The following is a 144,179-nucleotide window of genomic DNA, read 5'->3' on the forward strand; positions in this document are numbered from 1 at the left end:
TAAATGCATTTCATGCTCCAGCTCGCGCGACTCCGGGCTTCCTCGTTCGAAAAAAAGAATGAGGAAGCCCGCCCCCACCGGCTGAAGAGGAGAGCCGAGAGCCGAGGGGGAACGCGTTCTTCGGGCCCTATCTTTCACGTGATTATCACACAAATCGTGAAAGAAGCTTCCTAACGGCTCCACGCTCCGGAAGGTCATACAAGGGATTCAAGGTTCTGTGTGGTTTCATAATTAAGCGCTAAACACCGGTATGCGCCGTTGATCCGACTCTAAACGCTCCTCTCTTTCTCTCTTTTCTTTTGCATCATCCATCGTGGAAGAAGGGTCGGGCGAGCGAAAGTTGGCAAGAAACGTTTTATCCACCCCGTCGCGAAATTTCGAAACGACGCACCACGGCGGCGGCCGCTCGTAACGTTTCGGTCGAATCGAAACTAAAAATCTGATTTTAAACGGTCGATTTCCGAGGGTTGAGCCGAGAGTCGATCGAGTGGAAGGGAGAAGGAACGGGCCTCCGTCCCGTTTCGAGGCCCTGCACACTTTGAAATTTTGTGGTTGCGCGATACAGCGACGTTAGCTCGTCGTATAATAAGGTGTCGTCTTATCTAATAGGGTCGGCAACGCGGGCTTGGAAGAGTGTATCGCCGTGTATAATGGTAATTACGCGTTATTAACAAGCCTCGGGGGGGTGTCGAGGGGTGGCGATGGTTGCCTCTTGTCTAATTAACCGAGTTTACCGCGACACCTGCCCCCATATCACGACATCTTCCACCGCTCAACCAGTGACTCGAGATTTACGCTAGTTGGGGAAACGCTCGACGTCCTTCGCTACAAAAGTGGCGAACCAATCGATAGAGCCCTCACGTTTAATTACGAAACGCAAGGACAAAACTCGAGAGCCTCGATCGTGTCTTTTAAAACAGGATAGGATACTGTATCCATGATTATCCATTCTTTCCAACGAAAGAATTTAACAATTTCGAATAAACGAAACGAATCACGAAACGAAAGGAAAAAGAAAGAAGGGACGAATGCCTTTGAATCGAGCATGGGAAAGCGGCTTTATTTTTACCGCGAAGCGACGGTTCGAAGAATGCCGATAAATCAGCCAATGTTACGATGCCTCGACGAATAAAGAAGGAACAGAGACAGAGAGATACGAAAGTAAGGTTAGGAACGTCCCCCGGGTGCCAAGCCCCTCCATCGGCGGGGTGCAATGGAGGAGGTTGATCCGCAACCAGGGTTGCGGGCCAACTCTCCCCGACTCATTAAGTACGATGCCCTTATCCTTCGAAAAAAAGAGAGAGAGAGAGAGAGGGAGACAGAGGAAAGGGTGTGGGGGAAAAAGAAGGGGCCGATAGCTACGTATATGCAGATATGTATTTTAAAGCATCGATATCACCTACACTCCGACGCTTCGTTATAGGGGTAGGGTGTATATTGCGTTACTTTCGATTCACAATGGCTTCTCTACCACCCTATTTGATACCCGGGGGAAGGAGGAGCAATGAATCACCGAAACATTGCGTGGAATCGATACCAACGCCGACATTTTCGTATTCGTTTTCGAAGCAACGCATCGTAACAGGCTTCGAGACGGATGAATCGCGATCGATTTTCGAAGGACGGACGAATTTCAGAAACGAAAAATCACGCGAAATCTTGACGCTGCGATATCTTGATTGTAATTTGCGGTCTCAAACTTTCTCTCTCTCTCTCTTTCTCTCTTTCTCTCTCTCTTTCTATCAAGAGACCAAAGTTGCGTCGCGTTCCGAGATCCTCGAAACTTGGCATCAAACGTATTCAAATACGCGATAACGCATTATGATTTATTTACCGATACTTTATACGAGCCAGCTTTATACCGAGTGTGTGACGCCGTGCTTCATGGCTTGTATGAATATTAACGAGCACGAGGCACACATCTACCCCTTCTCCTCCTCTCTCTTTCACTCTCTCTCTCTCTATATATATATATGTATATATATCTCCGCGTTTCTCCCTTCCGCGCTGAAGCAACCCTCCTTTCGGACAAAGTGCGTGCGTGCGTGCGTGCCGCGTGCATGCAAATATACATCGAGTTAAGCGTGTGTCGTGGAAATCCACCATACTGCACCGCGTATATCTTCTCGATTCTCGATTCGAAGCTGGATATATATTGGATATATATATCCGCTGTTCTTCTTCCATTCGCCTCGTCCTTGGTCCTGCTCCCGAATCATCGTTACGAATAATACTAGCTGCGGCTAGACGACAGTCGGATAAGAAAGGGTCGATCGCGCAGGTTTGGAATTCTCTCCTCGACGCAACGGCGGTACGAGGACGTCGGTTTTCCGTGCAATTGCCCCCTAATTATCGCCGTCAACTAATAACTCGCATTAATTTCGGGCGATTTAGTGGCGGGTGCGCGTGCGCATTACGAATCTCCGATCCCCCAGCCAAACACCCCCCGCGAGCATCGAAGTTTAAATTGAATTGGGTTGGCATGGCACGGCGATAGTTCGCAAAACTATATATATATATATATATAATATACATACACAACACCTCTTCTCCTCGCGCATACACAACGGGCACGTGTAACAGTAACATTGGAAAGAGGAGGAGGAGGCTGAGGCGGCATCGTATCCGAAGACCATCGACTGGAGAATACCATCGCTGCTCCTCCCTGTTTATGGGACAAGTAACGCCGTGGAGATACAGTTGAACTGGCAACGAGCTCGGGAACGTGCACCGGCGCCTGCCTAATGCCCGCACCCTTTCCTCGCGCGACCCTCTTCTTCGACACCCGCCTCCTCTTCTCCGACCTGCTTCCACGCTCCCTCTCTCCCTCTCTCTCCGCCTTTGTGCGTGGAGAGAGTGTATACGTGTACAGAGTGCGGTCCGCGGACGATATCCACGACGAGCATCCAAGTGGACCCCTCCTCCTTCTCCTCCGACAGGGTCGACAGGGTGGATGGAAGAGGAAACGAACGGGGAGTATCGAGCCGGCGAGAAGGTATCGGGGAACCGCTTCTTGCGAGCAGGGGTTGTGTCGCTTATCGGCGATGTGTATAGCGTGTTGGTCAGGTCGTTAGCAAGTTGTCGAGATTAAATGCCTTCCAGCGTATTAGAAGCTGCACTAGGTTGATTAGCGCCCCGGTCGCGACGGTGATTCTCACTAGGGGGAGGGAGGGGTGGCATCGATCTCCTCCCCCAAGGATTCAAGCGAACCCTCTCCTTCCTTCCATCTATAAGACAACCTCGATACCTCGTTCACGGAACCGTATTATCCGCTTGTCGGTTAAGCGATAATCGATGATGGTCGAGAATTTTGTCGAACGCGTTTCAAAAAAGAAATAGGAAAGAATCGAACAGTTGTGTATCTTTTTTTTTCGGTTCGAATTATTCTCGACTCGACTCTCTGTCTCTCTACGCTTTTTCACCACCGTGGCGGTTTCTCCTCTTCTTTGCGAAGAGAGAGAGAAAGAGAGAGAGAAGTAGGAACTGTAATCTGCCTCCCTCCTCGATTCCTTTCGCGCCAGATTTCTTCCATATCTTTCTCGCGTAGGCTTGTTACCTCGCCTAAATGAGTAAACCAGCTAAAACCACGTCGATGCGGGCAAGAAGGCACCCTCCGGACGGTTGCTTGGCAACGTATACGAGCCTTCGCACATGATATCAGTAGGACGAGAAAACCTTCTCGTACGAATGGTTTGATCTCGCCAAACGATCCGATTCCAACTCGTATGGATCCAATAACATGCAGATTTCTTCCCTCCCTTCCCGATTTTCGCGATAAACATCTCTCTGGGATAGAAACGTTTCCTTCGATCGCGTATAATAATACAACGTTTTCGTTACGTAACGATCTTCTCGAGAATGTTAAATTTTAAAGATCTCGTGAATAAATCGGTCAAATCTATTTTCTCACGTCTATTTTCTTTCCACCTGGGTACTGATGTACCCATCCAGAACGACGATCCATCGTACGCGTAGAATCCCAAGAGAATTCTAATATCGTATCGACGTAAGAGTAAGAGTTTTCTTTTATTTCTAACACCAATAACGTAATTACGATTCGTAGTTAATTTATAAACCACAGTGATTCGTATTTCAGTTTCCAATTCTTGGACAATTGCCCTAACGTTCATCATTACATAATTTTGAATATTCAAATTATATCACTCTTCTATCACTACACAACGCGAGATATCAGAAGAAAGTATTCCCTCCTGCGAGACTTCTTTCCGCCGATACTTGAAATTCGCGAATATAATCGAGACACTTTGCGAAATCTGGAACAACGTTCGAGCATTGGCTTTACATTCGAAATCCCTCGAAACCCGCATACTTATCGCATCCCTCGAACTCGGTGTTTATGAAATTGAACGTGAACGCTCGCTTCGCGGAAACTTCTCCCCTCCGATGTTTTGCATCGTTTTCGATGTTCCGTATTGAAAATTCGGGCGAAAGAATAAAGGCGTTTCACCGCTCGCTCCGTCTCGAGGGGGGGAACGGTGGGGACACGTGCGCGGTGTTCCGTCTCGGCTAAGGGGTGTGTAGTAAACAAGCGATACAACCGAGTATACGCTATCCAATATTGAGATTGCTGTCTTTTGGAATATGCTAATACGATAATACATACAAATGTGGCCATAAACTATAGAATTTTCATAAAGGACATGCAAATGTCCCGAGTGTATCGAGTGCGTTGCGCGGCTCGAGCGGGGGTTACCGGCCCTTGAAAAAGATTGATACGTCGTAGGACCAGCGATCAAACGTCCCGCAGCCCGATTCGCAGCCTATATACGTATATATATATGGGGGGAAAAGGGAAAATTGGGGCTGTATCGGAAAATTGCGTAGCAATAACGGGATGGCGCAATTAGTGTAAGAGCAACGTGGACAGCTATAAAGACGAAAGAATATTATGCGAACGTAGATCGCGCAAATGTTTTAGATAAAAAAGAAGAAAAATGTTGTGATAAAAATACGAGAGCTAAAATCGTCAACGAATATTTTCACGAAAGATGGATCGCACGATTTCCCAAGATCCCAAGATTTTCGTTCGATTCGCGGCAAGAATTAACAGAAAGGATTAAGAAAAACAAGGTGAAGGTGAAATTCGAAGAGTGAAGTCAGTTTCCCTAAGATAATGTCAACGTTTTCTTACTTTTTATTATCATTGTTCGAATCATTTGTTCGTATATGGAAGGGCTTGGATAATATCGCAAATCTCACGAGATATTTTTGAATTTTAGGAAAATGTTGGACCGATGGATATCGACCCTTTCGAAGAAAAAAATCCATCATCGCGAGTTACACGAGTTTCTCGTTTCAAATTTTTCAAGAGCGGAGAACTTCTGTTCCAAAACTATTCCTATATGATATATAACGTACGAATAATCCGATTGTTACAAACGGGGCGAGCAACGATAATCGTTAGAATTACGGAAAATCGGGAGGAAAAATTGAATCGGTTGGAACTCGGATGGAATATATCGATGGCCCCCGAGAGGCGTTTGAACCTCATTAGAGGAACGAATGGTCCAGAAACGAGGATTCTGAAAGGGGGGAAAAAAAGCAGCGATTTCGATAAAGTATAAAGCGAAAAAAAAAAATCCTTGGGTAATAGAATTACCTGGACCCGGGCCGGTCGTAAACGTATTCCCAAGGCCGATAGCTATTTTTCTCGGTCAAGGGACGAATTGGCTAAACCGCACGCGTTTACCCCCGAAGACCGATAGTGGAAAAACAAACAGCGTCACTCGCCGCTGATTTCCTTTGCTTGATATCAATCGTTGGTTCGCTACAAATAATCTTCCGACGATACATTTTTTCGCATCCCGCCTCCTTTCTATCGGACGAAAAGCGTTTTCGCAAAAAGTCAACGATACAATTTCTACCCGAATATTTCTCATGGATCAAAGGAAAGGAAGAATAATAGCGAGTGGGTAAGACGAATTTCGAGGATCCGATGGTATTCGTTGATAAGAGGAAAGGTATCCTGCATCGGTGGGCAGGTAAGAGCGATATATTTTCGAAGATTGTTTTCTCTCGTCAGGTAGCCACATACGTCACGTGGAATCCCAGAGGAAGGGTGGACGGGTGGGTAGCAGGAATATAGCGGGTATATAGATCACAACTCGCGAAGCGGCGGCCAAGTCCCAGGCGGAACGTGGCGAATCAACTTCCGTCATTGCCCGCCATTCCAATCCTAATGCCTGGCATTTCTCTTCGGTCTCCGAACAACCCGCCTCTGCACACAATCCGGCTGTGAGCAAAGTGCGAATAGATACGTTTATATATATATATATATATATACACACACACGTACGTATGTATGTATGTACATATGTATGTAATTATAGATTCGTTTACGGAAGAACGTCCAAGCGTTCCTTCTTTTTGAGGACGATTTTGATCAAGAGCAGGCGCGAGGAAATTTTCGCGATAGTGGCGCAGGTTTACGTAATTGAATAGCGATGGTTTTTTATTTAACGCGGCATAAATCGAATCACGGGAAATTGAGCTTAATCGCGTCGCTTTAAAATCCACGCTTCGCACTTCATCATGTTCATTCGCTTCGAATGGCGCGCATCATCTCTTTCAGCTAGGTGTTACGCTTCGAACGTGGCAACGAATTGAAGTGGCGCTTTCCGGGGCAAATGGTACGTAGGATAATTTATCGGAGTATCGGGAAACGACAGAGAGCGGATCCATATTCCAATTAAAGCTCATCCTGCCGGAACGTTGCGCTGGATATTACTTCTCTGACTGCTGCTACCTCTCCTCTCTCTCTCTCTCTCTCTCCCTTCCTCCCTCTCCCCCTCTCTCTCTCGCTCACTCCGCCCACGCTTTCCATCCCACCCGCCTTCACCCTTCCGATCCATCCATCCATCCGCCCGTCTCTCGCCTCCGAACGCGCTCTTTTTCTCTTCCTCCTTTTAACACCGCGTATCCGTCGTCCCCTTTCACGAGCCGAGCCGGATCCTCTCCTTTTCCACCGTTGGAACGCGAAACTCTGCCCCGCTCGTCCTTTCGCCACTGCTTCCATGCGCGCTGCCTCGTCCTCGTTACTCTTCTCCTTTTTTTTCCGCGTTTTGCTTTCCAGTCCATTTCGCGTTGTAAACTCGAACTTTATGGCCGCGAAAGCTGGATACGCCGCGAGTTCGTACACCGTACGCGCGTATATACACGCGTACGTGGCATCCGATCCTACTCCGAGAAATCGTGCGTTACCACCGATCGAACACAGCAATAGAGTCGAATTAATCTCATCGTAATTCCCGATATTCTCCGTTCCTTCTCTACTTTTTCCCTCTTTCTCGAACGTTTCGAGATCGAAAAAAAAAAATGCTTGTAATCTCGCATCTCTCGATCTTGTATATTACGTTAATTACGTTGTTTGAAACGAACGGAAGGGGGAGAGAGAGGGGAGATGCGACGAAACGACGAAGGGAGGGGTAGGTATGTTTCTTCGCTCGCGCGGAAAGCTTCGGCTTTGGTAAAAGGTAAAGAGGTAGCCGCATCGCAACGCGTAGTTGATTTAGGATTCGCGTATAACCGCGATCGAGCGAGGCCGAGCACCGTGCCGAATGGAATACTAATCAAAGATACACAAATTCCGCCGGCTAATACTTCAAATCCCCTTTAGCCGGGATCCTGAAATTAAATTATTGGATTAGATGCCGGCGACGCGAACCCTCCTGCCTTCTGTTCGCGATAGAATATATCCACTCCCTGAACCGGAGTCTTGGAAACCCGTTCTCGCCTCTACTTTGCCGAACAACACCCTTTGATCTCCGACTTCTCCCCGCGCCTTTAATCGTTCTGATTTCGGGAACGGGGTCATTTTCCTTTCCCCCCCTCCCCTCTTTCGATACTTATCGATCCTCAAACAATCTTTCCACCAACTCTGTTTTCCTTACGGAGATTTCCTCCCCCTCCCCTTCCTCTGCGTTCGACTCTGTCGGTTGGAAGACAGTCGGGGAGGAGGAGACGAAGGGATGGAGGGTGAAAAGGCTATATTTTCATATCAATGATTTTATGACCGCGTCCTTCCACTCTACCCTCGCAGAGGTAGGCGGGTTGTTCTTCCAACCCCGTAGGAAATCTATATTTTATCGCGCGTAAAATTCTTGCTATTTATTCGCGTATAAGAATTTAAATGTTTCGAAAATGCGAGTTGGCCGGGCGTGGGTAGTCTTCCTCCGATTCCACCGTAGCTACGCGTGCTACGATCCCGTAATCCTTGCATGATTTAGATTCGTTGGGAAGGGGGGAGAAGAGACGGAGAAAAAAAACGGGTTTCGCGTAGATTAAGTTCGATTCGCCGTGGCATATTCTTGGCGGTGGGCCGCGGGGAAATACGATCGTGGTATTTTAAAATAACGACGCCATTAGCGGCGGCAGCCCGGGAAGACTCCTCTTCCTCCTCGTTGTCCCTCTAGCTAACTCTCCCTTCCATCGTCCATTTCTTTCCCTCTGCCCGCTTATCATCTCCTCCGTCTAATTAGAGCACGCGCTCGATACGATCGATCGTAAGGAGAAAGAGAAAGAGAGAATTCGATTCGAAAGGACGACGAGTCTCGAACTTTCGTTCGTGTTCGATCGATATACGTCGCGCGTACGGGGACGGGGATCGAAGGGAGGGGAGGAGGATTGGGCGATTGAATCGGAGACGCCTCCGGGATGGGTCGAATTATATCGGGCGAGTCGGGTTCTCCTTGTATAAATCATACATATTCAGGCGCCGACAACATTTCCTCGAGTAGCTACCAGTGATCCGTCTAATTTATAGTTTAACTTATCCAAATGCGCGCGGCGGCTGGTTGGTTAGGTCGGGGAGAGGTTAGGCCAGACCTCTGGCAGCGGCTAAGGACCTCGCCTTGCACGGACGACATACCCACCGTTCAACCCTTTCTCCTGTTTAGCATTCCATCTTCGATTCGTGGGGCGCGGTGCGGTTCCCACGGGGGACGCCGAACGCTGAATTTTTACGCGGGAAAACCGGATAGGGGGGGATTAACGGAGGCGATTCCGGAGTCGATAAATCATCGCGCGACCTCGCGGACACGCGACCGCGCGCATGGAAGAGACGCAAGAATTCCGATAATCGGATGAACGTGACTGGAGCACTTGTTGAATCGGGCCGGGATATAAATTAAACGTTCGCATTGGCAAACAATTATAGAGCCGTATATTTGCGATATTTGCTCTTCCGTTCGGGAAACTGAAACGTGGACCCCCTCTTCCTTCCTTTTCTCTCTCTCTCTCTCCCCCTTTCTTTCTTTCTCCCCGTACCCCTGTACGCGGTCCTGCACCGGGCAATAAACGTTTTTTAAACGCCCCTCGTATTTCCCATTACCTACGCTCACCTTCCGCGTCCCGTTTGTATCGTGTATATTATTACGTAAACGAGATTTTTCGATTTCTTCTGATCCTTTCCTTCCCTTTTTTCCTTTCTTTTCGTTAATTCGAAGAAATTCGAAACTGCAATACTGCAACGCACACTACGTTACGTGACGTTAACGCGACGCGATTTTGTTTGGCCGGCGGTTGATGGATGATAGAGAGGCATCGAGGATAACGCGTAAAACCAGTGGCCTGTTTTACAAGGAACGGGGATGACGAATCGTTTGGTAGGGGATCGGGGAGGGTTTCATCCCTTGATATATCGACGCAAAGCGGTGAGCGATTCCCACGAAGGATACCGCGAGCCAATCTTTCGGAAACCGGTCCAAAGAAGCGTGATATTTATAGGGAGGATTTAAAGTATAAAGTTGCACGCGGGGATAAAGAGAGAGAGGCGCTGTTCCTATTTTCCGCGAGATTCCGAATTCCAATCGTGCGTTATCTGCCTCGTGGTTCGTGTCCCGAAATTCAACGTCCGCGTTCGAAGGGAAACGTCGATTTTCTCGATTCGTTCGCGAAATTGAGAAAAAAAAGAAACTCCTCCTCCTCTTCTTCCCGAGTTTCCTGCTCTCTCTCTCTCCAAACGGTATACCATATAACGTTGGTTTCGTTCGTCTTCGAGAAAGAAAGAGAGAGATTCGACTTCTCCTTATCGCGGCCGCTCCATCGAGGAAAATATTCGTAAACAACGAGTCTCGGAGGCTTCGAATTTACTTTAGACACCGCCCTTTATCGGCGGCGAAACAAATGTGACAACTTTTCATTCGCTCCTATCCCCCTCCCCCCTCCCCCCCCGCTATCTCGCTCCCCTCAGCAATAAACACTCGTTTTATCGCGCACACACGCGCCCGTCCCGCTTCCTTTCCTCGATTCACGAACCGTCACCTTCCGAATATCCCCCCCGCTCCTTTTTACACCAGCCACGTGATTCACCCGTGGGAAGGGGGAGGGGGGAAGGGATGGAGTTCGAGGCGCAGGTAACGCGGTATCGGCGAATCGCGGAAATGGAGAAGCTATGAGTAAAAGCAAAGTTCAAACAAATCGTACGTGACGAGGTTGCGAGATTCGAGAGGGAGTCGGTTAGGTATAGGTGGAGGTAGGGGTGGAGGGAGGGGAGGGTTGTAGAACGAGCGCGGATGCGACAGGATACCGCGTCGAGCTCGAAACCAAGTGTAGCGAGAGCCAATGCAATTTACCTTTACTCCCCGATTCTCCCGAACCTTTTACGGCCAAACTTCTTCAATTGCTTTTGTCGTTATTTCCTCCCGAGTAGCGAAGAGCGAAGATATAAGATAGGCCTAGGTATTATCGACGCCCCTTTTTATCCTCCCCGCGGATAAAATAAAATTCTCACGGCAATCTTGCGCGGGAAAATCGACAATTCGATATTAGGAAATTAAAAATTGTTTCTCGCGCGAACGAGAAAGAGAGAAACACGCGAGATAATAAATAGTGGCGGTTTCTTGGAGATGATCGCGGTGGTGGGAAAAAGAGGAAGCGATAATCGGTGGAGAAAGTTCGGAGACGGAGCGAGGAGCTCGTCGATACGAGAGCGAAGCGCGAAAGAGCGGGAAAGAGTGGGACAGGACGAGTGGAAAGGGGGGAGGGGTCTCGAAACGGGGTGAAAATCCCATTACAAACTATCCTCGGTTCGGTCGACGTTGCGTCGCCTCCTTCCGCTGGATCCACGAACGCGAGATCTTTGCATGAATATGTAAATCCTTATTTTCGGATCGAGTGCACTCGAAACCGAAAACCGACCTGGAGAGAGAGAAACGTTCCGCGTCGCCGTCCGCTTTTGCCGTGGAATTGATTTATTAGCTCGCTCGACTTATCCCTCCCCGAGAGGGTTGCCGCCTTCCATCGCAAAAAGATCGCGCGACCCAAGGTGTAGGTGTTCTCTCCAACGACTTTTCCCTCTCGCCTTCGAGATTTAACCTTCCCGGGGAGGTGGAAAAGTTTTCCTCGTTAATCCGCGATTTCTCCTTATTTCCATCCATCGACGAATCGGTTAATTTTCTGAATTCACACGCTCGTTTAAAAAAAAAAAAGAAAAAAATAAAAGTTCATCCATCGTGTTTATCCGTATTTGTATTATCCAAGCAAGGAAAGGATCGAGAAGGAAGAAGGGTAATATTCTTTCGCGTTTCCATTAGCGGATTCCATGGGTGTTTCGGGGCAAAAAAGCAAAGAGAGGAAGAAAAGACACGCGTAAGACCGGACATCGATGGCGAAGAAATTCGAGCAGGGTTGAGAAGAGAGAGAGAGAGAGAAAGAAAAAAAGAGAGAGAAAGAGACGAGCGTGTGGGCGTCTCATCCTCGAAAGTTTTAATACCGGAGCGAGGAGCGTGGGGCTCCGGCAGACAACGACCGCGAGAACGAAGATGGGAAAAGATAGGGGGGAATAGAGAAAGGGAATATTTCGGATGATTGGTATTGTCGGAGCTCCGCGAGATGCAAAGAACCGTAGGGTGGATTCGGCTGTATTCAAATGGGGTAGCCATTAGAGTTATGTTAGAATATATTGATTATTGGGGGGATCAAAGGGTAGGGAACGACGGGATGACGCCAGTGGCGAGCAGCGGAGAGAAAGACCAAGGGTCGAAACCACGATTCTCTTTCTCCTCCTCGACACCCTTTCCATCCCTATCCATCCGTACCGTATGCGAATTCTTGCACCACCGACTTTTCACCTGTCCTCGCGGATAGCACGAAAACTCTCTCCGTGTGCTCGAAATCTTTTCTTCATTTCCGACGTTTGGAAATAAAGGAGCGATTGTTTCGAACGAACGAACCGTCGTTTTTTCACGTTCGATCGACCTCGAAGGATAACGTTAAAACGGGAACGCGAAATAAAATTGAGAAAATGGTGATCGGATAGGGGGAGAGCGGGAGCGCGATCCGAGAGACGATCGTGCGCTGTCATAAACGTCAGATCGCAGGGACGCGCGGCGTTCACCGGCGCCTCGTGTAACAAGGCAGGAAATTACAAAGACAGAAATATAGTAAACGAGCAAATAATTTCACCGGTCTAATTAGTTCAACGTAATAAATGGACACTGGAATCGCGTTGTTATTTATGCAGGGGCATCGTTGTCGTCGCCGACATCGTAAACAGACGGAGAGAGAAAAAGAGAAAGAGAGGGAGAGAGAGAGAGAGAGAGAGAGCCGGTGGAAAATATTATTCGCGGATACACCGCGGTTTCCCTTACCCCGAGGAACAAAGGCATGAAAGGAAAACGCGCGGAAGGCGAAATGGGGTGGCGTGCATTTCAAAGATACGCGAAAAGAGCGTTCGAGTAGGAGGCGATTCGGCACGACACTGGAAAGTCGAGAAAATATTCGCGCGAACAAACGCGGCGGGAATTATCGAGCATTAGTCGATGGCTGCTTTTGCCGCGCTCGAGCACCGTGGAACGGGTTAGGGGATAGGGTGGTATACGGCCAAGGGATAAAAGGGAGCAGAGAAGTACAATCGATGAAAGGGTTGGACGTCAAACCCCTTCGTGTCGCGATCTTCTCCACCCTCGGTCGGTCTGCCACCGCCACCGTACCGCGACTCACCCCTAAACCTCGTCCCTTCCACCTCTCCTCTAACCACCTTCCTCCTTCCTCTTCCTCCTTCCTCATCCGCCGCCGCCGCCACTACCACCACCACCACTACCACCACCACTACCGCCACCATCACCACCACCACCGTCCGACCACCCGGCCACCCAACCACCCACACCCACCTACCCCCTTACCCTCATAGCTGTAACTCACCGCCACACGGTAGCGCCCTTGCCGCGTACACATTTACATAAATTATTGATCCCTAAAACACACCGCCGCCAATGCCATTGCCACTGCGGAGACCAAACCTTAAGGAGAAAACCATCTCTCCCGTGTCTCTCCTCGATCAACCGACGCCGCCGATCCTTTTCCTTCCTCCACCTCACCCGATCCAGATCCCCTTTTCCCTCCCGACGAGGAGCAGGACCACGTTTCTCCGAACGACGAAAAATCCGAAAAATCCAAGAAGAGAAACCGATTTCCAATCGATCGATCGATCGATCGCCAATTTTTCGACGAGAATTGTCAAAATTGTCCCCACCCCGAGGCTAATATTTTTAATTGTAATATTTTCTCCGGCGAGACGGAGAGCGCGTTGACAAAAGTGAAGGAAGGGAGGAGGGGGGAGGGGGGAGGAGGGAGGGACGAAGCGTGACGCGCGGCGAAAACGGTGCTGCTACGTCATTAAGCTACGCATTGTTCGCGGAGGGCTGATTGTCTTGGCCGCTCGTTTTAGCCGTAGCGCTAGAGAGACAATTGTTCAATATTCCCATTGATCTGTGAGATTCCCCAGAGGCTGCTTCATCCACCGTTAAATATAGATATATATAATATATATAACACGCACACGTATATATCATAAAATCAAACGTACCATATACCTGTATCCATATATATATATAAAACCCACTCTTTTGTCAATATCTCAATTTTAATGATACGAAGCGGCAACTAAGTCCCTTCTATCTGAATGGATCGAGAGAGAAAGAGAGAGCGAAGAACGGATAGCGCGGCTTTATTCCTCGGTGAGGAAGAGTGGAACACGCGTGCGAAGTCGCGTTTCCGTCGAATCGGGACGAGACTCGGGACGATTAGTGCGAAAGAGCGTTGTTACGTTTTTCCCTTTTCTTTCTTTCTTTTTTTCTTTCTTTCTTTCTTTCTTTCTTTCTTCCTTTTCCTCCTTTTTTCGGGAAAACTAAGAGAGAGAAAGAGAGAGAGAGTGAGAGAGGGGGAAAGAGGGGAAGAGAGGCGACAAAAGAGTTGGAAACGGGATCACGAGCGAGCGAGCGTTAGCGACGCGGTGGATCGGGACGACGACAATGCGTCACTGCGAGGACCGCGATTCTTCACAGCCGATGCGAGACTATTATGCGTTTCGCCGGGACACGCGCAACGTTTCCTACGCCCGCTTTTGTCCCGGCCGTTACTGTCTAACGTGGTGACACGTTCACCGGTGAAAAACGGTGGAGACAAGCGCAGCGACACCTATCTCGATACCTCTTTGTATCGTCGCATTCCGTATTAACGATGCCAACGTTTGTCCCGGCTCTCCGTGCAATTCGCCCAAATTCTTGCTTTCTGATTTTTTCCCCTTCCTTTCTTTCTTTTTCTTTCTCTTTTTTTTTTTTTTTTTACGAACGTCAACGACTTTCCTTAATCTTCTGATTTCGAAATTTTCCTTCTTCTTCTTATGTTCCTTCGTTCGTCCGTCCCCGATAAATTACCCGATAATGAATACAATTATAACGAAACACGCCAACTGTGAAAACGTAGGAATCGGGAATCTTGACGTCTTCGGGTGGCGTTACGAGTGTAGTACGGCAATCCGTAGTCTCGAAATCGCGATTACGCGCACGGTCAAATACCGACGCGAAACCGCACGGTCATAATTAACAGTCATAAATTATCAATCTGAACATCGGTTAGCGGTGCGGCCTGGCGCCTGTGTAACGCGCCATGAGACAAAGATGGAAACGTAGGCTGAGCGGAAAGAGCAACGGAGAGAGAGAGAGAGAGAGAGATGGAGAGCGAAGAGGAGGAGGAGGAGGAAGAGGAGGAGGATTAGAACGGTGACGGGGATGGCGGTACCGCGCAGAAACGGGCAGGGTGAACGAAGGGTGATAGTCGAAGGGTGGATAGCCACCGGTCAAGTGATTGATATAGAGGTGCGGTTGGTGGAGAGGCAACTTGCTAGTGCTGACTCCGTGACGTGTGCACGAATCTGCGAGCACTGCGAGCCGTCACGAGCCGTTGTTTCCGCCCGCGAAGCGTCCAAAGAAACGACCCGAAACGACTCCTCCTCCAAATCTTCGAAAAATCTCCGTTCAAATCCAGGGGAGGAAAAAAAGAAAACGCGCTCTCGATACGCCGAAATCGCGACTGCTTATCCTTTTATCGTTTTAAAAACCGTTTTAATCCCCTCCGCGTTCCCATCCGTGAACGGAGGGGATGTAATTTTCCCCGTCGAATAATTTTTGCAAGGATCCGGATGTGAGCGCGAGAAGAAGAGGGAAAGTGGCTGAGCCGATAGCCGGTATCCGTGGAGCAGCTCAGATTCTCTGACAGGAATACAGACGGATAAACGGAGATCCAGGGAGGTAGACCGACGGACCAGCCAACCAACCAACCAACCAACCAACCAACCGACCGACCGACCAACGGACGAACGGACGGACGGACGGACGGACGGACGGACGGACACAGCTCCGAGATCCGAGCCATGGTTATACGCTTTAATTCCTTCGACGGCTTTAATTCTCATATTCGTATTCCAACCTCCCCCATATTCCCTCCCCCCTCCCCTCACCCCTGACCGCTGCCTCCAGTCTATCTCACCCTCCCTCTACCTTTCTCCCCTTTCGAGGCCGAGCTCTCCTCCAGCTTCAACCCTTTCGCCGCCTTTTGCCCACTGCTCCAACGACACACGCATTTCCAGACTCGCAACTTTTTCCCCCCTTCTTCCCTTTCCGCGCGAAATAATTCGTCGATCGTTTCCTTCGTCGTCTCTCTCTCTCTCTCCGTTCAAATTCCGAATTTACCCGTCGAATTTCTCCGTTCGTCGGGTGAACGAGTCGATCGGATGCGCGAGTCGCGTTAAATAACTCGTGATAAATATACGTTATCCGTATATTAGACAATGGAATATGAGGACGGGAGAAAAAGAGGAAAAGAGCGGATCGATAAGGAATATTATCGCGAAAAATATTATCGCGACGGAGCGAGGAGGTGAAATTAGGTCGATAGGTCGATGAGAATTAACGAAACTCGTAAATCGAATATTCGCGTCGAGCGGACGAAATAAATTAATCGGTCCTGAAAATATAAAGGGACAGGAGAGATCTCGCGGATCCAATGGAATTTATTCCGGAAATACGTCCTCAGCGTGCAGAGGGATAAAGATATTCTGGTTTTTGCATGGATTAGTAATGGAAGCTCTCTCCCGGGATGGAAGCTCTTTCAGAAGGGAGTCGTTGGGCGTCGTGGTAAGGGATGGGCCAGTGTTCTCCGTTTGCAAAAGCCTTCTCCTCTTTTTTCGCTTCTATCTCGGGAATTATTGCGGTGCCTTCGATCAATCGGCCAAACTCGTAATTCTACCGTTTCAACCATTCGTTTCGTCCCTTTTTTCTCTCTCTCTCTCTCCCCTCCTTCCTCTTCCTTTTTTCCTTTCTCTTTTTTTTTTTATATTCGTTTCGAACACCGCAAGAAATAAAAGTGTGACAAATGAATTCTCGATCGTGCGACGTGACTATCGTTTCTTTTCTTCGCTTGGTTCGCCCGTTCCGTTCGTTTATCGAGCGTATTACGGAATAACGGAGGCAATCATCGGAGGCATCTATATATTCGATAATTATTTAGGAGATGATTCGTCGCGCTCGAAGAGGTGAAAAGACGAGAAGTTTATCTCGGGAGATCGGTAAATATCGAAAGCGATGCGACGGATTAATCAATTTCGCAACATCGAGGTCTAGCCGGCGAAACGAGGAGGGAAAGTACGGAAAGGAGATAAATTTGAAACGGAATGAAACACCGAAAACAGCAGCAAAGGAAGAGTTTTTTATTTGCAGCCAAGTAAATCCCAGCTCCGAGGTACTCTGCCTCTGAAACTGGGTGTGGCCATGTGGAGAAGGGTTGATGTAAGCTTATACGCATGCAGAAAGAGATGCCCACAGGCAGAGGAACGGGAGACGTGAGGATGGCGTGGAAGAAGGGTCGAAAGGATAACGAATATGACGTCAATTTTAAGGCAGGCTGGGGGAGAAGCAATCACCGTCGGCTGGGATCGACCATCCCCGTTTTCCACCCTCCCCGCGATTCTCACACCACACCCCCGCGGACTTTGAACTTTGACTTTATCAAACTACAGGAGCACCTTCCACCCAGGTGGAAACGCGTGTATTATGTTACGCGAGGCAACATCCTTTGACGAGGCTCGATCTTGCCTCGCGTGGAATTCGACGGGCGGGGAAAAAACTTTGAAAAAAAAGAAGAAAAAAAAAAGAAAAAAGAAAGAGAGAAAATGAAAAGAAAGAAAGGGGAGGGGGGAGAAAAAAGAAGAGAAAAAGGAAGAGAGAGGGAGAGAGAGAGAGAACAAGAAAGAAAGAAAAGGGAAAGAGAGGAAAGAAAAGGGGGAGAGGAAAGAGGGGCGAAGAGGCTTCATCATCGCGAATTCAACGCGATATTAACCAGACAACGCTAATTAGCGGATACTAATTATCGGGGATAAAAGTTTCTTCCGTATACGGTGTGTACGGAACCAAGGTATTGGCAATTCCGGGTTTGATCGTTCAAAGAGTGCGCACAATCGGATGCCACCCCAACCGACAAATCGTGCAATTGGTTTTCAATGACGGGATTCGATGTTCAGAGCGTTAAAAAGGGCCTCGTGTTACCCAAACAGTGAATATCGACGCGAGCGCGCCTCCTCCGCAGCCGCCGCCGTCGCCGATTTAAAAAACCGTGGCGAGGAAGAGGGGAAAACAGATGGCTCGGCAAGTTAGAGTGCCCTATTATGCCTCGATGCGATAACGAGGCAACGGGAGAACGCGTAACGACGTAATGACGGGGACGATGGAAAAGTTGACTTCCTTGTAACAATTACGTCATTGATAATGATCGTAATGCCAACGACTCATCTCGCGAGCAGTACCCACCACCACCACCACCACCACCACCACCATCACCACCACCACCACCATCATCACCACCACCACCACCACCATCGCCATCGCCATCGCCAACTGCCAGAAGCCAGCCGCGATAAAAGCTCGGAAGTACGTATAGGCGCCCGAACCTACGGATATAGAAACGCTTAAGTGGTGCATTGGAATCCCCCAACCACGCCATCATCCCCATCCCTTTTCAGCCATCAGTCCCATCGGGCGGCCGACGACAGCCTATTGTTTCAACGTATTAGTCATTCCACGTATCGCGAAGCGCGGTGGCGAGGTACTCGCGCCGCAGCCATCACCACCGATACACATTTTCAGGGATCACGGACGCTTACTTTTTAACCACACCGCTTCCAGCTTCCTACGGTAACGCTGTTTCCCAATCTCGCCGCGCCGCGTCGCCATCGGACGGCCCACGTTCATTCATTCCCACCCGACCACCTTGCCAATTTATCAATCATTTTCCTCAAATATCCTCCGTTCGAGCTCGTCCTTTTCGTATTCCGATTCAAGATCCCTCGTCTCGTCGATATTATTCAACATACGTTGCATCCCGATACGGGCGTGTACACAATGCAAGGAGATTGGATCGCGATTCGAAATTGTTCGAATTCGCAACTTTTGGAAAAGAAATTTGGATTGGTTGGAGGGAACTTGCATAGGAATTGATGACGGTAGAAATAAGAAGGAAAAGAAAGAAAGGAGGAAGAAAAGAAGTTCATCGACTAAAATTACGAACGGATCGGTTCGAACAGGGGAATTCGCGGGAAAAGAATAGATTTACCGGTGAACTAAATTTTATACCAACCTGTTTTACAATGTATCTTATCTGATCGCGATACCAGGATTTATTAAAGGAAACCAGCTCTACCGTATAGGAAGTAATCTTTTGTTGTACGTCACTCCGTAACCTGTTATTTTTAATGGAGGTTTTTCCATATCGGTCGGCGATTCTTGTACACTCGTTACACGTTCACTAAAAATATGAATGCAATTTACGGTTCAGATTATCCCGAACCCGGAACCACGCGCATAACGCAAAGTGCAAAGTTCATGTCGATAACTGTTGTATCGTGTCACGCCATTACGATACTTTAACAGTCGAACCTTTTTTTCGAGTCTGTATAATCGTCGTACGGATATCGATCATCCCTGTACGTATCTATCTTCTCTATACGAAAATTTATTTTTTCTTCGCGTTTTACGAGATAAAGCCAACGAGCAATGACTTATTCGTACGTGCATATATATATATATATATATAGATGAGATTTTCATCGTGTCAAAAAAGTAAGAGAAAAATGTAAAAATAAAGGCGATATCTCGAGGAGGATAATAACGAATAACCGGAACATTATCCGTCCAACGTTTCGCTTCGAGGCTTCGATTCAGGAAGCGATAACTCGCGATAAGTGTTAGAACGGCACTTTTTCCTCGAGGTTTCGCGTGTCGTCTGTTCGCGGCGGATGATCGAAACGATCGAACGTGTAAATATTCGGTGAAAAATGCGAGGAATGCAGGGATCTGGCCGAAGAGAGAATTTTTGCACGTAACGTCCCCGATTCGATTTCCCCGAGGCGGTGGTTCGTCGCCGCGTTCCGACCTTCATCGATCGAGTTGATCGTGGTATATCGTGACCCGCCGATCGTACTTTAATCCAACGATGCAATCGAGCACCGCATTGCGCCCCTTGTCGTGCAACTGCGACACTAGAAACAGTTGCACACGATTGCTCGCGGATTTTATACCGATATTGATTGGACGAGGCTTGCTGCATGCACACCGACGTAATCGTATGATCTTCCTAACGACATAACCACGTTCGTAAAACGTGGACGACGTGGACAACTCTAACCCCCGTTATACTCCAAACCGATTACGCCAACTTTTTCCAATCCCCCAATTTTCGATTCGAACTCGAAACTTTCCGATACCACTCGATTTCCACGAAAACTCCTTCTCTTTCTTTCGATCGATATTTTAAAATTTTCCCCCGATCCTCTCGTCCGACCCCGAGTTTAATAACCGAAAAGAAAAACACACAACGACGGGAAATATATGCAAATATAATAATTGTAAATTCATTTTTGTTGCGGCGCGTGCAAGCTCGCCGTTAATATTACGACAAATTTGTATGGCTGTGAGCAAACAAAACGAAAGACGATCCGATGTTTATCGTCGCGCAGGAATAACAAGCGTGCAACGAGTAACATTAACGCGAAGAAAGAAAAGGCGATCGCGTACGCATATGCCTGCCGGGGGACTTTGGCCTACGAAAAACGTAATAAAATACGGAAAGGAGGAATCAGTTGTAAAGTAATTATTAATGTCGGGGCATGCGATGGCGAGCTGTGCCGCCACAAACTTTCGGCAACACGCGAATAAGCCATATTCCTTTCCACCGTACGTAGTCCAACTTTGACTCTGGGGAAAGGGTGTTCCATCCCCGGGCGATCGTCCATTTTAATTTCTCATTGGCACCGTTCTCGCTCTGCCAAAAATCCGGATATCGATCGGACCCACCCCATCTCCCTCCGCGATATTTAATTAAATACACTCACTCGTATCCAAGAGAAAATTTACCCGCCCCTTTGGGGTGAAAAATACTTTCGCCCCAAATTCGAAAGTTCCGTGGATCTCGATCGAAAAAAAATTCAAGTTAATTCAGAGAAGCCGTATTCCATCTCCGTATTGGCCGGATAATAAATAAGCGATCGGATCGTGACGAGGCCGGAGCGTAGCGCGAAAATCAAAAGATCCGGGCGCCCTGTTAAAAGTGGGCGGTAGATTTATCCACGGCAGTGATTTCCTCGGATTTTCCGCTCGTATTATTTGTTCGACATCGGGTCGACGGAAGAAAGAGACGAGGGAGGGAGGGAGGTTCGTCCGTTTCTTTACACTGCGAAGAATATCAATTGTTAGAAATACAAAAGGGTAAGAGAGCCTAGGGAGAAACTGACAGATAGAGGGACAGAGAGGGAAAAAGGGAAAAAGAGAAGGAGAGAGAGAGAGAGGGGAGGACCGTCGCGCGTAGTTTGGGGTAAGGAGGAACCACCAACGTTCTATATAGAGAGTGACGTAGGGTAACGAAAGGAGGGTGCCGCCTGTGGCACACCGCCCCTGTACAAACTAAATTCTTAAGAGAATTTAACCGTTTGAATAGCTCGCAAATCCATTGCAAATGTTTACACGGGATTTGCACGGCCACCCCTCCTCCATCTTTCGCTCTTTCCGCTCGCACCCGTCGGTTACCCGACTCTTCGACCTTGCCTCCTTTCAATCCCACTTCCGATCGATCACCACCACTCGCCGCCGTGCACCACTATCTATATAGATTAAATTCCTCGTCGAAAATCGGCCTCTCCCTCGGCCCACCGGTGTTAAATCTACCCGTAAGATTCTCCGTAAAATTTTCCAAAAATCTTTTTCCACTCGTCGAGATCGACGACGGAGGGATCGAGAAGCGATCGAGAATAGAGAAAGATCCTCGCTAGGTGGACGGGGATCGATGGAGGAAACGCGAGGAGACGTTGTACAGCGGAGACGGGAGAAGGAGGGGGAAAGGGAAAGGGAAAGGGAAAGAGAGAGAGAGAGAGAGAGAGTTCCCCCAAGGCGGTCGCGATCCAGGAACTTTGCGAGGAAACTTCTATCAAGAACAGAGGCAAGACCGCAACGATCAGTAGTCCTTCCCGGTAGCAGTTCGTCTCCGGTTTACGGACGTATGTAAAGCACCGACCGAAACAGCCCCCAAACCTCCGCGACCGCTCCCTTACCTGTTCCTCAAGACAAACAGTGGCGGTGTCTTAACAAGTGGACCAAGCTGCGCCCAAGACAAAGGGTAATTGAGGGCAGGGATTAATACCCCTATACACCAGAAATCCAGCCTGCCCGCTGCTCCTCGGAGTTCCTCAGACTGTATCTCTTCTTGGAAGGAGGACACGTTCTCTCTTTGTCTCTGTCCTTCCCCTTCCCACCCCCGATCCGTTTCTTCCACTAGCATCCCTCTATGGTATCTACCACGTTTCTTACCACCACTTCTCTGTCCGAGCTCTCCTCTCTCTCTCTCTCTCCTTCCTCCACGAGAGGAGACCCTTGGCTGTCTCCAAGGAGAGCAACGCGCCACGAGCAACGACCGAGGGTCATCTTGCTAATTAAACAATCAAATACGGGCATCGTAAACCCATACCGGTCTCCCATTTCCCATTTCCCCGGCTCAAACTTCCAACTCCAAGTCTCGATCGAACTCGATCAACTTCTTTCGAAAGCGCTCGATCGTTCGATCGAGGGAGAAAACGTACGGTGTGGAGAATATCGCTCGAGGAACGGATATTCGAATACCTTTCGAAATCTTGCGCGATAATGTTACGCGTCGTCTCGTAGAAACAACCCTTTTGGGATGGAACTGCGACAAACGAAAGAGAAAGAGAAGAGGGCAGGGGAGAGGGAAGAAACAAACGACGGAACGAAAGGGAGAAAAGCTGGAGAGAAAGTGAAGACGAGAGAGAGAGAGAGAGAGAGAGATCTTACCCTCGCAGAATTATAATACAAAATGTCATAACTATCTTCCTAATCACACTTTATTCTAACTGGTCCCTCCGTAACGAGGTGGCGTAGTCCTTTGTGCCGACTGCAAAGTACGCGGACAAGCGGATCGTAAAGTAGAACCACCCCACGGGACCCGAGGATGTTCAACGTTCTTAGACCGTGAAACTCGAAAGGACGCATTTGGAAGGCGTACGAATATTACGATTACCCTCCTAAGCGCAGTTCATTATCATCGTTTCCACGATACAGATACAGCCGAGAAGTTCGTATCGCGCGATACCACTGTTCCGTTCGCTACAATAACGATAACCACGTTTCCACGAGTATCGTAAGTATTTAGTAATTATCTTTCGGTTGTGTAGACGACACAGCTGCTGCTGCGAGTCGCTGATACATCGAAAAACTGATAAAGGCTTCGCTCACCGCTTATTTATATCGTCAAAAGTTTTTCTTCGAAATGAAACGAAAAAAGATAAGCTTTCGTCCGTCGAGGAAACCGTCCTCTTTAACCGAACGATATTTTCCATCCGTCTTCTTACCGTCTTATCGCGAATTCCCTCTTGTCGCCAATGTTGTTCGACGTTGCGTTCTGAACACGACCCAGAAAATCCACGATGCGTAATCTCTCGAAACGATCTTCCCAAAGACCCGGGATCGAAGAAAGCACGAGTGTGTATTTTAGCGGGTGGACGACGACACACTGTCGCCGATCTATTAATTATTGAATCGTTTGGCCAATGACCGGAGACGGTTAGCCGGTATAGGAACAGGAGCGGTGCGAGGGGATGAAAAACAAGTTGGATCCGGCAAACGCGTCACCTAGATACACGACACGAGATAATTGTCGCTATAAATTTTATATTTTATTGCCGATCGACCGGAGGCGATAGGGATTATTGCGTGCGTTCGATTGTAATGCATTATCTTTTCCCGCCTAATGGTTTTTCAACGGTGATAGTTGGCGATCTGTGAATCGCGTATTTCACATTTTCGTTCTATCGCACGATCGCTTCGTGCAACAAGCGCCAACTACGGGGGCATGGTCGCGTACGAGCATGAACGAACATACCGCCACGATTATGTCGTAAGGAGCGCTCTTCATCCGCGATGATTTTTTTTTCTTTTTCTCTTTTCTTTTTTTTTTTTTTTTTTGCATTGATAAATCAAATGCTTGTGTTAAAGTGGCGTGCAATTATTTATATTTTAAACGGAAACGTAATCGATAGAAATTACAAATTCATACAATTAATAACTTTCCTCTCTAATCGTCCCTTGTTACGCGTGTAGATTGTTGGAAAGTGATAAAAGGATTATTATATAGGTGATACCTATTTTTCATATTATTTTTCTTTTTTTGTTTTGTTTTGTTTTGTTTTTTTTTCTTTTCTTTTAACTAAATATAAATAATAATAAATGTATATCACGATTAATTCGCACGAATAGTTTTTGTAAAGTTTTTTTAAAGCTTTCAACTTTTACTATTAAGAAGAAATCTCACGAACATTTCACGAACGAGAAAGATTGAAAGAAATTTTAGAGAGATTTTAGATAAGATCAATTTTCACGTTTTTCTTTCAAATCGATGTATTGAAATATTGTTTTTTTAAATTTCCGTTTTATTTGCGTTTGTAAGGTTATCGGTCAATTCAATCGCGGACGCGCGTACACATGTGCGTGTACGTGTGTGACCGCCAATGCAAGCCCCGCAAAGCTAGAAATTTTTTAATCGATTCGATAGAACACGTTTTCTAAACTTCTACTATATTTTATTTTGGATAAAAATCAATTTTGAACAATGGACAAATATATATACAAATCTTTAATTCTCGAACGAAAACATCAACACGATTTTTTGATTTTACTTGATGGGATGAAAATTGATTTTTGTAAAATAAAAAATAAAAAACCATCGTATCTTTTCAAATGTTTAAAAAACATAACGATCAGTTGAAAAATGAAAAAATATTAATCCTCTATTTCCTTACTTTTCCATGGACGAGTATTACGAGCTTAACGAGCGTCATCTACATCTACTTACTAAACATCGTTTATAGAATAAGACAAAAGATGTACACGCATTAGCCAACTTATTCGTTCGAACGGCTCACGAACGAGTAACTGTTAACCTTACGATAATTTACGAAGTAGTTAGCCTCACAACCTTTGACCTACGAGCGTCTTGCATGCAGCCATTGGGTGGTTAACTGAAGACTAAAAGGTAAGGCTACCCACCGATGCAACTTACACGGGGGGAATGAAGCAAGCAGGGGTGTAAGGTCTTTTCGAGACCGCGTACTTATATACGTGTACCTGGCTGCGTACCTGGCAATGCCACTATCGATTATTAGTTGTTATCTTGGTGAAGTATTGCAACCCCACCGACCAAGTAGTAACCAGTAACGCGGCAACGACGGCGACGGCGACGACAACGACGACGACGACGAGGACGACGAGGACGAATATAGGTACCACCGGCTCGGTCGGGTGTGCAATACCGCCTCCCTTACATACAGGCCTCGACCACTTGCATACATCACTCGACACCGAGATAAGACTCGGATGGATCGTTATACTGCCCGGTCTATGATTAATAATTACTCGCGAGCCTTTATCAGATGCCAGACGACGGTAGAGTTACCTCGATAACGAGTAATCAAACCCTAACGGGTTGGACGGGCTTTACGTTCACTCGGAGAATTCTCTGGGCTACGTATCAACGCTTCGAAGGAAATGGTCAAACGTAGTATCGATTTCGTTGCAATTTTGCACGTTTTTGCGTTGATTCGAATATACGTATCTATCTCGAGTATATTTCTCAATGTATCTATATGTACTAGATATAGTTGTTAATTTTTATATTAAGATGATAACGATACGGCGAAAAGATACAAGAGATATGTGAAAAAATTTGCCAAATAACGGTGTCTTTAGAATTATTAGTTTCGAATCGCGTAATTTATCGAGCGTAATTACGGAAATCCTACTTAACTATATCTACCGAGACGGTCTTTCGTCCCGCGTATCGTGTCGTGACACTTTCTCGCCCTTGTAAATGCAAATTTTATTAATAACGAGGAGGTTATATTTCAAATTGATCCGAGTTTCGCCCAGTAATCGCACACCTTGAGTCACGCACCTATCGTCGTTGTTATGTTTACCAAACGAAAAAAAAAAAAAAGATCGTCTTACAAATACGAAGGTGTAAAGTAACTAGATAAAAAGTAATATCGCCGAAACTATGTTAAACTTGCAATTGCAATTTTCACTCGACATTTGTTATCTCGAATATATTTCGTGTATATTTATTCTATATTAGGTGTACAAATTAATTCAAACGTGCGTCTTTTGAAATAATTTCTATTATTTTTGATAATTTTTAAGGAGAAAAAAGTCAATAACGAAGGTCTCGTGAAAACTTCTCGACATATCAAATTATAAAATATCACGTTTAAGATGGTCGTAATTCGTGATAGAGAATTACAAAGGGAATAGAAACGTGTAAAATCCGAATATAATAATACATAACTGATTCAAAGATGTAAAGACATTGAATTAATTTGTACGTTTATTCATTTATAAATATTCAAGGATAAATGTAAAAATAACTTACATAACCTAATTGATTTATAACCTTCATGGCGAAAAACTGGAACACAATGTTCTTATTCGAGAGTCACTGTTCATTTATTCCGACTCGATATACGTACACGACTCGATAAAACTATCGATACACACAATTTTTAAAATATATACGATTGATAAAAGATCGATTGCACAATTAACGAAAATTGTCGTGTTTCGTTCGAACGCGACTGTTAATCGCGATCTACCCTAGCTCCTTTGAGTTCGTGTTCGAGTCTGAAAAATTCGACCAATCAGAATAATCGTTCGATCGGCAACGTCCAATAGCGACGATGGTCGTTACTCATGTGGTTTGCTCGATTTCCCACAACTATAACGAGCACGACGTACACGTTCCGTGCGCTATCATCAACCACGATCGGATATCAATAGAATTTGCATAAAAATCTATATACGCGTCTCTGGTAAGTCAAATTGCACGCTCGAAACGATGGAACACCGTGCATTTTATGAAACAAACACACCGTCGATGTTATTCTAAACGTTAAGATACGGTGGTAAAAAAAGATTGTCGTTCGAATATTTTCATCGTAAGCAATCTCGTATTATTTGCGAAAATAAATAAGAAACGAGAAGGGAAAGACGAAAACGTAGGAATACTCTTAGGGAATAATTGGGGATATAATTGGGCAATTTAGATTCAAAAAATATGTTTCGAGACTATTTATAATTGTAAATAATGCGAATTTGAGAAACGTTGAATACTACTTTGTAAGAGAATGTATAATACAAGGATATAACGATCGCAATGTTCCATGCTATTCCCCTTCTCGCACGATGCATCTGTTTTATTCGAAAGCCCCATCTAAGCGTCTTCCATTCCGTATCGACGTCGACACGCGTGTCGACACACCCGAAATCGAGGCTCGCATTCAATTTTAAACAGCGCGTTCGATGCGGAAGTATTCGTAACACGTGTAAACGACAATTTGAACGACAATGTGTTTGTAACATGATATAGTACACAAAGAAAAAAAAACAAGTAATTAGTTATTCAGCAATAGGGGTGTAGAGATATATATCCCTTGGTATTATTATTCCTAATTAAATAGATTTTCTCTTCGAGTCTCGGCTAAATCGAGGCTCTAACGGTTATCCTGTATGCGATAAACGAACATTCAGGAGAAACGCGGACTGGCGTGTACCGTGCGCGTAATTAAACCTGGCCCTGAAATTAAAAACCGAACGTGGTGGGTGTGCAGAGAGAAAGCGAGAAAAGGGAGACAGAGAGGAAGGAAACGGAAGCTCAATCAAACGGGCGTAATAAAAAAAACGCGGACGCGGGCGCGCGCTTTCGATTCGTTACGCGGGAGCGGAACGAGCGCAAACACGAGACGGCACGCGGCCCATGAAAACGTAAAATCGTTCGGAACGAGTAGTCTGCAGCGATGCAGAAAAGAAAAAGATCGGAGAGAGAGGTTTGCCTCGGCCTTTTTCTCTTCCGGCCAGAAGCTTGGAGGGTTCGGTTTAAAGGCCGTTTTCGGCGAAAAACACTGGCCGCCTCGGTGCACGCGGCTGATTTCGATTGAATAATTTATGTTTCATTACGGTAGCCCGTGGCTTATAGACGCCTTGCAAACGCCGCCCGTTCCGTACAGGCACAGAAAGCCCTGACTGAGCCAACACTGGACCGTCTGAATCAGACGGCCTTTCACATATTTCCTATAGGCATTCAGGCCAACGGTGAAAAGAATTTTGTATCGAGGTTATTGAAGGGACGCCGGCCGATACCACCGCGATGCCTCCGGTCCTTCCTCTTCCACTTCCAATATAAGAAACCATTTTTTTCCCTCCCTCAACTTGCCATCCCAACCATCATCGTTCGATCATCCTCCTTCTACGTTCGTTTCGAATTCGCAAGTAATTGTTTCCCTTTGATTTACGATTTTACTTTCACTTTGGTGTCCATACATGTGCATATATATGTATAACTAAAAAAAAAAATTACAATTTATTACGTAATTTTGAAGTTTTTTTCTATCGATTACAGTTTAATTTGATAATAGGTATACTTTTACAAGAATCGAAACTTTGTTCAAATTCAAATAGTATTAATAGTACTAAAATTCTCGAATTGTTATCTACATATATATATAAAATATCGAAAGATGATAAATGAAGCGAAGACATAAGAATCGAACCAACAAAGAGAACGATAGAGTGGTAGAGAGATAAAAAAAATGGATAGCGAAATGAAAAACATTCAAGGAAAACTTGAAAATCGTCTGCTGTATTATTAAAGCTGTCCCCATCTACCTTGGCACAGAGTTTTGCATCGCCTAAAACATCCACCGTGAACCAAGTACGCATGTCAATATTTTATAATACGACAAGACACATAAGGGATCTCATCCCCAAGGCACTCGATATCTTCCCGTTTTCCAGATATTGTTCGAGGGTGGAAATTGATAGGGTGGCGCTGATATAATCTAAGATACACGTGAACGCAACAACGAACCCCATTTTTTTAATTTTGCCATAATCAATAATTCAATCTATATCTCCGTTCGATTTCTTTCCTTGATTCTTTTAGAAGTCTGTTGGAAAGAAAATGCAAATCCTTCGTTCTATGTAGGGTAGATAAGAGTACAAAAAAAATACAAAATTTATTTTCCTCTTGGATGGGATCAGCAATGTTGTTCCACGAATTAATTTCGAAGAAATGGAGGGAAGAATAATTTGCAATTTCTTAGGCATTTCTTTATCTCAAGATCAATAATCGATAAAAAATGGAGAAAAAATCTCAGGAAAAACAGGGTTTAAAAATATTTGTCTGTCTCGAAATTGGAACAAATAAAGCAGTGATGATTTATCGAGGGAAATTCGAGTATCGCGAAGCACGCGAAACGCGTATCGTGAATCCAATATATGTTGTTCACGGGATCTCCCTCTATTGGATGGTCATAATTCACCGAAGATTCCATAACAAAAGAAGCACGCGTTCTTCTGTGAAACAGAAAGATTTTGGAAAGATTTATCCAAAGATTTAGTTAAGTCGACGACGATGATCAAAGTTCAATTACAATATTGGCGTATAAATATCAGAAACATGTACGACAAAACAAAATTAAAATGACACTCGATCGTCATGCAAGTGATTTTTACGAACAGAGATGGAGTCAAGAAGAACAACGGTCACGCTAAACTGTAATTTCGCAGGAAAACCAACAAAATATCAGGGATTCTTTTGGCATTATCGAACGTAGAATACGTTACGTTAATGCTCTTTCGAACAATGGTCATAAATCTTTTTTCTTTCCATCGAATGATTTATATTCAATGTAAAAAAAATCAGAGAGAAAGAAATTTTCGACCGAACTGAATTTTTACTTTATATGCGTTTATTGTCGAGCTTTTATATCGGGGAATATTTTTTTCATGTGATAAATCAAGAAAAGAGAAAAAATTAAAAATAATTTCATTTCTTTTAATTTGATCAAGAACGATGTAGATTGTTGCGAGCCAAATAACGGAAGAATAAATTTCTCTCTTCCATGGACTATTCGATAATTATTTTCTTACAGAGATCTCCTATTATATTCTTCTTACGAGGTTTTTTTAATTACTTTTAATCTCGTAGATACAGACAACTAAATTATGTGGAAACGTGTTAGTCTGCTGTCCGCTGATCCGAAATGGTCAATCGAGAGATGCCACGAGGAATGCACGAATGGAAATAACAAAACATCAGTTTGCAGCTACCCCTTTCTATCGGGGAGTCAGAGAGCCGTTTTGCATGGTGCTTCCAGTCGATAAGAAGACGGTCGGCTAGCGACCCCTTAACCTTCCATCCACGATATCTACCGTACCGACTCAAGCACGAGTCAACCTTTCGTTCGTGGACAATGACGAGGACACTCGCGCAACTGCGATGATACACCGTGTCTCGACGTCATCATTGCTGATATTTGTACAAGGGAAACGAGGAATGGTACTGTATCCTCGTGTCTTCGATGCATTCACGGTTATCGCTTAAATTGCATTACAGCTACCAGCCACGATATTAATAGTAATAGAAATCATTATGCAAATATTCAACGGCATAATTTATCACCTTCAACGTTAACAACCTTCCTTTTTTTCTCTTTGAAATATTTAAGACTCATCTATAAACGACGCGAGAGAGAGAGAGAAAGAGAGAGAGAGAGTTTCGTATCTCTCGTGCGCTTCAACGCGTTCCAATTTTTGGACAAAGCTATCAGGACACAAGCGGTCCGGATCATTCGTCAAATCGGAAAATCAATTACGAGAAATACTTCCGGAGAAAGTGGCATCAGAAGCGTTTCTTTGCGGGCTGCTCCTTCGAATAACGATTCGAGTGCGTGTCTTCCAGACATCCTCGGTGACAGAACTGTTCGTGGAAAATAAATCGACCGACAGTCACCAGCCATTCGTTTCCTTTGGCGAAAATGCATTTCTCCATTAATGTTTCATATTCCCAGTAAGATACGACCCCAGAGACACGATTCATTTATACGTCGTATTCATTTATATAGCTCGGTGTGTACGGATCGTGCCAATACTCGATCGACCCTCCCTGATCGTTTGTCATGCGAACTTTGTGTGCGTTCTATGTATGTATTCGTTCAACGCTCACGCCATTCTTCCATTCGTCATCAAATCGTACAATCGTTATATGCGTACGTTCCCGGTTAAGAGATTAATTACCGGGATGAATATAATTACATTTATTATGCAACATTATGAAACGTGAAGATCATTTGTGAAAAAATTCAGTCTCTAAAAAAAAAGAGTAAAATTCATCGTACCTTCTCTATCATCGCTTAAATAAAATATAAAATATCGACGCGAAATAGTACGATACGAAGTGAACTCAAGTTTACGCGAGTCATTCTATAACGATAAAGTTTCACCGTGACAATCATATTAATACAGACAAGTTTTTGCGAAATGTTCACGATCGTTCTTGTAACTGTAAAAGATGGACAAAGATGAACCCAGGGACCGAAAGATTAACGTGATAATATATGTACAATATTTTTAATTGTTGACGTTAAAATGTGCTCTCCTGTTTTTTTCTTTGTCTCTCTCTCTCTCTCTCTCTCTCTCTCTCTCTCTCTCTCTCTCTCTCTCTCTCTCTCTCTCTCTCTCTCTCTCTCTCTCTCTTTTTCTCGTTAACGTGACGTGGCTACGAGTGAGGGTCAGAAACGTTCCTGTCATATTTTCGGTCGAGCCCTCCGAGTTATTTATTTCACGCTTAAAGAATCACCTACCGTCCATACCGGCGTTATCCGGCATTGTACGCGCTCGACTTTGGACAAACTGTCTTCTGCAAGCACGGTAAAAATCCGACACACGATGGCGTTCAGAACTGTCAGGACGATATTATAAATCCCACAAACACAAACTTTCAAGAATTCTCAGGAATATTTCACTCTGGATACTTAAAGGATCCGTGTACCCTTGGAAATTTTCATTCCAATTTGGAGAATTTAATTATTTTTATCCGCGCATTAAAATTCTTTTCGCTCGTTCACCGGGTTACTTTTTTAAATCTTATTTCACATTAAGACGCTAAATCTTGCTTATCTTGAATCAATTAAGAGCTTCGCTTGATATATATATATATATATATATTCATTGTTGAAGTATCCAGCCATTGAGAAGATTAATCCACTCGCGTTTAAAATAAATACAAACGTGTACAAATTCTTTTCGATATCATTTCCATTCTTCTTGAAATTGGTAAAATTCAACGATTAAACTTTTTCGCCATTCACTTCAAATCTTCTCTGCATAAGATATAAAGTTTGCAAAGTATCCTTGTAATGTATATGAATGTAAGGACATATACATACACGTGGGATATGTAGATCTCGCAGCGAATGTTTCTTACCGATTATGCGGGTCCTGATCGAAAGAAGCGAAATTCAGGAAACGACGTGTCAGAATGAATTCATATTTGATCCCTGCACACTTTATATACGATTCGTACACACAATGCAGTCCATCGGAAGTTGTCGTCTACCATTTCCGCTATCTGACTGTGGCACGTCTGTCTGACGGCCTCCCCTTCGTTTCATCTCGCCGAAATTCCGACGTATCCTCATAATGTATGTAACGTGTTCAAATCTATGATATATGTATATATATATGTATATATATATATATATATTTATACGTATACGCACAAGCTTTTTCCGCGAAGAAATGACTTACGAACGGGATGGATCCCATTCGTGTTGAAAGGGGAACTAATAATCCGTTTAAATCGAGTTAAAATATCAATTTAGAACAGATCTGATCGATTTAAATTATTCCATTAAAAGCTGAACTCCTTTCGTTTAACCTCCGTTTAGAGAAAGAATGTCATTTTTTTCTTTTTTTTTTTAATACGTGATTTCTAAATCTATGATAAATTTTAATATTGTAATATTGAAGTAAAAAATTATAAGTTGGTAGAGTTACATTATATCTGAAAATATCATACTAATAATCAAACTTTTACTAACGTACAATTCGATAATGGCACTGATAAAAAAGTTCTCTTTACGTTCAGTACAAAGACACGCGCGTTTCAAAAACGTTTTATCCTAATTACGAAACGATTCTATTTAATTATCCAGAGTGTCTCGTTCCCAATCTTTTTACACCGCCTCTGAATTATTCGCCTCTGAAATTATTCGTCATCGAAACGAGTTATAAGGATAGAGGAAGATAATAAATTTTGTAATAGATTTCTTTTGAGATGCAGCTGCGACTATACATGGATATGGCTTAAGATGTTAAAAATGTTCGCAAGTTATATCTTATTGGTTTTTATTTCTTAATATGCGATATGAAAAATTAAATAATTAAAGAATTATATTTTTGAAATTCTGTAAATTTTTTCCTAAAGAGAACGTTAAAACGCCAATCGATATTTAAAATCTAGAAAATTATTACGCAAAACGATATTTTGCATTATGATATTTTTGTTTGAAATTGAAAATAATTTGGAGGAAATATTCCATTTTTAAAAATGGGACGGAACAGTTTAATCAGTCGTGAAAAATAGAAACGAAGTAAAAAAAAAAGTTACGTTCGTGTATTCATTAAATAGGAATAAACCAGAGCAATAACCAACCCAAACATTTCTCTTGGGCTTATCTCCCTACATTTCATTAAGCATGAGTGCTTTCGCTGAATCGCCAATAGGAATCAACCAAATCAATTACACAGCTAACACCTAACGAACTTCGAGCTAATTACTTTATTGCAGGTATATCATAGTTGAAAGGGTTATGGGCTAGTGAAACATTCATAAGCTCTTCCCACCACAGACATAATACGTTATACATTCGCAACTGATTTACCCGATAAAATTCTCTTCAAAATTCTGACTTTCTCATTTTCTCGTTTCTTCAACGAAAGAAGGAAATATTTTTTTTCCAACAGTTTGAATAAAATAAGAAATGCTTAATCCATAATTTACAATCAATTTCTACTAAAAATAAAGTGAATTATTTAAAAATAATTTAAGCGTGCACCGTCTCGATGCATAATATATTAAATAAATTAAGTCACGTAATAAAAAGTGAAAAACAATTTGAAAATACGTATAATGGCACATCGATAAAAAAAAATTGAATTCGAATCGCTTTACATCAATTTAAAAAAAATGTATACTATTAAAATATTTACTAAATCGTGGGTGAAACTGAAGAAGGGAGAAAAATTGAAACATTGAGCAACGTGTTAACCCAGTTTGAAAATTGGAACATTTCTGTAAGCTGAGGGAAAGATAAGTTGGCATGGGTTTGACGTATGGAAGACGTCGAGTGTGGGTTCGGTACGGTGATGTCGTCGATTCGTCTTCCCTTTTCGTTCTACACTTCTCCTCCACCTCGTCTGACAGCCATTCACTAGCCAGGACTACGTTACATCGTTCCTGCACACTGATTGTTTCGTCCCGAGTAGCGAATTCGATTTATCAATCGACTATCTTCGGTTTTCACCACTTTCCATCGTCCCTAAAGAAATTCAATTTTCTGAATTTATTATCGCGCATATATATATGTATATTGTTGTTCCGTTCTCATTCAGCGATTCGTAAATCAGATTTTCTAAAGAATCGTTTCAAAGTCGTAAAGTTTTTAAAGACTCGTAAAGTTTTTCATCTCTTTAACTTTGTCGCGCTCCCTCCTTTCCCGACTATCGGATGACACAAAATAAAAAGGAAGGCAAATATCAAATTCTTCAGCCGTAGTTTCTCTCGATACGCAACAACAAGCTGAGACATTCATCCCATCGGTACGTAGAGTCGTCGCGTCGTCGCGACGCGTCGTGTCAATTCTTTGGTCTCTTTCACATTTACATGCGAGCATGTCTGAACAGGCCGATTTTTCAATTGCAAATGTTGAACCAGTTGCTCAGACGGTGTTATTAATACAGATTACATCTTTCCGTGGGCGACGAGCGAAATCATTTCAAGCAGTCCTGATTGCCACCACATGCGGGTGCGTTTAAAGTCGTACTAATTAACACGGCAGCGATTCAAGATGTCGGCGCTGCACAGCGGAATGGGTTGAGACGGTGGAAGTCTTAAGGCGGCGTGTTCTCTCCAGGGAGCCAAGTGTTAGGAGAATTAACAGCAACCCCTGATCTTGGCCCTCTATGCTATCTCCCTAATAATAAACTGGTAATTCCCAATGCCCCTATAAGTTACTCCCTTTCAACGCCACAATAACCTACGAGTGTTAAGACGTATTGTCTAACGGGTGTTCGCTGTTCGTTCTGCCATACGCACCGCTCTGACGATTATCGGTTGATGGATGAATCGAGAAAACAGCTATTGTTGTAATATATATTGAGTTCGGGGGAAAAAAAGATCAAATTGATTGGTGCAGCAGCGAATCGAGCACCGAATGACTCGCTATATGTATGTACGTATAAATTTTTTCTATTTCCTTTTTTTCTTTTTTCTACATCTTATATGTATATCAAAATTTATAAATTAAAAAAGAAACTCGTTACGTAATCACGTACGTTACGTGAATTATTTAAAATCTTCAAATATTCAAATCTTATTCCAAATTCGACTCGTCGAAAGGAAACGTTCGATTAAATTAAATTCCTACACGTTGAACGCTTCCTCTCGCGACATGAAGAAGTGAAAATTCTTTTTTAAAAATATATAATGATATCTGTAACATCGTGTACAGTATTGTAAAATAAACGTCTAAGACAAAGAACGTAAACATTTCAAAATATATAGTATAGTTGAGCAACGAAGAAGAAGGGATAGATCGCGGTTAACGAACCAGAATTGTTGATTAATCGACGGTTTCTAATTTATCCGGTGAAGTAAGCAAACACTAGGGGCAAGACAGAATTTCCAGATTCCTCGGCAACGTTTACCACGATGGAATATTGATGATCACGCGTTTTGCATATGTACCCTCTTCCGGACATTTAGCGAAACTCCGTCGACCGGAAGGTAATTCGCAGTTCGAATGAATTCGTCATGATTTCGTGAGCAATGTTCACCCGTTACATCGTTACAGGGTACGCTCACCTTTATCATAGGCATCCACCGCGGCTTGCAAAGTGCCTTGCTTTCGAGACGGGTTTTCGAGGTGTAAAACGACGGAAAGAGTGAAAGAGAGAAAGAGAGAGAGAGAGAGAGAGAACAGCGGGGCTGTAAACTCGCGAGGAGGATTCAACCTCTCAACGGAACCGCCTGGATTTATGGGCATAAATTTCTATCCAATAAGAAGCAGCATTCTTGCACTTTATGAACGTGATATTATATCATGCCAACATTCAATGAAATATTTCGAAATTGGGGACAACTATGCTCGATTCGATAATTTAACGTCACAAGTATCAACTTGTGTAACACGGTATACCTAAATATATTAAACATAGATCGTAAGAAGTGAAAATAATATTGCGAAAATATCTTCGATTATTTTAATATGATAATGAATCTTAATCGTTAATCTTGATTCGCGATTAATCAATCGTATCACTCATGGACATAAGTTTCTCATGAATCTAATCACATGCTTGAGAACCAGGCACTAAAAAGCAACGAGAAACGTCTTATTGCGCGCAAAGGACTTGTTCTCCTCTGTTTAGCCGTGGATATCTACTTCGTAGATTAGGAACGAAGGGAATGGTAACAGTGACCGATAAATTTCATGGTGACTGTCTCTTACTTGTAATTAAACGCACAATTTAAACAGGCCGTTAATGTCACCATGCCCAAACCAAAGTGTCTTCTCTTGGTAAGCGTCCTTAGAAAGCTGCTTTACCGCTAGGATCAATTGGATCACGTTCCCGTAATAAATAGAAAACCAGCGAAACTAACGATTGAAAAAAATCTAACTTGACGTTAAGTCAAGATTTATCCTCTCTTCTCAAACTTCATCTATAGCTATATTTTGATATATACTTAATATTTAAATAATGATTTTCGAATGACATATGTACTCAAAGATATCCAACGATGTGTATACGTGTATAAAAAAGAATAGTAATATCATTTCGAATTTGAAATTAATCGGAAATTGAAAAAGTTATCGATAATGAAAACGTTTTGTCTTCTAACATATTGTCAAACCAATATCTGGAAATTTTAGGAATTTATCCTGTTCTTCTTCCACGAAGATGTCCAAGCATATCGTATCGTGATAATTCTAGAACCAATAAAAAAAATATTTTAGAGTTCAGAAGCCTATTTATAAATTCTTCGTTCAAATAATCCATGCATGTTATCATCGGCAATTATCATCGATCTATCAAAAAAAAAAAAAAAAAAGAAAGATACATGATTTCATTATGCATGCGTATAAACGAAACGCATTCCTAATTACAGCATTGTGACAACCCATGCCACGTACCAGTCGAACATCTGCGATCCATCGTGACGGATAAATCACCTTGGGACCACCCTCCAATCGCATCTCGGCCATCGCCTTGCATATAGACAGTTACTAATGAGCCAACCCCATTTAATTAACCGTATATAGCTTCGACGCAACTGCCATACTATTTCCCGCTTAGTACACCATGCGTTATAGTCCTTTTTTTTTGTTATTGATGAGCCCTTTCTTTATCGTCAATTCAGAGACTAAAATTTCGCTAACGTTAGATTCGAAATGTAGCACATCTGTTCGATACTCACTTGAGATATAATTTTAAATAATTTATCGATGATTTTCATGCCCGAACAGCAGAAATTTAATAGAAATTAAAATATGTATAGATACGTACGTATATTACGTTGTATTAGCCATAACATATGAAATTTACGAAATCGTTCATTCTGTCACGTAAATGTCATAAATTATAGGAACTTGAAACATATATAATAATACTTATATACAAAATATAAATTATTTCTTTAATAAATATAAAATCGTGTAAGTTTAATATGTCACGTTAAATTTAAAAATTCTTTTAAATGATTTTACGATGATTTAATATTTGGGATTAATAAATATCATCCATTTGAGTGCATAATGTTATCTAAGATATCAATAGGTTAGATTTTTTAAAACTGTTGTACATAAGTATATGTATAAATATATAAATGTTAATTATTATTATAGGTATATATCTACGTAAAAAACGTGACAAATGATAGTAACTTTTATTGAATGCAAACGAAATATTTTTTTCAAAATTGAACTTGAAAATCGAACTTGAAAATCTTTGTTCATGTCATATTTTTAGACAATTACAAATGAGAAAGTTAAAATATGATATTAAAATTAAATATTTCAAAATAAAATTCGACATTTCTTTTATAATTATATGTATTAACAATCAATTATTTTAATTTAATAATAAAATATTGTAAAATAAAAATAAAATGACTGTCTTTCTTTTTAGAATACGATGTAACCAACAGCCTCCGTGGCGCAATCGGCTAGCGCGTTCGGCTGTTAACCGAAAGGTTGGTGGTTCGAGCCCACCCGGGGGCGTTTTTTTTTTGTTTTTTGAATTGTTTTATACACGTCATAATCGTAATAAATATAGAAAAAAATATCTTTCATTCACTTTCTCGCAATTTTAAAGCAAACAATTTCAAGCAAAATAATGTTAATAACAATATTTTATTATATCCTCCGATTTAATTTTATTAATCAATGTAATAATTTATGTGTTTTATCGTTGAATGTATGAAAATGATGATCAAAGATTGATAATACAGTATTAAAAATAACTTTTTATTCATTTTCAAGTGTTATATTACATTATTTTTTTTTAACGAATTACTTCATAAATCACATTGCTAATAAAAATTATTTTGAAATATACGTAAGGAAATATCAAATATCTAGTATTAAATATTGAAAGTATGAACGAATTCTATATTTATATAACTATATTTATATAATCTCATTATATAAAATAAAATTGTAATTAATATAATTATAATTAATATAAAAATATTATTTATATATTAAAAAAGAAAATATATTTTAAACGTCAATATTTAAATTTCAAACAATAAATCATCGAATATAAAAATTTTATTTATCCGATATTTTTTTCTTTTTTTATTTTTCTAAGATGAAAATTATAAAATACGAATTATCTAATAAATAAAATATTATTAACGTAATTAAACGTTAATAATAATGAATATCTATATAAGAAAATAGAAAATTAAAAGTAAATTATTAATAATGTCAAAAAAAAAATATATTTGTAACTGTTTTAAATAATAAAAACGATTACAAGATTAATAAATACTAAAATAAATATAATGTAATAAAATTTTTTAATTTGTATCATTATTTAAATTATAAATAGAAAAAATAAAAATAACTTATATGCATCAAATTATAATATATCGAACTAGAACTATAAAATTTAATATAAGAAAATTGTTGTCAACGGCGCCGTGGCTTAGTTGGTTAAAGCGCCTGTCTAGTAAACAGGAGATCGAGGGTTCGAATCCCTCCGGGGCCTACGAATCAAATTGGTAATTTACTTTTTATAATTATTTCTATTTTTTTTCATTATATTTATTTCCAAATATATTATAAAATCAATTCTTATTATGAAAATAATTAAATGTAATATGCTGTAAATATTATTATTTTATATAAATATTATCATTTTTATATAACAATATTTTATTTATATGCCATCATTACTTCAATATATGAAATCCAAAAAATATACATACACACACACACACACACACACACACATATGATGATTTCTTAATTATTATATAATATTAGCAATATATATTAACAATGTATATAAACATATAAACATGTAAACATATAATTACTGCATTCAAATTATTATATCTTTGTATTTTGATTAATTACAAGAAAAAGAATATAACTTTATATTAATAGAAATTTTCATGATATAAAATAAAAATAAAAAAATAAATTCATTTATATTACCTTATTGTTAAATAATATAAAAGTATATGAATAACGATATTTTTTCAATAATTTATTATCGTTTCGATGAAGTATAAAATTTCATATAAAGCCAAATGCATAACGAAGTTTAGATAACAGTGTCGCCACATACGTATGATGTTACAAAGTTGGCTGCCTTGCTGCCAATCAATGAAAAAACTTCGTTGTTGTCGTTTATATAGTGCGTGGTGTTATAACCTTGTTTTGTGCCAAAATGAGTTTATATACGGATCCTCTTTGTTTAAATAAACATCATTTATTTCAAGAATTAAAAAATGGCTTGTCGGGAAATATCAAAGATACGAGGAATATTTTAGAAATTCGTGACAATGTGTTGTACGTATGGAATGCGAATGATTCTTGTGTGATGACATTAAACGTTGCAGCATCACGGGGAAAAGACGAAGATGTACTTTATCAAGTAAGTCAACAACGTTCAATTCATAATTAGATTATACGATTTATAGATAATTTAATGGGAAAAAAAATAACGAGATATGTCTTTACATCAATTGCTTATTGTATACAAATCTAACCTATATAACGTGTATCGAAATGCGCGCAAGCGCTTTATTTTCTAACTTCATTCATATTTGCTGCAATAATAATGAAATATAAATACAATAATGAGAAAACGAATCTTTATTAGAAAATCAATGTATACTGTGTAACATTATAATCTATTTAAATGTTAATCTATTAGAAAAATTTTATAAGAAAAATATTTGTGATGTCTCTATATCAAATTCACAATAAATTAAATACACGTTATATCGATGGTTATTTATATAATTTTTATATAAATGTATAATATCATATAATTTTTTTTAGTTACAATATGTAATCGATAGATAAATTCGAGACTCAAATATTAAAAACTGTTGAATTATATCTTTTTTAATCTCTTATCATATGGAACGTTAAAAATATTTAAAATCGAATGAGTAATTAATGAAAAAATGATAATAAATTATTATTGTTACTTGTACGTAAACATATTTATAAATTAAAAAAACATATAAAAAATTAATATAATATCTTAATATAATATCTATTTGCTGATTTCGATTCTATGTTCTAATATCTGAAAAATCATTCGTCATCACTAAGTTCATTCGAAAGTAGATAAATATATAAACATTTAGAAGAAAATGACGAGAATCGTAGGAAAAAGCGGCCGATCACTTTTGGCTAATGATTCGGTCGTTGGTTAAGCAGAAGTTGCTCGATAATCGAGACCATTATCGTAGCACGATGCGTTCGCTTTACGACGATTACCGCGAAAGCGTTTTCTCCGGCGAACTTTTGATTCGAAGCGATTAAGCTCCGGTTAAATTATGGTCCGCGATACCAATATACATAGACAGCGGCAGAAGCGCGTGTCCGCGGGCGCATAGGTGGACGCGTCTCGCGGTTAATCGGTGTACGTGCATACGCGCGCTAGTGGAAAATGATTACGTGGTAAATGAAAGGGAAGGGGAGGACATGGCGAACGCAACGCACAGTGAGAATGGGCAGAACGTTTCGTTCTCGGCTGTGCTTTTATTTCATTTCAATGGTACCGTAGGATCACCGGGTACATTAATGTCTCTGTGTCCGTGTACGTGGGCTCGCGCGCGCCACCGACCGAGCGGACGCGCGAGAGACCAAAAGACCGGTGAGGGGATAATTTATAGGAAATGGGTTGTTCGACGCTCCGGAGTAATTTAATTAAAATAAATGTCCGTACCGCGGAGGAACGTTACCCACGAACCCGCGGTCCACAACTGCGAATAAAATGCAAATTCAGACCCTTCACCGGGTTACGTATGGGTATTCGTAGCTAGGTAGATAAAGAGTACCCGCCGAGGGGGAATAGAGGAGTCTCACCAAGGGTCCCCATCTCTTTCACTTTCTCTCTTTCTCTCTCGTTCTCTTTGGGGACCGATCATCGCTCGTTCACCCGTTGATTTGATAAGGGAAAATCCTGAGGAACCTCTCTCTATTCGCTTCCGTCCCTCCTTCCGTGTCTTCTTCCACGTTTTACTTTCGTCTCGATTCTAGAATTTTAAAAAGGGGTTAGAAAAAAGTTGATCTTTCGTCCGTTTCGATTTTCGATGTATCTACACACATATATGCGTGTATATGAAACACGCGAATATATGAAAAGAGATACGTAGAGATACATACGCGCGCACGATGCAAATGTCTATCGGTAACCTAGAATCTCTCCCCTCGTTTAATCAATCCGAAAGCGACGATTCTCCGGTAATTTTTCTAAGAGTCGATCGAATCGTGGGCCACTCTCCCAAGGGCCATTTTATGACCGGTACGTGCATGCGCGGTGGCCGACTGAAATATCGGTCGTAAATAATAAAAGTTAGCGAGGTTCCTCCCTGGCGCGCACGGCGGGACTTTAAACCGGAAGATAGGTGTCGCAGGATACGGACGAGGCAGCGTAGAAGGGGGCGAGATGAGGCGGGCGAAAGAGGGTGTGGGGCGGAGACAAAGACGCGCTATTGTCAACCGCTCCGCCATCGGAACCACCATCCGCCGCGGGAAACTTTGAATCATTTTTATTGCATAGAGTTATCTTTGTTACCAGCGGAACGAACGTCTAAACGCGTCCTCTCTGTCCCTTTCTCCGCTCTTTCTCCCTTCGTCTTCCTTCCAACCGACACCCCACCAAACTCTCACCCCTTCCTAGTTCGTACAGGTTATTCCCTCCCGTCGTTGGTCCTCGCCTTTCTGTTTCCCTCTACCTGCACACCCTTTTTGTTCTTCTCGCTCGACACGAGATAATACGAACGAGGAAGCGTTCACACCCCTTTGGCTGCCCAAATGGAATAAGTTCTTTAATTCGCGAATTTACCGCCGCTCTAACGAATTGCCCGTCCTTCTCGTCGAGATAACAAGCCTTCCTCTAGCTCTTTTCACCCGGCTTCAACTTTTAATTCTTCCCTCCGCTCCACCAATTCTCCCCGCCCCGATCTACGTACGTATTATTTCAATATTTTCCCTCGATCCATCGATTTCTAAAACCTCGATGTAGTAAAATTACGAGCAATTCAAAATAATTCAACGTAACTCGAAATATAACAATTCCGCGTGAATATATTTTCAATTCTTCGTAACGAATCGAAACGATTTTACTAATTATACGCGTCATTTAAAATATGTAATCCTGGCCATATCGAATATTCGAAATATATATCATTCATCGATAATATTCGTTTATTCGATCCTTCTTCGATCAATGAGATATATTTTTTTTTTTTTTACATTTTTCTATGGCCCTAAAAATTAACTTAAAGCGATATCTTCGCTTTAAGTTAAGGAATAAAGAAAACGAGGCGAAAAACGTTTAAATTTATGGTCGCAATTCGCAATAGTTCATACGATCTTTTCTATATCCGGTATAAAGGGACCATCTTATCTAAATTAAAAACGGCTATTCTCGGAATCGCGTAGCAAGGTCGAAGGAAACAACGAAAAATTCAGATCTCAGGCTGTGAAAGAATGGAATATCTCGTAATAAGCAAAATCCTCGTGACGATAATTAAAAAGCAATTTTACGGTGACATTTGTATCTACAATGGCCGTCTTTTTTTCCAGATGTAAATATTCGGACACGCGAGTACGCAGCCACACCGCGTGACAATAAGAAACGCATACATACTACATATATATATATATAACGTGCAAGTTGTGGAAAAACTAGATGTCTCGGTCCTGCTTTAATCAGATTATTCTCCGTTTCTCAACCGTTGAAAATATTTTTCAAACCGAGTGTCGTAACGTTTATCTTACGCTTGATATCCCTTTATTTATGAAAAAAGAACTTGTTGAATTTTCTCAATAAATATCGACACGGATAACTCGTTTACTTAGTATTTTCAATCGTTAGATTACGAATCCTAAATTAATTATTACGTCGATGTTTAGCTCAATAATTTTTGCCCCGCCAAAAAAAAAACGAAAAAAAATTTTTTTTTAAACAAATATTAAATTTATCGATTGTTTGTCACTAGAAACAAAGTATTATTAATTAGAGATAAAGAAAACGCGATCCTATATTCAAAAGATGAGATGAAAGTTAGAACGCTCGGCGAGAAGACATCTCGATGAAACGCAAAGCCTCGGCCTCGGCATATATTTGTTTTACAAGGTGTACGGTGATGAAGCCCGTGCACGAGCGTACTACGAGTAAACGAAGGGGGAATGTAGGATGGTCCCGTCAGTTGGTGGGCACAGGTTAGGTGGTCTTGCACGTGCAAGCGTACGAGGAGGTACGCGGAGCAATAAAATTCACGGGAAGTGTTTTACATCGGTAGCGTGGGGCCCTTGTGTGCTCTGTGGACAGGGGCGCTAGGGTGAGAGAGAGAGAGAGAAAACCTCGACGAATTCAGTAAGTGGCGGACAATAGCTTTTGTGGTGGACATGGACCAACTCATACCTCTGTCTCCCCTTTTCCTCTTCTCCTCCATGCGTATTTCGTTCGTTGCGTCGCGCCACGGATATATTTCTCCTTTCGCGTAACTTCGTTTTCTTTCTTTCTTTCTTTCTTTCTTTTTTTTTCTCTAACGCGCTAATAATACTTCCTCGAAAACACTCTTAAAAGTGTTTGATCTCTTAGCATTTCATTCTTGTCAAAATCGATTTTATCGCGATAAAATACGTTTTCGTTCACGTACGGTGAATTTTATCTTTTTTTCGATTAATATTTACGTTGATCGTTGAAAAAGAAATACGTAATACGTTCGATCGGTCTTAGATATCGAGAAGAATGGAATTTTCTAGCGAGGAAGGGGATCGGAACGAGCTCGAATGGCTTACGCGTTCCGCAGGGGGTGGTTTTGTCAGCTCTAGAATACCTTGGCAGGCTAATGCATTTCCTTTACAGTTTTAATGGGCATTCATAACTAAGTTTAATAATACCGGTAGGAGGGCAGCCGTCGTGGTTGCATATCTAATAATTCCACGGCTCTACCTCGCGCAGGAAGTGGCACACGGCACGAATTTCAGCAATGGCTGCTCGAGTTCATCTCTCCGCTACTCTTCTTTACCGAAATTGTTCGACCTCTTTCTCCTTATCCCTCTCGCGCCTTCCTCTCCACTCTCTCTCTCTCTTTTTCTCTTTCTCTCTCAATCCTCATTCTTCTTCGACTTCCTTCGAGTGGACACTTGGAAAGTTCTCATTCACCGATTCGAACCGATTCATCTATTATTCGTTTCATAACGTTTCTTCGGAACGTTTGTCGGAAAATTTCCCACTTATTTCACACTTCGCGCTCTACGCTTGTTACTATTGTTATGCATGTTGTAAATATACGTTGAAGACATCGCTAATTTTCTCGAAGGCGAGACGTCGAACGTCTTCTTCATCCACGATTAGAGGGAGGCAGTTATTAATGCATCCGTTTCGAACGGGCAAAGATCGTGTTAACGTCATTGTTCTACCAGCTTTAAGACTAATCACGGCTAATTGTCATCCATTTAAATGGAAAACTTTTGGGGGGCCATCCATGCAGACTTAATCACCCCCGGATCGCGTACAAGGAGAATCTCGTGGAACGAGAGATCTTTGGGCGGCTGTGTTGGCGGCGGGAAGGGGTTCCGGCATAGCCATGGCATAATGGCGTTTTGGTTGTGGACCAAGATATAAATCCCGCCACCGTTATACCGAAACACCATCTTAGCTCGGTCTTCGCCACGTCGACGAGAAGAGCAGAGCGGCGTCGTCTCTAATAAATAACCCCGAGACAATGGACACTGTCCAAAACACGGTGGATCTTACGCCTTTAACTTGGGCACCAAGTCTTAACCCTTGCCCGTTTCCAGCAAAGCGTCGCCTCCCCCCCACTTTTCTTCAACCGCTCTCGCCACCTCGCAGGACGCGCTCCCCCTCCTTCTCTCTTCTCCGGAATTATAATGTTTGTTTCTAACAAATTACCATGATAATGGCCCGCGTCGCATGGCGAAACCGTGTCTTCGGTGGCACACTTAAATTACGCGACTACGAACAACCGTGCCACCGTGCGAGAACGCGACCGGAACATCAGCAATGCTGCTTCCACGACCGCAGATTCCTACCGGGTAGTTGTAATGTTAATTAGCCACTTACCTACATCGTACACCCTCCTCCCCGCACAATCGGATCCCTCTTCTCCCAAGTATTTCCAACTTTCGTATCTTCCGAAATTTTCATGGAGGGGCAGAGATTTCTCTATTAATTCGGCCTATATTTTTACGGTTAGACGCACGTATGCGTGTAACCAAGTATACGGGAGTATATAACGTTCGATCTTAATCATATTTCAAGATTAATTTATTCGTTCGTTTCAAGCCAGGTAAAGTATCCTATATCCCTTCCTTTTCTCATTCGTCTTATTTCTGTTTCCGTTTTAAACGGATTACTTTCTATTTTTAATTATTTTCGATCGAAAAGAATTTAATTACTTTTATTGCGTTTCCTTGTTACCAAAAATTGCGTGGCGAAAGGATATTGGAATTTCTTCTATTACAAGTTATAAGGGAATAATTTAATAGTTGAAATAGTAGGATTTTCTTGTTTCCCCGTGCAACCTGTTCGCGCGATGTATCGTTACAAAAGAACATTTAGATTTTTTTTCCCCCCCATCATCGTATTCGCCGACACGTTGAGCTGGCGCGGCATCATAAAAATTATGTCGAAATCTACGAGCAACGACGTAATACTTTTCACATTTTCGGGCGGACAAGCCATTACGTGGAGTGGTGGTGCGAGGCCACGAAGGCGATAAACTTTATTTTCCAAAATCGTTGGGACGCACGTCCGATGCGTACTCGCGGCCGCGCCCTCTCATCGTTACGATCGCGATAACACGCGTTCGTAGAAACGTAGCGCGAGGGATGGCGGAGGATTCCGGCGGGGAAAAAAAATAAAAATCCCGCAGCGCGTATTTTTTGCTCGGTTCGCCACCACGCTTTCACCCGCTCTTCGTATAAAAACCGAAATGCCCGCGCTCCCATACGGGTTACCGCGTAATCATCGCCACGCGTAATTCGCGCTCGATGCTTTACAAATATCTATTCTCGCCGATTAAATGATATATTTTTGTCAAATCGAATAACGAATCGAAGAACGTTCCGCCGAACGTTATACCTCGTTATCGCGTTCGTGGTTAAACGTAGTCGATATTTCCATGTGATGATGATCCGTGCATCCGTAAAATATCATTGATATCCAGAGCTTTTATCCAGTACGAATTTCTATGAAGAACGTGAAGTAACATTGTTTTCATTTTCGAGTAAAAGTTAATCTTATCTCTTAACGCTCGATGAAAATTGTATGATCGATAATCTTTTGATCAAAAATATCGACGATTATATATATATATTACGTCTGCGTTATATCACAGAAATAACGCTTGATTTAAAAAAGAATTATTATTGTCGAATTGTTATACATTATCTTCCTTGCCGTTTTTATATCACGACCATTTTTGGACACCGTTTAATCCAAAATGCAACAGGGTAATTCGGAATATGGCAGAGCGAGTAAGTGGTAAAAACCGGATGGAAGATGATTTCACGCGTAAAAATAAATCGGAAATACGAAATAAAATGTTTTTGCAAAAAACATTGTATTTTTTGTCCTCTCGTTTGATCGTCAAGTTTGCTTCTGTTACAATAAATATTTGCGATGCCAAGTCGAACGATGTATCATTGATATTTCTTGATAGAGTTGTGAACTACGATTCTTCAATATCGTAATGTGTCTTTTTAAATTTTATTTCTTTCAATCGCAAAGATTATACACGTAGAATTTTTCTCATAGAATATCGCCTTGATATAATTTCAAAAATTAATAATCAACATGATTAATATGAATTGATAAATTAAAATATTATAAAATTCAAAGGAAGAAATTTTTAAGTGCACATCTTTGAGGTGAATATTTAAATTCGATCCTTCTCGAAAATTATGATTCGTCGATAAATTTTTATCGCACATTCTCAATTAAATTTTACTCCTCGCAATTAAAATTAATTAGATTTTTGCGCCCGATGATATAATATATTTTATTTTTTGCAAGATGTTAATGCAAATTTCTTCTTTTTTCCAGTTTTGATCGAAACTTGTTATTTAAATTATACACGTGGTTATAATTACTATATACAAGCGAATTTCATCGTTATATTTCATAATTAAATTTCATAATTCGTACAATATTTTTGTAACGCGTACATTACATTTTGTAAACGCTTAATAAAAATTTGAGCAACTGTGTAATTACCGTAACTGTAAAATTGGGCAACCAACATCGTTACGATTTTATCGAAAAGGTAATATTACCGCTCCACTTTTATTAGAAACATGCGACGTATACCAATTTTCATCGTCCTTACGTAATATATCTACAGATTTTAACTAATCGAGAAACTCGTCTCGAACTCTTCTTCTTCCACACTTTTCCTAACGATATTTCGAAGCGATCGTTCGAGCGGATCAACATCTTCGTAACATCTTCATTTTTAAAATATATCCTTTTTCTTTGCATCTATTTTTCTTTGGTTCGAAGTCAATCGGTCTCGAGATGGTTCGGAATGACGGAAACGGCGGTTAAACTTATCGAGAGCGAATATACTCTCGGGAGACTCGGATAATCGATTAAAGAATAAGGGGATAAAATTACGAAGGTAGGAGCGAAAGAAGGAGCGAGGTTGAGCAACGTCTGGCTTGGCCCTCGAGCGGTAAATCCAGAAACGGTGTTACGGGGCGGGCCGGAGATAATGCGCAATCATTTTGGAATGGAAATTAAAATCAGATGATGAATCCTAACGATGCCGTTTATTATTTTAATTTTCCGCGAAGACCGCGGCAACGCGGGCTACCAACCGCTCCTACAGACGTCTCTGCACCACCGGTAACTCCAGTTCGAGACACTAAATTACCTTCCTATTAGCCGTATAATTACAAGATGGCCCCGGTAATTTCCGTTTATTCCGACTTCGTCTCGCCGAACTGGGCTTTATATTACAAGCTATAAGCTCGCCTTCCGAGTCCGAGTTTTCCCTTATCGCGCTCGCGTCACCTCGTTAATCAAGCGATTTTCATTCGAACGTCCATGAACTCCGTCCATCTCCGACCGAGATCGAGATTCCGAGAGTAAAAATTTCGTTATTTCCATTTTCCTTCGATATCCAACAAAATTGCCATGTGTTTTTAAGGGATCATCCTTTTCAAACACAACGGAATTAAAATGCTGGATCTTATCGTTATTCTTCCCACGGATTCGAAAAGTAAAAAATTCTCTCCTTCGACACTCTTGAACGCATCGATGATCACGAGTTTTCCCTTTCTTCCCACGCGTTCGAAGGGGAGGATTTACGCTCGCAACTTACGCAATGATATAATAAAGGCAAACTCGGTCGATTTCACCGTTTAACCATCTTCTTCGTTTCTTTTCCACGTTTTTCCTGCTTTATTATATGTATAACGCGACTGTAACTTTTTACGAGAACGATCGTAACGTCGATACAATAACGTCGGTATCGCGTCTGCAAAATTCCATCGATTTCGCTTTCCCTTCGGATGGAAATAAGCCTTCGTACGATTATCTTAATAGCGTAAGGTTAACGTTTCCAACGTTAAAGGGAGAGAAAATAATATTATTACGGCGCAGTTCGACTCGTTTTTTTTTTTTCCCCCCCGGTTTCGACGATTTAATTCGTCGCTCGACAAACTTTAATATACTCGCTCGTTCGATCCGACCGAAGCGAATTTCCGTGTAACAATACCTCCTCCAAGATTTATATTTAGGAGGAAGAAGACATATTCGACGTTTATCCGACTTTTCGTTTTCACGTTCGAAAAGTATCTTTGAAAAATCTGTTTGAGAGATCACGGGGACGGAAGGAAGAAGCAGAAGAAGAGAAATGTAAAAACGAATGTACTCATCGTCGGTACAAATAAATCTCGGAGCTATTTGATATTTAAGAAAAACTCGAGCGACTGATATAACGGTATAAAAATTGCACGAACGGGCATTTGTCTAAAAACTGAGACAACCGCTTTGGAACACAGCGTAATACAGCGGAATTGTTATTCTTATTATTTCTACAGACGTTATTTCATGCTAACAAAGAAAAGTGCTTGGCTAAGGCCAATATACCTACTTTGTTTCTAACGTCCGTTACGTAAATTCTGTGCTCGCTTTCACATACTTCCAAGATTACTTTTCTGTCCGGCGTAGAGCTAGGGGGTAGGTAATTAAAACCTCGAGTAGGTAAATAACCGACTGCCAGACCGCCAGCGGAGCTACCGAGAAACGTAATAAGTAGGCGAGTTCGTAGCCTTAAAAAGGGAGATCCTTAAAAAACGTCGGCCCCCTCCCCCTCCCTCCCTCCTCCCCCTCCTCCCCTCCACCTCCAGATCTCCCATTTTTTGTGTTAATTTGAATTTCGTAATTAACCGGCTACGTATGAATTCTCCAGAGAATACATAAAGGTCCTTCCTTTAATTTCCGCGAGGATTCGTTATAATGCCCCGCGCCCCCTTGCGCGTTGGAACGTGGATTTTCTGACCTCGAAGGGGACGCGACCGGAGGATGCGTGGAAAAGAAAATGGCCACCAACGGGTTGTACCCGCAATATCCCACGATCAACCACGAAATTCCTTGGAAACGAGTTCTCTCTTTTTCCCCCTACCCTATGTATATATATATATTCATCTCCCTTTCCCTCCTCCATTACGATTATTATTTATTTTTCCGCTTTCCTCCAAATTTCTTTCCTCCGATCGAGTTTTTATTCGTTTTACCGCCCGGTTCGAGTCGTTTCCATTAGATTGGACGAGATTTAAGAAGCTGGCGTCGTGAAAAATAAGAGAGTCCCCGAAATCTCCGTTCTCGAAAGATAATCGAGACGACGGTGATTGCCGGGGTGGTCGTCAGACGATCGAGAGGGGCTTGTCGTAATTACCGAATATTTTTCTCGCCCTGTCCTCCCCTAAAACCTGATTGATATTTTGTATTCAAGAGGAGCGTCGTGTACCTTCTCTTCCACGGTTAACGATGCTTTTCCGACCGCTAAAGAGGAAATCACGAATTCAAATCGTCCGATTGATAATTGAATATACCGCCCCCCCCTCTCTCTCTCTCTCTTTCTCGTTTTAATAATTCCATTATCTATTATCTTCATTTCTTTCTCTTTTCTCTTTCCTTTTTCTTTTCATGCTTCGATCGCGCAATCGTCTTCAAAATTTCGAAACTTGTTGTTACTCGACTCGATTCGTGTGCGTGCGCAAGAGTGTTCATCCCCGAATAGGCTCGATCGCGAGTGGGGGCGACGCGATGCGACGAGATGGCACTCGGGACTTGATATAAAACGCAAAAAGGAAGGGTCCTTACAAACTCACGCCCCATTTCGCTCAAGGTTCATCTTTAATTTCTTCGCGTTTTTTCTCCACTCCCCCTCCCCTCGACACTCGACACTCCTTTAAATTCCGCGTGAACCCACCCCCTTGGCCCTCGTCGAGCTCGATCCCCTCCTCCCCCTCCCCATCCCCCCGCGTTACCGTTCGCTCATTTCTCCGCTTGTCTTACGGCGATTAACCGGGCTCTCGACCGGGCTCCTCCCTCACCCTCCACCCGACTTTCTTCCTCGCCTTCTTCCACGCCGTAGTCACATTCTTAATATCGTCTTTTTAACATTTTTTTAAGCGCCATTAGGGAAACTATATTGCCACTCTCGAGGGGGGGAGGAGGCGAATCGGCGCTTCTTCCGTCTGTTCGGGCTCCAGCTCCGAACACACGCTCTTGTCCCGTTACCCGTTTAAATTACGCGAATAAATTTCCTTTATTTTTACCGACGCTGCACCCTCACCCCTACCTAGGACCTACGTGATCCGCCGGACCGAGCGCCCCGATAAAGAATATCGTCGTACTCCGTTTAACGACCACGATTCCACTATTCTTCCGCGTTGCCCGATCATTATCCCGATTCCCCAATTACGTTCCAATGGAATTAGGGCCCGTTTTTTGTTTCCCCCACTTTTAAGCGACAACAAGATTATCCCATCCGATCCTTTCGCCGTTTATCCTTAAACGGATAAGTGGGCGTTACGATGATTCTTCCTTAATATTTCTCATTCTCAGTCTCGTTAAAAGTAATTTTTTTAATGAATAAATAGTTAACAGGAGTTATTTATTATCAGTTTTAAGTCGAATCACGCAAGCAAAAAAGATTTTTTACTTACTTACTACACGCGATTGGCAAAATTCCGTTTTTTCTTTTTTCCTTCTTTTTTTTTTTTTTTTATGCCAATCTTGAAAACGATTCGAGCGATCACGGGAGGGAAAAAAGTTGTCAGACACCCGAAGCGTCTCGATTTAATTATCGCCCTCGTAGGGAAGTTTACAGCCTTATTTATCGCGCGAAATGAGAGGGGCCAGAGGGAGAGAGGATTCGGTGTACTTAAAATGTACAAATCTGACTGTCAGCTTGCTGTCAGGAATATTCCACCCTCGCACGCTTTTCCCGCTCGTCACGGTCGCTCAAGTCCCGACATCTACAGTTTCGCTCCAAGTTACCGAGTGTAAATGTCGTCGACATCGTCCTTAAATTCCATCGTGTCCGCTTCGAAAAAAAAAAAAAAAAAAAAGAAAAACTAGATTTATATCGTTGAATCGATTTAGAATCAATCTTTTTTGGATCGATACATCGTGCAAATCGTTCATTTTTTTCTTTTTTTTTTTTTATCTTCAATTCGAACGTATCTGGCACATCTTTCTTATTCGTCGCACGAAAGAAAGGGAAATTAAAATCGGAGGAAATCCGGAGGAGCGATCTTAGGTTACAACGATTTAGATAGCATCGAGTTTTTTCTCGAATCTCGGTCCCTGGGGTGAGCAAGAGGAGAAAGCCGTGCAGAAAGCGCAGAAGGGGTGAGCATATTTCATCGTAACACCACCCTGGCGTGCAATTTGTAGGTGGTACGCGAGAGCTCGTTGAGAATTCAATATCCAAGCGAATCGGATATATCGAGGAGAAACAAAAGTTACGATGAGAAAATTGCAACGGTTCTTGTCTTTCGTCTTGGAAATCGAATTAAGGAAGGAACGATACCGGCGGGGGATCCGATTTAAGTATCGGGGATGAGATTCAATTTGAATTTAAAAGCGAGGACGAAAATTGTGCTCGTTCGCGATTCGTCGCTTCAATCTTGATTTAGACATCGATTTCCAGGTAATCGTTTCAACAGTTACTCATCAAACGTTGATTTTTCCATCTTGGCCATTGCCAATCGTTGTATCGTTTCTCTATGATTTTTCGATTAAAGCTCAATATCAAATTTTCGAATAATCGAAATGACGGAAAATATCGTCCTTATGCGAATGATGGATGCGATTCGTCGACTCGATTAACGTAAAACGAAATAACGCGGTGAGATCGATACGACTTTTCCAATTTTTCGCAACGAGAATCTTTCGCAATTAGACTTTTTAATTTTTATTAGCAACACTCGCCGTCCGCCTAAGCGTATGCATAATGCCATGAATATTTTCGTCGTAATTCTGCCAACTTGTCTCCTAAGGAATTAACCCTTAAATTAGCTGTTAGCTTCAGTCTCAGACGCAAAGTCCCCGCGTTCTGATAAATTAGAACCTCTCTTAGCTTGCTTCTTCCTTTATCCGTCTTTTCTTTTTCGTTCTTTCTCTTTCTCTCCGCAAAGTCGAAATTCTTGTCCACCGTCAGAAAATCACTTCTCGCCTACCCTCCCGAAACTGAGCCGCTTTCGCCTAATGAATAATAATTTCTCGATTATCGATCTCTTTCGAATACTTTGACTAATCCCGTTGAATCATTTATTTCCACGATTGAATTACGATAATAACGTCGAGACAAATCGTTTTACGTTCTTTGCAAAAAAAAAAAAAAAAAGAAAAAAAAGAAAAAGAAGAAATATCGAAAAGACCTCGATACGATAGTTGAATTTATTCGTTTCGGTGATAATTCGAATGACGTAACGATCTCCATTCGCAAAAATCGCGATTTACTTTTTATCAGTTTTCTTTTTGAGAAGAATATTTATAAACTGTATAATATAAAATTACGCGATCGTTTCTAAACGTAAAGAAAAAATCTTAACTTTCAATTGGATTTTTCGGTGGAGGGTAGCAAATAACCGAGTCAGATAGGAGATTTCAATGCCGCTATGCCACGAATCGAATGCCGATGCGAACAGTTCGCACTTACTTACCACCCTTGCTCTCCGAATCGCAAGTTCGTCATCCACGATTACGGTCCAACAAAATCTTGATTATACGTAATCTCGATTACATATTTCATATATTACGTTATATATACGATTATATTATAATTCGTTTTTTTTTCGTATTCATTAATAATAAATATGAATGTTTTCGATCCAATTCCTGCAATTCCTGCGTCAAAGTTAAAAATTAAAAATCTACGTACGCGTTTCCAATAATAATTCGATGTTGAAAAAATGATCCATCTCCTACTTTATATTATATCTCATCGATTTACGTGATTACAATACGTGGTGGTGCGTGTACGTGCCGTGTACTTGTTGCAAACTTTGCCGAACAAAGTTTAAACACTTGTCAAACTCGACACGAGTCGTTTAAGTCGTAAAGAATCAATAAAGATAAGGTTGGATCGCGAACGAAAAAAGGAAGAAAGCGAAGCGAGTCGAAAACGTAGCCTAATACTCTGACAGATATACGAGGTGCAGTCCGGCAGCAGCTCGACCAGTGCAACTTATTAGACTTCGTGCTCTCGACCGGAGCTTCCATACTCGAGAGGTTCCAGGGCTTATTTAAGCCGGCTTCCTAAGTGCGCATACTAAATATGATAATATTGCAACGGCAAAAAACGTCAGCGGTATTTAGCCCCCTAATTAGGGGATCGTGACTCGTTTGCGAACGTTTCATTTCGTTGGTTTTCGCCTTTTTCCGCGCCACATTTCTGACTTCCGTCCCCGACCACTCGCCTTCTTATTGCGCTTTTGTTTCCGTTCCTTCTGACAATAAGTTGAGTAATAAATGGACGACGTGACACCGGCAACTTGCGAAATTACGGACAGTTTGCTTCGTTTCGCGACATCGTCATCCCACCCACGCTCTTACCAGCCAAGTAATTAAATGGCTGCCTGGTATTCCGAAAACGCGCCTCAAATCCATATTTCGAGCGAAATGATACACGTTTCTATTATATTTTCACCTATATCATCGTTGCCCTTCGTTCTTTCAATTCTCTCCTTTTTTCGACCAACGACCGTTCGTTTTAATTTTCGATTTAAAACACCTATTTCAATCGCGTACGTAATAGCATCACGCAAAAATCTAATTTGCTCGACGATCGAATACGCGTCTGTGTCATGATACATCGAATTCAAGTATTACTATAATAATTAAACTCGAATTTCGAATTCGAAGAAGAAACGATCATTTTCTCCGATACGAATAATCGTTAGGATTATTTTTCGTTCGTGTTATCGATCGTCTATCGACATCGATCGCAACGAATCGGTACGACGGATTGGGCGAACAAACGTTGGCCCAAGTTTGAAATTAATCCCTTTATCGATAAGACAGATCGTTGCCTCCATCTCCACGCAAATTATTCCGTTTTAATCCGGTATCCGAGGATCACGGGGAATAGAGTCGCCTAATCACCGATATATCGCGAGAAGGAAAGAAAACGCGGGTATCCGCAATGCTGACCATCCATCCCCGAGCAGGCTCGGTTCCAAAGTTGGTGCGCATGTATTCTTAATTCCTTAACGAATCCACGGGAGGCACTCGATGACTGGCCGATGCCGTCGGCGTAGGAGGATGACGTTGGTGGGTGGGAGGGAGGATTTGGCCGGTTATAGCTGCTATGAGAAAATAGGAAAAGCTCCTCGCGGGGCGGCCGGACCGGCGCGATGGACTTTGTGGGTGGAACCAGTTCGAATCCCGGGATGCCTCGGTAGCTTCGCATGCCCAACCCCCCGTCCTTTCTCACGGGGAGGTGTGCGGAACTAGCTTCCACCCTCCGCGGCGTAGTGCCTCCACCACCTCTCCCTCCTCTCTCTTTCTCTTCGTCCCCCTTCGATCCTCGCTGCCCGTTTCTCCGTCCACCGGAGAAGGAACGAACTCGTTTCTACCACCGCGCGTAGTACACAAAACCAACTTCTTTCTTTTCTCTCCCCTCCCTCCCCTCGAATCCGTTGTTGCTGCGTCCTCCGTTGAAACGGAGAGATGGAGACTCGACAATGACGATCGTTCCTCTTGCTAAAAATACGTTCCATCCATAGGTCTTGCGCACGTTATCGCGTTGAAGTATGATTGCCGTCCGACGTAGAAGTATGATTGAATGGCTAAGTAGGCGAAAGTCTAAAAATATTCGTATTCGTATCGGTGATTCGATTTTTCGAAACGGCCCCCGATCGATAAAAAGTAAGCGAATAAATGTGATACGCGCTTTGTAGATAGAACGAGATAATACGCGATCGCGTGAGTAGGATTTTTTAAAGGAAAAGTACGGAGAAACGAGTTTTGGAGGACATCGACGAACGATCATTTCGCGCGTCTTTTTTTTTCTTCCTTTCTCGCTCACTTGAAACGGAAAGAGAGTATGGGAAGAGTATGGAGAAAGGAGAGAGAGAAAGAAGGGGAGGGGGAGGTCGGACAAAGAGAAGAAAAGATAGAGATGGGAATAAGGGGATGAGCGGAGGAGAGAGTGGTGGAAGCCGTCCCGAGTCGACACAGCCGTAATGATTTTGTTTTAAGGGCGTGTTTAATTATGAATCCGCATCCGGTTGAGGCTCCACCCCCCTTTGCACGCCACCACCGGCTCTGCAAGAGACTCGGAGAGGTGGGGGGAGAGCAGAGAGGCGAGGGTGGAGGTAGAGGTCTGCTTTCGCGGCAGCTAGGTGGCCCTCTTTCGGCCTTAATTGCACCGTATATTATCCATGCGGTATTTCTAATTACTTATTTTTGCTCGACCGGCCACTCGCTCGGATGACTCTAATATCTTTGGCAGCCAGGCTGCGCACATTTAATTGGTGCGTAACGAGCCGACACCAACTCAACTCTCTTCGCCTCTCCACGCGCGACCCACGATCCCATCACGAGCGGAGAATGTGAAACCAGTCGATCGTTTCGACCTCGCGCTGTTCGATAACATCCGATTCTTCTTATCCCGCCATCCACTTCTGGGTTTTTAAAATGCAACCCAGATCTCCGTACATCAGCCTTCTCTCCACCTCTCGTATCTCGTAAAAAATTTCTGTTCCAATTTTCTGTACCTTTCCTTTTTCATTTCGTATTTCGAATCCGAATCTTTGTTTACACTTTGAACGGAGCTGCTGATAATCGTGATATTCGTTTCACTCGAAAAGGAAAAACTGGCGAAAAGAGAAACACGACGAGGAGGAAAGATTACGAGGATATTATTCGTTTTTCGTGGTCGGCTCCGCAGAAAGATTCGCTTCGCTCTCTCTTCTTTCGAGGCGAGGAGGCGAGAGCGAATAGGGAGCGAACAGCGAAGCGACGTAATTCCGGGACGACGGGGCACGCAAGGAGGAGATGCTCGGTGCGGTGCAGCGGAACAACAGCGAAGAAACGCGAGACGCGATCATCTCACCGCGGACCGCGGGTGAATGAAATGCCCCGTTGTGAAACGCGGAGGCCAACGTTTGCGGCTGCTTTTGAGGAGGTTAACCGAGGACCTCGCTCGGATTAATTTCAACCATAGCGTTGAACGTTCGTAACAGCCGTCACAGCGATAAACCTTTCGCGCATCGCTCAACTCCGTCTATAGGCTTGCTTCCAAGCTTCTGCGCCTTCTCCTCTCCCTCCCTCTCCCTCTTTCTCTCTCTCTCGTCCGGAAAGGACTCTTTTCAGGTCCCGTTGTCTCGCCACACGGGGAAGCCGAGACCTTCCTTGACTCGAGGAAACCGGTGCCGCTTTCAGTCCCGCCCGTGAAGTAAAGCTTGCGCTAATTTGTCTCGCGGATTTAACCCTTTCGCCTCCTAAAAGGCATCCATCACCTTGGCGCGTGCGAATCGAGAACGGCATTCTTCCAACTCCGATATTCTCGTATATCGGGATTCGTCCTCCTTATTCTCCATTATTCTTAACGGGAAAGCTACACGCTCTTTCGAATCGAACGAAATCCGCGAAATTCCATCCGGATCATTCCAATTTGTTCGAAATTTCGAAGGTTCAAAAGAGGGAGAGGATCGGAACGATTTGGAATTTTCGCCGCCTCGAATGACGAGAGCATTGGAATTTTCATATCCGAGATTTTTATCTTCGATTGGATGAAAATTGTATCTATATCGTCGATAAGCGAGTCGAAGCGCTTCTCCCTCCTATACAATCAGCTCCGCGGTAATCGAGGGCAAGTAAAGCAAGGATAGCAGTAACGCGGGCACCGCATACTCGAGGTTTTCGAGCGGCGGCCGCATCGCGAGAAGAAGAGGGTGGTGCGTTCATTCCGCACCGTCCCGTGCGGGTTGGTCATCCTGGCGTAGGACGACACAATTAAAATAGCTATGCTTACCAGAGCCACCACGCTCGAGGAAAGAGAAAGAGGCGAGTAGGAGGAGTTGGGGAGGGGTGAGGAAGTGGATACCGGCGGAGGAAGAAAGAGGAAGAGGGTAGCACCCCGGGGGTACCCGCGAGAGGGTGCTGGTAAGTTCTTTCCGCTCGGCTGCAAGCAGAAAGGGAATTATTTTAATTGCGGACAGCCTCGGTCGACCAACCCCCAACCCCTGTCTGCTTCCCGCGCTCTTTCTTCGCCCCGTGTATGCGACTCTCAGCCGTCTCCCTCTCCTTCTCTTTCCCTCCTGTTCGTCCCACACGGCAAATTCCACCCCCTGCCCGTGCTAAAATTCTCCACGACCCACGCGCCCATTTACGTTCGAGCTTCAGCTTACGCGCGCCTGCCTAGGTGGCAGGATCTGCCCGTGTCGAAGCGAGGAGAGGGATCGATCCTCTCTCGCCTCTGTCCCTTCCACCTCCCGTCGATCGCGAGATCGAACGGTTTGAAAAAAGCGGAAACGCATCTCTCTTTCTTTCTCTCTCTCTCTCTCTCTGCAGCACGTCGACGGCGACGAAACGAGCGACCGAGCAATTTATATACGACTCCGTACAATGCCCCGAATACTCTTAAATTCCACGTTCCACGCGTTCCCTTTACGGGGTGTGTATATATATATATATAGCGTGGCAATTCGCCGGAGGAACGAGTCAAGAATACGATACCCGCTTCGATCGCAAATAACCCACTTACCGCTCCCTTGAAACCGATCTTTCCTCTTTGGAAACTAACCATTCGGTTAGTAACGTTGATCCTAAAAGCAGGGTAGAAACATCGCGAATCATATTGAGGATGGGATAAGAGTAAAAGGTCATCCCAACCAACCAAGATCGTTGTTCGTTCGAAGTCGATTTCGAGCAGGAGTCACGTGTTCGTTCGAGGGACGACAGGCGTTGATAAGAAGGGGTTGGAAGGGAGGAGGCCGGGGAGAAGATTCGATGTTTCGAGAAGGAGATTTGACGAGCGGTTAAAGCGGACGGTTAAACGAGAATAAGACGAAAAAAGGAAAGGGGGGAGGGTGGACGAGGAGGAGGAGGGTTGCGAACGGTGGTCGGTCGGTGGCCGAGAGTGGAGCGGTGAAAGAATCTAAGCGGAAGTACGTGGCGTAGGGAGCGTGCAGGCAGGCTGGTACGGGTTGCAGTTTTCAAGCGTCCGCTTCCGGCCAGGGCTGAAAAGGACGCGGTTGGCTTCATTGTTAAACGGCGAAGCCGACGTCGTTGCTAGTTACCGTCGGCTAGCACCGCTCCCGGCGATGACGCAATTACCCGCCGCGGGAAAATAATTAATAACAATTAATCTCTCGTGTATGGCAGCGACTGGTGCTGCTTCTGCTGATGGTAGCGTAGACGATGCCGGGTGATGGTGGTTGCCGGTGATGGTGGTGGTGCCGGTGCCGGTGCCGGTGCTGGTGCTGGTGGTGGTAGTGGTGGTAGGAACGCGGAGGAGGCGCTATACTGCCCGCCCAGTAATTATGCTCGGATTATAAAGGTCGAGAGCCACCGCGAGTACTGAAGGGCTGTTCACTCGAACTGTTCACTTGGCATTTACACTTGCGGAACACCCTGAATCGCTCCAGGCCCCTTCCGCATTTCACCCACCCCTTTTTTACCGGCCTCCGTCCCTCTCTCTCTCTTTCTCTTCTACTTCTACGCTTGTTTCCTATGCCACCCACCACTACTACCGTTAGCTGTTAGCCCACCTTTTACACCGCGGAAACAATGACGCTGTTGCCCCTTTTCTCTTCTCGGCCCTTTCCCATCGAGGGCCTTCCGCTCCGAGGGAGCCAACTTTTTCACCATCCGTACTTATTTCGTATCCTCCTCCCTCCCTCTCCCTCCATTCCTCCTCCAAATCTCCTCTCGATGCATCGCGTCGAGCCATTTATCGATCACGTCGTCGTAAACGTAATCGAATCGCGAATTATTAAGTGAGAGAGAAAGACGTACGCGATGCCTCGTCGATCGAAAAATCATCAGGCTGCGTTATTACGTATGTACACGTACGCGCAAAATCTCGAATCGATCGTGAACAACATCGACATTCGCGGTTGTTGCTTTAATTCTTGCCAAATACGTCCAGTCTCTTTCTCCGCCTCCCCCTCTTTCTCTTCGCGTATATTCTGAAATATATACGGTTGGATCCGGACATTTGCGGCTGCTGTAACGATTATTACACCCGTGTCTCGACTCGTGTCCAACTCCTTCGCCTATTACCACACGCGACCTACCTACAAGCAAACGTTGGGAATAGAATCTCCACGATTACGAAATTATCGAATACCGGCCGCGCTAGTAGATCTTCTCTTATTCTCGGATTTATTTTATCTCGCGATCGATCGATCGATCGATCGTTCGAGAATCGGATGACGCCGATAACGGAGGATGTTGAAAGCCGAGCCTCGTATAAGAGGGAATAGCCGACTTATTTATCCAGATAAATAATAGGAAATAAAAAGGAGCGGCGGTGGCTCGGGCAAGATGAAGCGGAGTAGAGTCGGAGCCTCGGTAACAAATGTCTGCCACTCGATCTAAATTGAGTTAGCTACGTATGGAGGAGCGCCGTCTCCCTCGTCGCGCCGTCAACCCCTCCGCTTCCTCGTTCGACCCTTGGGCGGCCGCTGCTCTATTCCTCTCGAAAAAGCAGGATATCGCCTGCGAGAGAGATTCGTGCCGGGACAACGGCCATATCGCTGCCTTTCTTTTTTCCGCTTCCACGGGACGGGGGGTCCCGGATAGATTTTTCTTCGCGGACTTAATCTAAGCCTCGAGTATAAAGCGACGATTGGGGAGACTCTCTCGCTCGAATTTTTTATTTAGGATACCTACGTTGACGCGTTTTCGTTGAGATTGCCAATCGCTCTTTTCGCTTAACGATTTTTCTACGCGACTCGATCTGTTTTGTTTTATCGTCAATTATTCCATATTCTCCTCTACTGAAATTTTCATATATACCGCGAGTATTCGTAAAAAAAAAATTGCACGTAGATTTGCGCAGGAGAAATTATTTCAAACGGGATGGATAGATTCCGATAGCGAGTTTGCGATTTCATTCTCTCGTTTTCGGAGAATCGAAGGCTGGTATAGATATGTATAAAAATAAACGGAATATATACACACGCGTCTGGGATCTCTTTGATAAGAAACCGAATTGTGATTCCAGTCGCTTGCCTGCTGCTAACGATCCTCGACTAGCACCGAGCGAGCAGACCCTTTACCCTCTCTCTCTCTTTCCCTCGAACCCTCGTTCTCATTTCTCTCGACTTCTTAGCCAATACCCCACAATTAGCTTATCCTGTTAAACTCCGACCTCTCTTGCCTCGTTGAATTCGTTAAAATTAACCTTTCTGGCAGACACCAGGTTCGACGTAAACCGCAACGACGGTTCCAACCCGGCTCTTATTTCGTCGTCGTCTCTCGTCGTCGCATCGCACCAGGTGAAAGGAGGTGAAACCGTTAACGACGAGATCCGCTCTCCGTTGAAAAAAAGATTTTTTTCCCTTTTTTTCCCCCTTTCTAACTCCCCCTCGCTTTCTTCTTCTCTTCGTATTAAATGTTTATGTATCTATGATATATATTTCAATGAACGCGATACATACGCGAGACGTTAGTTAGTGGAATATTTTTCAACCGGGTTGTTTTAAGAGGGAAAGTTGATGGAGGAACGTCGAAAGAAAGAACGTCTGGTCGGCGAATCATTTTTCTTACACGTGAATCCTAGAGTCGATAATTCAAAGCAGGAAGCCCGAGAGACGTATCAATTCACGTGTACACGAACACACGCGTTGGATATCCACGCTTCTCTCGGTGATCCGGCAACGATGCCTCGTCCAAATCCCTATAGAGTTTCGCAGCGAACGCTTGCCCTCTTCTTCCATGTAGGAACCCATTATCAAAATGGCCTCATTTCTTTCTCGGCTCTGTCTCCACCCTCTTATTGGAATTTCTTGCCACGGCCTTCCTTCTTCCTCTATCCTTCTTCCTCCAAGAATCTTCCAAGAATTAGATCGATCGATCCTCTCCTATCGATAATAAAGAGAAAGAAAATCGATTCGTCGAGATCCGATCGATTGTCTTTTTGAAAGATGAAACGACGTTTGCTCCGCGATAATAAACTCTCAACGGATCGTTCGTATATTAATGTCAACTCCGTGAAAAGAAAGACGATTAAATTATCCTTAATTGTCCTTCGTTTTGTAATTAAACTCGTCAAGATGCCTCGGACACGCATTATACGATGGAAGAATGATAGAAAGACGCGATCAAAATGGAAAGTCTGCGATAAAGAAAGAAAAAAATCGCGAAGAAGGATAGGGGGCGAGGGAAGAAAATTGTTTGACGCAACGTGGTAATTCAGTTTGCGGAATAATGGATCATTGCCCCGGCCGTAAGGCGGTGGTCAGTCCCTCATAAAGCATTCCAGCATCGTTCCAACAATCCCACAGGAATCCACCCCCGTTGCCTTCCCCTTCGTCGACCAAAGACCCGACCCACGACCGACTCCGATGCTCCATTTCGACACTATCCTTTTTCTCCGTGGCAATTTCCTGTATCTTGACCACTTGAAAATAATACGATTAAACCGGCCGCGCATAAAATTGCATTTCGCATAGATGACGGGACACCGAGTTAAAAATCCGTACACGATGGAATCCCTCGTGAAACGTAACCTCGCCCATTCTACGGGTCCAAGTGATATTACATCGCCGATTAAACCCTGCTAGAACAGTAAGTCGAGGGGAAAATGGCTAAAATTGATACTCGAAACGGATTTCGTTCAATTAGAAATTAAATTAGAACTTCGATTAGCAATATTTAAATCTACGTCGAATTATTCGTGATAATTTCTCGATTATAAATTATATAAAATTTCGAAGGATGGAATAATTTTTCTTATTATCTCTCACGGATCCGTTTATTATTATTATTACGACCAGAAGAAGAGAAGTTCGTTGGAAAAGTTTCTCGCAATCGGAACTGTTCGAAAAATTTTCGCCGTCTATTTACGACGCACATAATTATCGTCAAATTCGCGTCGCGTAATTACGAGATTTTTACATTTTATGTTACGTCTAAAATATACATGAAAATCTATTAAATCAAATATTCGATCGATAAATTTTACATCTTTGGTAAATGTGTTTCGAATTTCGTTCGATCCTGATCGTTATCGAAAAAGATGTAAAGAGAACTTATTTATAGTTTGAATAAAAAATCGTAAATCATATCGATTGAAAAAGAAAGAAAAATTTTAAATACACAACCAATCTATATCTGTTTCTTTTTTTTTCGATCACGATTTTTTATCTCAAACGAGAAAGAGAGAGAGAGAATGTAATTACATAACACGGAAGCTGAATATTTCCCCTTTAAGGCGATGTCTTGACGGAAAACGAAGCAAAGGTAGCTCGATTACGGGACATTTGAAGAGATATAGCCACTCGCTGGCCACTACACGACCGATCGAGGGTCGTTTCTACCCCGAACTCCTGAATAGCCTTCGAACCGTAACCCTCGTGGCCCCAACCCCATCACTCCGGATGCAACAGGTGATCCTTTCTCGATATCGGCCCCATATGCCGTGTTGCATCGCCTCCTCGATAGCTCTCACCAACGACCAATTCGCACTCCCTGTATTCCCACTGATTCTCGCTCCTTTTTTTTTTTTTTTCCCCGTTCGGAGAAAGGGTCGGTTTGTGCTTTCAATTTAGTTCCTCACCGGTGCGTTTAAAAAAGAATACACCATGTTCAAATCCTCGGTAACTGTATTAATTGAACCGCTGTCGCAATTTATCAACTTGGAAATGGGGTTACGTTCGTTCTATCAGCTTTATCTTTATAGCAGCTTTTTACTTCTAACGAGTATCATTCTCGGATTATAATCTAATTACTTTCTACGCTTGTGTTCTCTATGTTCTCTAGTTTTAATCATCTTAGAAAGTAACGGTTAATAAAAAAAAAACAATAGAAATAGAATCTGGGAATGCAAACGATTCGAAATGACTCGATTACGGGTGTTCGAATTAATTAATTAATATCTTTACGAATATAATCGTTCTATAAATATATTTGAATAGAAATTTCTTCTTTCCCGTTAAATCATAAGTCCAATACTATATCGAAGTTATCGTTCCTCCTTTTCATTCTTTCTCGATCTTTGCGATAAAACGAGACTGCTTTCGATTAGCGCAGCCATCGGTCTGTGTCAAATACACCAACCCTTTGTGTAGCAGTAGGAGATAAGATCGAGAAGGCGTTTGAATTAAAGATGAAAATGATAGAGCTTCGAAGAGAAAGCAGCGCCTCTTACTCTTCCCAGAAATATAAATTTTTGTTCGGCCAAAAATAAGAATAGTTCATTTCGATTCAACCGAAAGTCATTCTTCGATCGATTATACGTACTCGTGCATATATCAATATCATATGTCTCGGAGAGAGGAACGATTAGAAGACGAAGAAAGAAAGGAAACGAGTGATTTATGCTCGCCGAACTCAAGGGTCGTTTTCCAAAGTCTGTTTCCGATACGAGGAGTCATTAATATTTTAATGCGGCTGCCATTCGGTCGTGTAGCAGGAAAGAGGACCGAGATATCCTCGGCAAAATCGAGATCTCAATAATTACGTCACTCGCAGACGCGCCCTGCTTTTGATTCATAGCACAACAGGATCCTGGAACCGGCATAGGGGGACGAAGAAACCGTCTTTGGATAATCGGAATTCAATTAAACCATTAGCATCCACGTTTCTCTTCGAGAAGAAGAGAGGGGAATGGAATCGGCGCGGATAGAGGGATTCGATACTCGAATAAAATATTAAATTGTAAAAAATCAGTTAAAAAAAAAATAAAGACATTTTTATTTTTTCGCATATTTATAAAAATATCAAAATATTCAACTTCGTGTACAGAAAGGTACATTCTTTACGAAAATCGTTTCGATCCGATTCGATGGATAATGATACATCATCTATTCTTCGATTCCGATAAACGAATCCCGACGAAATAATTATTAACGATTCGAGGAATATCTTTCCGCAGGCGTACATGTTTATATATATATATATATATATATATATATATTATACAATTAGGGGAGAAAGATTTTGGCGAGCATCGATATAATGATAGCCGAAATTGCAGGAAAAAACGATAGAGGAGAGTAGAAACGAGACAGGCGATCGAAAGTGATACGCAAAAAGACAAAGAATCGGGAAAAGGGGAGAAGAAAAAAGATATCCTGGAGAAGGGTCGTTTCCTTTCGCCAGCCATCATTCATCAGGCTTCGTGTCGGATCCGAGTCTCGTATATATACCTCCATACGTGGATAGATAGATTTATGTCGTCCTTGACAAACATGGACCGCATTCGTGCATTCAGCACGTGTCGCCAGCCCGATGTAATAGATTGGCAAGACGCGAATCGAAGATACTTTTCTTCCCTCGTTCGAGCGAACAAAGCGAACACGATACATTTCCTGTTTTATGAGAGAATCGATTTTTTTTTTACAAAAGACTAAAAGTTATAAATTACTTTATATATAAATATATAAAATAAATTACTTATTTCGTAAATAACTTCGAAGCTGTATATTTTATTTTGTTTCATCTGTTCGTAATTAATTTTCGCGATCGTATATATCATATTAAACGTCACGCGTAAGCGTGATTTGTTCTCGTGAAAATGACGAGGCGAATCGATTTGAATTTTACGAGGCCCCGAACGGCTTTCGAAATCGAGATATCGAAGGGAGGGTGTACGATTTAAATTACACAGCCTATCTGTACATAATTTATATCCTTGTTTTCTTGGCGCGTTCCGCGGAAAATCCGCACCTCGGTGGGAGGAGCGTCTCAATTTAAATTATCCTGAATAATTCTCGCAATATCCGATCTTTATGGCTTGGAAAATACGGCCGTCTTTCCGTAGCCTATAACGGCATGATTTCCGCCACGACATAATGGTTTCCTTGGCTTAACGCCACGCGATTTTCCGTAAATCGTCGATCAAAATTAAATCTCTCCAAATTTTTGCAAATTTTTTTACATATACAAAATAATTTTCGGTTTATATATATTCAAAGAATATTATTCGATCATAATACGACGAATACTCGTAATTTTCAATCGTGCAATCGTTTCCGAAAATCGAAAGCGATTACTTGCTTACGAGTGAAATTTCGTTTCGTTGTTCGTTTCAACGCGATTCAAAAGCATCGATCTTTTCGTTCCATCGTTTGATCGGTATTCGAAGGATGGGTTAGGGACATCGATAAGAAGGCAAGGGTTGGATAAAATTGGCGACAGGGGATTAGTTTGCGAGAGAAGTGGTGGTGGTAGTGGTGGTGGTGGTGCAAACCAGAGCCAAGTTGGGATGTGTCTTTGATTAACGACCGCGACACTGGATATATAGAGAGAGAAAGTACGTACCGATCAAAGCCCTCAGACGCACTCGCTAGCACCCTCCTAACAATAAGAAATATCACGTTGGGTAATTTATTATCAATGGCAAAAAGCGCGAACGGCGCCAGTGTCGCCAACCGAACGGTTTCACCGGCCGCGACATTACGAATGGCTCCTATTTATTAGATATATCACAATTTTCTCCTCTTCATCCGCCTCCTTCCATAATCCTCCACTTCCTCCGTTCAATCACGTTCGAATCGTCGATAAACTGACGACGATCGTTTTAAAAAAATAATCTTATCGTGATAAAGTAATGGGGAATGCTCTCGAAGAAGAAGATAATATTTCTCTCATAATTATTTATAGACACGTAGATTTATAGATTTATCTGGATATAATGATTCGTCGTAAAAGAATTGATCCGTGTACGTAAGAAGAAGCATTTTTTCGAATCGTTATCGATCGATACGAAGACGGGTCGCGTATCAAATGTAGACGCGTACAATTCGACGGTATTTTTTTGCCATGTATCGTCGATAAGGTACCATCCGTCACCGGGATATTACGTTTCTCGGTAAACCAATGATATATCAGAGTTGTTCCAGCACAACGAGCCCTCGGAAAAGATATCGTTTCCCCCCTCCTTCCCAGGCCAGCGGGTGACGTGCCTTCAACCTTGTTCTGGAATCCCAAAGAAAACGAGCCGACACGAGATTACATATCGCGGAGAATTTATATTTTAAATCGAGTCGCATTAGGAGCTCGCGCTCAAACTCTCCTCTCTTTTCTTCGCGCGGAAGAGAATGCACGCGCGTTTGCTTTCCTCGCGTCCCATCAAATCTACGTAATAACGTAATAAATAGGCACTTTACGCGACGGCCACCGGTGGGCCACATTCTTGTCGACGGAGGCCATTATGCTTAATGTTCGACGCCCGCCCCGTGTCACACACGCGTCCAATTCCCTCTTGTCCCTTCCTCTCCTAATCCTTTTGTATTTGTATTTCGGATTGCGAGAACGTCTCCGTAACATTCGTTTAATTTTCCTCTTCTTTCTTTCTTTCTTTCTTTCGAAAAGAGCCTGGAGATTAAGCTCTCGCGATCGATGCGCGACAGATATTAAAAATTCGCTTTCCGTTCGATCATCTTCTCTCTGATGAATATCCGATGATAAAATTATCGCAAACGCGGTAAAAAATTTAAATCGGACAGGGTTTTTCGAAAACCCTTTGCAAATAACAGCTTTCGATATGACACCAATTCGCTTCGACCGTAGTTGCAGTTTTACAGTATCGCGTTGAAGAGAAGAGAGGGACAACGCGGGTTAACTGCGTTAACTTAGCCCCAACTAATTGACTAGCCTCGAGTTTTCCTATGTAAATGTTTGCAAAACTTGTTCTCAAGCAGCTTATACCGGTGACAACTTTTAATCAGTTTCGGTAACGAATTCCACTGTGCTCGCCGCGGTAAAACTCTTATAACCGAGACAAAAGAAAAAGAAGGGAAAGAAAATAGGAAGGAAAAGCGAGGACGAAAACAAAGTTCCAAGACGTAGAATATATCGAGGAGGAGGAAAAGAGAAATATACGAAGCCCGTTTAAAGATGAAAATTTACGCAGTTTGGACAAAGCCAGAAAAAATAATCGGGGGCAAAAAAAAACGATTGTTTCGTAAAAACGGTGAAAAGTCGGTAGTAGTTTTTATCGTAGAATATGGAAATGGTTGCGATCGTTTTTTGACGAATTCGAAACGAAATCGTTCCAAGGACAAAAGAGGGAAGAGATAATTTGAAGGAGCGCGGTGGTAGACGCAAATGCGTGGAAAGCTCTTCGATCGGCAAGCAACAACGAGACCGAGTATTTTTCGGTCAAAAAAAAAAAAAGAAGAAGAAGAAAAAAACTGCACGGCCCGCTCGTAAAAGCTCGAGGTGGGGTGACAAGTACGATCTCGTCTCGTCGTCGACAATCTCGCCGAATTTTTACTCCGACCATCGGAACTCACCCCCTTTCCATCGTCTGCCTACTCCCTATCCCTTTCCCACGTACACACACTGCATCGCCTCCATTCAATTTGCCAGGTTATTTTTCAGCGTAGGCTGTATTTAACGGGCCATACGTTTACACGGACAACGATTTTTCACCGCAGGGGTGCAACACGCATCGCGTGCATTCATCCCTGGACACTCGTCTGGACGAGAAGGATAGAAATAGTCGGTTGAATCCTCCGATCGTTTCCATGCGAAATGATACTCGAATTCTTCAAATTCAGTCCGAATTCAATCCACTGTTTTGGAAGAGGGTAAATTTTTATCAACGGGCCAAAGAAAAGTTTAATTTCTCTTTCTTTCGATCGATATCGTGAAATCATTTATGTTCAAACGCTCGCTTCGAGTATTGGAAAGTAAAAATCGTGGTGAAGGAATAACGATGAGGACGCGATACGCGATTCGAAGCGCGCTTGTAAGCGAGCACATGCGCGCGGAACTTGGAAAATATTTTACAATTACTGCGAAATCCATTAAGATGAAGCGAAACAACGTAGCGAAAGACCCTTCTCGTTCCGGTACGTGTGCACGTGTGAGAACGCGCAGCGGCAGAAATTCAGGATGCGATGGCAACTTCTTGCCAAGTTGTACGGATTTCTCACAGCGTCCTCGTAGCGAGGCGAATCCCGGCTCGGGAGGGGTGGTCGCCGAAACACGCCCCGCATAACCCGTCTTACTTATTTATTTATTTCGAGCAACGACGGACGCCGCTCGCGAATCCCATTTTGCGGTTCACTGCCGCATTACCCACTGCGCGACTATCTTTCTCCAACCGTATCTCTCTTTATATAGCCGTATAGTTTGCGTCCTCGTTTTCTTCTTCGAACCTCATCATCATCCCTCCATCGTCTGTCTATCGAGTTTTCGACTATCGATCGAAAACCCCGATCGATAAATCCGGTAAAAACGTGAGACGCGATCATAATGGAGAATGAGAATGAGAAGAGAGACCGATGATAATAATATCTATATGTATATACGTAGCGGTGTTGGAACGTTAGGTTGGAACGTAAGAAAGTCTGGAAAGGGTTGAGACAGGCTAAGATACGACATTCGTGCTGTGGTTTTAACTCCCCGTTATGAGATTGCCAGATTCAAGGGAACTCTATCTGGCGGTACGTGTATTCGTTACCGTTGGCGAGAATGCACGCGTACTTGTGCCTACCTGAGCATGTATTACGAGGAAACATGGGCCTGAAACACGCACCCTTCGAAATCGCGCAGAGTCGCGCCCTGGAAACTAACTGTAGGAAATACCAAGGGTCGTCTGACATCCGAAAGATACAGAGATAAACCCCGTTGTGTGGGCTACGTATACGCGTCTGTAACCATGTCTCCACCATTGCCTCTGTGTATTCGCGGATGAATGGTACGTTGGTTAGATAGCGTAACACTCCGGTTTAAACACCGAATAACCGACGAGAGAAACTTTTGCTTTTCCAACTTTTCCCTCCCCCCCGAAATCGTGTTTGCTAAACCAACCTTTCTTATCGTAATTCTCCATCCTCCCTCACTTCGCGAGCGTGCATCTTCGCGTTAACGCGTATCGCCGATATCGCTGTTCGACCGATAGCTTGCGTGAATTCAACAATTCGGGGAAAGGAGAGGAAGGCAGAGAGGAAGGAGAGGGGAGAAGCGCGGAGAATAAAAGGGAAATGTATGGAAGGAAAGATCTAATTTGTTCCTGTCGGGTCTGTTTTCGGTTGGGAGGGAAGGGGGGGGGCGAAATTAATATTCATAAGCGTCCAGAGAGGTCTCGAGGGCGGGGTCAACTTACATGTATCTTTCGCCACTGACCCCGGCTACGCGGGGGCGATAACGGTCAGGAATTAAAATACCAACCCCGCCAGGTTTGAACCCTTCTTCGTTGTTCGAGAGATACTTGCGGCGCGGACTGTCCGATTTGGTTTCTTGAAACTTAGCAGGTAACCGCCCCCCCGCACCCGCCACGGTTCTCCACCACGCTTTTCATTCTTGTTTCTCGAAAATGTAAATCCTGACTAAATGCGCCACCGGGGAGAACAATCGCGGTCGTTGCAAATTGGTTCCGAGAACGGTGAACAGTCTCAACTTTTCGACGATGGTGGCGAGAATAGCGAGATCTCGCAGTCGACCTCGAATCGTGGTTTAGCTCCTCGCAGGATGGAATTCCTCTTTGTCGCATCTTTATCCCTCCGCGTCGAATGACGTATCGACGGCACATTTCATCTTTTTTTTCCCCCCTTCATTCTTCTCTCCTTTCAACTCGCCTTTTTAAAATTCATCGAAACGACAAAATTTATCGTATCATCGCCTGAAAAAAGATGAAAATATCGTTAATCGAACGAACGATTAAGTGAACGGCAAGTGACGGAGAAGGGAGGGAGGAGGGGGGAAGGGAGACGGACCACGATGCCGGCGGGGACATCGGCTCGAAGACAGAGGCCACCACCAAGTTGGATGAGCTGGCACTTCCTCGCGGTATACAATTAGACGTTGAGTATTAATCCTGCTCGGTAGCCGTTACTCGACAGGATATTATGGTCCCGCAGGCAGTAACAATGAGGATTATACGGGGAAAATGCTTCGATAGCGTTTCTAATACAAGGTGTATCGGTGTGGTAGTTACACAGGGCGAGGCTCGTTCTCGTAAACGTTCGCCCACCAACTGACTTAACTTGGCTGGCAATAATAAAATGATATAGGAGGCGAAATATGCATTTAAATTATCGCCCCGCGATAATAATTTGCATACCGCCGCGGCACCTCTCTCTCTCCGCCACTTCGATGCCGTCGGTTCGCTTAGTTTAGCCCCGTTTAATTTAAATAATACTTCTCAGCGCGGGGGAGCGCAGCTCTGCCAAGATATACATAAAATCGCCATAACATTGTAAATTATAACTGATACGGCTTATATCGTGGGAAGGAGAGAAAGAGAGAGAGACTTCACCACCACCCTTTTCCTTCCCTTCCCTTCCCTTCCCTTTTCCCGTCCTTCCAACTTGATACGAAACCTCTCCTTCGTATCGGTGCCACGTGCAGCTTGCTTCTCCCCACCTGATTATCGCACCTGTAGTCACTCTCCCCTCCCTCCCTCTCGCTAATTTTACCTCCATTTCTTTTATTTCCATCATTTCCATTCGATTACATTCGCCTTCCTCGCGGATTAAATAATAAAAGTCGATCGATCGATGATTCGAAACAACTTTTTTATCCATTTTTCCAACGGAATCGTATTATTTCGATTATTCTTGCTAGATATCAAAAATATCATTGATTTGGGCGTTTTATTTCCTTTATGAAAAAAAAAAAAAAGAAAAACTTTCGAGCGTATTAGGAATAAACGAAACGTGAGTCGGATTGTCCCGCGATAAGTCTGAAACGATGATTCTAATACGTAGAAAGGAAGGAAATTTAAACGTAGCTATAATTCTAACGATAACGACGCGATAAAATTCCATGTATCTGGTATCAATGAAGGGAGCATATTCGTCATTTTCTCGCCGTTACACGCGCTCCCCGAACGAAACGGATACGAACTGCTGCTATTTGGGATGGTAATAACGATCGTAAGTCACTTTCGCCCGGACGAAAAACGATTCTCCTTTCGAATTCGATTACGTTAGCCAGAGGAGAATCCGAGAAACGTGGTACGAAAAGAAAATTAATAATCGCCTCCATCGGTTCGAAGAAAACTCGAATTCTATGGTAATCAAATGAGATTCTGCCATCGTCCACCGAAGCGATGTAATGCGAACGCCACTTTTCTTCCCTTCGCTCTTATTATCCGGTCCCAACGCTTTCGCTCTAATTCGATCCATCGATCGGGCACGGACGTGCAGTGTGCGTAACTGTGAAATATGAGACATCCGATCGATATTAAATTCATTCATTCCGATATTAAATTTAAGAAATATATTATACTTACATTTCGATTCGATCGGATCCGAGTGTTTCTTAACGCTTTTTTTTTTTTTTATATATATATATTCTGAAAAACGGATGCGTTATAAAATTGGATGCGTTACGATAAGATCGCTTAGATATTTATCTCTGATTAATTCAGACTCTCTTCGCCTTTCGTCTTTCACTCGGTTGTAACGTTTGAAAAGAGTGACCTGTGTACAGAGATGACGCAACGCGTAGCACTGCATCGTGGTTAAAAAGCGCGATATAGAAAGAAAACGAAGAATATTTAAGCGAGCGAGGGAACGAGGAATAACGGAAATGGGACGAGAAAGCGCAGGTTGGTCGATGGAGCTGGGGTCAGCCTCTGGCGTTGGTCCATCGTCGTGCCAGTCGGACCGCGCAATTCCGCAAAGTATGCAGATCTAAGAATTCAAATGGTCGTTCTATAGCGGCCGTAAAATGGCGGACAATCGCGCTCGTAAACCACTATATTAAAATTCTATATCATTCCCCCAATGCCGGACCCCGCCACCGATGATATCATTCCTCTCCGCATCCTTTCGCTTCTCCCGGCATCCAACCTGATGTCCGTTGTACGCGATTTTTCCAACCATTCGTATATGCGCGCATACATTAACTCGGCATATTATTTCGAAAATGCGTCGTACAAAAATTCGATCCATCTTTTCATTTCTTCCCTTCCTCTTCTTTTCGTTATTTCGATTATACGAAAAATATCGTGGTTACTAAAAAAAGAATGTCGAAACGTTGATTTTTTCCTCTTCTCTCTTTCGTTTTTTTTCGTTTTTCACGCGTTAATTTTTCGCAAGCAAAAACACTCTCGTCTCGAAAAAATTTTATCGTCTTCTCGTCTACTGATTTTTATACTCCGTCGTCTGTGACCATTCGTCTATGCATCTACGTTTTGCGTATATAAAAACGATCTACGCCGAAATTTTTAACATCTAAAATAGCGTATAAAGTAACATATAAAGTGAAATTTTACTTTGGTTTATTCTAACTTGATCGATGATATCCAAATCTTGATGAAATTTATTGTAATAATTGATATCGCTATGTAAAAAAAAAAAAGAAAGAAGAGTAAATAATAAATCGTATTTTGAAATATAAATGATAATCATCGAAAAAAAGATCATAAACAATGATGATAAATATAAAATAGATGACAAAAAAATGGAAAGAAAAACATTTACGAAACGGAAGACTATCGATCATCGTGTAATCGTCCCAATTACGATCAATTACGACGAAAAAACCAAAACCAAAACGGTTGAAGAGATTAATCGTGTAAAGGTACGGGAGTTTTATTCGTTTAATTAGAAAATAGGCAAATGATCAAATTATCCGAGGAATCCGCCCGATGATTCGTCGAAAAGTGGTTATTGCGCTTATATACTTGCGTAGTAACGCGACACGACAGGTGGGTAAACAAAGAGAAAGAAACGAAAGCAAGCGAGCGAGCAGAGGGAAAAAGAGGGAGAAAGAGAGAAAGAGAGAGAGAAAACGACACCCCCGATGGGATATCGCTGATTCGTGTCTCACGTGTACGAAACGATAGGAATACGCAATAAGTTAATCGCGTTAGCGACTCGGTTGATTAAACGAACGATCAGACTGATGGGCGAGTGTCGTACGCGCCGCGGAGGGACCGTGGGTGCGGCATAGTCGGACATTAATACAAAACTCGATTGTCATTCGTCGCTCGACCTATCCCCATACTCTTGATTACGTCGATTCATTAAACACGTCGGGGTATCGTCCATCCCAAAACGAATTCCCATCAGTTCTCTCCTTTCTTTTCTCTTATATACTTGTTCCATCTCTCTTTTCCATCCAAAATGTACGCAATTTATATATATATATTATATATGTGTGTGTGTGTGTGTTATAACGTTTGAAAATATAGAAGAAGGATGGCGCTTATAGAGGTGTAACGTAAAATACGAGAAGCGAGATAAAATGGAAAAAGAGAGGAAAGATTAGTCCGAAAAGTCGGTAACGATAAAGGGTGGCAGAGAGCGCCGCGATGGAGTGGAGAGAGAGAGGGTGGCTAGGAAAACGGAGTATGAGGAGTAAAAGGATGGGTGAGGGCATGGGATTCCCGGATACCGATGCCGACACCGGCGCCAGTGCCGCACGAGGCTGTAATGCGTTATTAATGAACACCAAGAATTTCATTAAAGATTGTTTGTATATCAAACTGTCCACTAAATTATGCCCTATAACCCCCGTGGCGCCTTTCCATGCCTGGAAACTATTGGCTGCGGCCACGGTTAGGCACCGCCTTTTGCATCTACCGATTCTCCACGATTTCGTGCGATTCTTGGATCGTATTGAATTTTTTTCGATCGTGATCGTTCCGATTCGATATCGAGGAAATCGCGTCGACGACGAATCGATCGAGAAATGTCACGGAAAAACGAAAGGATCGTCGATCGATTTGTCTCGGTCGAGTCAATTATTTCGCAATCTTTAAAACATATAAGCGTGTATATATATATATATATATATATATATATATATATACGTATATAGACGTTGGATAGATGTCAAGTACTATATAAGTAAGAAGGATGCGATGAGGTGAACGCGAGAAAAAAAGGAATAAACGCGAAGAGAAGGAGAAAATAATACTAGAGGAATGAAAAGGATTAGAATGGGAAAAGAGAGAAAGAGGCGCGCCGGTTAGACACGGTGCGCGGAGGGATACGGTTAATCGTTGGGAAGCTATTAACTTCGGACTGGAATGCCCCATAGCGCCTCATTTCGTTCAATGCAAATTTACATCCGACGTCGACCACCTAACGGGCCTCCCTTTCGTCTCTTTCTCTCTGAAAACTACGCGTATATCGGCCGTTGCTTTCCCCGTCCTTCCTCGATGTCCCCTTCGAATCAACCAAGCCTTCCTATTCTCCTATTCTCGACTAAGATCATCGTCGATCGAATTTGTCCGAAATGGCTGAAGAAAGAAAAAATTTATTTTCTTAAAAAAATTTATGTGGCTCGTTTAAAACGATTTTTCCTTATTCTCTCTCTTTCTCTCTCTCTCTCGCTCTCTCTCTGCTTTTTCTTGAAACAGAAAAATTAAGAAAAATTTGTCTCCTTTAAAACCGAAAAGATGGAGATCAACTCGTCCTTGTGTTACGTAGAAATTCTACTAATTGTAGAATTTAGCATCGTGTAATTTCGTAACGAGACACGGGGGATTGTTCAAGGCATAGCTTGAAGGATTTGTAAATTCGAAAATGATGCCTAATTGAAATTCTTGGAGAGTAATGGTCTCGAGTGGTAAGCGAGGAAGCTGCTTCAACTTATCTAATTTGGATCTCTCTCATAAACGATCAACGTCGTAATCGGTGACCTGCTTTGTAGCTTCACCACCAAAATTTGAACCCTTCTTGCGTCGCTCTACCCCTTTCGGTTCACCCTGATCGTCCTATCGTCGCTGTTGTCTTATTAGTTTAGAACTTACGCTTAATATAAAGTTGCGTGTGTCGCTTACGATGAAAGTCTTGCTACGAGACACAATGACAAGTTGGAATATACGGACGTGGTAGTAATCTGTCTGCGTAATTCCACTTTTCTGCCTAACGGTGAGCAAGATACAAGCAATTCGTTCATTTTGTTTATTCGTTGTATATCGAAAATAAAATATGAGCCGAAGAGGTATCGAAAAACGAGAAAAAGAGAGAGAGAGAATTCCCGATGGATCGATTTTTTCAAAATTCCGCGTAAGTAAATCTTTTTTAGCGGCGAATACAGAGACGATACGTGAAGGCAAAGTGAAATATCGCGCGCGAAACTGTGCATCTTAACATGGAAAATAACACGTATGAAGGAACTCACTGATAAATGGCTACGTAACGGGTGCTCAAGATACACATAGTTAACACCGGAATGCGGCAGGAGCTGACTAACGACGACTGATGCTCTCGCTATATAATTTCAAAGCGTACGCGCACGCATACACGCGCGAAACGAAAATGCCGAGGCAGCCTTACGGCACACCTTAATATGGACAAATGCCAGACTATATCTCAAATGAGGTTTGTTTTGCATTATTCGGCTAACGTCCTCGTTTGCCATCTTTGCTCGGCCCGCTGCCTCGTGTTATAGCTACGCGGATTGCCATATTCCCCTTTTTCATTCCACCAAAATCCGACGACGGTTTCTTGTTACGCCCGAACAATATGTCTTTACGTTCGTCGCGGTTTAGAGCGTTGGCACAACATTCACGACCATGACTTTCCGTTTCAATGACAAACCTATCCTCCGTCCCTTGATACTATGCGTGTACTCAGCGAGACACTGCGAATTCATCTACCTGCCTCGATATCAATTAAAATTCCAAACTTATTCTCTACTTAGAAAGATTCGCGTCAAGTTGGACAAGAGGTTACATGTTACAAATATGAATGAAATTTCTTATTGCGGTATTACGATTGTTGTTTTAAATTCGGTTAAGAATTATATTCGTTTGAAATATGTAAACGTTTATTGTATTAAGTTAAATTGCTCGTAAGTAGGGAAAATAATACGGAAAAACACATACATCTTCTCCTTGCATTTTAAAATAAGAATCCAACGTTTTACGGTCTGGATAACGTAATAATATTTTTTTGTGTATTTCTCTTCTAAACTTTTCCTCCATCTAGCTATACGTTTACAATGATACAACAAAAAGACACGTTGTTTTTGTAAATTTCTTTTCGTTCGACTTCGTGGTAAAATTTCTATAAAAAATGTCTTTAAATTAAACGTGAGAATGCAACGAAGTAGGAAACGCATTCTTTTCCAGACATTTGATGTGTTTGTTCATAATGTTACAATGTGTCACATTCTATCTGAATCTTTTAATAAAATAAACCGTTTATTTGAAACGGCTTGGGTCGCTCGTACGACATACGGACTAAATGCTCTGACACTTTTCATATCGTCCCCTCATATTACCAAACACTCGAGCTGTTAACAATTTTAACCTTTGACGAACCTTTTTTTTTTTTTTTTTTCATTCGAAGGCTAGATTAATATTTTACTATAGATCGTGTTCAAGTTTTCGTACGTAAAATATAAACGTAAAACATTCGCGATTTACGTTGTATTCGAATTCAAAAATATATAAAGTCTAGCAGGAATAGAAAGGTATTTTTACATTCAAAAGGAAATGAAACTTTCGGCTCGAGAAAATATTTGTTCGTAACTTTACCCTTGATAATTTTTATGAATATAACCGTTTCAAATTACCATTAAGAAACGTATAATTTTTCTACCACGCGTATCATTGCTCCGACAAGCTTCCTCGTAAATTCTAACCGAATCGACGATAAATAAAAGATTTTATAAAATTGAGCTCGTTAGCCATTATGCATTGTTTAACGTTGCAAGATGGTATAAATGTATAAAGCATCTTATAAACTATTTTTTACGAATTAAACGTGGATAATGTCGAAATGTTTTCTTTTTTTTTTTTTTTCAATTAAATAATTTAACGGTCGATTTTTCCCGTTAAACGAATAAAATAATCAATTATTATATAAAAGATTTTCGTTCCCATCGGTCATTGTTCTATATTTCATTGTGGTTCCACCACAAGCGTTTTCCAGCGAACTCGTTTCGACGAGGATTCCCTCGCGCGCAATCTCGTTTCGGAATGGCATTAAAGTTGAAAGGTAACGGGCATGGAATCCGGTGGCAATAAGTAGGAACAAGAAAAACGAGGAAGAAGGGAATAAAGAAGGGGAGGGGAAACGCAAGGATCGCGAATAAACGATAATACGTCGGATTTTAGAAGAAACCGTGACGAGACTCGAGACATCCGGCTGACTGACATTTAACGGAAACGTGAAACAGTTGCGGAGTTAATGGTGGTAACGAGAGGGGCAGAGAAACGCGGCACAGGGGTTGGGTTAAGAGAGAAGGGAGAAAGAGGGTCAGGGAATGGATGTGTTCACATTATACCCTCTGTTCTTTTAATTTCTTCAAAGAGCTCCTCTTCCCGCGCGACACCTTCTTCCTTGCGCTCCAGCCTCGGCTTCCGAATTAATAAGGCGTCGACGATCTCGCGTCTTTTTTCTCTTCACCCTTGGACGGGACGCAGACAGCTACCAAAGTGAACGAGAACTCTCGCTGAGAGGATAAAAGAAAAAGAGAAAGAGAGAGAGAGAAAGAGAGAACACTCTCTTACCGGTACTTAACAACGGGATGAGATGAGCTGCCGTTAATAAATGTGTTTCTGTACTAACTGCAAGAGAATGAGAGGGTGGACGCGCGCGCGCGCACACATACACACACATTTTTCCTCTCTCTTTTTCTTTCCTTTTTCTTCACATTGCGTACCACCGAGGTCTCCAGAGAACAAGTCTTAACGAGAAGAAAACTTTTAAACGTACTCGGCTCTCTCTCTCTCTCTCTCTCTCTCTCTCTCTCTCTCTTTCCTTGGCGCTACGCTGCGCTTAGCATCGCACTTTTATTCCCCCGCAAATGAAACGCGATAGAAGGGAAGCTGGTTTGATCGAAAAACGATTTTATTACTCGGGACATTTTGTGAACGGGGAGTAGCGTAGTATTAGTCGTTGTCGAGATTCTTTGTCCGGAGCAAGAAATTGATATTTTTAAAGTATGTTCTTCGACCCTTTAAACGTTACAATTCCATCGCCATTAGAAAGTATATTACACTATATTACGTCCTTTTTTTATTTTGTTTTATATTTTATTATTATTATTATTATTATTATTATTATTATTATTATTATTATTATTATTATTATTATTATTGGTATTGTTATTGTCGTTATTTCTACGCATTTAAAACGAACGGAGGATGGAACATATTACTCTCTGCCAATTTTAGTTCTTTCGAACGAAAATATAGGTACAAATTTTCATTTGTATACGCGTAAAATGCAATAAATAAATGTACATAAACGTACTTTACGATCGAGCGACGAAAAGAAATCTTACGCAGCGCGGTTCGAAGTTAGAAGTTTCGTCGTTTCTCGTTCCTATCGATATTCGAGAAATCTTTCTCAAACATCATCCCAACTCCCGGGTTCATTTCCATGGTTGCCATCAAAGAAGCATGAAAGAAAGAAGAAGAAGTACATTCGATATCATCGGGTCTCGTTCATCGTCTTGGCAAAAACTACCCTCGGGTAAAAGAATAATTGCCCCTTGATACGCGCCGATACCCCACCTACGGGGATGCCGGCCTGTAATGATGTTCGCGTTCGTTCGCGAACTTAGTTCGAAATTAAATATCGAGGCGAAAGAGGGTGGCAGGCATCGCGGCAAGGGGATGTTAAAGAGAAATCCCGAGAGTAAGGGTGGTGGCATGGGCAAAGGAGGCTTGTCGTGCACCTGCTCTTTTCCCGGACCGCTGTGATAAAAATCAAACTGGAAAACAAACGAGGAACAGGATCGTATTATAAAGTTTATTAATCGATAGACGATGCGCGGCGAGGGTGAAAGTAGAATTTCAGGGACCGCCCCTATCTCGTTACGGTACGAAAATTAAAATTGCAGTACCAGTCGAGATAAGAGTACGAGCGATTAAACTTTTATCCAATTCTACTTACCATTTATTACCGTTGCGATTTCCCCCCCTCCCCCCTTTTATCTTTCTGACGCGAAAAAATGTTGACGAGGGAAAAAATCGACGATAAACAAATCCGAAATAATTATTAATCTTTTCCTCTTTTATCAAATTTTCAGAAACTTCGACCTACCGATCCTCCAATTTTCGAAATAAAACATCTACTGATTAACGAGACTGGCACGCAACTGGTATTATGGGGTAATCTAGGTCTCGTCATCATGGAACTTCCTAAGAGATGGGGCAAAGATTGCGCGTTCCAAGGTGGAAAGAAGGAAATACGTTGCATGTAAGTTGCGATCAAATTTATACATCGTCGAATATTGAATCGCATAACGTATTCAATTTTCTTTGCGATATACAAATATTTTCTCGAATGAATCGCGTTATTGTCCTTATTCTCTCGAATCTGGCTCTCGACGACTTAATTCCTAATGATCAATCCTTAAAACCACATCGCGACGATCTGTACGAACGATCGTATATCGCAAGCTTCCTTCAAAACATATCAATAACTACAAATTGTCACATTATTGAGATTTTCACTACCCCGATATCGAAAGATTATAAAATCAAGCCGTATCCCGAGAGATCGTTTCTCGCCAACACAGCTAATTATTATTACAGTTAATTTCATTTCACATTCTAATAGTATTTGTTTTTGGAATAACGCTCGATGCTCGTCTCGTAATATCTTATTGTTTAAAAAGAAAAAATATACGAATGGTCACGATCGGTGATATATTAATCTTAGCGTAGATGAAAATCCGCTCTACAATAGTTACTTTATTGTTGAAGACACAAGTAAGTTGAAGACTCTGTATGTGCGTGTGTGTGTGTGTGTGTGTGTGTGTGTGTACGTGTCTATATGCGTATGAAATAAATATTTAAGACATATTCGTTCGAGCGCAAAGACATATTCGTTCGTTTTTCTTAACGAATCGAGAAAAATGAACCTAACGAACCCGCTGAATCAATCTCTCCTTGAGCGGAAGTTTACAGACCAAGAAATCCGACTCCTAAAAAGCGAGATAAGGTAGACCGCGAATAATAAATCGCACTATCTGGCTTCCTGCACCTCCGTAGCTCCTGTGGGCGTCTCCTAATATCCTGTAATTAAGAGGGTGTTACGATGACGCTCGAACCCCTTTGGCCTCCCTCTTATGGAATTAAGGTGGCTTTACTCGGTTAGTTTTCAAAAGTTCCAGGCTCGGAAAGCACCGCTGAATACTAACCGCCTCATCAACGACACATGCCACCGAGACTACTGCCTTGTGTAACATTACCCTCCGCGCCACCTCTGTCACGGCGGCATCTCCGCCTTCTCCTATCTAATCTTTCGCAATTAGCCGCGAGTTTCGAGATTATACCTCATGTTCCTCCATACCTACTTTTTCCCAATACCTGCCTCTCGCCCGATCCAATTCTTCAACCTACGTAGTACTCCCCTACATGTATATTCGTATTTCCGTAGTGAAATTTTTCCCAATTTTTCGTCTCTTAGTATCTCGAAGAGATTTTCAGAAAGTGTCTTCATTCCACTTTTATTTCCACAGGATTACCCATTAATTACGGGATTGCGTAACACATTGCGGCGTGTCGTTATTAAGAGGGATGCTAGAAAGTGAAAATAAAAAAAAGTGAAAATATCCGAATTGAATTAAGATAAAATATTGTAAAGTATCGTAAATCGTATCGTGATCATAAAATAAATTTCGTCTTGAGCCTAACAGAGATATTCAAGTCAAATGTATAAACGTATAAATATTGGGCAACAGGAATAGGCTAATAGAGGACGAATCTTTCCGATGATGTGAAAATTAATAAAAACCGAAGGAATTAATTCGATTTATACCTATATTTTCATCGATCGATCGATCGATCGATCGCGATTCATTTATTGCTATTCCACAATAATTTTTCGATATATCTTTTGCCGTTAATTCTTATCGGACATCGATGGTTAACTGTTGTAAAAGAGAGAAAGACGGTATCGCGAGGGAACGAACGGGAGGAAAATTGTAATTAATTCGAATTACGATGGACGACGATGCTACTTAATTCAACGGTGTAAAAGGGTAGCCGTGGTTTCTCTCCAACTTGTCTTTTGCATTATAATTTCATAATAAGTCCAGTCCGGAATAAATGCATTACCTTCCTGCCGACTTCCCGCTAATTCATAATTCCCAAGTTTTTCCGGAAACGAACGAAACGTTTAGCCCCATGAACCGCGGGGCCAAGCTGAACAAACTGGTCAAATTAAGAGCGGCAGTTTATGCTAAAGTTTTTTCGTTATTTCACTTAAGCGATTCTACTTTGCTTCCCGACACCCGGCCGCACACCGAGGATCGAGGGAATTTATAAGGAACGCACGCGTAACCCCCGTTAAATGTACGAAGCAAAAGAGCCACGGAACACTTTGTAAGAGAGTCGCAGCCATTAGAACGAATCTCGGGGATTTAATGTCTCCTTCCTTCCACCCGGCTTAAACATACCTAAATGGAGTTTATGCATTATTGCCCGTGAAGTTTCCAGTACCGCGGACAGATATTTGCGCCCGAAGAACCCAAAGTTCAGACGTTGCGCCCCAAACCTCTCTTTACCTTCTTCTTCTCACGATGAATCGCGATTTCGATCTTCCGCTCGCCCGACTCGAATCCGTGTCCCGACTTTATCGAACGCAAAGTATAAACGTACGTCGTTCAAAATATATGCGATACCATAAGTTCCACTCGATAAAACGTTGTAATATCATTTTGCCACGAGGATTTAAATAAATCGCATTTTACTCTATTTTGTTTTCTAATAAAAAAAAAATCGAACAATTTTCAAACAAATATTTGCGAAAAATGGAGGAAAAATAGTTTCGATACGGTGAATATTTCGGTGCATGCTCATCGGCCAACAGATCCCAAGCTTCGAAGCGTGGAAAACCGAGCGACCGAGCTTTGGATTAAGCAAATGACGGCAATAATAGTGATTATTCGGATTATGATATCAGAGTGCGAAGTGGGTTCGCTTGGACTTACCAGCAGCCACTAACTGCTACGCCACCAAATCCCGACTTCAAAGACACCGGATTAAAACTATTACCACTTCCTCCACTCTTCGGCCACCGCCGTCCAAAACGTCTTCTTTTCTCTTTCTCCCTTCTTCACAGATTTCCTCTCTTCGAAACTTGCATTTTGCGAACGACAAAGAGGGGATCTAAGATTTTATCGGCCTCTGGTTCTTTCACCGGTTCATTGCAGAACGGCATTTTTTTTTATTCCTGAAAATAGATCCACGTAAATAGATCCAAAATATATTTGGATATTTTTATATCTTAATTATATCATCTTAAACTCGATCGGCTTCGATCCACTCCTTCATCGTAACGATTTCTTTTCCCATAGGAACGAGCATCGAACGCGTGAATCGAAAGAAAACGAGAAAATAAGTGTAATGTATTCGCGCGTATAATTTGTATCGTAGTAGATAAGTCGCAACGCGTGGTATCGCGAATCGCGGTATTAATTCGGGAAACGGACTACGAAAGTCCGTAGCAGCGTAGTTATTTCGTGCACACTGCACCGCACCGGTGGTGGAAGATGGTCGCCTGTTGGTTGGCTCTCGCGGCTAATTATTGTTTTAAGGATTACCGTTATGCGTTTATTATGCGGTTTGGGACCACCTCTTCTACCTTAATATTCGCTAGATTTTAGCTTCGGCCCACGTACACGAGCCGGCCTACATTTATGAATAATTTTCACCTCTCGCGCCACTCCACTTTCGACAAACGATTCCTTCGAATCGTCCCTTGAGTATCTCGCCTCGTAAACCTCTAATGTTGCGTTCTCGTCCGAGGGATTCTATTTTTCTCGCCTGTACGCTTGTTTTCGCGATAGTTTTCGCGAAAAAAAAGGGATAACGCAAAAATACAATTTGTCTCTTTTTCTTTTTGGTTTTTTTTTTTTTTTTCTTTTTTTTTTTTTTTAATACATATAAGATATATTTTGAAATATACACGCGAATCGAGGAAAAAATCCTTTCTCTTTTTTTTCCTTATTATAAAAATATTAATATTTTAAAATAAGTAAAGTATCTTATGACGATACTTCGCATCCGTAAATGGATATTTCGCTAAAATCGAAATAAATGAATAAAATTGGATCGACGAGGAGATGGAAGAATTTGGGAACGAGATCGCCAAGAGATCCGGAAGCACGTGGCGTACGTGCTACGGAATATTTTAGTGGCACGCACGGAACCACCGCGACTAACCACCATCCACCCTTTGATTCGGGAAGGGGTGTTGGAGAGCAGTCTCGTATCTGTCCCGTCGCCGGTCCCGGCCACCGGCGACGAAAGGGGATAGGATGCGTTTATTTAAAAAATGATTTAACCTAATGGTTTTACATATGTAATCCCGATATAAAGCCGAGGCTAATCTCGGAGAACCACGCACGGTCCACTCGTACATTCGGCCCACGGTAATCCACATTCGCGTCCACCCATCCCCCACGTGTCTCCACTTCCGCATCGCCACCCTCCTGACCTGACCTCACCGTTCAAACCTCCCCTCTACTCCCCTTCTATTCCTTTTTTTCGGCCAACTTTTTTTCGATGAGCAAGCGTTAACGAAAATCACCGCTTTTCCAACATAGGCCGCTGTGTTTTCGAGGGGGGAAGGGTGAGGGTAAGTCGGTAAGAGGGGCGTGTTTGCGAAGGCCGAGCATAGGGTGCGTCGTGCTCGAGCACGCGTCGGGATGATTTAGATGGTCCCCGATGATATCCACGCCTTTTGAAAAATGTCACCACGCCGAGGAGAAAAATATAGAAACCGCGTGCGACCATCCTCCCCACTCCCCATCGTCCGGTATGCGCGTCGCGCTTTATCAGCCCCGCACCGCGAAACTTTATTGCCGGCCGAACGATATTTCTCGTCGAATCAGCGGTTAAAAAAAAAAAGAAAAAAAAAAGGGAAAAAAATAACGAAAAAGAAAAAAAAAAGGAAAAAAAGAGAGAATGAAACGAACAAACGGCGATGAAGGAAAGATTAGAGAGGATCGCGATCCTGATTCCATTTCACCGCTCTTATATACAGGACTTTCTATCGTATCTTTTGATAAAAATTAATCGTTCTTATCCTTATATTAGATGATACGAATCGTTATGCGTCATCTCGATATCGTAACGTTCGCGACGCAAACGATACAATTAGTTGGATAATTATAAACGCGTGGCAAAACGCGTGTTTACTTTCTATCTACGGTTACGAGGATTCGAATCTCGAAGATTACTAACGCGAACAATGCGGGCCTTAAATGGCTTTTCCCCGCGTTTCCTCGCGAGGTTTGTCGGCAATGCGAATGAAAGAAAGTTGGCATTCTATTATGCGTGCACAAACGTGCGCCGAGTTGGCGCATGAAAACGGAAAAAGGGGAGGAAGACGCGGGCGTCTACGCCGTGGAAAAAACACGCACTTGAGTAATCGCGCTACGCCTCCAGGCATCTACAACCAGGCTTCTCTTCTAATCAAAGAATTCCGGAACAGCCGGAACGTCGGTGGAAAATTTAAATACGCGAGACGCATTTTGGTGGTCCGTGTCGTCATTGTCCTGGACGTCGTCGTTGTCGTCGCGTCGTAACGAAATAAAACCCGACTGTAAAAGAGAGACATCTGTCGGTTCTTTTAATTACCGCGGTACGTGTGCTCAGGTAGAGGTTCCCGCACCGTGGACCTTACATTTTCCTTCCTTTTCTCTTCCTCCCTCTCCACCTTTCTCACTCTTTGTCCCGAATGCCGCGCTTTTGTCGCTCCTTTTTCCTCACCCTCCGATCCTTCCTTCCTTCCCACTCTATCAGATCTGGCTCGTTTGCATGATTTTAGCCGTGTCCGAGAATCGAGAATTCACGTGGCAATCTATCCTTCTTTCTTTCTTTCTTTCTTTCTTTCTTTCTTTTTTTTTTTTTTCTTTCCGATCGAGAGTATAATATAATTAGGGAAATTTTTCTTTTATCCGATAAGGTAAAAATTCGAGCGAAATACGATACGAGTTAATAAATTTAATCTGAAATTTTTCTATTATCATCGTTATATCGATACATATATTTACGATACAAATAAAATATAATACTTGCGTAATATCAATATTATATTTAGATGTCAGATTTGATCAGATAAATAGTTAAAAAAATGTAATTAGACAACAATTAAAGATATATAAATAAATATTTGTTTCTTGACCAAATCCCATCACTTTGGCGGTATAGAACAGTTTTTAACGACAATTTATATATCGTTCGATACCCAAAGTGATTAAAATATCGATATTCATCTTTCGCATGTTGATTTTACGAAGCTTCTCGCGATAGAGATAAAAAAGGAGAACAATTTTCAGGCTTAAGAACGAAGAATTTACGTGTTTCAAGTGTGACTGGTTCGCGTCGCGGGCGGAAGATCTAGAAGCAGGGACGGGGTGGAACCATAGTAGCGGGGAAGGAAGACGGCGTTGGAAACCGATGGCCGCGATGAAAGCGCGACGCAACCTCGAGAATTAACGGGCTTAGTTGCCGACGCAGGTGTCGTCGGGAAGGCGAACGCAAGCGAGAGCCGAATGAATTACGACAGGAGCGTCAGCCAGCCCAGCGGAACGTTGCTCGTTATATTTTGCGTAACATCCCGATTTTATGGGCCATCCTCACACCCTTGTTCTCGCGTCTTCCTTTACCATCGCCCATCCACGAGCCGTAACAAAGATGCCAACTATCCTTCTCGCCGCTCTTTTCGCTTACGCCTTGTCAAAATTCACATTCAAATGGATTCAAATCGTATACGAGTCGTTGACGAGCGATACGACGTCGATACGACTTAAAATGGATAAGAAAACATCTGCGTCAAATGATTTTTATACCATCAGTTATGTACATGATAATGTATCGCGCGAAAAAACGATACGGATAATATGATACGTACCGATAATTTTTACGATCGATTTTTGCAAATTTTTAAACAGTTTGTCGAACGAGAGAGAGGGGATGAAGAGGCGCTTCGTTCGGCGAAAGACGGAAGCATCGTTGATTACCGATACCTCGTCTTTCATCGCGTAAACGTCGTACACAGCGAGCTTAACGAGTTATGTCTAATCTATGCATCCGCTTATCATAATGGCTCTCGTTATATCGTGAGCATAGCTTCCTAAGCCCGGTAAACCGTACCGCCCCCTCGACTACCCTGTTGTCGTCGCTCCCCTAACCATCCTCCGTTACGTGGCATGCCACCGCGGGAACGTAATAAAAATATTCCGAGTAACCGAACGATATTACGTCGTTACGGGACCACCGAGCGGAATTAAGTACTCCACTTTCTTACCGAATATTCATGTCGATTAAATAAGTATCTGCTACTTTCTATTTATATCTATACAAGATATTTAATTTTTTTTTTTTCTTTTTTTTTTTCGATCACGATCTAGTAAAAGTATCGAGCATTTGATTCGACAATGGAAAAAACGATACAAAGCGTATTTTTTTCATTCGTATTTACTTGTGATCTTATTTCATTCCGTTTACATAGATACGATTAATCAAAAGCGTATAACCGATATGTACGCCATAGTACAATTTCTTACGTATTGTAAACGTAAAAATATTGAATTTTTCTGCTTTTTAACAATTGAGTCGAATTGAACAATATATGAGACAAAAAATCTCGATGACTTACATCGAAAAATTTTGCTCAATTTTATCTCAATTTATGATGCGCGTATGAAATTTTGTTCATAATCGATTGCTCGTTCATTTCGATCGGAACGAAGAATGAAAATGTATTTCGATGGATAACGCGACGAACGGAAGATAAGTAGTAACGAATTCTCCCGTTTTCCTTCTCGGCGATAAATCTCGGCAAGAAAAAAAATCTATCCGAATCTCTTTCCCACCGGTCGCTTAACCTAAAAATTCATCAGATTATAAAGCCATTAATGCTCATACGCGCGACCGGATTTCTCTTCCGGTCTTAGTCATGGTCGAATTGATATCCTACTCGGCTGAAACTTTGATTACGTTTCATTTCCGATTTTCATCCGATTCGTCGCGCTTCGCTGTTAATCGAATCGTTTTGCCGCAATTTCACGAAAAAAAAATTCTTTCCTCCCCCCCTCCTTCTCTCCCCGAGATAGAATCAAAGACAAGATTTCACTTTCTTTCGAAAAATTCAAATAAAAATATGAGAGAGAGAGAGAGAAATGGTTTCGAGTAGATGCGAGAATGCAAGACAGGAGGGGAAAACTGTCAACGGTAAGAATTTAGATGGAGCAAATTCGAAGACAATTGAACGCAGCGAGGTGGAAGAAAAGCGAGCAAGTGAACAAACAAGCTGGGTAAATTATCGGGGAGAAGACGGGAGGATTAAGCGGGGTCGGTGAAAAGCCGCGACGGAAGCGCGCAGGTAACTTAAGCAGGCAACACGAAGGGAAATGCTAGAAGGACGGAAAAGTTTCTAGAACAAAATGATACGACATCGCGTAAGATCCGCTTTGAAGTCAGGTCCGCGCCATTCTTTGTACAAATTGGAAGGAAAGCGCGGCGTAAAAAGCTCCGCTCCGCCCGAGGTTAATACGTTTATGTAGGAAAAATTATTTTTAATTTTTTCTAGACCGGCTCCGACGAGAGAAACGTACAAGTAAGCGGACGCGAGCAAGGGTGTGGCAGAATGCGCGGCACCGCCGTGTAAGAATTTCTTAATTAGATTCGAGCAGCTGCCCGTGCCTCTCTTTCTTTTCTTTCCGTGATGGCTCACACCGCCGCGCGTATACCGCCTCTTTCGCGTGCTTCGCGTCGAAAAATTCGAGCATTATTAGACATTTTTCTCCTTTGAGATAATGGACCTTGTCAGATTTGTAATTGAGACTGTAATGAAACAACATACCTGGGAATATCATCTTCCAGATTTCACGTTCGGAACGCTATTCGATTTAATAATCTAAATTGTCCTTCGATTATCCAACGATCCCGATGTTTCACGCCTCGATTCGGATCCAACCTCATTTTTTATCCATCCATCCATCCATCCATCTATCTTTCAATTATCCATTTCTCTCTTGTATATTTATTCTCCCATCATTCAATAACAATTTCGTTCTAATCCTCTTATCTTTCCAACATTTTTATTATCAGGTTTTTTTATTATCTTTCCATCATCCATTTCTTCTTTTATAATTCATCGTATATTGTCGATCCTCTATCATTCGTATATTCGATACGATACGATAATTTTCAATTTTCAATCTTCTGATCGAACGATCGAAATCCGTTTCGAAAAGAACGCTTGTCTTGCTATTGCTACTTGGTTACAAATTCCAAGGGAAAAAGGGAGAAAAAGAAATGGAGGAGGGACGAAAGATCACGATGAAATTTCGGTATTTAGAAACGCGTAAACCGGTTGGTGATGGTCGTGGTTCCCTATCGTGGGGATAGGGAACACGTATGGTCCAGTGGTTCGCGTAGGGGTGACCATAAATTTTGATAATACCAAAATTGTGACAGAACGAAGAAAAATCCCCGCGAGGCTGCGGTGCAAAGTGCGAATAAATCGTTGCGTGTGCCTTTGTCAACGAAGCATGAAAGGTTGGGCGCACAAAAGGTGAACAGAGAAAAGCGACTTGGTAGAGGGAAAACGAACGAAGAGAGGGATGCGACGCGAACGGAAGGGATGGGAGGAACAGAGGGGGGGGAGTGAGCCGAGGCGCTGGGGTTGACCACGTCGTCTGGTTTTCGACCGACTCTCTCTCTTTCTCTCTCTCTCTTTCCCTTTCCCTCCCTCCCTCCCTCCCTCTTTCTCCCCCCTCCCCTCTCCCTATCGGTACGTGCGTGCGTACATTTTTATCAATTATTAAGAATCCTGGCGTGCTTTTGCAACGGGGCGTTGGGTAACGTTGGGTGATGGTAAAGTTGCTTTCGTCCTTGTCGTTAGTATATCCAGTGTAACCAGTCGTTGCCGACGATACCCTATGCCCATCGATTTTTTTCTTTCTTTTTTTTTTTTTTTTCAACCCTCCTCATCCTCTTCCCCTCCTCGTTCTCCATTTGCGTCAAACCCCTTTCTCCCGCTTTTTCTGCCTGATTCTCTCTTTTTCTTGCCTCTCCCTCCCTCCCCAACCCCTTGCCAACGCTGTGCCGTGGACATTAATAACGGCCACGGCTAACCACCGTCAACCCCTTTTACCAGCGTTACCGTGTCCAGCCACGGAAAGTGCGAGAGTAATAATAAAATATACGAAATGTAGGCGACCATCGTCGCCGCATCCCGGCGGCTCGTCCCTGTGAAAAACAAACATCGTGATGCTTTGGTGTATTCCTTCGTTACGCGCCGAGGGTACGACGATCGTGAAAGATTAGGGTAATTTGCGTTAAATAACGACACGTCTGAAAAACTAAGCAACGGGACAACAGATGTTAACGTTGCTTTCGACACTTTGTTCGCTTTCTTCCAATTACGCGTATCTTCGATATAAATAATTTTTCTTTTGAAAAAAGAAAAATCATTCTTTAGTTGTCGACGCGAAAATATTAAACGCGAAATTAAAAACTTTTTATCCGTCAAAGGAATAATTGTCACTTTAAAAACAAAACGGTATTTCTTTTTTTCTTTTTTTTTTTCTTTTTTTTCCTTGAGAAAATTCATCAAGTTCTGCCAATTTAACGATATATATCAAATATATATATATATATATATAGAACATCGAAGACTAGGATATTAGGAAACGCTCACGAAAATTCATAAACTTTTCTGGATTGGACGAAATATTCTCTCCTATTTGTTTAAATTTTAACGAGGACATGTCCAAAGAACGGATGTCCATAGACGTACGAACGAGATATATAAAGATGGAAAAATTAAAGAAAAAAAATATTTTTCTTGTGCTTCGATACTTTAATCTTTATCTTCTAAACTTGAATGATTTCTTCAAATTTTCGATTTTTTCCAATATAAATCTGTGAAGCTTTATTATATGAATATGCTTCATTTGCCATATTTTTTTAAATTTTTTAATGAATTTCTTTTTGTTTCTCCTTTAAAAAATGGTTAAATAAAAGGGTCTTTGTAATCGATTAAATGCTTAATTTAATGCGATATCTGTCACTTCTCTCTTCTGTAATGTCTATGACTGTCACGATATGACGAATGAGATGTCAAGATTATCGTGAATCATTTTATTATTATTATATATATCATAATCATTCGATGATATTATTTATAAGTAGCGTACATCTCTCATTAGATGTAAGACGATATTGAGTAATTATGGCGTTTGCATGTTCCATGATGGATAAAACTCCATCGAATATCTCGATCGCGAAAGGATTTTTTCGAGATTAGTAATTTTTAAAAAATATTTTACATAAATAAAATTAGATTTTTTTATGTCGTAAACAATTGATAATTACGGAGAACGTTACACTACTCTTCGCGCGAAAATTTGGATAGATCGATCACTGATATAAACATTCATTCGCAGTTATCGGACACGCGATGTCTTCGTATTTAACAATACGAATATTGCCTCTACCATTCCTACTACGACAACAAATTTCATCCAAATTTAAAAAATTTGTAACTCATTTTAACGATATTTTAATATAAGTTGTACTAGAATAAATAAGTGATATTAAATGATATCGTGAGACGATAAGAGATTCATATTTATACGTATGTTAATAAGTATCTTTATCCTTTTCCATTTTTCAGGGTTTACAATGAAACGATAGATGTTCGAAAAGCAAGATGGCATCCAGGCTCTACGAATGACTCTCATTTGTTAATTTTAACATCCGAAAATACATTCCGGTAATTAAAAAATATTTTTATTCAATAATTTTTATATAATTTTATCTTCTTCTTCTTCGCCTTCTTCTTCTTCTTCTTATTTTTATTCTTCTTCTTTTTCCTATGTAATCGACGTGTAACTTTCATATTTTCAATATTTTTTATCAATTTTTTGACGTTATCAAAATGTTATTTAAATTTTGATTTAACGCGATAAAAAAGTTTCATCTAACGCGTACAAAATTTCCATCGTTAGATTGAGATATTTAAAAGTAGAAAACATCTGAATGATATATTAATTTTAATTTTTTCCTAGCTTATACGAATGCGAACTGGGTAACAAGCCAAGACTAATAAGAAGTTGGAAAGTTGGCCGTGTACCATTCGGTTCACCATCCAAAATACCAGATTTCACCTCTTTAGGCGATACAGCGGTAGATTTTGATTTCGCTACACCTACTCTCTGTAAACCTGAAATGTTCATCGGTAAAGATATCAATAAGGTATGGTATAAAAATATGAAATATTCGTGTACATTACCAATCGTGAAATTCTATTAGAAATTATCTATAGGATAACGTTGTCGATTGGAATCAAATTGAATGGCCCATTCTTGTTCTACGTGGAAATGGAGAAGTACGCATTGTTCGTGGCAACATATTGCACGATACGTATGTCTTTTTATGTTTCTTTTATCGTTTCCTATAAATTAATAAAATTGGATGTTAGGATATTGTGAAAAAAGAATTTATTTTAATCAATTAATCAAAACTTTTTTAAAACGATATAATTGTATCATTTAAAATATATTTATAATGCTTATATTTATTTTATCAAGTCATGAAAATCCAGTAGTATCGGAATCACTCTCTATATATCCTCCAGTCGACGACAATTACGGAATAGATTCCTGTTCCATAATGTGTTTACAAACTACCCCTCCGATAGTAATTATTGCCACGTGTACTGGAAAGATTTACCACGCGATTTTGTTGAAAGATGAATTGATCGATGACGATAACGATAGAAAAGTGAGTATATTTGAAATATAATGACTCTATATACATTGCTATTTTAAGTATTAAGAAAATACTTTAGTTTAAAATAACTTGTTATAAAAATATTTAAATATTTAATATGTATGTTTATTTAAAATGTTTATTTACGTGTAATCTTTAATAAACAAATATTATTAAACACAAAAGATTTATCGAAAATATATCACGATCAATAATGATGCACAAAAGATAGTGGACGATAGTGATTAAAAAATAGCAAAATAAAGATGAATTTAGTGACAAGAGTTTATTCATAAAATGAAAAATAATCTTCTTGCAGAAATGTATAAATTTTATATAAATATAAATATTAGAAAAACAAATAGGATTCGAAATTAATTGATATTATTTAATTCTTTCTATTTAATGAATAACTGTGAGTTTCAGTCTTGGTCACAATATGATTCTACGTATAATCTTTACACACCAGAAGAGGCTTTATACGTATACGAGTGCGTCGAAATAGAATTAGGTCTTTTTTTTGCGGATGAAGATGAAAAATATAATTGTCCAATACATATTCGCGCTGACAAGGGTAATAGGTCGAGGTAAATTTTTACGATAGAACAATTTAGTGAAATAAAAACACATATTACATCCCCCATCGATTCTTTCTTCTTTTTATTTTCATCTATCTAACTATTTAACACATTTCTTAAACACATCTTTCTTGTTGTAAAATTTATTAATAATTGTCGTTTATCAAATAAAATGTATCGAACATTTATCATTTAATATTGAATATCGAAAAAATAATTTTAAACCTATAAAATAAAATATCGCATTACATTCTCTTTTTTCATCATCTCTCTCTGGATTCATTGTTTATTCTTAGAATATAAAAAAAAAATACATACACAAATATTCTATTATTGAACAAAATTTATTCGTAGGTATTTTTGTTCTCATAATGCTGGAATCCATATGATTAGTTTACCTATGGTTTCTCAATTACTGGAATACATCAACTCACCAAAAGGTAAGAAAATAAATCATTTTCTATTTCTGTATATCTTTCACAAATATTATTCTATAATCTCTATCTATAAAGATCAACAGCAAAAATAAATATTAAGTATTTATTTTATATTAAATATAAAATAAAATTATGCTTGTATAATATATATAGTTGAATTTTTTTTTCATTTAAATATTAAATGTTTCTAAATAAATTTTTCTTTTTCTTTTTGTTTTTTTTTTTTTTTTTTTTCAGAAAACGAAGATGCTCGTTTACCATCACTTTCGAATCAATCTAGTTCGCAATATTTAATTTGTAGAAGAACTAAACATACACAAGCGAACGAATCTACTCCAATTCTTGGATTCGGACTTCTTCAAGAGCCATGTGTTTTGATAGCTTTGTTACACACCGGTGACATCGTTGTCCGTTGTGTTATCGATCTTTATTATTTTCCAAAAATCGAACCGCCAGAACCTGTAATTGATAAAAAAGAAAAAGTGAGTAATATCATTGCTAATTCTTTTAAATTATAATCCATTAATAAATTTCTGAAAAACAATTTTTCATAAAAGACCAATTATTACAAAAAGACCAAAAAAATTATTCTATAGCTTCTCTAGCTTATTTGAAGAAATCGTTCGTTATTTCGTAATTAATTATTATATCACGTATAATATAGAAACTATAATGCATAAAGACATATATACTTTTCCTATAAAATATATATTTTTTTCTACTTACAGTAAATGTATATATTTGTAGTCGACCGGTTTCACGTTTATTTTTAATAAAAAGTCAAGAATTTTTATTAAAAAAAGATATAGAAACAAATTGTCTTGCCGAAATTTGCAAGATTAAAAAAAATTATTAAGAAAAAATAATATTATTTTTCAATAACTAACTAATAATTAACATTTTATTATCCAAAGGTGAATAAAGAGGAATTCGACGTATACATAAAAAAATTATTAAAACATGAAACATCACAACCCCTCATTAAAGTTGGCTCGAAATCTCCACGAGAAAGTTTGCAGGTATTGAACGAATAAAGAATTATATTAATTTAGATAAAAACTAATGTTTTTTATTATTAGCTTTTATATCATGCGACGGATATTTTTCGTAAAGAACATTTTGTTAAACATGATACTGTACGAGAAGAAATCGGTAAAAAAGTACGTGCGTTAAAAGTAATGAAAATCCAATTACTTAAAGATCTGGAGACTTTAATAGAAACGAAGAAAGAATTGCATCAAACTGCTGAACGATTGGCTGAACGTTACGAAGATATTAAAGATGAACAAGAGAAATTAGCACAAAAGTAAGTATTTTCTTTTATTTTTCTTTTATTTTTAATTGCATTAGAAAATATTTGCGATATAATTTAAATGGAAGGAAGGAAGAGAGAGTATATTTTATTATTACAAATCTATGAATTTATAGAGCAAAAGAGGTATTACGATTAGTAAATTACAAGGAACCTACTATGACTCCTATAGAAAGAGCAGAAGCAGAGGAATTAAGGAAAATGGAAATGAAAATAGAAGTGATGAAAATCAGACTTTTGGATTTAAAGAAAAAATCAGAACAAATTGGACATACAGAGAATAATGAAAGCATTGAAGATAAAAAAGAAATTGTTTTTAAAGATGATCAAGAAAAAATAATCAAAAACACTCTTGGACAAATGTATGCTTTGTTGTATATCTTTATAAAAATATATTAATTAAGAACGTAAGTGATAAAATCTATTTTTTTTTATTTTACAGGGCAAAAGATATAAAAGAATTAATTATGGAAGTTAAAAAATTCGAGGAAGAAGTAAGTATTTAAATCGAACGATAAAAAAAATATTAAATATAAAAAATGCTGAATAATTGTAAAAATTTTACTATTTTAATTTAAAATATAAGATTTATTACAATAAAAAATGATTTTATTTGCAAAATAATTTATTATACTAGCTATACATTTGTATAGTATTATTTAGCCACATTATTAATGTAAAGAATACTTCCAAGAACTTCTCGCGTTGAATATCTTTTTTAAATATTAATATAGAATTTATTTAGAACATACATATATATCGATTTTAATAAAAATATTAATAAAATCAACATTAAACAATAAAATATTAGATAGAATATCCTTACGTTATGTCTCAATTTCAAGTAAATTTATCGAATATGCAAAAAAATATACAAAAATGAGAAAGATAATAACTTAAAATCTTAAAGTAGAATAAGTCAGTTTTTAATAATAATTGAATAAATGAGCAAAATATTTCTTTATAATATTTTTATCGTTATTATGCATTGGTTGAAAAAATTAAAATTGTATTTTCAAAAATTATTTTCGTATAATTTTTGATAATAGAAAGAAGAAAATCTTAACAATATATCTGCCTGTTATAATCACATTTCTTTGACCATCAAATATTGCTCAAGGTACAAAAATATAATGAGAAACATCGTTAGAATCTTCCATAACTTTTGATTGTAGCAATTTAATTTCAAGTCTCAATTTCTCTTTTTCCATTTCTTGCTTTCGTATCTCATTCGAATAACAATTCATTTGTAACTTTAATTTGTCCTTTTTAAGTTTTAACATTTCAGTTTCATGATATAACTTTCCTTTCTCTGCACGAAGAACTGCTAGTTGTTCCTGAAGTAATTGAGCACTAGCTTCATCTGAAAATATTACTTCAGGTGTATCGACATCCGGTTTTACTGTTGTCGTTGATTTTGAACCGATTATTTCACTCTCAGGTTCACTATCAGGCTCTGCCTCAACATTTGTAGCTTCTTTCATGATCCATATTCTAGAATCTGCAGTTTCATCAAAAGTATTTGATGGTGATTTTACTGGTTGTTGTTGCGATTGAGGTGTAAGAGACCTAGTTTGTTGTTTCGGAGATGTAGATGTTCCTTTTACTTTTTCCATATCAGTCGTAGATGCGATGGTTTCAATATCTAAAATCGACATTTATATCATAAATTCTTTATCCTATTATATAAATAAAAACATTGTTATCACAAAATATTACCTCTAGTACTAGGAGATTGACTACCATCTACAGTATGTGACAAATGATTGTTACAATAAGTATTAAATTCTCTTTCATCTACAAAAACAGAACCATCAGCATTTACGATGGATTCAACAATTACAGATGGATCTCCATCTTGCATTACTAACTCCCCTACAATTTCACCATTTGCTGCTATAATATCCCCATCATTATTTGCCCTTAATAATTCTCCTTCTGTTGTATCAATTTCATCTACTACTTCTTCTTGAGTTAATTGACCGCTATAGGAATCATCACCGTCATTTCCTTCGCTTACTTCTAATTCGGTTGGCAATCCCTGAAAAATAATTTTTTTTTTTTTTTTTTTTTAATGTATTATTAAATCCTAAGAATTAAATCTTACATCTTGTCCCCAAGGAGATTCTTGTTCTTTTTTCATTCTTTTTATCGTCTGTGCAATTTCATCTTCAGATTCAGAATACATTTTCCTATCATTATTTTTACCTTGCATTTTCTCTATATCATGAATTTTTTTAAATAATTGATATGCTCTCTCAGGTGTTATATTCCTTTTTTGTTTATTGGCTGCTGCTATATTAAATAAATCTTTGGATCTAAGTATTTTGTTTGTTCGTAATCGTACATATTCTTTCAATCTTTTACGATCAATATGTAACTGCATGAGATCTTGTACTTCTTGCTTAATTTCGCCACATAATTTCCTTTCTTGTGGAAGATTCTTAAATAATTCCTAATTAAAAGGAATAAAATAGAATGAAATACAATATATATATAGATATATATATTGAAATACAAAATTTAAATCAATATTATCTTCTTATTATTATTTACCTCTGAAATTTCATGATTATGTTCATTATTGACACTAGTTACTTCTAATTTTGTACCATCTTTTGATGCTCTTAACATAATATGAGCAGGACAATTTGTTCTTATTGATCTAAGTGAAACAGTGATATTTTATAAATATATATTTAAAAATATGTTTATTTATATTTATTTATTTCAGAATAATTATAATAAAGATCTAATGTAAATCTAATAAAATCTAATAATTTTATAAACTAACTGAGACTGTCTTCTGCCAGCTCCACGAGGTAGAAACTTTTGACCACCATAAATACAAGCATATTTGACCGAATAATACTTTAAACGCTCGCTAATGGGACGAGCAGTTTTCATATGAGCTCCGCTAACTGTTCTACTATCTCTTCTCCAATAGTGAACTAGGCTACGCTTTGAAAATTTTTCCAGTTTATGTTCCAATTCTTCATAACTATCAAACATTTCCCCCAAATGGAAAGATACATCTTCATCTTCCACAGTATTTATATCCATTATAAAAGATACAATTAACAATCTATTTTATAAATCATCATGTATTATTTATTAATCAAAAAATATATGTATATATATATTTATATAAAATGTATAAAAAAAGTTATAAGTATTCTATAATTTTCGTTTTATATCGTTACATATTAAATATCGCAAAAGCGAACATTTATCTATTAAAATAACTAAATTTAATTTTATAATCTGTAAAGACAAAGTACGATACATTAAAAAATAAAATGAAGGTTAGAATATATCGGGACAAATAAAATAACATCATTAAAATTTTTATTTGTATTATTATTTAATTCGACTTCTATTAATGAAATAAATCTCGCGATAATAATACAATTCGAAGAAAAGCATTGTTTTTCTTATTCAAAATTTTAAGGTTAGATTTAAATTTGATTGGCGTGGTAGAAGCCAAGACGATGAAACCGTGAATACAGCCAGATAGATTTACTCAAGAGCCGGACAAAGACGGGCGGGATTTTTTGTCTCCTACTTATTTTCAATCTTTACAGTATGCGACTTACGTCCTATCATATTTTCTGTAGCATTCCTTCTTGCTTTTAATGTTTTATAATATTCAATTGTCACGAAAACATGTACCTTGATTTTACGCCATTTCTAATAGAGGACAAGTGACTGAACTACAGCGCAACTGTTGTAATTTATTCTCTATTCAAATATTTTTTACATTTCGTATAATTAAATCAAGATTAAAATAATTCGTTTACTTTTCTCATGTAAATAAATTCATCTATAATTCTTTAAATTGATAAAAGTTGTACAAAATTGTTGTATGACGTAATAACCTATCGTTTAACATTACAACAAAATAACAAATTACTAATATAATTTAAAATAATACTTGTTAACGTGTATGTGTGTGTGTGTATGTATATATAATGTGTGTGTATATATATATATATATACATATATATACATATACAGATATATACACACACACATACATATATATATATATAATGTGTGTATATATATATATATATATATATATTATTAAATTTATAAATATTATTATACTAATTTTTCAAAAAATGTTAAGATATCTTAGATTTATAAATTATATAAATTTTATTTTCATTGAATAAATTTTTATTTGGTTTCAAAATTTTTCGTAACGAAAAAAAATTATTAATGTAACCAATCATTTTCGTACTCAGTATCTATAGGGGGAACAGGGGGTGGTTCATTTTGCAATACAGAAGATACCTACAGAAAAAATATTTTAAAATATACGTCAAATTTTATAAAATATGTAGAATTAAAAATAATTATATTTATATTATATTATTTTTTTATACCTGTTCAAAATTAGAAATTTGTGATTCTGTATTGCATATTTTCAGAGTATTAGTTTCTGTATTATTAGAAGAAGATAATTCTATTTTAATATCACACATATCATTTTCATCAGTATTATTTAAAACTTGTAATGTAACATTCTAAAATTACATTTTCATTAAAAATTATAATAAAAAAAATTATACATTATAAAAAAATTTATTTATTTATTTATTTATTTATTTATTTATTTATATATCTACTTACCTTTATTGTACTTGCTATTATTGTTTTTATATAATTTACAGAGTAGGACTCATCTACAAATTTATCCAATAAAGTATGATAAATTTTATTCATTATTTGTTTGATTTCCTTGTTCTTATTATCATTCTAAGAAATATAATTACAGATATAATTACAATTAAAATATCTCGAAAATAAAAAATTAATGTCAAATAAAAATGTCCTTACTTCTTTCAATTCTTTAGAATCTGTAATTTTTTCAGTAGTACTACATTCTTCAGAAAATTTAAGCACTTTATTTTCCAATATTGTTATTTCTTCTTGATATTTGCTATTAAGTTCTTTTGTTTCTTCCAAATTTTTTTTCATGTTACAAAATGCAGTATCGGAATCTTTTAGAGATGCATTTAACTCTTTAATAATTTTATGCAAGTTTTCATTATCTTTTATTAAAGATTCTTTTTTAGCTTCAAGATCTTTTACTTGTTCTGTACAAAATATACTTAATTATACTTTATATATTTTAATGCGCAACTAATAATATGTAAGTACTCATATTACCTTTTGCTTGTTTTAATTCTTTTTCCAATAAGCTCATTCTATCTTTTATTTCATTTAACTCTATAAAATTTCTATCATTAGTTATATCAATATTTTTAGATAATTGACTATCCTTTTCCCCAGATGTATCCATGGCTAACAACATTTTCAAAGTAGCATCTAAAGTCGTTTTATCTTTTATAGGAGTTGTAGCATTTTGAATTTCAAAATGATGAAACTATAAAAGATATGTAATAATACTTTAATAAATAATATATAATTTATTCGATAGATAATATATACCTTATCCAATAATTTTTGTACATTATCGGCTATCTTAGACATCCCCATTCTGAGTTCTGCATTTGTCATTCTAGTTTCAGACAATAATATATTTAATCCTGGATCTATTATCGTTGGTATTGTTGAAGTTACAGTTTGTGATTGTAATGAATATATTTGACCATTCAAGGTGACAATATTTGGCTATAATAAATCTAAATATTAATTTTAAAAGATGCTAATTATCGTTTATAAATCAATTTTTCGAAAAAAAATTAATTTATATACTTGTATTTGTGTGGGAGACCATTGAGGAGAAGTAAATACAGATGAATTAACGAAAGATTTACAAGGAGCATTTGTCGTCGATATTTCAGTTTTTAATTTTGATTTCTTGTGTGAATTTTCCACTGGAGAATGTTTCTTTTGTATCTCTTCTTCTGACGATTCTATCTAAAATGAAAAAAAAAAATCACTGAATTAAAATAAATTAAATTAGAAATATAAAATTAAATTATAAATATGTTGATTAAAATTATATTAAATATATTCACTTACTTTCTTTTGAATTTGAAATTTACTCGATACATCATCCTACAAATGTATATCTCATTATTTTTAATATAATTAAAATATATTTAATCATGATTTTATTCAATTACACATATATTAATTAATATAATTAAGTTAAACTTGTACTTGAATATACCTCGGTATCTTCAGAATCTGTAGTGGTAGATGTAGGAATTTTTGGTAATATAGACTGTCCCATTTTAGCCATTCTTGATATAATAGAAGCTTTACCGCTTGTAATTGTATGCGAATGAACAGTTTCTGCAGGTGATTGTATATCTATTACTTCTACTTCTAATATAATATCTTTTTCTTTAGGAAATCCAGGTCCCAAACTAATCTGTAAAATAATTATGTTTAAAATATATATTCATAATTCATTGATATTTGTTAAAAAAATTTTCGTGTAAAACCTGTTTATTGGGAGGTACAAATAAAATTCGTTTTAATCCTTTATTACTTTCTAAAAAAGTTCTTTCCCAATTATCATCCATAGATATTTCTACCGTCATTGTTTGAAATGTTGTAGGAATGTTTTTAAAGGGTTGTGTTATTTCTGTTACGATGAAATATTTGATAAATATATTATCTCCCTCTCTTGCCACTATATCTTTATTAGCAGGTGATAAATCCTGATAAAGTACATTTTCTATTTTTTTATTTTCTGAAAAATATCGAGCTAATCCTACTTCTTTAGCAAATTCTATACAGACATCATTATTTTCAAACAAAATTGACCAGTTTTTATTATTGCTATCATAATAACTCGAATAATTGTTTGGTTGTATAATATATAAAAAGTTAGGTGTCACGGTAACAACTGACACATGTTCTTGTTTGCTTTTATATAAAATAATTTGATATAATTTCGACGCAAAATTTCCTGTAAGAGCTATTCCAAGTTTTCCAATTGAAATATAAGCCCCGTTTTGTCTACAAATAACATTAATTATATGGAATATGAAAATGACAATTACAAAAAATAATAATAATAAAAAAATTCAATATAAAAACTTACAATTTAAATGCGTGAACTGCTTTAGCTATTATAACTTCTGTTTTATTTGAAATTGTTTGAGTTAAAGTACGAGATGTATTTAATTTTTTAGAAACTTGTTTCGTTGAAGAACCACTATCTAATGTTTTAGCTTGTAATCCAAAGATAGCAGCTAAATTCGAGCTAGAAAATATTTGTATACATATATATATATACATATATTAAATATTAATAGTATTACATACAATTATATTAAATAAAGACTAAAATGGAAATATAACCTTACTTTAATTAATCTTTTTATATAAATATATTTTATATAAATATATTTTTTAACAATATATATATTATATATAACTAAAATTAATAATTTGTAAAAACATACCCTGCTGCTGGAAAAAAATCTGATTCATCATCATCGCGTAAAATTTTATCAAGATTTGGTATTTGATTTCCTGCATTCATGTTTGAATTAAATTTTTTAGGCGAAAAATTTTTTTTAACGCTAAAATAATAACAAAAATATAAATTTAAACTATTTGTAAATACAAACACTTAGTAAATGACAGTTTGTTACTTATACAAACTAAGTAAGTAGATAAACAATACTTACTCACATGATTAATAAAATCATTAATAGATGGCGCGATAAATTTTGTTGATAGAAAAGAGCTTGATAAAATAGAAAATATTAAAGTATAGAAATTTATTATAAAAAAATGTGAAATGCAAAATAAAAAAAGATATATAAATAATCGTAATATTAAATCGTTTTATATTTCATTCAATTTAGATTATAGTAAAATTTATATAATGAATATTAAATATTAAATATATTATCATAGTAATTATAGACAAAAAACGAGTTAGACATGACATTTTACGAGATTATGCGTTACATGTTCTGAAACATTGACACGATCACGAAAGATCAATGTTTTTTTGTGTCATCAAACATGACATAATCTAAATATAGATGTAAGATTAAATTATCCAAAAAATACAAAATAAATATCTGTATTTATTCAAATATCTGTGTTCAAAAAAATCCATTCAAAATTCATATGATATAGCACAGCCTTGATAAGCCTTGATAAATAAATAAAAAATTCAATCGTTCCTAAGATATAAACATTTTTTGTTTTATATTAATATTATGATTGACTGACTATTGACTTCTCGATATTTATAGATTTATAGATAATTTCATTTCTACATATATTTGGTCATTTTTTACGAATTTTCTCAAAAATTCCAAATCTTTGTCAAATTATTTGACAAATATGCATGGAAAATATTGAATGAGGAAATTTATTTTTAAACAGTGAGAAAAACATTCGAATGTGAATATAGTCAGTGGATATTAACAATATAAAAAAAAATGATTATATCTTATTGAATCTTATTTTCAATTATCATTTAATAAGGCTTTTTTATCCAATATCCATATTATAAATAATAATTAAAAAATAATTTTGAATAGTTTTTTTTTTAATATTTTATATGTTTCATAATTTTTTAAACTAAAATCTAGAATATCCATCATCTTAAATTATCTACGAAAAATATATTCATACTTGCATTCAATTAGTCCATATTATATTTTATAAAATATATAATTAATAAATATATAAATAATTATATAATATGATATATAACTGAAATTATCTATAATATTAGTGGTACATAATTATACATCATATATTAAATAATAATTCATTTCTAATTAATTTCATTGCTTGAAGTTGCTCGCGCTAATTTTTTTTATTGTATATTCAACTTTTGATCGTTGTGCAACATAAATAGCAAAAGCTGTAAAAAAAACCAAAGTAAAATTAAACTTAAGAATAAAATTTAAATTTAAAAAATTTAATCTAAAAAAATTCTATCAATATTCTATATCTCTATTATATTATAATGAATAAAAAAAGAATAACTAATATTAAAAAAAAAAAAAAAAAAAAAGAAAAGAAAATAAGCAAAATAAGCTTCTTATAAAGTATTATTTTATAATATTTTGTTCATCAATCATCTATTTATTTACAATATATTACTTTATCTATATATTTAATGAATAATATCCTTATGCATGTAACTAGTTCTAAATATTAAAAAAATGTAATTAGCAATAGCCGAATGTTCATGCGAAAATACGTAAGACTAGAAAACAATTATCATTGTTTATTATTGTTATATTATAACAATCTTATTAGACATTACGTGTTAAAGACTTTTTTAATGTTCAAAATCCATTTTTTCATACCTTAAAACTTCTTTTAATAATAATTGCAGAGAAACATGTGGCAATGTTTTAGACATAGATATGAACCGCAGCATGTATCTAAGTATATGTATCTAGTACAAAGATCGACGACTGTTGAAGCGTGCTTATTAAATTAAAGATCGTACTTCCTTACATTATGGGAGAATAATTTAATTGTACATGTATTTTATGTAATCAATATTTTTCTATAATGAAATCTTCTACTCTGAAATGAAATCTCTATAAAGAAAACAAATTTAAATATAAACTTTAATACACATTAAAATATTTTAAACATCCTACTTATTCTAAAAACTCCTTTCATCTTTTTAATTTCTAAACAAGAAAAATTAAATCGTTTATAAATCCTGCTTATTGAAAATCTTTTCATAGAAACAATTTTTAAAGCACATGTAACACATAGAAAATACAAATGATAATATAGAATGACTAATAAATGAAATCACATAACTATTAAGAATTTGATTGTTTAGAATGTGGAAATTTAAGGATGACAGGCAATTCACGATCATCTTGCCTCGAAAAATAAAAATATTGTTTTGCATGATATCATGATTTATAAATTCAACTTATCAAAAAATTAAATCTTTCTTTGATTCTATTTTATCTATATCGTTGAATTATAAGTATATGTAAAAATGCAACTCATCTTGTATAGTTATACGTGAATTGGATGTCACTGAGCATGATCGCCGTTTTAAATCTGTTTTGTCTTTTCCCCTTTTTGAACCGCCGTGAGACACGATATAGTGATCTCAGTGTAACAGAACAAAGGCATCGGCACGATCCACATCTATATAACATAGTTTATTTCTATTTCCTTTATTAAATATATTCTTTATTTTAATCATTTCACTATTTCCTAATAATAAACATATAAAATGAATATATTAAATTAATCGTATCAAAATAAAACAATAATCTAAGCTCAAATCTTATTTTAAAAATTCGTAATATGAACTAAGTAATTCTATTGATTAAATAGACGAATAAAAAAGAAAAAATAAAAAATAAATTATTCCCATAATTGAAAATAATTATCAATTATAATAATATTCAATAAATAAAATAAAATTAAACAAACGCATATCAAAAAAATAAAAAATAAAAGAATAATATAAAGAACAAAAAAATAATTATCAAATAAAAATTACGGAATAACCATGTCATATCTAAAGAAAAAAAAAACATCTAATTACAAATTTTTGCAACAGAATGACATTCTGTATAAGTATTTATTTCGACGTATCGTATTACAAATTGGGAAAGGGATAATTCGATAAGTAAGAATGTATCGAGCATAGTATCAATGCAAATAGTTTTTTGAAAAGACTATATTAAAAAAAATTTTCTGGAAAGACTATATTATTAGCAATGTTTTTGCCTTTCGAACATAAAATTAAAACAAATACAGAAATAATAACATACGAGTTGAACATACACATTTATTAAAGAAATATGTGTATGTATGTGTATGTGTGTGTATGTATGTGTTTTTGCGTATGTTTATATATGAATTGATTCTATTAATATTGTTTTAATTTAAATCTTTATATGTATAAAAGTAAACAAACTTATAGTAACTATGTTTTTTGTCAAAATAAATAAAAAAACTTACCATATCTGAATGAAAATCAGATTATTATAGTAATTAATTATAATCTTAATTATAATGATGTGTTCAAGAACTATTACACATTCAAAACCATCTTGCCTTCAAAGCAATTAAATCTGCACTTTCAATTTATTATAATTAAAAAAATTCGTATTAATTATTAAAAAAAAAGTTTAATAATCTGTAATTAAGCTTAACGATCGTAATATAATACTTTTTTTTTTATCGATACAAATTTTACATAATTATGTACGGTGAAATGCGACCTGTCACTACGATTTTCAACTGTAAACCAACGTTATGCGCACTATGATGCGCATTGATTCGTATCATTAGCAGCTTTTTGATTGGCTAGAGTGGCAATATTTATTTATTCAATATTTATTCACTTCACTATTTAAAAAAATAAATATATTATATTTTAATTGCAGATTGTTATTATATTTAAATCTTATAAAAATATTTAAAAATCGATAAGAAAAATAATAATTATAGATTATTATAATTTTATAATTAGATTATTATGATTTTATTGTAATATTCAAAAATAATATATAGAATATTAATAAAAATTTAATAGATTATATTAAGAATTACTTTACCAATAAATATTATTTAGCAATCAACTGTTTATTGTCATAGTCATCTAAAGTATATATGTATGAAAATTAAAACAAATATAGACTTCTGTACTTTGTCTTAAATATTTTGATTTATAGTAAAATCAGATTTTAATCATTATTGATTGATCAATACCAATACTATTCATAATATTCAAACAATTCGATATCAAAATACAAAATATAATATCGATACTTAATAGGAAGTATCGATAATATCAAAATTTTAAATACTTAATATTATTTTTTTACTACTAGATTGATAGATTTGATATTGATATTTTATGATTCTAATCTACCATCATTAATCATTTTTTATCAATAATATAGCATGTAATAAGAAAGTAGTGAGGGGATTAGAGGGGAAATAGTAAGGGAATTTCTGAATACTTAAGAAAAATGATACAAAAAGAAAACATTGTATGTTATTTTTATCTTATATCTCGTTTATATATATTATAATATATAGTACCAATCAAATCTGCTCTCAGCAAATTTTTCTAAAGATCCTAATACTAAAATTTTTTTTAAAATACTAAATAATACTAAAATTAGAAAGGCAGCAGATTTGACATAGGATTTGTTATAATTGGATTATTGTTATTAAAAAACTAGATTTCACAAATATAATAGATTTTGCAAAAAGTTAATTCATGTGAAGAATATTCAAGTTTTGTTTGAATAAGTAACTGCAGACAGATGGCAGAAACAACGTGATTTGCAATATATAATTTGGCAAATATAGTAAAAATGCAACATTTCTGATATTAATCTGTTATGCGATTGAGATAAGATTGTATGATAAAATCGAGCAAATGACGACAAATACATATGGTTTGACATCAAATTGTTTCTTTTGATTTCAATGTGCTATCAATTTTTTATTAATAATATATATATATATATAATAAATGAAACTATAACATTTAATAGAGTAATGTAAAAAATATATTTATAAAATAAATATATTTATTATAACCATAATTAATTGTAAACATATATATTTTATATATCATATTTCTTCACATATATTTTCAAATAAACTAAAAATTTTTATTTTATTTACTAAATATTCTCTTATTCAATTCAATTATTCTATTTTTTAATCCAATTAGAAAACTTTTATAAATTAAATTTAATACTTAAAAAAGAAATTGCATTATCATTTCATTTAATATAAAATTTAATATAAATATATAAAATATATAACAAATGAAAAAAAAATGCAACAAATTATTCTTTTCTTTTTTTTATCTTTTGAAAAATTTTTTTATATTGCGATATTTTTCTTGAAAGAAAAGGAAAGGAGAGGAGAAAAAGAGATAAAAAAAAGAAAAGCTATGTTAAAGAAATACATACAGATGCAATATTAGATATAATATTTTACATATAATACAATAACATACATACATATATTATTACTATATATATTTTATTACATTTATAATTGATTATTTTAGTTCAAAAGTATAATGCACTCCTTCTCCCGGATATTGTTTTTCCATCTAAAACATATCAGATCATATATTACATGTAATATATGTAATATATATTCATTTATTCAATAAGAATAAATAAAGTTATAATATTCTACATGAGAATATGATTACTTACTAAAGGTTGACTTATAGTCCATGAATAGTAAAAAATTAATGCAGAAACAGCCATAATAGCACAAAAAATTGGAAAAGCCTTATGTGGTTCAACAATTTGACGAACACCATATTCATAGCGATCTCCAAATAACATATTTGATTCTTTATGAAACTATATACAAAATAATAATAATAAAATAATATATTACAGCGCATAGTATATAATTATAAATAATTAAATTCAGAATATTGTTTACTTAGTTTACTTAGCTATAATTATTATTTCATAATATCTTACCGGTTCCTCAAAATTTCTTCTTAATGCAGGGAAATCCCAAGGATAAAATGGATCTTTAGCCTCTACACTTATAAATGGTAAATCTGGATAGTCTCCTGCATAATTGGTGTCTGGATCACAAGGTTTATATTCATCAGGATGCAAACCATATTTTTCTGCAGCTGCTTTCATTTCTTCTTTTGTTTTTGGATATAAGCCTGGCATATATTTTTTCTGAGAAACAGCTAAAAAATATAAAAAAAATATTAATTATATTATACATAAAAATATAATATTATTAATAATTTATTAAATTCATTTCTTAATTATTTTGGATAACTCTTATATAAGATATATATTTAATCTATCGAAGTATAAAATGAAATAACCTCTTTTTACATAAATACATCACTTACACAACTCATTTTGTAAAAGCTCTTCATATGGTGTATCAACAATTTTATCATATTTTCTAGCGAAAGACGTAAGCATTATATTTCTCACAAATAATTTCTTTGACAGATTTACAGTCGTTTTTAACGCAGCCATTTTTAAAATAAAAATTAATAAAAATCATTTACTTTAGGGTTAATACAATTACAGTTAAGTCGATAGTGAAAAACTATCGATAATAAATCGAGTTTTTAATAATCGATAATTTATTTCGTTTAAATTCGTTCTATAATTATCGATAATTTCAAATGTTATCGATAGTTTTTTATCGATGCTAACATAATGTGAATATATAAAGATAATATACAGAAAATGATCGGTATCATATATTAGTCGACTATAATAAAATTGATGTAAGTTTTTATTTATAAGTCTTTCCATTTTAAATAGTGAAAAATTATAGTTAAAATCAAATTTTTATTTACTTTTTATTACTATATTTTTAATATAGTAATATTAATATAGTAATATAATTTAATATAATATAGTAATATAGTAATATAATAAAACAAATTTGGAAACAATGTGTACGAATATAAATTTTCGTGTACAATAATAATTTTGAAATGACATAAAATATTTATATTTAATAAAAAATAAAGATGAATTATAAAATTTTTTACAAAATAGTTTTTTAAATTTTTTAAATTAATTAAAAAACATATTTTTATACATATATATGATATAATCAAATTTTGTAATGATGTATTTATCTTTATTGTCTATTTAATTTACATATATATTGTTATATCATAATATTATTAAAATATATAAATTTAAGAAATAATAAAATATATCTTATCATATTTAATTTTATTTTTTTATTCATTATCCTTATTATTAGTTTTCTTAATTAGTTATTTTTAAATATTGGATAAGTATTTATCTATACATTCAATGTGATTTAAAATCTATGTAAATGCTTCTTTTTGAAGATTATTATAGTTATTTTATATCACATTTGATGTTAAAAACATAGATTCTAAAGATTTTGTAAATAAAATCAACTCAATTAAAATATATCTTTTCTTGAAGAGACTTATATTTTTATCTATCTCCAGCTAATAAATAATAATACATAGAATAATAATAACAGAAGAAATAAGAATAAGTACGTAAAATGTTATATTTTAATTAATTGATACAGATTAATAAATAAAAATGCGATTATTATAAAATAGTCATAAGATATTATTTATGCCAGAATATATAATAATAATATATAATAATATGGTAAATAATTTGAAAATTAAAACTGATCATTAGATATATGTATGGAAAAAATTTAAATTGTTTAAAATGAAATTTTTAACAATATATTTTAAGATCAGTGAGAGTATCTTTTCAACAAATTGATTTGATTTTTCAAATAATCTGGCAAAATTACAGACTATATTTCTTTTGATAACTATATAATATTAGATATTTATATTTTAAAGTATTTATGATAATAAAAATAATAAATATATAAGCAATAATTATTTGTATTTTTGAAGTGTTTCAGGTAGTGAATTTCATATATTTAATTTGAAAAATCATTTTAATAATCTTTTTCACAGTAACAAAATTACTAATCAATTCTACAACAAATATAATATCTTTTATGGGACAGTAGATAAGGATAAAATTTAATAGATGTTATCTTATTGAATTATTCCTAATAAATAAATAAATATAGTTATATATTATTATTTATATATATATTATATATATTATAAATTAAATATAATTAAAAATAACTATAATTATAACTATAATTAAAAAAATATTTTTAAAACTAATAAATTAAAAATAGAATATGTAATTAGTTTATTCACATGCATTAGTATTTTAATCAAATGAAAAATAAATATATAGTTTCAAAATATTGCTAATTCAATAAGATAAATAACATTAATTTTTATTAACTATTTAACGCATTCATTATATAAAATGAATTCGATTTTCGAAAATCTATTTATATTGTACCTATATATTTCAAAGAAATTCTGAAAAATTATTTGATAATGATCTGAATATCACATATTTACTATAACTTAAAAAGATTTATTTAAAATTTTTAATGATAGTTTTTAAATCAGCGGTTTTGAAAAGATTAACCAATTGATCAGCAATTTGATGATTGCAAGCTGCTATAACTCTTGGTGTTATTAAATCTAATTCTCCACCTACAATTATATTGTTATTAAAATTTTTAAAAAAATAATTATTTTTTTAAATTTAATAATAAATATAATTTTTCTGAAAAATATATGTACCTTCAGTATCTATTACCGTGCCTCCTGCTTCTTCTATTATTAATTTTCCTGCAGCAACATCCCAAGCATCTATACTTTCAACATGATATGCTTCAATTGCACCCATTGCAACATAACACAATGTAAGTGCAGCTGTGCCCAATGATCTTATTCTAAATAATTATTAAAAATAAAAGATTTTTGTTAAAATTTTTATTTTTAAAAAGAAATAATTACCCATGAGTTCTTTGAATTAAAGCATGCATTCTAGTATATATATTAACTAAATAATTTGGATTTTTGGCAATCCATGGTTCCATTGCTATCAATGATTCAGATAAATCTACAATAATAATAAAAATATTAAATTTTAAAATAATTATGTGCCAGAAAAATAGAAGACTAATGAAATAATATATTTTTATATTTGTTTTATAAAAATTTAAAAATAAGAAATAATTTTCCTTCAAAATTTCATCTATAGAATGCAATAGAATATATTCAGAAATAATTTAAACATCTTTATTATTTTTATATTTATGGATTTATGAATGATGAAATTTATTTATTTATATAATTTATATAATTTATGTAATTTTATATAATATAATGCCTATTAATATATGCCTATAATATATTAATATAATGTCTATAAATAAATTATTAATACCTGTTATTTTTGATGTCTTTATACGATGACCATTTAAGAAAGCTCCTTTCTGTCTTTTTGCAGAGAAAAATTGCATCATCAAAGGATTATAGACTATTCCAATTTCTATTGATTTATTTATTATTAATGCTAAAGAAATGCACGTGTGTGGAAACTGATGAACAAAATTTGTTGTACCATCTATAGGATCTATAATCCATGTTGGTTCATCGGTTAATTTTGGTAAACAATTTTTTTCTGCAGTCGTTTCTTCACCAATAAATCTGAAAGTGCATTTTTTTTATCGGTCACTATATTATATTTTTTAATAATTTTTTTAATATTATATCATATTTATATATACCTGTGATTCGGATATTTATTTAATAATTCTTTCTGTAAATTATTTTCTATCTTTCGATCATATTCTGTAACAAGATCCCAATCAATTCCTTTACTTTTTACATTTTTATTTAAATTGATGGCACTTTTTATTACCTAGAAGCAAATATATAATTTTTTTCGAATAATATATAATACTTTATTACATATAAAAAAACTCGCGGAATACAATTACAAAGATATTTCTTCTAAAAAATTTTGATATATTATACATTATTTGAAATTCAGACAGATTTTTATTTCATATTTATTAAAAATCAATCAGTATAAAAATATATTTATTCGAAAAAATTTGTAATGTTGTTTCTTTATTTAAAGAAATAAAAAAATTCTATTTTATAAATTTAATTATTTATTATATATAATTGTCTAAAATTTAAATTATATTAAGCTTTGAAAATTTAAATAATTTACATTATTTCATATTATTATTAAAATTTTTATAAAATTAATATTAAATTGTATATTAAATAATAGAATTAAAATATAATTGATATAATTATATTTAAATAATAATAATAAAAATAATTGATATATTTAATAAAATTCTATTGGATTCTTTTTAATATATTTCCAAAAATTCATATAATATATTATTAAATTTTCTATTTTTTAAAAATCATTATTTTTTTATAATAATAATAAAAAAGAAATGTAATTTTACAAAGTAAGAAAGAAAGAAAGAAAGAGATAATTTTGAAGAAATAAAAAATTTTTGTTTATTAGTAATTAAACGATGATTTAATCATCTAAATTGAAATCAATATTGATCAGTTTGCTAAAAAAATGTCATGTCTAAAAAATCATCAATTCTGAGATATTTGGAAAAAAATAACCATAAAAATTAACTTTTATATATTATTTGTACCATGATTATTCAATAAAATTATTAAATTTTATGTTGAATTAATGAAAATAAATAGAGATATAATTTAAAATAGATTTTAAATTTAATTTTTAAAAAGCAATGCATATAAACAATATTTTATAAGGCTATATATAATCATTGCTATGAGATTGTCGAGAATAATCGAGTTATAATAAATTGTTCAATTTTTTTTCAATTATTTAGTTTCCATTATTTAGTATATTTTCCAACAAAGATGTTAGGAAACAGTTTCAAATTCGAAATCCATATTGAGAAAGCAGTTTATCTTTCAAAAACTTAACCATTTTTGAAACCAATTTTTTTAAAAATTTCGGAAAAAATTATTTATTAATTCTGTCACTTTTTTAACAAACTGATCAAAACACTAATTATAACATATTCTCGTAAGTACTTTGCCTGCTTTCAAAACTAATTCCTCAGCAACTTTATAATATTCTTCTATGTCATGTGAATTAGTCATATTATACTTAATATTTACACTTTTTTCACTAATAATTGCAAGTACAATGGCCGTTTGAAATTTTTTCTCTATTTTACACGTGAGTTTGATTAATACTGACATCGATGAAACATCGACTGGCCTATATAACTACTGGAATGGAAAAAAGAGAAAAGAGTGGGGCGAAAGAGGAATAGGTGGGAGTAAAAATCTGTAATGTTTAATACGTTTAAGTTTAAAGTCGTTAATAACGTTTAAGTTTAAAGTCTGTTAAGCACTGTCGACTAATTACCGATGATTATTTACATACAGAATTCGTACTAATGAATCGCTGATGATTTCAAAAGTATGAGTGATACAGGGATAACTACTTTAGTTGGAATCGAACGAAGCATATTTAAACAACGAACAATTTTTATACAGAGCAGAAGCTATTCATACACGATAACATAAATTCTAACGTAGAAATATTTATTTATAAAAGTTGAATCTCGATAGACAATATAATTACGTCAAATGCTTTAAAACATTCTTATATGAACGTTTTTCTTTTTACATAATATTTTTACTATAATGAAATGTATATAATATAATTTTTTTTGTTTTTTTTATAATTATAATATTTTTAATATTCAATCTATTTTGTACGAAAATCTTTGCTAAATATTAATAATTTTTATTCATTATAGAATTTGATCTTCATCAGTTTTTAGTCTCTTGGCTACAAATTTAATTTATGACCTATATTGTTAAAAAATATGTCATTGTTTTATAAATCGTTTCTCTTCTTTTGAATTAATGGATAATTTTCTATTCTTAATTTAATTACTTGAAAATAATTTTTTGCTAAATAATTTTTTAAAAAATGATTGTTTAATATTATATTTTTGAATTTGTTGTAAACATTTGTCATTCAAAATAAAATTTTTTTAATATAATATATTTTTTAATATATTTTTTTTGAAATAAAAAAAAAAAAGAATATACATGATCCAATTTAAAGAAAAATATTTAAATTCCAATTGAATTTTTACTAGAAATTTTTGATGCTTAAAAATGTACGTAAATAGGTTGAAAACGCAATATATCCATTAACTTATATTGATTATATTTGATTATAAAGAGCTCACTTTTAATAAAACATTTGAGTTTTTCTAAATACAATTCATATGAAAATATTTAAACGATTACCAAACTATAGTTTTGTATGTAAATATAATTATAATTAATTATAATTAAATGTAATTATATATAAATGTAAATAATATATACATATATTATAAATTGATTTTGATATTAAATCTTAATCGTTTAATAGTCAGAAACAATTACTTGTTTTAATTTTTAACGATTAACTTTCTTATTAATGATTAATTTTCTTATAATAATAAATTATAAAAATCGTATATACCACACACGAACACGAATCGATTTTTTAATGAAAAATTTAAACTTGTGTACGTAAATATATAATGTAATAATACATTTCTGAAGAGATTTTACTGCTGTATTTTGTATAGTAGTGTTTTGTAATTATCGATTTTATTATTTCATACGAATAAAACGTTTGTAATTTTCGTAAGAATTCTATTATGAAATTTTCTTTGGGTTATTTCAATGAATGTTTCCAATTGTTTCAATTGTTTTAAAAGGAAATATCGAGACAATCTTTTAAAAATAAAATATATTTATTCATATTCCACTTTTGTTAATTTTCTATAAAAATATGCATTATTCGTATAAATATTTATATTTTTTTTATTATTCATTCAATTATAAAATATAAAACATTTTCTTTCTTTTTTAATATCTTTATTCTCTCGAAATTTTATTCTATATTTTTAATATATATTAATATATACTTTTAGTATATAATATATAGTATTCTTACTTCGAATTCTAAATATATAATAGTACTAAAGTATTATTAATAAAAATTAATCGTATTATAATTACTACAAAAATTATTTATTTATTTTTTTATTTTACTTTTTGATCAGCTTCGCGTATAAGTTTGACCATCTTGTTCGCGATTTTTTCATTACATGCTCCAATTGCACGTGGTTTCATAATATCAATCTTTTCACCTGTAATACATATCATAATTGGTACAAAATTAATTGATATATTGTACATATATAATGATAATATATAATGTCGATTATATATAATACAAATAAAAATGTATGTGAAAATAGATGTTTCATCTCCAACATTAATCAATTAGATTTACATTCTTTCCACGAGACTTCTTTCCAGTAGTACTTAATACATTTTTTACATTAACAGAAGATACATATAGGTTTACCTGTTACACGATCGACAACGATACCACCCGCTTCTGAAATGATCAATGATGCTGCGGCGATATCCCACGTTGAAATCCCTGGTCCTTCGACATAATAAGCATCGACAATTCCCATTGCAATATAACATAATGATAATGCGGCTACACCAAGTGTACGAATACTATTGAAAACAAATTTAAATTATATATGAAATTATATATGAAAATCATATATAAAAGTAAAATTTATTCAATTAATAATTATTTTGAAAATAATCCTGAATTCGGATTTTTTATATTAAATCTTTCTATATATGCGTGTGTGCGTATGTTTGTGTGATATAGCAAAAATAATAAATTTAAGTTGACCAAGAGATAAATTCATAAAACTTAATTACATTTTCGAATAAATAAATACATATAAAACTCAAATTAAGAAATGTAATAACGAAAGTCTTACCCTTGAACTTCTTGGATAATTGTTCGTAATCTTTCTATAGTCTTTTCTCTCAGATAATCTATTTTTATAAAACCACTTTCCATGCAAACTAAAGCTTTCGATAAATCTATGAAAATACCAATTTTTTTTTAATATTGAAATATAAATTATATATATTATAAATTTTTTTTGAAGAATTGAGTAAAATTGAAAAACGCAACATAAAATTTTATATATTTTTACTTATTATATATTTATACTTTTATATTATAATATATATTATATAGTATAATATATTATATACATTATACTATTCTAATGTCATTATATATTGAAAATGAAAAAATGTAGTAAAAAAAAAAAATTTCTGATATTTGATTTATAAAATCAAAGATTACTTTGGCATTTAATCGTATCGATATATTTTATATTTATTGCAATATATCGATAATTCGAAATCCTCTAAGATTATAATTTTCTTCCTTTTCGCTTGCGAAAATAAATCCAAGTTTACCATTATAAGAACTTCTATAGTTTCTGTCTTCGCAACTCCAAGTTCGTAGTTGTGTCGCTATAACGTCAGAAACTGATTATTCGATCTTTATTTTTATTTCTCTTTATTTTTTCAACCATTAGAATAACATAAGACAAGCCACCCTTTTTTCATAAAATTTTTGACTATATATGTATGGAAACTAATCGTCAGTCATATGAAATTCATGTTTAAAAATTAAGATTTCTTTTTTTTAAGCTGTTAAATTTGGTTACGTAAATATTAATTTTTATATAAAGCTTTTCGTTCGTTAAATCTCTTTTAAGAACTTGAAATTTATGTAGCTCGAAAACTTCACATCTTCTTACCTTGAGGTTCGAATTATCGAAATTTTATTATAACTTTATTATAACTTAAAACTTTTTAAATATGAATTTTTTTTTATTTACCTTGTACTTTAGAAACTTTTATAGGTTTATTATTTAAAAATGCGCCACGACCTTTTCTCGCTGTGAATAATTGTTCGAGAATAGGATTGTAAACAATACCGATCACCATTTCTTTTTTAATCGCCAAACCAATTACAATGCATGTATGAGGAAATGCATGAACAAAATTGGTAGTACCGTCGATTGGATCAATGATCCATGTAGGATCGTTGGTCAATTCTGGAAGTTCTTTTCCAATCGATTCTTCTCCTATAAATCTAATTCTCAAATATTTAATATATTTGAATGAATACCTATTATAGTGCAATGAAAATTGTGAATTTAAAAATTTATTCTTCTTAAAGGAAACATTATATTTACTTGTGATCTGGAAATTTTGTTTTTAGTTGACCAATAATCAAATCTTCTATCTTTCGATCATATTCCGTTACCAAATCCCAATTCCCCAATTTTTCGTCGATTTTCTTTACACCATTGATGGCTTCTTTGAGTATCTTTGAAAAAAATTATAAAAATTTATTACTTATATTTGATTAAAATAATTTTTAATAATTAATTTGATACGATTTGAAAGTATCTAGATACAATTATTGAAGAAAGAATCAAATAAATAATATTCATATATATCTCACGATGCAGTTTAGTTTCTAAAAAGAGAGAAGAAATAGATAGAAGAAATTTTATAATTCAATTACAATATTTAATTTACTAAATAATACGTTAATTTATTTTCAATTATTAATTATTTAAACATCATATTTTTTTGTAATAATATTCTAAAAATACTTAAAATCTTAAAATAAGTAATCAATAATTTCTTTTAAAGAAACATTTAAAAATATTTAAAAATATATCTATGTGATTTTTGTAACGAATTATTTAAATCGAAGATAAAATCATACCGATGTGTGTACGAGACTGATTAAAATTCAAGTTTTTGATTATATTTATAGAATACCGTCATCTCAAGATTGTTTAACAAAATTCCGAGACTCATATTTTGCTCGACCACAATGTTTTTAATATTTATAAATTAATAAAATAAAATTATAAATAATATAAAAAAAATCATATATTATGTAAAACACTCGTTAAAAAATGATAAAATAATAAAACTACGATGAAATTATTAAGTTCTTATCGAAATAAAAAATATTTGCATTAAATATTACTCTTGAGATAAAGTAAATTTTAAATTTTTCACATTTTTATTTTTATTAATTTTAAGATATTTACTTTATCAGAGTTAAAATTAATTTTAAGTTTTTTTTTTATTTGAAATTTAATTTTATTTTATTGGCAAAAAATTTTAATTCTAAAAATATATTTTATATTATATTATTTTATTTTATTTTTATTTGCAAAAAAATTAAATACCTGGAAAACTTTTAGTTAATAAAACTTGAGAGATCTTTAATATGAGACGCAAAACATGTGGATCATTTTGATTCGTACTAATTATCGTCTTTATAAATATTTTACTTTTCCTATTTTCCATTTTTCATACATCGAATGATTAAAAATTTGTATCATATCATATATCGATCTTAAAAATAATTATTTACTTTTAAAAATAATATTATTAACATTCAAAATAATTAAAAAATCTTATATGTGTAATATAATATATACATTAAATATAAAAAATATAATTTCAATTTTTATTTTCATTTAAATTTATATCGATAAATAAGTAAATAAATTATAAGATAAATAATATCATCCTTTATATTACATAAATATAGAATACACAAATTGTAACATTTAATGTTCTAAAATATAAAATATAAATTAAAATAAAATTAGCTGAAATCTATTATTCATGCTATTATTATATTATATAATCATTTATATTACATTAAGGAGATTCGAAGATTAATCGATAATATTCCAGTATTTTATATCTTACACTTACACTTATCACAATAGTGGATGATATTTTATTTCTTACAATATATGTGTGTGTTCGTGTGTGAGTATGCGTGCGTGTGTATGTGTGCTTACGTGAGCAGCATCATGAATCAATTTGATTGCGAATTCGTAGTAAAAATCTTCCGCGTAGGATACCATCTCTTATTCAAATTTCCCGATCAATTGTAAATACGAGATTCTTGACGTGAAAACGTATCAAGACGTACTGCGTCTAGTGCAACAGTACCGCTTACTTTTTATTCATATCGACTTGGAACGTGAAGCAAAAAGAAACAATTCAAAGATGATTAAATCTATCGATTCGTCCTCCACCAAATTGTAAATATTCACTATGATTTTGAATCATGTATTTCCATATTGTCGACATACAGAGATAGACAAATTTTTCAAAGAACTCCGAGATAATAATGTTTACATATGTATATACGTATATTAGATATTTTAACGTACAATTAATTTAGCAAATAGATATTTGCATGGAAATTAAGATAACTTCTTAAGTGTTTGGAACAATTAGTGCAAAAATAAAATTTCAAAATAATATCATCATCTGATTTGTTAATAATATTAATATTTTTTTCTTTCTTTTTTCTTTCCCATAATTACTATCATAATTATATTGCATAAAATATATATACATATATATACATATATATTATATATATACATATATAATTGATAGAAATTATATTAACGTAGCAATGAAATTATACATAATACATATATAAATACATATAATAATATAAATATAATAATACGAGTCGTTTTATAGTAATTATAATTTAAATTCTAATAATTTTAAATTATATTTTATCGAGTTTAGAAAAATTTAACGAAATATTAATTTAATTTAAAAATATTTATTCAAAATTCTGAGTATCAAAATGACGAGTATACTTTTATTCCTATAAATTTATATAATTGTAAAATATAGAAAATATGAAATATTTGAAAAAAAATCTAATATTTATAACAAAATTTTATTTTATATATAAAATAATTTTTAGTTTGATATTTTTTTATATTAAAAATTTTATTTTATGAACATGATTCATCATATAGAATGTGGAATATTATAATTTTAATTTTTAGAATTATTAGAATCTTTATTATAAAGATTTACACACAACTTGTTATTCAGGATAATATCATATTCTCAGATATCATTTTGTATAATGAGATCATTATGAAAGAACAGAGATTGTTATCGGTATATAAATTTATATTCTTAATTTGCCAGATAATTTTACTGCAACACGACAAACAAACGAGATATGTAAGGGTATAAAATATATGATGTGAAAGATTGTGTCAAGGTAATTTTGATTCGATTATACTTTCACACTATACTGATCAATTTTAAAGGATAACTTGAAACACGTTATCATTTATGTATTTTACAGTTCATAGTTATTTTAAATGTTTAATTTTCATTTTTATGGAATTTATATTTAATAATTATTAATGTATTATCATTAATTGCTTATGAAATATATATTATACTATATTATTCGAAAAAGATTTAACAAAATATTAGATTTTTATATATTCTTTATATAATTTGTAAATTAATGCAATTATATTTAATTAAAGAAATATACATTTACGAATATGCATCAATATTAATTAAAAAAATACTATATATATATAATTATTATGATTTTATATACAATTATATGATATTATGAATTATATAAATATATTTAAAATTAAACAAAACATTTTGAAATATAGAATATACTTTTTATAAGCATTAACAAAAATTATATAATATTTTGAATTTTATTCTCAATTATATTGAATAATATAATGGAATAATATTGAATATTTTGTTAAATAATCATATATTTAGTTAATTTTTTTAATGATAAACAAATTAATAAAAATACGATATTTATGATCGTTGTTCATTGCATAAAATTCAAGTATTATTATTCAATTTTTTATTATTTCCAATATTCATTCGATTGTAAAATTTTGCCAATTTGAGCTGATAATTTGAGATCTTTTTATCTAAAGCATCGTGATCACAATTCTTCGATCAACCTTGAATTATTTTTTCGCGTTTCTCTAAGAATCTAACAACTGTATACTTATATAATGTCCTATTCCGAACAGGATATTTACTTACATCCATACCTGTGAATCATACGCAAAGGCTTAATCTATAGTATTATTTCTATTTTTTTTTTTTTGCGGATTTTATTGTCATATAATATATATAATTATTCATTGCATTGTTTATCGTTACAATTCTCTTAGAATCTATATTTTTTATTACAATGAATTTTATTAAAATAAAGTAATTAATTTTAAAGTTCATTATAGTATAATATGATATATAAATAATATCATAAAAATAGATCATTTACGAAATATTTTAATAGAAATAAATATAAATAATATATTTAACAATATATTTAAACAATATATTTTAAACAAAATATAGTATGCGTAAAATAGAAGATTATCAATTATAGTTATAATATTATAAATAAAACAAGATAATTAAACAAAGAATAACATATATATATAATAGATATTATAATATATATTATAAAATAGATTCTTGTTTTCCTGCAATAGATGCATTCACCTTCATTTATTATTATTTTTATTTTCTAAAAAATCGTTAAAACAAACAGCAACGCCACTCCTATCTTTTGCATCACACACACATCTAATCCACAAGCTCTTATCTCTTTTTCTTTTTCTCGCATGCTTGCAATATCTCACTTTTTCATACATTTCATACGATCACTTACTCCTTATACATATTATTTATACATATTATTTTTTTATTTTTTTCATATATTTAATGTAGCAACGAAATTTTATTTCACATTTTTTTATCATAACATTCGTAAAATATTTGATTTTGTTCGTTTACAATTAATTCATTCGATTTCATCGAAGTATGTAGTTTTTTAAGTTTTCAAGACAAATTTTTTCATTTAGTTTTATTCTTCATGTGCTTTATTCTTGAATGTATATATAATTGTTCACAAATAATGTACATTATGCATTATATAAATATATATATTATATAAAAATATTTACAATGTTACCAGCTTCTCGAATTAACATTGTTGTTGCAACGTCCCAAGATCGAAGAATATTCTTATGTATGTATATTTACGGGACCATATTCTTAACAATAATTATCATTTAAATCTTTTTTTTAGATTCTTTTTTTTCTTCCATTTTGAATTTGTTCACATCATTTTCTTCCATATCATAGAATTTTTATTCTTAAATCTTTTCTTAATTTAGACTTTTCATAGTTTTTTTTATTCGCAATTTCTATAAGCTTTACAAATCATTTTATTTACATTTCTCTCTTAATATTTGATTGAAAAATCAACATTTTTCATTAATAAATTTCTATTAATTCTTATTTAAATTATATTATAATCTTATTTAAATAATAAATGTGTATCATTTACAAAATATGTTAATATTAATAAATTTTTAAATTAAAATAATTTTTTTGAAGATTTCCTTACTCATTTCTAATAAAATTTATATGAATCATTTTTATTTTTCTTTTTTTTATTTCATTTTCAACATTTAAAAGAACTCAATATTATCGTTCTTTATTATCTGCGAAGACAAGAAAGAATCAATTGTTAAATAAATCTGAAACGAAGATACGTGATACTTTTATTCAATATGTAACCAAAATATATATTACTCGAGCTTATTTTCTATTTGAAATTTAATCATGTCCTAGTCATTCTCTTTCGCATTGTTTTTAAATCGGTGTCAATGATCAATCGTTTTATTTCCATCGCCAATACATCATTTCCTGCCGCAATTATTTTTCCATTCATGAAATTAAATTTTTCTTCTGCAAGAAATTTATTTTTTTTATTTACGCTAACAATGAAATTGTATAAATATGATAACACTAAGCGATATTTTTAAATTAAAAAAAAAAATAATTATAATATATATAATATATAGTATACATCGTTCTTAGAAATTCGATTAAATATTCGATATTACTTAGAAACATTAATGTAAAATTCCGAACGTCACGCTTGACAACATCGGGAAAAATCAAGAATATAGGATGACACCAGCAGACCATGACGATATCTTCTCCTTTTCACTTATATAAGAATAACACTATTCCAAAAATGGATAGAGAAAAAGGAAAAATTCGAGATACTCTTAGAAAAAAATACAGATAGTAAACGCAACCACAGCCTTTTTTTTTTCATATAGTTGCCGTTATACTTTATTTCTTCACGCTCGATAAAATTCAATTTATTTCTTACACGAACTTAAAAATATCAAATATTATTAAAGTATTATTCGCAAGTGTATACGTATTATAAAAATTATTAAATTAAGGTTTCAAAAAGTTTGCATTTTCTTTCCCTTAATTTTATCAACGTACCTTTAATATCAATCACAGTGCCACCTGCTTCTCGAATAATTAATACTGCTGCCGCAATGTCCCAAGGTTGAAGACTGTCCATGTAAAGGCAATCTAATGCACCTTTTGCTACAAACGCTAAAGCCAATGCAGCTGATCCCATACTTCTAATTCTAAGTTCGTACAATTAACTAAATATTTGAATCGTTCAATTTATATATATTTTCGAGATATCGATAAAAAATTTTTGATACAATATATCGAATTCTGCACACGATGGATGAACTAAATTCAAAATTTAAAATTTTCTAAATTACGATGGATATAAAAATGTCTCAAATTCAATGCCGAACTTAAGGATTTATAAAAACATTTAATACATATATATCGTAAGGATAAAATAATTTTAAAAGTCCAAGTAACTCATAATTTTAGATCATCAAGGACTTTTACAAAGAGATAAGATTCATCACGTGAAGACATCCAAGACGGATATCACGAATAGGATAAAAAAAATTAACAACGTTGTATAGAATTTTCATGATAAAAATAATAGTATAAACAATATAAATAGTAGTAATAAATATAAATTAATATTCAAACTTATATACTCACCCTCGTACAGAATGAATCAAAGTTTCAAACCTTCCCCATCTGATATCTCGATTTTTCGAAGAAAAGCCAAGCGAGTATAATTCGACCTCTATCAAAGATTTTTTCATTTCTGTAATCGATAATACGAAGAATATTTAATTATATATTTACGTTATCGTTTGACGTTATTCGTTATCTTTTTTTTATTTTTACATCGAACGAACGATATATTATTCCAAAATAATTAAGCTTACCATCGTATCAAAAACTATTATTATATTTATACATAATCGATTTTAAATTATTTTAATCATTTTTCAATTCATTTTTATATTTAGAATTTTACTCGAATAACGAATTCTTTATATCAAGCCATATTAAGATGTTATTTTACCAGTAACATTAGAAGTTTTAATAGGTTTGTCGTTCAAATAAGCTCCTTGTCCTTTGATCGCAGTATATAATTCCGAATTGATCGGATTATATATAATTCCTATTACAATTTCTTTGTCAATTACCAAAGCGATGGAAATACAAGCGTTTGGAAACGAATTTATAAAATTGATCGTTCCATCTATAGGATCTATAATCCAAGTAGGTTTATCCGTTAATATTGGTTTTTCTTTAAAATTACTCGCAGTTTCCTCCGCCATGAATCTATTTTAAAAATATTGTCTTTACTTATAAATTCATTTATATCCTTAAAATCATAATTTACTTAATAATGTCGATGACTTACTCGTGATCCGGAAATTTTTCTTTCAAATTTTGTATGTATAGATTTTCGATTTTTTTATCATAATCCGTTACCAAGTCCAATTCATGATTCTTAAATTGTATAATTTTTTGTCCTTCGAAACCATACTTAAATATCTAAGGAAAATGCAAAACACGATTAAACGTATCCGATAAGTGTTGGTTCAAAGATAAGCAAAGATAAATCGTTCTTATACGATTACTTATTAAGTTTTCTTTATATTTATCGATCGATACCATTATATTTTAACAATTAATTTAATAATCCTTCCCGTTAAAATTATTTTTTTTATCGTTCATTAAGAAATATATATTTTAATATAATTTAATAAATTGATTTATTTAAATATTTATTAGACAGTTGAATTTTAAATATTTGATTTTTCGTTATAAATATAGAATATAAAAATAATAGTTTGTCGTGAAAAATATTTTTTTAATTATTATCAATGACATTATTAACACGTATATACATATTATGGACAATAACGTAACAAAATAAAATATAATAAAATAAAATAAAAAAATAAAATGATTTATAAATTTCATTCGATTTTTAAACATTTCGTCGAAATATACATGTTAAATCGATTTGAAAAAAAAAATTTCAATTTCGAACAAACAAACGTCACTTTCGCGTAAAATTTTTACAAATATATCGTTAATATTTTCTGAAAATTTCGTTATCATCGAAAAAATTTCATTAGAAAAAGTTACAGTTTTATTATGACTCACCTCTCCTGCTTTCAAGGTTAGTTCTTTGGCGAATTCAAAATAATTTTTGATATCTAATTCACTCAACATGATTGCCGATCCCGAGACTTTCGACAGAACGACTGATCGATTGAGCGCACAAATCGCGTGTTGAGATCCTCTTATCTTTATCATCGCGGAGATAAAAATCGCAAACGGTACACGAAATAACTTCTAATCTAAACAGAAAATATTTTCTATCCTCATGCATATCAATGTACGTAAATAAGTATATAAATATTCGCATACACATTTCATTCAAAATAATCTTAATTTTTTTAGATTTTTTTTTTTCATGCAAATTTGAGCATGCTTTCATCTTTTGTAACAATAAAATTCAATTTTATCGTTATACACGATTAATCTCTTTTCTATCTTCTTAATTACCGTTCCATTTTCTAAAACGGAAAAGTACTTCCGATTTATATAAAACTAAAAGATTTATATAAACTAAGTAAACTAACGATTTATATAAACTAAGTAAAAAAGTATTTCGACCAATAAAATTCTAGAACTATAAATGTTACAAAAAAAGCGTTGGATATTAAAAATTCTTTCCGTTTTATAGTTCTCGTAACGAAATTAATTATTTCTCTTCATCATTCAATGAACAATTGTAGTACGTATATAATATACGATATATACATATATTCTTTATATAGTACATTATATTATTTGTATGGTACATATTTTATAGTACATATCATTCTATTATATTACAAAGAATTTTATACATTTTTAAAAACAATGGCATTTCTACAATAATAAATAAAATAAACGTTCTCATGTTGCAGAATCAAAATAGTTCCGGCAATTAAAATTCCAGTTCTCATCAATATCTCGGAGGATTCGTTCAAGTCAAATAAAATCAATGAATATCACGAATAATATCACGAGTAATTAAATAACGTTGCATTCATAAATCGAATAAGTCGAACCAAGAGATTCAATCAAATCGATCATTCTCGTGCGTTCAGATGTTATTTATCTATCTAGCGTTGGACAAAAAGATTTAAATGTTTCGTAAATTTCTTAATGAAAGAGAAATAAAACTCGCATTATTCTAAATTATTTGTTTCAAGGACTCATCAAGGAAGTTTGGGAAACAAATATTTATTTTAAAACAATTACATCAATTACGTACAGTTTTTTTTATGTACAGCATACATCGATTGATTAAATTTATAAATATTTACGTTAATTATTTAAAAATTAACGTTCAATATATAGATAATCGACATGCCATTAATCGAATAACGATATTTCATAAAATTCGTTATAATATTCGTAAATATATATTAATATTTATTTCATTTTATTGTTTCATCAATCGTTATCATAGAGTTTTTTCATTTTTACAATAAATTTATAGGTATCGCATTTTAATATTTCTTCTTTTTTATTTATTTATTTATTTTCTTTTTTAAATTTAACGAATTAATTTTTATTTCATCGATAATATCTTTGACAATAATTTTTTTTTCGTTATTATTATAAATTTTTAAAATTGCATTATACGAATTATCTTATATATTATACAGTTTATACGGATTATAATATTTTATCATATCAACGTTCGAAGTTAAGGAGGAAGAAAGAAAGATAGAATTTTAATTTTTTTTTAAATTTTAAATTATTGTTTATAATTAACGTTATATTATCGTTGTTTAAAGCAAAGAGAAACGAAGAAAAAATAATAACGAGATAAACACGATAAACATCGAAACATTTTTTTATTCTTTATTTCTCTTTTTATCTTTTTTTTTCGGTCATCATAAATGTTTTCTTCTTCTCGAAAACGTATTTATACATTGTACGATTATTTTCCGTATTCAAGTTATTCGTTTTTCTCTTTTTTTAATTTTTATATTTTTAAGTTTATATTTTTAAACTTAATTAATAGCTAATACGATTAAGTGATATTTCGATTTTAATTTTTGATACACTAATATTTCAAATTTATAAGAGAAAAAGAAAAAAAATACGTAAATTGAAAATAAAATTAAATAAAAGGAATCGAACGATTCGAAATTTTTGTTTCATTTATCGATTTTAATTATTATATCCTCTTCCCCCTTTTCTTTAAATCTCATTTATCATTTAGAGGATTCTTTTTTTTATTTTAAGATTCGATTCGTTTCGTCCTTTATTTTATCCTCGTATTCTTCGAACGAATATTTGGTTTTCCCTTTCATCGATTCACGTATTCATAATTATTCTTACACTTTTATATTTATTTATTCAACGATCATTTACATTTCAATATTTTATGATATTATATAAAATCCCGATAAAATCTTTAATCGAGAAACAGAAAGGAACACGTCCGTTCCGCTCCGTGTTCGGAAAACGACTACGTTTAACCGATACGTATACAATAACAATCGACGCGATGTCGCGTCGCGATTTACGTTCCCTGTAACATTCGCTATAATATTCGTAAGATTATTAAATTTTATTTAATTTTATTAATTTATCAATCATTATCACGACGCTTCTTTTTTTTTTCGTTTTTACATTACCTTTCTAAATTTTTGAGTTTAATATTTTTCGTTTTTGGAATAGTTTAATTATTTTTTTTCATCATTAATTTATCAGATTTATAAAAAGATTCAACAATATTTTGTCCTTATCTTTTCTTTTATTTCAAGTTTTTAATGATTTTTTTTTAATTATCTTTCGAATTATCAGTATCGTAAATCTTTAATTTAATTAAAATTTAGTTATGCTTTTTTTTGAAACATTTTTGACGAATTTATCTTTTTTTCTTTCTCTTATTATTATTTGCTGCGCTTTAATAGTTTTAACGATAATAAATAATTTTAATTACTATAATTCTTCTTTTTTTGATAATTTCATTCGTATTTTTGATTTTTATCGGAACAATTTCGAATGATTTTTTCTCTTTTTTTCTTAATAGAAAAATTTTTACGGTATTGGCACACATACGAAAAAAAAGAAAAAAATAAAAAATAGGATGAAAATTAAATTTCTTAGAAGAGACATACATCGAAAAATAGATGGAATTTGAAATCCGAATGAAACAGGAACAGATCAAATGACATACGATGCAAATTTTCGATTCCATTTACATAGTATGAAATTTTTTTTTTAAAATATTTTTTTTTTTATGATCGAACGAAAATGGAAAACGATCCGGAAAGATGAAAGAAAATCGAAATTAAAAAAAAAAAAAAAAATCGCAAAAAATACTCTCAAGTACCTTAAATAGCCAAAAATTAAAGCTTTTCGTCAGAGGGGCTGTGGCTAAGTCGGAACGCTGCTTCTTCCGCACGCGAAAGACTCGGGTTCGAGAACTCGCTTTCTCGATTCGAGTTTTTTCGCGAGCGACGGACAACTTCTAAACTTGCCACGAGGGAATGACCCTCGGTGTCTTTCTCCCGCTACGGACTTGGGAAGTCACTCTCCGGTCTAGGGGGTTTTTCACCCAGGAGACCACTCTCTCCGGTCCGGGGGGTGTCCCCCGGGCTGGACACGAATTTTGGAGGAGGCACCGGCGGAGGTTAGAAGGGGAGGGCTATATATCTGGGTCTCTCTTACCGGCTTTTGCTCCCGGGTACGGGAAACGAGGCTGTGGCCTCTTTCGCAGCGAGACATTAGCTCAATGGCGCGTAAAGATATCGAGTGTCGAGCGTGTCGGCACGGGATCAAAGAAGTAGAAGCGAAAAGAAGAAAAGAAAAGGATCGAAAGAAAGAACAGAGATAGGGATAAATTTATTTCTTCCAGAAGGAAGAAGAAGGAAGATACGTAATTTTAAACGCAGCATAATTTCGACAATCATCGAAAATTATTTATTCATACGTGTATATAAATAACGTAGACATACTTTTTCGTCCCATAATATCTTTAGTTTTCGTTAATACCGTCTCAGGATATTGTTTTGGGAGAGTACCAATTTAAAAAAGAAGGTACGTTCGACGCGGTAATAACGAAATAACGCGACAATTAAATATATTCGGCAATAATCGGACGTATCTCGGAATAATTATCGAAATCGTAATCGAGATAACGGAGAGAACGGAAATGATCGAAAGGGAAACGAAGGAAAGGAATTACACGCGAATAATATCGATGGATCGACGGTTGCTAGAATTTGGATGGATTGTCGGTTAGAGAACGGATTATTGAAGGTAGAGAAGGTTGGGTTAGGTTGGTTGGGTTTTAGTTAGGAAAGGAAAAGATAGGCGAATCCAGGAGAGGCCAGGCCAGGCCAGGCCGGCCAGGAGGCCGGGAAGGCCAGGCCAGGCCAGGCCAGGCCAGGCCAGGCCAGGCCAGGCCAGGCTAGGCCAGGCCAGGCCAGGCCAGGCCAGGCCAGGCCAGGCCAGGCCAGGCCAGGCCAGGCCAGGCCAGGCCAGGCCAGGCCAGGCCAGGCCAGGCCAGGCCAGGCCAGGCCAGGCCAGGCCAGGCCAGGCCAGGCCAGGCCAGGCCAGGCCAGGCCAGGCCAGGCCAGGCCAGGCCAGGCCAGGCCAGGCCAGGCCAGGCCAGGCCAGGCCAGGCCAGGCCAGGCCAGGCCAGGCCAGGCCAGGCCAGGCCAGGCCAGGCCAGGCCAGGCCAGGCCAGGCCAGGCCAGGCCAGGCCAGGCCAGGCCAGGCCAGGCCAGGCCAGGCCAGGCCAGGCCAGGCCAGGCCAGGCCAGGCCAGGCCAGGCCAGGCCAGGCCAGGCCAGGCCAGGCCAGGCCAGGCCAGGCCAGGCCAGGCCAGGCCAGGCCAGGCCAGGCCAGGCCAGGCCAGGCCAGGCCAGGCCAGGCCAGGCCAGGCCAGGCCAGGCCAGGCCAGGCCAGGCCAGGCCAGGCCAGGCCAGGCCAGGCCAGGCCAGGCCAGGCCAGGCCAGGCCAGGCCAGGCCAGGCCAGGCCAGGCCAGGCCAGGCCAGGCCAGGCCAGGCCAGGCCAGGCCAGGCCAGGCCAGGCCAGGCCAGGCCAGGCCAGGCCAGGCCAGGCCAGGCCAGGCCAGGCCAGGCCAGGCCAGGCCAGGCCAGGCCAGGCCAGGCCAGGCCAGGCCAGGCCAGGCCAGGCCAGGCCAGGCCAGGCCAGGCCAGGCCAGGCCAGGCCAGGCCAGGCCAGGCCAGGCCAGGCCAGGCCAGGCCAGGCCAGGCCAGGCCAGGCCAGGCCAGGCCAGGCCAGGCCAGGCCAGGCCAGGCCAGGCCAGGCCAGGCCAGGCCAGGCCAGGCCAGGCCAGGCCAGGCCAGGCCAGGCCAGGCCAGGCCAGGCCAGGCCAGGCCAGGCCAGGCCAGGCCAGGCCAGGCCAGGCCAGGCCAGGCCAGGCCAGGCCAGGCCAGGCCAGGCCAGGCCAGGCCAGGCCAGGCCAGGCCAGGCCAGGCCAGGCCAGGCCAGGCCAGGCCAGGCCAGGCCAGGCCAGGCCAGGCCAGGCCAGGCCAGGCCAGGCCAGGCCAGGCCAGGCCAGGCCAGGCCAGGCCAGGCCAGGCCAGGCCAGGCCAGGCCAGGCCAGGCCAGGCCAGGCCAGGCCAGGCCAGGCCAGGCCAGGCCAGGCCAGGCCAGGCCAGGCCAGGCCAGGCCAGGCCAGGCCAGGCCAGGCCAGGCCAGGCCAGGCCAGGCCAGGCCAGGCCAGGCCAGGCCAGGCCAGGCCAGGCCAGGCCAGGCCAGGCCAGGCCAGGCCAGGCCAGGCCAGGCCAGGCCAGGCCAGGCCAGGCCAGGCCAGGCCAGGCCAGGCCAGGCCAGGCCAGGCCAGGCCAGGCCAGGCCAGGCCAGGCCAGGCCAGGCCAGGCCAGGCCAGGCCAGGCCAGGCCAGGCCAGGCCAGGCCAGGCCAGGCCAGGCCAGGCCAGGCCAGCCAGGCCAGGCCAGGCCAGGCCAGGCCAGGCCAGGCCAGGCCAGGCCAGGCCAGGCCAGGCCAGGCCAGGCCAGGCCAGGCCAGGCCAGGCCAGGCCAGGCCAGGCCAGGCCAGGCCAGGCCAGGCCAGGCCAGGCCAGGCCAGGCCAGGCCAGGCCAGGCCAGGCCAGGCCAGGCCAGGCCAGGCCAGGCCAGGCCAGGCCAGGCCAGGCCAGGCCAGGCCAGGCCAGGCCAGGCCAGGCCAGGCCAGGCCAGGCCAGGCCAGGCCAGGCCAGGCCAGGCCAGGCCAGGCCAGGCCAGGCCAGGCCAGGCCAGGCCAGGCCAGGCCAGGCCAGGCCAGGCCAGGCCAGGCCAGGCCAGGCCAGGCCAGGCCAGGCCAGGCCAGGCCAGGCCAGGCCAGGCCAGGCCAGGCCAGGCCAGGCCAGGCCAGGCCAGGCCAGGCCAGGCCAGGCCAGGCCAGGCCAGGCCAGGCCAGGCCAGGCCAGGCCAGGCCAGGCCAGGCCAGGCCAGGCCAGGCCAGGCCAGGCCAGGCCAGGCCAGGCCAGGCCAGGCCAGGCCAGGCCAGGCCAGGCCAGGCCAGGCCAGGCCAGGCCAGGCCAGGCCAGGCCAGGCCAGGCCAGGCCAGGCCAGGCCAGGCCAGGCCAGGCCAGGCCAGGCCAGGCCAGGCCAGGCCAGGCCAGGCCAGGCCAGGCCAGGCCAGGCCAGGCCAGGCCAGGCCAGGCCAGGCCAGGCCAGGCCAGGCCAGGCCAGGCCAGGCCAGGCCAGGCCAGGCCAGGCCAGGCCAGGCCAGGCCAGGCCAGGCCAGGCCAGGCCAGGCCAGGCCAGGCCAGGCCAGGCCAGGCCAGGCCAGGCCAGGCCAGGCCAGGCCAGGCCAGGCCAGGCCAGGCCAGGCCAGGCCAGGCCAGGCCAGGCCAGGCCAGGCCAGGCCAGGCCAGGCCAGGCCAGGCCAGGCCAGGCCAGGCCAGGCCAGGCCAGGCCAGGCCAGGCCAGGCCAGGCCAGGCCAGGCCAGGCCAGGCCAGGCCAGGCCAGGCCAGGCCAGGCCAGGCCAGGCCAGGCCAGGCCAGGCCAGGCCAGGCCAGGCCAGGCCAGGCCAGGCCAGGCCAGGCCAGGCCAGGCCAGGCCAGGCCAGGCCAGGCCAGGCCAGGCCAGGCCAGGCCAGGCCAGGCCAGGCCAGGCCAGGCCAGGCCAGGCCAGGCCAGGCCAGGCCAGGCCAGGCCAGGCCAGGCCAGGCCAGGCCAGGCCAGGCCAGGCCAGGCCAGGCCAGGCCAGGCCAGGCCAGGCCAGGCCAGGCCAGGCCAGGCCAGGCCAGGCCAGGCCAGGCCAGGCCAGGCCAGGCCAGGCCAGGCCAGGCCAGGCCAGGCCAGGCCAGGCCAGGCCAGGCCAGGCCAGGCCAGGCCAGGCCAGGCCAGGCCAGGCCAGGCCAGGCCAGGCCAGGCCAGGCCAGGCCAGGCCAGGCCAGGCCAGGCCAGGCCAGGCCAGGCCAGGCCAGGCCAGGCCAGGCCAGGCCAGGCCAGGCCAGGCCAGGCCAGGCCAGGCCAGGCCAGGCCAGGCCAGGCCAGGCCAGGCCAGGCCAGGCCAGGCCAGGCCAGGCCAGGCCAGGCCAGGCCAGGCCAGGCCAGGCCAGGCCAGGCCAGGCCAGGCCAGGCCAGGCCAGGCCAGGCCAGGCCAGGCCAGGCCAGGCCAGGCCAGGCCAGGCCAGGCCAGGCCAGGCCAGGCCAGGCCAGGCCAGGCCAGGCCAGGCCAGGCCAGGCCAGGCCAGGCCAGGCCAGGCCAGGCCAGGCCAGGCCAGGCCAGGCCAGGCCAGGCCAGGCCAGGCCAGGCCAGGCCAGGCCAGGCCAGGCCAGGCCAGGCCAGGCCAGGCCAGGCCAGGCCAGGCCAGGCCAGGCCAGGCCAGGCCAGGCCAGGCCAGGCCAGGCCAGGCCAGGCCAGGCCAGGCCAGGCCAGGCCAGGCCAGGCCAGGCCAGGCCAGGCCAGGCCAGGCCAGGCCAGGCCAGGCCAGGCCAGGCCAGGCCAGGCCAGGCCAGGCCAGGCCAGGCCAGGCCAGGCCAGGCCAGGCCAGGCCAGGCCAGGCCAGGCCAGGCCAGGCCAGGCCAGGCCAGGCCAGGCCAGGCCAGGCCAGGCCAGGCCAGGCCAGGCCAGGCCAGGCCAGGCCAGGCCAGCCAGGCCAGGCCAGGCCAGGCCAGGCCAGGCCAGGCCAGGCCAGGCCAGGCCAGGCCAGGCCAGGCCAGGCCAGGCCAGGCCAGGCCAGGCCAGGCCAGGCCAGGCCAGGCCAGGCCAGGCCAGGCCAGGCCAGGCCAGGCCAGGCCAGGCCAGGCCAGGCCAGGCCAGGCCAGGCCAGGCCAGGCCAGGCCAGGCCAGGCCAGGCCAGGCCAGGCCAGGCCAGGCCAGGCCAGGCCAGGCCAGGCCAGGCCAGGCCAGGCCAGGCCAGGCCAGGCCAGGCCAGGCCAGGCCAGGCCAGGCCAGGCCAGGCCAGGCCAGGCCAGGCCAGGCCAGGCCAGGCCAGGCCAGGCCAGGCCAGGCCAGGCCAGGCCAGGCCAGGCCAGGCCAGGCCAGGCCAGGCCAGGCCAGGCCAGGCCAGGCCAGGCCAGGCCAGGCCAGGCCAGGCCAGGCCAGGCCAGGCCAGGCCAGGCCAGGCCAGGCCAGGCCAGGCCAGGCCAGGCCAGGCCAGGCCAGGCCAGGCCAGGCCAGGCCAGGCCAGGCCAGGCCAGGCCAGGCCAGGCCAGGCCAGGCCAGGCCAGGCCAGGCCAGGCCAGGCCAGGCCAGGCCAGGCCAGGCCAGGCCAGGCCAGGCCAGGCCAGGCCAGGCCAGGCCCAGGCCAGGCCAGGCCAGGCCAGGCCAGGCCAGGCCAGGCCAGGCCAGGCCAGGCCAGGCCAGGCCAGGCCAGGCCAGGCCAGGCCAGGCCAGGCCAGGCCAGGCCAGGCCAGGCCAGGCCAGGCCAGGCCAGGCCAGGCCAGGCCAGGCCAGGCCAGGCCAGGCCAGGCCAGGCCAGGCCAGGCCAGGCCAGGCCAGGCCAGGCCAGGCCAGGCCAGGCCAGGCCAGGCCAGGCCAGGCCAGGCCAGGCCAGGCCAGGCCAGGCCAGGCCAGGCCAGGCCAGGCCAGGCCAGGCCAGGCCAGGCCAGGCCAGGCCAGGCCAGGCCAGGCCAGGCCAGGCCAGGCCAGGCCAGGCCAGGCCAGGCCAGGCCAGGCCAGGCCAGGCCAGGCCAGGCCAGGCCAGGCCAGGCCAGGCCAGGCCAGGCCAGGCCAGGCCAGGCCAGGCCAGGCCAGGCCAGGCCAGGCCAGGCCAGGCCAGGCCAGGCCAGGCCAGGCCAGGCCAGGCCAGGCCAGGCCAGGCCAGGCCAGGCCAGGCCAGGCCAGGCCAGGCCAGGCCAGGCCAGGCCAGGCCAGGCCAGGCCAGGCCAGGCCAGGCCAGGCCAGGCCAGGCCAGGCCAGGCCAGGCCAGGCCAGGCCAGGCCAGGCCAGGCCAGGCCAGGCCAGGCCAGGCCAGGCCAGGCCAGGCCAGGCCAGGCCAGGCCAGGCCAGGCCAGGCCAGGCCAGGCCAGGCCAGGCCAGGCCAGGCCAGGCCAGGCCAGGCCAGGCCAGGCCAGGCCAGGCCAGGCCAGGCCAGGCCAGGCCAGGCCAGGCCAGGCCAGGCCAGGCCAGGCCAGGCCAGGCCAGGCCAGGCCAGGCCAGGCCAGGCCAGGCCAGGCCAGGCCAGGCCAGGCCAGGCCAGGCCAGGCCAGGCCAGGCCAGGCCAGGCCAGGCCAGGCCAGGCCAGGCCAGGCCAGGCCAGGCCAGGCCAGGCCAGGCCAGGCCAGGCCAGGCCAGGCCAGGCCAGGCCAGGCCAGGCCAGGCCAGGCCAGGCCAGGCCAGGCCAGGCCAGGCCAGGCCAGGCCAGGCCAGGCCAGGCCAGGCCAGGCCAGGCCAGGCCAGGCCAGGCCAGGCCAGGCCAGGCCAGGCCAGGCCAGGCCAGGCCAGGCCAGGCCAGGCCAGGCCAGGCCAGGCCAGGCCAGGCCAGGCCAGGCCAGGCCAGGCCAGGCCAGGCCAGGCCAGGCCAGGCCAGGCCAGGCCAGGCCAGGCCAGGCCAGGCCAGGCCAGGCCAGGCCAGGCCAGGCCAGGCCAGGCCAGGCCAGGCCAGGCCAGGCCAGGCCAGGCCAGGCCAGGCCAGGCCAGGCCAGGCCAGGCCAGGCCAGGCCAGGCCAGGCCAGGCCAGGCCAGGCCAGGCCAGGCCAGGCCAGGCCAGGCCAGGCCAGGCCAGGCCAGGCCAGGCCAGGCCAGGCCAGGCCAGGCCAGGCCAGGCCAGGCCAGGCCAGGCCAGGCCAGGCCAGGCCAGGCCAGGCCAGGCCAGGCCAGGCCAGGCCAGGCCAGGCCAGGCCAGGCCAGGCCAGGCCAGGCCAGGCCAGGCCAGGCCAGGCCAGGCCAGGCCAGGCCAGGCCAGGCCAGGCCAGGCCAGGCCAGGCCAGGCCAGGCCAGGCCAGGCCAGGCCAGGCCAGGCCAGGCCAGGCCAGGCCAGGCCAGGCCAGGCCAGGCCAGGCCAGGCCAGGCCAGGCCAGGCCAGGCCAGGCCAGGCCAGGCCAGGCCAGGCCAGGCCAGGCCAGGCCAGGCCAGGCCAGGCCAGGCCAGGCCAGGCCAGGCCAGGCCAGGCCAGGCCAGGCCAGGCCAGGCCAGGCCAGGCCAGGCCAGGCCAGGCCAGGCCAGGCCAGGCCAGGCCAGGCCAGGCCAGGCCAGGCCAGGCCAGGCCAGGCCAGGCCAGGCCAGGCCAGGCCAGGCCAGGCCAGGCCAGGCCAGGCCAGGCCAGGCCAGGCCAGGCCAGGCCAGGCCAGGCCAGGCCAGGCCAGGCCAGGCCAGGCCAGGCCAGGCCAGGCCAGGCCAGGCCAGGCCAGGCCAGGCCAGGCCAGGCCAGGCCAGGCCAGGCCAGGCCAGGCCAGGCCAGGCCAGGCCAGGCCAGGCCAGGCCAGGCCAGGCCAGGCCAGGCCAGGCCAGGCCAGGCCAGGCCAGGCCAGGCCAGGCCAGGCCAGGCCAGGCCAGGCCAGGCCAGGCCAGGCCAGGCCAGGCCAGGCCAGGCCAGGCCAGGCCAGGCCAGGCCAGGCCAGGCCAGGCCAGGCCAGGCCAGGCCAGGCCAGGCCAGGCCAGGCCAGGCCAGGCCAGGCCAGGCCAGGCCAGGCCAGGCCAGGCCAGGCCAGGCCAGGCCAGGCCAGGCCAGGCCAGGCCAGGCCAGGCCAGGCCAGGCCAGGCCAGGCCAGGCCAGGCCAGGCCAGGCCAGGCCAGGCCAGGCCAGGCCAGGCCAGGCCAGGCCAGGCCAGGCCAGGCCAGGCCAGGCCAGGCCAGGCCAGGCCAGGCCAGGCCAGGCCAGGCCAGGCCAGGCCAGGCCAGGCCAGGCCAGGCCAGGCCAGGCCAGGCCAGGCCAGGCCAGGCCAGGCCAGGCCAGGCCAGGCCAGGCCAGGCCAGGCCAGGCCAGGCCAGGCCAGGCCAGGCCAGGCCAGGCCAGGCCAGGCCAGGCCAGGCCAGGCCAGGCCAGGCCAGGCCAGGCCAGGCCAGGCCAGGCCAGGCCAGGCCAGGCCAGGCCAGGCCAGGCCAGGCCAGGCCAGGCCAGGCCAGGCCAGGCCAGGCCAGGCCAGGCCAGGCCAGGCCAGGCCAGGCCAGGCCAGGCCAGGCCAGGCCAGGCCAGGCCAGGCCAGGCCAGGCCAGGCCAGGCCAGGCCAGGCCAGGCCAGGCCAGGCCAGGCCAGGCCAGGCCAGGCCAGGCCAGGCCAGGCCAGGCCAGGCCAGGCCAGGCCAGGCCAGGCCAGGCCAGGCCAGGCCAGGCCAGGCCAGGCCAGGCCAGGCCAGGCCAGGCCAGGCCAGGCCAGGCCAGGCCAGGCCAGGCCAGGCCAGGCCAGGCCAGGCCAGGCCAGGCCAGGCCAGCCAGGCCAGGCCAGGCCAGGCCAGGCCAGGCCAGGCCAGGCCAGGCCAGGCCAGGCCAGGCCAGGCCAGGCCAGGCCAGGCCAGGCCAGGCCAGGCCAGGCCAGGCCAGGCCAGGCCAGGCCAGGCCAGGCCAGGCCAGGCCAGGCCAGGCCAGGCCAGGCCAGGCCAGGCCAGGCCAGGCCAGGCCAGGCCAGGCCAGGCCAGGCCAGGCCAGGCCAGGCCAGGCCAGGCCAGGCCAGGCCAGGCCAGGCCAGGCCAGGCCAGGCCAGGCCAGGCCAGGCCAGGCCAGGCCAGGCCAGGCCAGGCCAGGCCAGGCCAGGCCAGGCCAGGCCAGGCCAGGCCAGGCCAGGCCAGGCCAGGCCAGGCCAGGCCAGGCCAGGCCAGGCCAGGCCAGGCCAGGCCAGGCCAGGCCAGGCCAGGCCAGGCCAGGCCAGGCCAGGCCAGGCCAGGCCAGGCCAGGCCAGGCCAGGCCAGGCCAGGCCAGGCCAGGCCAGGCCAGGCCAGGCCAGGCCAGGCCAGGCCAGGCCAGGCCAGGCCAGGCCAGGCCAGGCCAGGCCAGGCCAGGCCAGGCCAGGCCAGGCCAGGCCAGGCCAGGCCAGGCCAGGCCAGGCCAGGCCAGGCCAGGCCAGGCCAGGCCAGGCCAGGCCAGGCCAGGCCAGGCCAGGCCAGGCCAGGCCAGGCCAGGCCAGGCCAGGCCAGGCCAGGCCAGGCCAGGCCAGGCCAGGCCAGGCCAGGCCAGGCCAGGCCAGGCCAGGCCAGGCCAGGCCAGGCCAGGCCAGGCCAGGCCAGGCCAGGCCAGGCCAGGCCAGGCCAGGCCAGGCCAGGCCAGGCCAGGCCAGGCCAGGCCAGGCCAGGCCAGGCCAGGCCAGGCCAGGCCAGGCCAGGCCAGGCCAGGCCAGGCCAGGCCAGGCCAGGCCAGGCCAGGCCAGGCCAGGCCAGGCCAGGCCAGGCCAGGCCAGGCCAGGCCAGGCCAGGCCAGGCCAGGCCAGGCCAGGCCAGGCCAGGCCAGGCCAGGCCAGGCCAGGCCAGGCCAGGCCAGGCCAGGCCAGGCCAGGCCAGGCCAGGCCAGGCCAGGCCAGGCCAGGCCAGGCCAGGCCAGGCCAGGCCAGGCCAGGCCAGGCCAGGCCAGGCCAGGCCAGGCCAGGCCAGGCCAGGCCAGGCCAGGCCAGGCCAGGCCAGGCCAGGCCAGGCCAGGCCAGGCCAGGCCAGGCCAGGCCAGGCCAGGCCAGGCCAGGCCAGGCCAGGCCAGGCCAGGCCAGGCCAGGCCAGGCCAGGCCAGGCCAGGCCAGGCCAGGCCAGGCCAGGCCAGGCCAGGCCAGGCCAGGCCAGGCCAGGCCAGGCCAGGCCAGGCCAGGCCAGGCCAGGCCAGGCCAGGCCCAGGCCAGGCCAGGCCAGGCCAGGCCAGGCCAGGCCAGGCCAGGCCAGGCCAGGCCAGGCCAGGCCAGGCCAGGCCAGGCCAGGCCAGGCCAGGCCAGGCCAGGCCAGGCCAGGCCAGGCCAGGCCAGGCCAGGCCAGGCCAGGCCAGGCCAGGCCAGGCCAGGCCAGGCCAGGCCAGGCCAGGCCAGGCCAGGCCAGGCCAGGCCAGGCCAGGCCAGGCCAGGCCAGGCCAGGCCAGGCCAGGCCAGGCCAGGCCAGGCCAGGCCAGGCCAGGCCAGGCCAGGCCAGGCCAGGCCAGGCCAGGCCAGGCCAGGCCAGGCCAGGCCAGGCCAGGCCAGGCCAGGCCAGCCAGGCCAGGCCAGGCCAGGCCAGGCCAGGCCAGGCCAGGCCAGGCCAGGCCAGGCCAGGCCAGGCCAGGCCAGGCCAGGCCAGGCCAGGCCAGGCCAGGCCAGGCCAGGCCAGGCCAGGCCAGGCCAGGCCAGGCCAGGCCAGGCCAGGCCAGGCCAGGCCAGGCCAGGCCAGGCCAGGCCAGGCCAGGCCAGGCCAGGCCAGGCCAGGCCAGGCCAGGCCAGGCCAGGCCAGGCCAGGCCAGGCCAGGCCAGGCCAGGCCAGGCCAGGCCAGGCCAGGCCAGGCCAGGCCAGGCCAGGCCAGGCCAGGCCAGGCCAGGCCAGGCCAGGCCAGGCCAGGCCAGGCCAGGCCAGGCCAGGCCAGGCCAGGCCAGGCCAGGCCAGGCCAGGCCAGGCCAGGCCAGGCCAGGCCAGGGCCAGGCCAGGCCAGGCCAGGCCAGGCCAGGCCAGGCCAGGCCAGGCCAGGCCAGGCCAGGCCAGGCCAGGCCAGGCCAGGCCAGGCCAGGCCAGGCCAGGCCAGGCCAGGCCAGGCCAGGCCAGGCCAGGCCAGGCCAGGCCAGGCCAGGCCAGGCCAGGCCAGGCCAGGCCAGGCCAGGCCAGGCCAGGCCAGGCCAGGCCAGGCCAGGCCAGGCCAGGCCAGGCCAGGCCAGGCCAGGCCAGGCCAGCCAGGCCAGGCCAGGCCAGGCCAGGCCAGGCCAGGCCAGGCCAGGCCAGGCCAGGCCAGGCCAGGCCAGGCCAGGCCAGGCCAGGCCAGGCCAGGCCAGGCCAGGCCAGGCCAGGCCAGGCCAGGCCAGGCCAGGCCAGGCCAGGCCAGGCCAGGCCAGGCCAGGCCAGGCCAGGCCAGGCCAGGCCAGGCCAGGCCAGGCCAGGCCAGGCCAGGCCAGGCCAGGCCAGGCCAGGCCAGGCCAGGCCAGGCCAGGCCAGGCCAGGCCAGGCCAGGCCAGGCCAGGCCAGGCCAGGCCAGGCCAGGCCAGGCCAGGCCAGGCCAGGCCAGGCCAGGCCAGGCCAGGCCAGGCCAGGCCAGGCCAGGCCAGGCCAGGCCAGGCCAGGCCAGGCCAGGCCAGGCCAGGCCAGGCCAGGCCAGGCCAGGCCAGGCCAGGCCAGGCCAGGCCAGGCCAGGCCAGGCCAGGCCAGGCCAGGCCAGGCCAGGCCAGGCCAGGCCAGGCCAGGCCAGGCCAGGCCAGGCCAGGCCAGGCCAGGCCAGGCCAGGCCAGGCCAGGCCAGGCCAGGCCAGGCCAGGCCAGGCCAGGCCAGGCCAGGCCAGGCCAGGCCAGGCCAGGCCAGGCCAGGCCAGGCCAGGCCAGGCCAGGCCAGGCCAGGCCAGGCCAGGCCAGGCCAGGCCAGGCCAGGCCAGGCCAGGCCAGGCCCAGGCCAGGCCAGGCCAGGCCAGGCCAGGCCAGGCCAGGCCAGGCCAGGCCAGGCCAGGCCAGGCCAGGCCAGGCCAGGCCAGGCCAGGCCAGGCCAGGCCAGGCCAGGCCAGGCCAGGCCAGGCCAGGCCAGGCCAGGCCAGGCCAGGCCAGGCCAGGCCAGGCCAGGCCAGGCCAGGCCAGGCCAGGCCAGGCCAGGCCAGGCCAGGCCAGGCCAGGCCAGGCCAGGCCAGGCCAGGCCAGGCCAGGCCAGGCCAGGCCAGGCCAGGCCAGGCCAGGCCAGGCCAGGCCAGGCCAGGCCAGGCCAGGCCAGGCCAGGCCAGGCCAGGCCAGGCCAGGCCAGGCCAGGCCAGGCCAGGCCAGGCCAGGCCAGGCCAGGCCAGGCCAGGCCAGGCCAGGCCAGGCCAGGCCAGGCCAGGCCAGGCCAGGCCAGGCCAGGCCAGGCCAGGCCAGGCCAGGCCAGGCCAGGCCAGGCCAGGCCAGGCCAGGCCAGGCCAGGCCAGGCCAGGCCAGGCCAGGCCAGGCCAGGCCAGGCCAGGCCAGGCCAGGCCAGGCCAGGCCAGGCCAGGCCAGGCCAGGCCAGGCCAGGCCAGGCCAGGCCAGGCCAGGCCAGGCCAGGCCAGGCCAGGCCAGGCCAGGCCAGGCCAGGCCAGGCCAGGCCAGGCCAGGCCAGGCCAGGCCAGGCCAGGCCAGGCCAGGCCAGGCCAGGCCAGGCCAGGCCAGGCCAGGCCAGGCCAGGCCAGGCCAGGCCAGGCCAGGCCAGGCCAGGCCAGGCCAGGCCAGGCCAGGCCAGGCCAGGCCAGGCCAGGCCAGGCCAGGCCAGGCCAGGCCAGGCCAGGCCAGGCCAGGCCAGGCCAGGCCAGGCCAGGCCAGGCCAGGCCAGGCCAGGCCAGGCCAGGCCAGGCCAGGCCAGGCCAGGCCAGGCCAGGCCAGGCCAGGCCAGGCCAGGCCAGGCCAGGCCAGGCCAGGCCAGGCCAGGCCAGGCCAGGCCAGGCCAGGCCAGGCCAGGCCAGGCCAGGCCAGGCCAGGCCAGGCCAGGCCAGGCCAGGCCAGGCCAGGCCAGGCCAGGCCAGGCCAGGCCAGGCCAGGCCAGGCCAGGCCAGGCCAGGCCAGGCCAGGCCAGGCCAGGCCAGGCCAGGCCAGGCCAGGCCAGGCCAGGCCAGGCCAGGCCAGGCCAGGCCAGGCCAGGCCAGGCCAGGCCAGGCCAGGCCAGGCCAGGCCAGGCCAGGCCAGGCCAGGCCAGGCCAGGCCAGGCCAGGCCAGGCCAGGCCAGGCCAGGCCAGGCCAGGCCAGGCCAGGCCAGGCCAGGCCAGGCCAGGCCAGGCCAGGCCAGGCCAGGCCAGGCCAGGCCAGGCCAGGCCAGGCCAGGCCAGGCCAGGCCAGGCCAGGCCAGGCCAGGCCAGGCCAGGCCAGGCCAGGCCAGGCCAGGCCAGGCCAGGCCAGGCCAGGCCAGGCCAGGCCAGGCCAGGCCAGGCCAGGCCAGGCCAGGCCAGGCCAGGCCAGGCCAGGCCAGGCCAGGCCAGGCCAGGCCAGGCCAGGCCAGGCCAGGCCAGGCCAGGCCAGGCCAGGCCAGGCCAGGCCAGGCCAGGCCAGGCCAGGCCAGGCCAGGCCAGGCCAGGCCAGGCCAGCCAGGCCAGGCCAGGCCAGGCCAGGCCAGGCCAGGCCAGGCCAGGCCAGGCCAGGCCAGGCCAGGCCAGGCCAGGCCAGGCCAGGCCCAGGCCAGGCCAGGCCAGGCCAGGCCAGGCCAGGCCAGGCCAGGCCAGGCCAGGCCAGGCCAGGCCAGGCCAGGCCAGGCCAGGCCAGGCCAGGCCAGGCCAGGCCAGGCCAGGCCAGGCCAGGCCAGGCCAGGCCAGGCCAGGCCAGGCCAGGCCAGGCCAGGCCAGGCCAGGCCAGGCCAGGCCAGGCCAGGCCAGGCCAGGCCAGGCCAGGCCAGGCCAGGCCAGGCCAGGCCAGGCCAGGCCAGGCCAGGCCAGGCCAGGCCAGGCCAGGCCAGGCCAGGCCAGGCCAGGCCAGGCCAGGCCAGGCCAGGCCAGGCCAGGCCAGGCCAGGCCAGGCCAGGCCAGGCCAGGCCAGGCCAGGCCAGGCCAGGCCAGGCCAGGCCAGGCCAGGCCAGGCCAGGCCAGGCCAGGCCAGGCCAGGCCAGGCCAGGCCAGGCCAGGCCAGGCCAGGCCAGGCCAGGCCAGGCCAGGCCAGGCCAGGCCAGGCCAGGCCAGGCCAGGCCAGGCCAGGCCAGGCCAGGCCAGGCCAGGCCAGGCCAGGCCAGGCCAGGCCAGGCCAGGCCAGGCCAGGCCAGGCCAGGCCAGGCCAGGCCAGGCCAGGCCAGGCCAGGCCAGGCCAGGCCAGGCCAGGCCAGGCCAGGCCAGGCCAGGCCAGGCCAGGCCAGGCCAGGCCAGGCCAGGCCAGGCCAGGCCAGGCCAGGCCAGGCCAGGCCAGGCCAGGCCAGGCCAGGCCAGGCCAGGCCAGGCCAGGCCAGGCCAGGCCAGGCCAGGCCAGGCCAGGCCAGGCCAGGCCAGGCCAGGCCAGCCAGCCAGGCCAGGCCAGGCCAGGCCAGGCCAGGCCAGGCCAGGCCAGGCCAGGCCAGGCCAGGCCAGCCAGGCCAGGCCAGGCCAGGCCAGGCCAGGCCAGGCCAGGCCAGGCCAGGCCAGGCCAGGCCAGGCCAGGCCAGGCCAGGCCAGGCCAGGCCAGGCCAGGCCAGGCCAGGCCAGGCCAGGCCAGGCCAGGCCAGGCCAGGCCAGGCCAGGCCAGGCCAGGCCAGGCCAGCCAGGCCAGGCCAGGCCAGGCCAGGCCAGGCCAGGCCAGGCCAGGCCAGGCCAGGCCAGGCCAGGCCAGGCCAGGCCAGGCCAGGCCAGGCCAGGCCAGGCCAGGCCAGGCCAGGCCAGGCCAGGCCAGGCCAGGCCAGGCCAGGCCAGGCCAGGCCAGGCCAGGCCAGGCCAGGCCAGGCCAGGCCAGGCCAGGCCAGGCCAGGCCAGGCCAGGCCAGGCCAGGCCAGGCCAGGCCAGGCCAGGCCAGGCCAGGCCAGGCCAGGCCAGGCCAGGCCAGGCCAGGCCAGGCCAGGCCAGGCCAGGCCAGGCCAGGCCAGGCCAGGCCAGGCCAGGCCAGGCCAGGCCAGGCCAGGCCAGGCCAGGCCAGGCCAGGCCAGGCCAGGCCAGGCCAGGCCAGGCCAGGCCAGGCCAGGCCAGGCCAGGCCAGGCCAGGCCAGGCCAGGCCAGGCCAGGCCAGGCCAGGCCAGGCCAGGCCAGGCCAGGCCAGGCCAGGCCAGGCCAGGCCAGGCCAGGCCAGGCCAGGCCAGGCCAGGCCAGGCCAGGCCAGGCCAGGCCAGGCCAGGCCAGGCCAGGCCAGGCCAGGCCAGGCCGCCAGGCCAGGCCAGGCCAGGCCAGGCCAGGCCAGGCCAGGCCAGGCCAGGCCAGGCCAGGCCAGGCCAGGCCAGGCCAGGCCAGGCCAGGCCAGGCCAGGCCAGGCCAGGCCAG

The 144,179-nt window shown here is 40.9% G+C and overlaps 7 protein-coding genes, 1 long non-coding RNA gene and 2 other non-coding genes across 14 annotated transcripts; 3 read left to right on the top strand and 7 right to left on the bottom strand.

Moving 5' to 3' along the window:
• The first annotated feature begins 38,165 nt into the window (after nucleotides 1-38,165).
• Trnan-guu (transfer RNA asparagine (anticodon GUU)) lies at nucleotides 38,166-38,239 on the top strand. The gene has a single exon. It is a non-coding gene; the product is annotated as a tRNA-Asn (tRNA).
• A 920-nt stretch (nucleotides 38,240-39,159) lies between these two features.
• Trnat-agu (transfer RNA threonine (anticodon AGU)) lies at nucleotides 39,160-39,233 on the top strand. Its single transcript has one exon. It is a non-coding gene; the product is annotated as a tRNA-Thr (tRNA).
• A 613-nt stretch (nucleotides 39,234-39,846) lies between these two features.
• Nucleotides 39,847-98,251, top strand: LOC107997468 (nuclear pore complex protein Nup88). Its single transcript, XM_062076883.1, has 14 exons — nucleotides 39,847-40,127; nucleotides 80,343-80,512; nucleotides 91,955-92,053; nucleotides 92,349-92,535; nucleotides 92,606-92,703; nucleotides 92,871-93,063; nucleotides 93,478-93,638; nucleotides 93,984-94,069; nucleotides 94,304-94,548; nucleotides 94,981-95,085; nucleotides 95,146-95,372; nucleotides 95,495-95,740; nucleotides 95,821-95,872; nucleotides 98,113-98,251. The coding sequence occupies exons 1-14, from the start codon at nucleotides 39,921-39,923 to the stop codon at nucleotides 98,137-98,139; spliced, it is 2,103 nt and encodes a 700-aa protein (XP_061932867.1). The 5' UTR covers nucleotides 39,847-39,920; the 3' UTR covers nucleotides 98,140-98,251.
• On the bottom strand, nucleotides 93,757-94,079 carry LOC133666349 (uncharacterized). The gene is made up of 2 exons (XR_009830427.1): nucleotides 93,948-94,079; nucleotides 93,757-93,854 (listed from the first exon to the last, which is right to left on the bottom strand). It is a non-coding gene; the product is annotated as an uncharacterized LOC133666349 (long non-coding RNA).
• Nucleotides 95,956-98,441, bottom strand: LOC107997467 (uncharacterized). The gene is made up of 5 exons (XM_017056075.3): nucleotides 98,173-98,441; nucleotides 97,935-98,043; nucleotides 97,486-97,833; nucleotides 97,098-97,419; nucleotides 95,956-97,023 (listed from the first exon to the last, which is right to left on the bottom strand). Exons 1-5 carry the CDS (start codon nucleotides 98,439-98,441, stop codon nucleotides 96,494-96,496), a joined length of 1,578 nt encoding a protein of 525 aa, XP_016911564.1. The 3' UTR covers nucleotides 95,956-96,493.
• A 268-nt stretch (nucleotides 98,442-98,709) lies between these two features.
• On the bottom strand, nucleotides 98,710-103,002 carry LOC107996236 (FK506-binding protein 15). Of its 2 annotated transcripts, XM_062076881.1 has the most exons (12): nucleotides 102,773-103,001; nucleotides 102,409-102,570; nucleotides 101,804-102,323; nucleotides 101,527-101,730; nucleotides 101,376-101,411; nucleotides 101,106-101,270; nucleotides 100,839-101,021; nucleotides 100,557-100,773; nucleotides 100,224-100,483; nucleotides 100,017-100,142; nucleotides 99,770-99,910; nucleotides 98,710-99,677 (listed from the first exon to the last, which is right to left on the bottom strand). In XM_062076881.1, exons 1-12 carry the CDS (start codon nucleotides 102,850-102,852, stop codon nucleotides 99,600-99,602), a joined length of 2,172 nt encoding a protein of 723 aa, XP_061932865.1. In that variant the 5' UTR covers nucleotides 102,853-103,001; the 3' UTR covers nucleotides 98,710-99,599. The 2 variants fall into 2 exon arrangements, with proteins under 2 accessions (XP_061932865.1, XP_061932866.1); XM_062076882.1 differs by lacking the exon at nucleotides 101,376-101,411 and having other exon boundaries at nucleotides 102,773-103,002.
• Nucleotides 103,003-108,268: 5,266 nt separating this feature from the next.
• On the bottom strand, nucleotides 108,269-109,532 carry LOC107996239 (NADH dehydrogenase [ubiquinone] 1 beta subcomplex subunit 8, mitochondrial). Its single transcript, XM_017054197.3, has 4 exons — nucleotides 109,195-109,532; nucleotides 108,800-109,023; nucleotides 108,521-108,673; nucleotides 108,269-108,411 (listed from the first exon to the last, which is right to left on the bottom strand). The coding sequence occupies exons 1-4, from the start codon at nucleotides 109,325-109,327 to the stop codon at nucleotides 108,358-108,360; spliced, it is 564 nt and encodes a 187-aa protein (XP_016909686.1). The 5' UTR covers nucleotides 109,328-109,532; the 3' UTR covers nucleotides 108,269-108,357.
• Nucleotides 109,533-111,183: 1,651 nt separating this feature from the next.
• LOC107996237 (uncharacterized) lies at nucleotides 111,184-113,997 on the bottom strand. Of its 2 annotated transcripts, none has more exons than XM_017054195.3 (6): nucleotides 113,887-113,997; nucleotides 112,482-112,615; nucleotides 112,139-112,401; nucleotides 111,706-111,811; nucleotides 111,490-111,641; nucleotides 111,184-111,399 (listed from the first exon to the last, which is right to left on the bottom strand). In XM_017054195.3, exons 1-6 carry the CDS (start codon nucleotides 113,968-113,970, stop codon nucleotides 111,278-111,280), a joined length of 861 nt encoding a protein of 286 aa, XP_016909684.1. In that variant the 5' UTR covers nucleotides 113,971-113,997; the 3' UTR covers nucleotides 111,184-111,277. The 2 variants fall into 2 exon arrangements, with proteins under 2 accessions (XP_016909684.1, XP_016909685.2); XM_017054196.3 differs by having other exon boundaries at nucleotides 113,800-113,986.
• A 1,814-nt stretch (nucleotides 113,998-115,811) lies between these two features.
• On the bottom strand, nucleotides 115,812-119,753 carry LOC107996240 (uncharacterized). Of its 3 annotated transcripts, none has more exons than XM_062076885.1 (6): nucleotides 119,520-119,753; nucleotides 117,876-118,009; nucleotides 117,516-117,808; nucleotides 116,595-116,700; nucleotides 116,156-116,316; nucleotides 115,812-115,934 (listed from the first exon to the last, which is right to left on the bottom strand). In XM_062076885.1, exons 1-6 carry the CDS (start codon nucleotides 119,583-119,585, stop codon nucleotides 115,828-115,830), a joined length of 867 nt encoding a protein of 288 aa, XP_061932869.1. In that variant the 5' UTR covers nucleotides 119,586-119,753; the 3' UTR covers nucleotides 115,812-115,827. The 3 variants fall into 3 exon arrangements, with proteins under 3 accessions (XP_061932869.1, XP_016909687.1, XP_016909688.1); XM_017054198.3 differs by having other exon boundaries at nucleotides 117,516-117,778; nucleotides 119,520-119,751; XM_017054199.3 differs by having other exon boundaries at nucleotides 117,516-117,772; nucleotides 119,520-119,740.
• A 3,397-nt stretch (nucleotides 119,754-123,150) lies between these two features.
• On the bottom strand, nucleotides 123,151-126,116 carry LOC107996241 (uncharacterized). The gene is made up of 6 exons (XM_017054201.3): nucleotides 125,917-126,116; nucleotides 125,165-125,298; nucleotides 124,820-125,082; nucleotides 124,447-124,555; nucleotides 123,853-124,004; nucleotides 123,151-123,297 (listed from the first exon to the last, which is right to left on the bottom strand). The coding sequence occupies exons 1-6, from the start codon at nucleotides 126,067-126,069 to the stop codon at nucleotides 123,170-123,172; spliced, it is 939 nt and encodes a 312-aa protein (XP_016909690.2). The 5' UTR covers nucleotides 126,070-126,116; the 3' UTR covers nucleotides 123,151-123,169.
• Between the last annotated feature and the right edge of the window lie 18,063 nt (nucleotides 126,117-144,179).

Source organism: Apis cerana, linkage group LG6 (assembly GCF_029169275.1).
Source record: "Apis cerana isolate GH-2021 linkage group LG6, AcerK_1.0, whole genome shotgun sequence".
Lineage (NCBI taxonomy): Eukaryota > Metazoa > Arthropoda > Insecta > Hymenoptera > Apidae > Apis > Apis cerana.

Excerpts from the sequence above, each read along its gene's own strand:
- LOC107996239 (XM_017054197.3), bottom strand. The coding sequence starts at position 109,327 with ATGGCTGCGTTAAAAACGACTGTAAATCTGTCAAAGAAATTATTTGTG. Across the intron at positions 108,674-108,799 it reads GAAGAAATTTTGAGGAACCG|TTTCATAAAGAATCAAATAT; the intron begins GTAAGATATTAT and ends TTTTGTATATAG. Across the intron at positions 108,412-108,520 it reads GGACTATAAGTCAACCTTTA|ATGGAAAAACAATATCCGGG; the intron begins GTAAGTAATCAT and ends GATATGTTTTAG.
- LOC107996240 (XM_062076885.1), bottom strand. The coding sequence starts at position 119,585 with ATGGTATCCTACGCGGAAGATTTTTACTACGAATTCGCAATCAAATTG. Across the intron at positions 117,809-117,875 it reads ACAAAATTTCCAGATCACAA|GTATTCATTCAAATATATTA; the intron begins GTAAATATAATG and ends GCACTATAATAG. Across the intron at positions 115,935-116,155 it reads CGTTGTCGATCGTGTAACAG|GTGAAAAGATTGATATTATG; the intron begins GTAAACCTATAT and ends TATGTATTACAG.
- LOC107996237 (XM_017054196.3), bottom strand. The coding sequence starts at position 113,970 with ATGTCAGTATTAATCAAACTCACGTGTAAAATAGAGAAAAAATTTCAA. Across the intron at positions 112,402-112,481 it reads AATAAATATCCGAATCACAG|ATTTATTGGTGAAGAAACGA; the intron begins GTATATATAAAT and ends ATGCACTTTCAG. Across the intron at positions 111,400-111,489 it reads CACGGTAATAGATACTGAAG|GTGGAGAATTAGATTTAATA; the intron begins GTACATATATTT and ends ATATAATTGTAG.
- LOC107997467 (XM_017056075.3), bottom strand. The coding sequence starts at position 98,441 with ATGGATATAAATACTGTGGAAGATGAAGATGTATCTTTCCATTTGGGG. Across the intron at positions 97,834-97,934 it reads ATAATCATGAAATTTCAGAG|GAATTATTTAAGAATCTTCC; the intron begins GTAAATAATAAT and ends CCTTTTAATTAG. Across the intron at positions 97,420-97,485 it reads AATCTCCTTGGGGACAAGAT|GGATTGCCAACCGAATTAGA; the intron begins GTAAGATTTAAT and ends ATTATTTTTCAG.
- LOC107996241 (XM_017054201.3), bottom strand. The coding sequence starts at position 126,069 with ATGATAAAGATAAGAGGATCTCAACACGCGATTTGTGCGCTCAATCGA. Across the intron at positions 125,083-125,164 it reads GAAAAATTTCCGGATCACGA|ATTCATGGCGGAGGAAACTG; the intron begins GTAAGTCATCGA and ends TTTTTAAAATAG. Across the intron at positions 124,556-124,819 it reads TAAAACTTCTAATGTTACTG|AAATGAAAAAATCTTTGATA; the intron begins GTAAAATAACAT and ends TATCGATTACAG.
- LOC107996236 (XM_062076881.1), bottom strand. The coding sequence starts at position 102,852 with ATGAATGCAGGAAATCAAATACCAAATCTTGATAAAATTTTACGCGAT. Across the intron at positions 99,911-100,016 it reads TAATAGCAAGTACAATAAAG|AATGTTACATTACAAGTTTT; the intron begins GTAAGTAGATAT and ends ATGTAATTTTAG. Across the intron at positions 99,678-99,769 it reads AAATTTCTAATTTTGAACAG|GTATCTTCTGTATTGCAAAA; the intron begins GTATAAAAAAAT and ends TTTTTTCTGTAG.
- LOC107997468 (XM_062076883.1), top strand. The coding sequence starts at position 39,921 with ATGAGTTTATATACGGATCCTCTTTGTTTAAATAAACATCATTTATTT. Across the intron at positions 92,536-92,605 it reads TCGGTAAAGATATCAATAAG|GATAACGTTGTCGATTGGAA; the intron begins GTATGGTATAAA and ends AATTATCTATAG. Across the intron at positions 93,064-93,477 it reads ATGACGATAACGATAGAAAA|TCTTGGTCACAATATGATTC; the intron begins GTGAGTATATTT and ends TGTGAGTTTCAG.